Consider the following 144,179-nt stretch of genomic DNA (forward strand, 5'->3'; position numbering starts at 1 on the left):
GTGGAGTTCGGAGTAACAATTGGTTGCAAGTAAACTATACATCCCAGTATGTTTATGGTTATCATTGGTGGAGTTCAGAGTGCTAATTGATTGTAGGTAAACTATACATCCCGATATGTTTATGTTTAGCATTGGTGGAGTTAGGGTGCTAATTGATTGCAGGTAAACTATACATCCCAGTATGTTTATGTTTATCATTGGTGGAGTTCAGAGTGCTAATTGATTGCAGGTAAACTATACATCCCAGTATGTTTATGTTTACCATTGGTCAAGTTCAGAGTGCTAATTGATTGCAGATAAACTATACATCCCAGTATGTTTATGTTTATCATTGGTGGAGTTCAGAGTGCTAACTGATTGCAGGCAAACTATACATCCCAGTATGTTTATGTTTATCATTGGTGGAGTTCAGAGTGCTAATTGATTGCTGGTAAACTATACATCCCAGTGTGTTTATGTTTATCATTGGTGGAGTTCAGAGTGCTAATTGATTGCAGGTAAACTATGAATTGCAGTATGTTTATGTTTATCAGTGGTGGAGTTCAGAGTGCTAATTGGTTGCAGGTAAACTATACATCCCAGTATGTTTATGTCTATCATTGGCGGAGTTCAGAGTGCTAACCGATTGCAGGTAAACTATACATCCCAGTATGTTTATAATTGGTGGAGTTCAGAGTGCTAATTGATTGCAGGTAAATTATACATCCCAGTATGTTTATGTCTATCACTGGTGGAATTCGGAGTGCTAATTGATTGCAGGTAAACTATACATCCCAGTATGTTTATGTCACAGGTTGCATCCAAACCATAGAATTAATGCAGTTTGGCCCCACTTGAACCTCCTGCCATGGCTCAATGCTGTGGACTCCAAGGAGTTGTAGTTTTCCAAGGCCGAAGTGCCAAAGAATGCAAACTACAACTCCCAGGATCCCATAACATTAATTCTGCAATGTAGATGCATTCTCAGCTCCTTTAATCTTGCTTTGCTTCCCCGATATTGTAGGTCAGACGTTCAGCCGGACGAAACCTCCCGCCAGACGGCCAGACATTAATTCCTCGTTCTTTCCCCCCCAATTAGTCAATGGAATGAAAAGGGGGTCACGTTTCCGGTCTGTTAATCCCGAAAAGATGAAACAAAGCAGGTGCGTGCGTGACCCGCGAGGAAGCGATTAAGACCAATGCTCACAAATTAATCCTGGAACTCATTATTTGCTCCCAAACCATTGAGAGATATAACTGCCCTCTGCACGTGCTCAGAGGCACTCTTTGCACTCTTTGGGTGGACGCTTTTTGGACTCCATCTTCATGTGGATGCTTCCCAGGAGTTGTAGTTTTACCAAGGGTGCATCTGCACTGCAGAATAAGTAAAGCTTAATTGCTGTAGAGTCTTGGGAATTGTAGTTTTACTAAGAGTGCACCCATGACACTATGTCATAATAGAATCCTGGGAGTTGTGGTTTTAGTAAGAGTGCACCCACACTGCAGAAATGAAGCTTAATTGCTGTGGAGTCTTGGGAATTGTAGTTTTACTAAGAGTGCACCCGTGACACTTCGTTATCATGGAATACTGGGAGTTGTAGTTTTAATAAGGGGGCATCTAAGCTGCAGAATGAATGGAGCTTAATTGCCATAGAGTCCTGGGAGTTGTAGTTTTAGTAAGAGTGCACCCACACTGCAGAATGAATGCAGCCTCACTATCACTACTGGGAGTTGTAGTTTTACTAAGGGTGCACCCACACTGCAGAATGAATACAGTTTCGTTATAATGGAATCCAGGGAGTTGTAGTTTTAATAAGGGTGCATCTACACTGCCGAATTAATGCAGCTTCATTGTCATGGAATCCTAGGAGTTGTAGTTTTAATAAGGGTGCATCTACGCAGCAGAATTAATGCAGATTTGTTATGGAATCCTGGGAGTTTTAGTTTTACTAAGAGTGCATCCATGCTGCAGAATGAATGTATCTTAAAGACAATGGAATCCTGAGAGTTGTAGTTTTATTAACTTTAAAATGCAGAATGAATGCATCTTAAAGACAATGGAATCCTGGGAGTTGTAGAATGAATACAGTTTATGATAACTACTACCATCAAATTCTGGGAGTTGTAGTTTTATTAAGGTCGCACCTCCGCTGCAGAATGAATGCAGCTTGGCATCACTTTCAGTGCCAAGGCTCTATGCTATGAGATCCTGGGAGTTGTAGTTTGGTTCAGTCCCTCTTTGGCCTTGGAAAACTACAACTCCCGGGATCCCATAGTACTGTGAGACATGGTAACTAACTTGCATTCATTTCTGTGGCTTTCATTTCAGAGTTAACACAAATAATAAGCCAGCTGCCCAAACTAGACGTCGCTTTGAAAGGGCCTCCCGTTGCCGTTCCTCTCAGCGGCCTTTTGTCCGGAGCTGGCCAGTGTCCCACTGGACAAATGACCAGGGCTCCTAACAAAACCCATTGGACAAAGCAGCATTTCGGAGTCGATAATGAAGCCCCGAAAAGAGAAGACACTGGGCCAACTGTCTAGTTTCTCCGTCACCAAGACAAAAGCCCATTGGGAACATTTCCCTGGGCGCATCTGCACTGCCGAATTAATGCTGGTTGACTCCACTTCAACTCATCTTGGGATACTTGTATTAAAGTCCTGTCTGGGCGCCCCTTCTACGTTGTCGAAGCAATGCACATCGGCGCCACTTCAACTGCCTCTTTTCTCAATGCTACAGACTCTTGGGAGTTGTAGTTTGCACTCTATTTTTGTCTTTGCAGGGAAAGACCTTGTAAAACTGTAGTGCAAAAAGGGGAAACGTTGCAATGTTGCAAAAGACAGGTATTGGGTGGCATTGTAAAGTGTAACGCATTGATGACCAACCACATTTGCACAGAGTATATCAGTCAAACAACACGGGCTTTGAGCCTGTCTTTCAATCTCTCTTCCTGCCCACCAACATTCTGTTTTCTGTTCTTGAGTTCGGACTAGAGCAACTGCTTTGGGAGACGGTGGTCGGGCATCCGGACAACGAAGCTGGTCCAGCGGAGTTGGTGGCAGAGGACCATCGCTTCAGTGCTGGTGGTCTTTGCTTCTTCCAGAATGCTGACGTTTCTTTTCTTGTCTTCCCACGAGATTTGCAGGATTTTCCAGAGGCAGCACTGATGGAATCGTTCCAGGAGTTGCCTGTGACGTCTGTAGACAGTCCACATTTCGCAGGCATAGAGCAGGGTTGGGAGGACAATAGCTTTATAGACAAGCCCCTTGGTATCACTACGGATGTCCCGCTCCTCAAACACTCTCTGCTTCATGCGGAAAAATGCTGCACTCGCAGAGCTCAGGCGGTGTTGTATTTCAGTGTCAATGTTGACGTCTGTAGACAGTCCACGTTTCGCAAGCGTACAGCAGGGTTGGGAGGACAATAGCTTTATAAACAAGCCCCTTGGTCTCGCTATGGATGTCCCAATCCTTAAACACTCTCTGCTTCATGCGGAAAAATGCTGCACTCGCAGAGCTCAGGCGGTGTTGTATTTCAGTGTCAATGTTGATGTCTGTAGACAGTCCACGTTTCGCAAGCGTACAGCAGGGTTGGGAGGACAATAGCTTTATAAACAAGCCCCTTGGTCTTGCTATGGATGTCCCAATCCTTAAACACTCTCTGCTTCATTTGGAAGAATGCTGCACTTGCAGAGCTCAGGCGGTGTTGTATTTCAGTGTCAATGTTGACGTCTGTAGACAGTCCACGTTTCGCAAGCGTACAGCAGGGTTGGGAGGACAATAGCTTTATAAACAAGCCCCTTGGTCTCGCTATGGATGTCCCAATCCTTAAACACTCTCTGCTTCATGCGGAAAAATGCTGCACTCGCAGAGCTCAGGCGGTGTTGTATTTCAGTGTCAATGTTGACGTCTGTAGACAGTCCACGTTTCGCAAGCGTACAGCAGGGTTGGGAGGACAATAGCTTTATAAACAAGCCCCTTGGTCTTGCTATGGATGTCCCAATCCTTAAACACTCTCTGCTTCATTTGGAAGAATGCTGCACTTGCAGAGCTCAGGCGGTGTTGTATTTCAGTGTCAATGTTGACGTCTGTAGACAGTCCACGTTTCGCAAGCGTACAGCAGGGTTGGGAGGACAATAGCTTTATAAACAAGCCCCTTGGTATCCCTACGGATGTCCCAGAGTCAGCACTGATGGAATCGTTCCAGGAGTTGAATGTGACGTCTGTAGACACTCCATGTTTCACAGGCGTATAGCAGGGTTGGGAGGACAATAGCTTTATAAACAAGCCCCTTGGTCTCCCTATGGATGTCCCAGAGTCAGCGCTGATGGAATTGTTCCAGGAGTTGAATGTGACGTCTGTAGACAGTCCATGCTTCACAGGCATATAGCAGGGTTGGGAGGACAATAGCTTTATAAACAAGCCCCTTGGTCTCCTTATGGATGTCCTCAAACACTCTCTGCTTCATTCAGAAGAATGTTGCACTCACAGAGCTCAGGTGGTGTAGTATTTTAGTCTCAGTGTTGACATCTGTAGACAGTCTACGTTTCGCAGGCATATAGCAGGGTTGGGAGGACAATAGCTTTATAAACAAGCCCCTTGGTCTCCCCTACAGATGTCCCGGTCCGCAAACACTCTCTGCTTCGTTTGGAAAATGCTGCAAATTTCAGGCAGTGTTGTATTTCAGTCTCAATGTTGACTTTTGTGAATGTCTGTAGACAGTCCACGTTTCGCAGGCATATAGCAGGTTTGGGAGGACAATAGCTTTGTAAACAAGCCCCTTGGTCTCCCTATGGATGTCCTGATCCTCAAACACTCTCTGCTTCATTTGGAAGAATGCTGCACTCGCAGAGCTCAGGCGGTGTTGAATTTCAGTGTCAGTGTTGACTTTGGTGGAAAGGTGGCTGCCAAGGGAGCGGAAATGGTCCACATTTTCTAATGTGACACCATTAAGCTGTATCTCTGGCACTGAAGAAGGGTTGGCCGGTGACTGCTGGAAGAGCACTTTGGTTTTCTCGATGTTCAATGACAGGCTGAGCTTCTTGTATGCTTCTGCAAAGGTGTTGAGAGTGGCTTGTAGGTCTTCTTCTGAATGCTCACAGATGATGTTGTCATCAGCATACTGGAGTTCTATAACAGATGTCATTGTAACCTTGGTTTTGGCTTCCAGTCTGCTGAGGTTACATAGCTTGTCATGATTTCCACTCCGGTGGGAAGCTTCCCATCAACAAGGTGAAGTCTCATAGCGATGAAGATGGAGAATAGAGTCGGGGCAATAACACATCTTCCCTGTTTGACACCCGATTCCACCTTAAATGGGTCACTTTGGGAGTCATTGCTGTCCAAGACTATTGCCATCATCATGTCATCATGGAGGAACCTCAGGATGTTCACAAATTTGTTTGGGCACCTGATTTTTTTGGAGGATGGTCCAGAGAGCGCTGTGGTTGATGGCCACAAGGTGGCAGGAGACATCTAGGGATGTAGAGCCATTGGGCCTGTTGGATTTGGGATAGGTTTGAGATGATTCCATACCTTCATGCTGCAAATAATATGAGTTTCTCGGACTGCAGTTCCCATTATGTTCATTGCATGGACTGCAGTTTATACTGCCAGCCCTGGGAATGATAGGAGATGGAGTCCAAACAGGGTTCTGTCCTACAAACCCAGCCCTCCTAACCATTTATAGTCGTTTTTATAGTTCTTACCAGTGCTGCAGAGGTTTAAACCACTGAGCTGCTGAACTCGCTGATCGAAAAGTCAGTGGTTCTAATCCAGGGAGCGAGGTGAGCTCCCGATGTTAGCCCCAGCTTTATTTATTTTATTTATTTATCGTGTCAGGAGCGAACCAAACAGTTGTATTGCATTAAAAAAAAAACACAAAGTTTGCAAGCTTGGTAGTTGATTAAATGTCCTTTGACCAGTAGCTGGCCACTTGGAGTGCCTCTGGTGTTGCCGCAAGAAGGTCCTCCATTGTGCATGTAGCCCCAGCTTTGGCCAACCTAGCAGTTCAAAAACATGCGATTGTGAGTAGATCAATAGATACTGCTTCTGCGGCGCTCCATGCAGTCATACTGGCCACGTGACCTCGGAGGTGTCTATGGAAAACGCCGGCTCTTCGGCTTAGAAATGGAGATGAGTTTATTAGAATGTTATTTTATGACTGCGTTTTGTTTTTTTAATGTAATTTTGCTGATGTTGTTGTTATTTGTTGTTTATGATAGACGGGTGGCCAAACAAATTTGTGAACATCCTGTGGCTCCTCCATGATGACATGATGGCAACACTCTTTGACAGCAATGGCTCCCAAAATGACCCATTTAAGGTGGAATCGGGTGTCAAACAGGAATTATTGCCCCAACTTTGTTCTCCATCTTCATCGCTATGATACTTCACCTTGTTGATGGGAAACTTCCCACCGGAGTGGAAATCATCTCTCGGACAGATGGCAAGCTGTTTAACCTCAGCAGACTGAAAGCCAAAACCAAGGTTACAACAACATCTGTTATAGAACTTCAGTATGCTGATGACAACGTTGTCTGTGCACATTCAGAAGAAGATCTACAAGCCCCTCTCAAGACCTTTGCAGAAGCAGATGAGAAGCTCGGCCTGTCATTGAACATCTAGAAAACCAAAGTGCTGATCCAGCAGTCACCAGCCAGTCCTTTTCCAATGCCAAAAATACAACTTAATGGTGTCACATTAGAAAATGTGGACCATTTCCACATTTTGGCAGCCACCCCTCCACAAACGTCAACATTGACACCGAAATACAACACCGTCTGAGCTCTGTGAGTGCAATATTTCTTGGGCATCTGGACAACATGGCCGGTCCAGCGGAGTTGATGGCAGAGGAGCATTGCTTCAATTTTTTTTATTTATTTAGAACTTTTATATACCGGTCTTCTCACCTCCGGAGAGGGCCGGTTTACAACAAGATTCATGAACAGTAGTTTAAAACCATCACACCACATAACATTCTAATACATAAAAATACATTAAAAGCAGTCATGTACTTACATAAGGCCAAGTTGTCAAAGAGAATACAAAAGTCATTACTCATTACCATCTGTCCGTGTGGTCAAAAGTTATTGACTAACTCATCAAATGCTAAATTCCAGAGCCAGGTCTTCACCAATTTTCTAAAAGTCAGGAGAGAAGGTGCAGTTCTAATCTCCAGTGGGAGAGAGTTCCAGAGCCGAGGGGCCACCACCGAGAAGGCCCTGTCCCTCGTCCCCACCAGATGTACTTGCAAGGGTGATGGGACCAAGAGCAGGGCCCCTCCAGAAGATCTTAACAACCTTGATGGTTCATAGGGGAGAATACATTCGGACAGGTAAACTGGGCCGGAGTTGTCAACACCACCACTTTGAATTGTGCTCGGAAGCTGATTGGCAGCCAGTGGAGCTGGCACAACAGAGGAGTAGTATGCTCCCTGTACCCCGCTCCTGTTAGTAATCTGGCTGCCACTCGTTGGACTAGTTGAAGCTTCCAGGCAGTCTTCAGAGGCAACCCCATGTAGAAAACATTGCAGTAGTCTATACTGCAGTAGTCAATGCTGATGGTCTTTGCTTCTTCCAGCATGCTAACATTTGCCCACCCAATTTCTTCCCAAGAGATTTGCAGGATTTTCCAGAGGCAGTGTTGATGGAATTGTTCCAGGAGTTGCATGTGATGTCTGTAGACAGTCCACGTTGTGCAGGTATAGAGCAGGGTTGGGAGGACTATAGCTTTATAGACAAGCCCCTTGATCTCCCTACGGATGTCCCAGTCCTCAAACAGTCTCTGCTTCATTCAGAAGAAGGCTGCACTCGCAGAGCTCAGGCGGTGTTGTATTTCAGTGTCGATGTTGACTCTGGTGGAGAGGTGGCTGCCAAGGGAGCAGAAATTGTCGACATTTTCTGTTACACCATTAAGTTGTATTTTTGGCATTGGAGATTTCACTATGTATCAAAATTTGTTCCCGGTTTGAAAGTGTTATTTCCCGTTTTAACTGTGCAGTCCTTTCTTTGAAAGTAGTTGTTACTGTCCAGAAACTTTGTTTCTGTGGCTGCCACAATGCTGCTGGAACATGGCCATACAGCCTGAAAAACCCGCAGCAACCCTTTGCTAAATTGGTTGTGATTCTGTGAGGTATTAATTAAAAACGATTGCAAATCTTGCTGCAGGATGATGTCCCTCCTGCAAGAACAACGTTTGTGCAGTTTAGTAAAGTTTTCCCATCTTTTCATGATAGAACCAATGAGGTAATGACATTGATAACCCAGGAACAACAATCATGTTACATAATGTTATATGAAAGGAATATATTATATTATATTTTTATGGAACTCTTATAACAGGTTGGTTTAACCTCTGGCTTGCTAGTAAAACCAATGTTGCAAATGAATGCACATCTCAAAAGTGTGTCACCAATACTGAAAAATTTGGAAAGTTCTGAAATTGATCATTGTTTGTTTCTCCTTTAGCTCCTCTTAATGTATAGTCCTCCAAAAAGGACATTTCTTGGCTCAGTCCTAGTTCTATGTAAACTTGGAATGATGCAAACAGTTTTGCAAAATGTTTGCAACGATGCAAAGCTGCAATATTTTGCAAAATGTTTGGGATGATGCAAAAGTTTAATGTGGCAAATTGTTTGTGCTTCAGCTCATCCTAATATATAGTCCCCAAAAGGGAGCTTTCTTGGGTCAGTCTTGGCTGCATATAAACTTGCAACAATGCAAGCATTTTAATGTTTTGCAAACATGCAAAGGTTTTAATGTTTTGCAAAATGTTTGCAACAATGCAAAGGTGTTTGCATCATCCTAATGCATAGTCCCCAAAAGGGACCTTTCTTGACTCAGTCTTGGCTCCATCTAAACATGCAACGATGTAAGCATTTTAATATTTTGCAAAGATGCAAATGTTTAATGTTTTGCAATGATGCAAAGGTTTTAATGTTTTGCAAAATGTTTGCAGCAATGCACCTGATGAACCAACCTGGACACAACATATTATTTGAGAACACAGAAGTGCTGGACCACTCTCACAACCACCATGTCAGACTACACATTGAAATCCATAAGCATGTGGACAATGTCAACAGAAAGGAGAAACCATGGAAATGAACAAAATCTGGCTACCAGTATTAAAAAAATCTAAAATGCAAATCAAGGTGATCAGCTGAAACATTACCCTGGTCATTCCACAGATATATAAACCCATTTTTCCTAGTTCCAACAGACCTCACTACCTCTGAAGATGCTTGCCATAGATGCAGGCAAAACGTCAGGAGAAAAATTGCCTCCAGAACATGGCCATATAGCCCGGAAAAACCTACAACAACCCAATGCAAAGGTATTTGCATCATCCTAATGCATAGTCCCCAAAAAGGACCTTTCTTGACTCAGTCTTGGCTCCATATAAACATGCAACGATGCAAGCATTTTAATATTTTGCAAAGATGCAAATGTGTATTGTTTTGCAATGATGCAAAGGTTTTAATGTTTTGCAAGGTGTTTGGAACAATGCAAGGGTTTAATGTTTTGCAAAATGTTTGTGACAATGCACAAGTTTAATGTGGTCAATTGTTTCTCCTTTGGCGCATCCTAATGTATAGTCCCCAAAAAGGACCTTTCTTGGCTGAGTCTCAGCTCCATATAAACATGCAACAATGCAAGCATTTTAATATTTTGCAATGATGCAAAGGTTTAAACCTTTCCCAAAATGTTTGAAACAATGCAAATATTGAATGTTTTGCAAAATGTTCGCAACTATGCAAACGTTGAATGTGGTCAATGGGTCCCAGTGACATAGGCCCCTTCTATACAGCTGTATAGAATCCAGATTATCTGCTTTGAACTGGATCATATGGCAGTGTAGACTCAGATAATCCAGTTCAAAGCTGATAATGTGGATTTATTTATTTTAACTGTTTTGTATTGTTTGTTTGTTATTGCTTTTATTATTGATGTATTGTGGGCTCGGCCTCATGTAAGCTGCACTGAGTCCCTTGGGGAGATGTTAGTGGGGTAGAAATAAAGTTTATTATTATTATTATTATTATTATTATTATTATTATGTGCCTCAATATTTTGAATTGTATAGCAGTGTAGGAGGATGCTGAGAGATTATGGGCTCATCCTCACGTGAGCCGCACTGAGTCCCCTGGGGAGATGGTAGCAGGGTATAAATAAAGTTTTATTATTATTATTATTATTATTATTATTATTGTGTGCCTCAATATTTTCAATTGTATAACAGTTTCGGAGGATGCTGAGAGATGGCTGTGTGTTGGGTTTGCAAATAAATTTACCCTCCTTTTATTTCTCCTTTGGCTCATCTGAATTGACAGTCCTCAAAAGGGACTTTTCTCCACTCAGTTGTGGTTCCCTATAAGTGTGCAATGATCCAGTTTTGCAAAAGCCATAACCAGCAGGTCTCCGCAACTGGGATTGCTGTGTGTTGGGTTTGCAAAACTGGAATGCCAAGCCCCCTCCTCCTCCTCCTCCTCCTTGTTTGAATGGGAAGGGCTTCCTCTCTTTGAGGCCATTTCCCCCTCTTGCTTCATTGCACCTCCCATCTGCCCTGTGCATCCCAAGCAGAGCAGAGCAGAGCCACATCCTGCAAGCAGAGCATGAGCTGAGAGCATCACAGTGCTGTCCTTTCCCCCAAAAAGGAAGGTATCCAAAGGTAGGAACCTCACCAATCCCTTCTTCCTTCCTTCTTTCCTTTCTTTGCCTTTTCTCAGCAGAAGGAAAGTGGCTTGGAGGTGCACCAAAGGCAGGGAGGGAAGGGGAGAAAAACAACAACTGAAATTATATTTTAGCATCAATTTTCAGCAGTATCTTTGCTTTGGAAACTTTTTTTGCAAAAACTTGAGCAAAACACTCAAATGTTTCCAACCAGGCAAGCTTTTGGATTCAGCAAAAATCTCTTCTTCAAGGCGAGGCAAGGAATTTGGGTCAACTTTGATAGCAACAATGGAAAGTGCCAATCAATGGTGTCATTTAGTCCTATGTTAGTGTTTCTCAACCTTCCTAATGCCGTGACCCCTCATGTTGTGGTGACCCCCAATCATAACATTATTTTTGTTGCTACTTCATTACTGTAATTTCGCTATTCTTACAAGTCGTAATGTAGATATCTGATATGCAGGATGTATTTTCATCCACTGGACCAAATTTGGCATTTGAGAGTTGTAGTTGATTTTTGTCATTTGGGAGTTGTAGTTGCTGGGATTTATGGTCTACCTACAATCAAAGAGTATTCTGAACTCCACCAATGATGTAATTGAAACCATTTTAGCACACAGGACTCCCATGACCAACACAAAATACTAGAAGAGTTTGGTGGGCACTGACCTTGAGTTTTAGAGTTGTAGTTCACCTACATCCAGAGAGCAGTGTGGACTCAGACAATGATGGATCTGGAGCAAACTTGGCACAAATACTCAGTATGCCCAAATGTAAACACTGGTGGAGTTTGGGGAAAATAGACCTTGACATTTGGGAGTTGTAGTTACTGGGATTTATAGTTCACCTACAATCAAAGAGCATTCTGAACCCCACCAACGATAGAATTGGGCCAAATTTCCCACACAGAACCCCCATGAACAACAGAACATACAGTGCTTTCTGATGGTCTTTGGCAACCCCTCTGACACCCCCTGGTGACCCCTCAAGGGGTCCCGACCCCCAGGTTGAGAAATGCTGTTCTATGTACTCTTGTATTCTCTTTGCCATATACACTATAGTGCACCTACAACATACAATTAATGTGGCTTGATCCCACTTTTCAACTGCTATTGTATCCTGGGAGTTGTAGTTTTGAGGGAGCCTGGCCCACTTTGGCGGAGAAGGCAACCGACCTTGGGAAACTACAACTCCCGGGGCTCCACACCATTGAGCCATGGCAGTTCGAAGTCACGCCAAACTTGCATTTCTTCGACTTCTTGAAATTATAGTTTTAAGATCAACTTTGGACAAAATGTACCAAGAATTTAGTTTTTGAGTGATCTACCCAAATACTTCCAATCTTCCAAGGTGTGTATTGGGCTGGATCTGCACTGTCCAATAATATAGTTTGGAACCACATTATGTGATCAGTATGTGTGTGTGTGTGTGTGTGTGTGTGTGTGTGTGTGTATACTAGCCATCCCCTGCCATGCGTTGCTGTGGCCCACATGAGGGTTCTGTGTGGGAGGTTCAGAATGCTCTGTGATTGTAGGTGAACTACAAATCCCAGCAACGACAACTCCCAAATGTCAAGATTCTATTTTCCCCAAACTCCACCAGTGTTCACATTTGGGCATATTGAGTATTCATGTAGAGTTTGGTCCAGAACCATCATTGTTTGCATCCACAGTGATCTCTGGATGTGGGTGAACTACAACTCCAAAACCAAAGGACACTGCCCACCAAGCCCTTCCAGTATTTTCTGTTGATCATGGGAGAACTGTGTGCCAAGTTTGGTTCAATTCCATCATTGGTGGGGTTCAGAATGCTCTTTGATTGTAGGTGAACTAGAAATCCCAGCAACTACAACTCCCAAATGATAAAATAATTTCTTTGAGTGAAAAATTGGGTTGTTAGGTGTCTTGTGTCCAAATTTGGTGTCAGTTCGTCCAGTGGGTTTTGAGTTCTGTGAATACCACAAACAAACATTACATACATACATACATACATACATATATGCGCCCATATAATGTTGTTTTAATTGCATTGCATGGGTCTTGCACTTATAATGCTGATAGATAGATAGATAGATAGATAGATAGATAGATAGACAAGAAGAAAGGCTTCTATTGGAAAATTATTCACTTTATACATTCTATAATGGGATTTATAATGTGATATATGTATGTGAGTGGCTTCAATTGGAAAATTAGTCCATTTACATATTCCATAATTATGCTGATTCTGCTGGAATATGCATATTCCAACAATACAAATATATTCTCTCGATGTATATGTATGTATGTACATATATAGATATATTGTCGAAGGCTTTCATGGCTGGAATCACTAGGTTCTTGTGGGTTTTTTCGGGCTATACGGCCATGTTCTAGAGGCATTCTCTCCTGACGTTTTGCCTGCATCTATGGCAAGCATCCTCAGAGGTAGTGAGGTCTGTTGAAACTAGTATGGGACAAAGGACTCTTGTCTGCTGGAGCTAGGTGTGAATGTTTCAACTGATCGCCTTGATTAGCATTTGGTGGCCTGGCAGTGCCTGGGGCAATCTTTTGTTGAGAGGTGATTAGATGTACACAGATATATAAATAATAATAATAACAATAATAATAATAATAATAATAATAATAATAATAATAATGTATTGTTGAAGGTTTTCGTGGCCGGAATCACTGGGTTGTTGTAGGTTTTTTCGGGCTATATGGCCATGTTCTAGAGGCATTCTCTCCTGACGTTTCGCCTGCATCTATGGCAAGCATCCTCAGAGGTAGTGAGGTCTGTTGGAACTAGGAAAAAGGGCTTATATATCTGTGGAATGACCAGGGTGGGACAAAGGACTCTTGTCTGCTGGAGCTAGGTGGGAATGTTTCAACTGACCACCTTGATTAGCATTTGATTGCCTGGCAGTGCCTGGAGCAATCTTTTGTTGAGAAATGCCTCTAGAACATGGCCATATATAGATATAGAGAGATTCTATATAGGCCAGCTTAACAAGACTTAACATTTCAGATATGTGTGTGTGTGTGTGTATTGTCTGCAGTTGAATCCCATTTTGATGTTCACCTTTTGGGATGTTTTGGGCTGCATTGCTTTCTGAATTGTAAGTGCTGTGGTTTGAGTCCCACTGATGGGCAAAGACGTTGTCGTTGTCATCGACATCTGTTTACTTAGTGTAGTGTTTCTCAACCCGGGGATCGGGACCCCTAAGGGGATTGCAAGAGGGTGTCAGAGGAGTCACCAAAGACCATCGGAAAACATAGTATTTTCGGTTGGTCTCAGGGATTTTGTGTGGGAAGTTTGGCCCAATACTATTGTTGGTGGGGTTCAGAATACTCATTGATTGTTGAACTATAAATCCCAGTAATGGCAACTCCCAAATGTCAAGGTCAGTTTTCCCTAAACTCAACCAGTGTTCACATTTGGGCATATTGAGTATCCATGCAAAGTTTGGTCCAGATCCATCATTGTTTGAATCCACAGTGCTCTCTGGATGTAGGTGAACTACAACTCCCAAACTCAAGGTCAATGCCCACCAAACCCTTCCAGTATTTTCTATTGGTCATTGGAGTTCTGTGTGCCAAGTTTGGTTCAATTCCATTGTTGGTGGAGTTCAGAATGCTCTTTGATTTTTGGTGAACTATAAATCCCAGCAATGGCAACTCCCAAATGTCAAGGTCCATTTCCTCCAACTCCACCAGTGTTCACATTTGGGCATATTGAGTATCTATGTGAAGTTTGGTCCAGATCCATAATTGTTTGAGTCCACAGTGCTCTCTGGATATAGGTGAACTACAACTCCCAATCTCCAGATCAATGCCCACCAGACCCTTCCAGTATTTTCAGTTGGTCATTGGAGTTCTGTGTGCCAAGTTTGGTTCAATTCCATTGTTGGTGGAGTTCGGAATGCCCTTTGGTTGTAGGTGAACTATAAATCCCAGCAACTACAACTCCCAAATGTCAAAGTCTATTTTTCCCAAACTCCACCAATGTCCACATTTGGACATACTGAGTATCCATGCAAAGTTTGGTCCAGATCCATAATTGTTTGAGTCCACAGTGCTCTTTGGATGGAGGTGAACTACAACTCCCAAATTCAAGGTCGTTGTTGTTGTTCATTCGTTCAGTCGTCTCCGACTCTTCGTGACCTCATGGACCAGCCTACGCCAGAGCTCCCTGTCGGCCGTTACCACCCCCAGCTCCTTCAAGGTCAGTCCAGTCACTTCAAGGATGCCATCCATCCATCTTGCCCTTGGTCGGCCCCTCTTCCTTTTGCCTTCCACTTTCCCCAGCATCATTCCCTTCTCTAGGCTTTCCTGTCTCCTCATGATGTGGCCAAAGTACTTCAACTTTGTCTCTAGTATCTTTCCCTCCAGTGAGCAGTCGGGCTTTATTTCCTGGAGGATGGACTGGTTGGATCTTCTCGCAGTCCAAGGCACTCTCAGCACTTTCCTCCAGCACCACAGCTCAAAAGCATCGATCTTCCTTTGCTCAGCCTTCCCTAAGGTCCAGCTCTCACATCCGTAGGTTACTACAGGGAATACCATGGCTTTGACTAGGCAATGGATCTTTGTTGCCAGTCTGATGTCTCTACTCTTCACTATTTTATCGAGACTGGACATTGCTCTCCTCCCAAGAAGGAAGCGTCTTCTGATTTCCTGGCCACAGTCTGCATCTGCAGTAATCTTTGCACCTAGAAATACAAAGTCTGTCACGGCCTCCACGGTTTCTCCCTCTATTTTCCAGTTGTCAATCATTCTTGTTGCCATAATCTTGGTTTTTTTGACGTTTAGCTGCAACCCGGCTTTTGCGCTTTCTTCTTTCACCTTGATTAGAAGGCTCCTCAGCTCCTCCTCGCTTTCGGCCATCAGAGTGGTGTCATCTGCATATCTGAGGTTGTTAATGTTTCTTCCAGCAATTTTCACCCCAGCTTTGCATTCATCCAGCCCCGCACATCGCATGATGTGTTCTGCATACAAGTTAAAAAGGTTGGGTGAGAGTATGCAGCCTTGCCGTACGCCTTTCCCAATCTTGAACCAGTCTGTGGTTCCGTGGTCAGTTCTGACTGTTGCTACTTGGTCCTTGTACAGATTCCTCAGGAGAGAGACAAGGTGGCTTGGTATGCCCATCCCACCAAGAACTTGCCACAATTTATTATGATCCACACAGTCAAAGGCTTTAGAATAGTCAATGAAGCAGAAGTAGATGTTTTTCTGAAACTCCCTGCCTTTCTCCATTATCCAGCGGATATTGGCAATCTGGTCTCTCGTTCCTCTGCCTTTTCTAAACCCAGCTTGAACATCTGGCAACTCTCGCTCCATGTATTGCTGGAGTCTTCCTTGCAGGATCTTGAGCATTACCTTACTGGCATGAGAAATAAGGGCCACTGTACGGAAGTTTGAGCAGTCTTTCGCATTTCCCTTTTTTGGTATGGGGATATAAGTTGATTTTTTCCAGTCTGATGGCCATTCTTGTGTTTTCCATATTTGCTGGCAAATGGCATGCATCACCTTGACAGCATCATCTTTTAAGATTTTAAACAGTTCAGCTGGGATCCCGTCGTCTCCTGCTGCCTTGTTGTTAGCAATGCTTCTTAAGGCCCATTCAACTTCACTCCTCAGGATGTCTGGTTCTAATTCATTCACCACACCGTCATAACTATCCTCAATATTATTATCCTTCCTATACAGATCTTCTGTATAGTCTCGCCACCTTCTCTTGATCTCTTCAGCTTCTGTTAGGTCCCTGCCATCTTTGTTTTTTATCATACCAATTTTTGCCTGAAATTTACCTCCAATATTTCTAATTTTCTGGAAGAGGTCTCTTGTCCTTCCTATTCTGTTGTCTTCCTCCACTTCCATGCATTGCTTATTTAAAAATAGTTCCTTATCTCTTCTGGCTAACCTCTGGAATTGCGCATTTAACTGGGCATATCTCCCCTTATTATCACCGTTTCCTTTTGCTTTCCTCCTTTCTTGGGCTACTTCCAGTGTCTCAGCAGACAACCATTTTGCCTTCTTGGTTTTCTTTTTCTTTGGAACGTACTTTGTTGCCGCCTCCTGAACAATGTCGCGGACTTCTGTCCATAGTTCTTCTGGGACTCTGTTTACTAAATCTAGTCCTTCAAATCTGTTCTTCACTTCCACTGTATATTCGCTAGGAATGTTAGTGAGATCATATCTAACTGGTCTGTGTATTTTCCCTGATCTCTTTAGTTTTATTCTAAATTTGGCAATAAGAAGTTCGTGATCTGAGCTACAGTCAGCCCCAGGTCTTGTTTTCACCGACTGGATGGATGTCCGCCACCTTTGGCTGCAAAGGATGTAGTCAATCTGATTTCGGTGTTGACCATCTGGTGAGGTCCATGTATAAAGCCGTCTTTTAGGTTGTTGGAAGAGAGTATTCGTTATACACAGCGAGTTTTCCTGGCAAAATTCTATCAGCCTGCGTCCCGCTTCATTTTGTTCTCCCAGACCATGCTTGCCTGTGATCCCAGTTGTCATTTGACTTCCCACCTTGGCATTCCAGTCTCCTGTAATGAAAATAATGTCTCTTTTTGGTGTATTATCCAGTAGGTCCTGCAGATCCTCATAGAACTGATCTACTTCTGCTTCTTCAGCAGCTGTGGTTGGGGCGTATATTTGGATCACTGTAATGTTGAAAGGCTTTCCTTGCACTCGAATTGAGATCATTCTGTCATTTTTTGGGTTGTATCCAAGCACCGCTTTAGCGAATTTCTTATTAATTATGAAGGCTACTCCATTTCTTCGATGTTCCTCTTGTCCGCAGTAGTAGATCTGGTGGTCATCTGATGTGAAGTGGCCCATTCCAGTCCATTTCAGTTCGCTGACCCCCAGAATGTCTATCTTTAGTCTTGACATCTCACCAATAACAACATCCAATTTGCCCTGGCTCATAGATCTTACATTCCAGGTTCCTATGGTGTGTTGATCTTTAGAGCATCGGATTCGTCGTTCACCTCCAGTACCGTCGGCCGCTAGCCTTCCTTTCGGCTTTGAGCTAGCTGCGTCATCACATCTGGGGCTAGTTGAACTTATCCTCTGCTCCTCCCCAGTAGCATTTTGGCCATCTTCCGACCTGGGAGTCCCATCTTCCAATGGCATACCGACATATCTCTGGTTGTACTGGTCCATTTAGTTTTCTTGGCAAGGATACTGGAGTGGTTTGCCATTGCCTTCCCCAGGGATCACGCTTGGTCTGACCTCTCTGCCACGACCGTCCCGTCTTGGGTGGCCCTTCACGGTTTCGCTCATGACATCATTGAGGTGCTCAAGCTCCAGCGCCCCGACAAGGCGGTGATCCTTTGCTGGAGAGGTCAAGGTCAATGCCCACCAAACCCTTCCAGTATTTCAGTATTTTCTGTTGGTCATGGGAGTTCTGTGTGCCAAGTTTGGTTCAATTACATTGTTGGTGGAGTTCGGAACGCCCTTTGATTTTAGTTGAAATGTAAATCCCAGCAACTAGAACTCCCAAATGTCAAGGTCCATTTCCCCAAAACTCCAGCAATGTTCACATCTAAGCATATTGAGTATCTATGCAAAGCTTGGTCCAGAACCATCATTGTTTGAGTCCACAGTGCTCTCTGGCTGTAGGTGAACTACAACTCCCAAACTCAAAGTCAGTGCCCACCAAACCCTTCCAGTATTTTCAGTTGGTCATGGGAGTTCTGTGTGCCAAGTTGGTCCAATTCCAATGTTGGTGGAGTTCAGAATGCTCCTTGATTGTAGGTGAACTATAAATCCCAGCAATGGCAGCTTCCAAATGTCAAGGTCAGTTTTCCCTAATCTCCACCAGTCTTCACATTTGAGCATATTGAATATCCATGTGAAGTTTGGTCCAGATCCATTATTGTTTGAGTCCACAGCTGTAGGTGAACTCCAACTCCCAAACTCAAGGTCAGTACCCACCAAACCCTTCCAGTATTTTCAATTAGTCATGGGAGTTCTGTGTGAGAAGTTTGGTTCAATTCCATTGTTGGTGGAGTTCGGAATGCTCTTTGATAGTAGGTGAACTGTAAATCCCAGCAACAACAACTCCCAAATGACAAGGTCTTATTTTTCCCCAACCTCCACCAATGTCCACATTTGGACATATTGAGTATCCATGCGAAGTTTGGTCCAGATCCATCCTTGTTTGAGTCCACAGCGCTCTCTGGCTGTAGGTGAACTACAACTCCCAAACTCAAGGTCAATACCCACCAAACCCTTCCAGTATTTTCTTTTGGTAATGGGAGTTCTGTATCCCAAGTTTAGTTCAATTCCATTGTTGGTGGAGTTCTGGATGCCCTTTGATTGTAGGTGAACTATAAATCCCAGCAGCTAAAGTGGACCAGACTGCATTAATTCTGTAGTATAGATGCACCCAAGTCCCAATATTCCGTAGCATTGAGCCATTGCAGTTAAAGTGGCCTCGAAGTGCATTTATTATGTAGTATAGATGCACCCATGGCCTTTTGGAGTGACTCATGGCCCAAGTTGCAAGGAAATTGCACATTGGGATGGGGGAAGGAAGCCAATTGCGCGCATAAAAAGCATATGCACCACCACTAATGTACTGATGACAATCCCAAATTCTCAGCCATTCCAGCTTGCAAAACCAGTCACTTCCAAGCAGCTGGTGGTGTCAATAAATCAGGCATTTCTCCCCAGTCCTGTCTCTTGACGTTGCGGGATTTCCAGTGCTAATCCCAGATACAGGAAGGGTTCGGAGTCAGCAAAAAGCATTGTGCGTGCATTCAAAAACAGTGCAGAATCCGGCTGTATTTGCAACCAATCTGGGTCCTTTCATTCAGATTGTGTTTTCCGTTATTGCAGAAAAATACATCACACAATTTATCGTATTTATGGCTGGATGGCCATCTGTCGGGAGGGCTCAGATTGTGTCTTCCCTTATGGCAAAAGGGGGTTGGACTGGATGGCCTTTGGAGGTCCCTTACAGTGCCATGATTGCATGATAGACATATCACAGAATATAGTGTGTTTATCTATTCTATCTATGACTAGATGGATATCTGTCGGGAGAGCTCATGATTGTATCTTTGCTCATGGCAAAAGGGGGTTAGACTGAATGGTCTTTGGAGGTCCCTTCCAGTGCCATGTTTCCATGATAGATACATCACACTATTGTATCTATGGCTGGATGGCCATCTGTCGGGAGGGCTCAGATTGTGTCTTCCCTTATGGCAGAAGGGGGTTGGACTGGATGGCCTTTGGAGGTCCCTTCCAGTGCCACCTATTGTATCTATGGTGTCTATCTATATAATATCTATGGCTGTCAGGAGGTCTTTAATTATGTCTATGTCTATCATATATATGGCTGGATGGCCATCTGTTGGGAGGGCTTTGATGGTGTCTATATCTCTCTATCATATATATGGCTGGATGGCCATCTGTCAGGAGGGCTTTGATGGTGTCTATGTCTATCAGATCTATGGCTAGATGGCCATCTGTCAGGAGGGCTTTGATGGTGTTTATTTCTATATATATAATATCTATGATGTCAGGAGGTCTTTAATGATGTCTATGTCTATCTATCATATCTATGGCTGGATGGCCATCTGTTGAGAGAGCTTTGATGGTGTCTATGTCTATCTACCATATCTATGGCTGGATGGCCATCTGTCGGGAGAGCTTTGATGGTGTCTATGTCTATCTATCATATCTATGGCTAGATGGCCATCTGTCAGGAGGGCTTTGAGGGTGTCTATGTCTATCAAATCTATGGCTGGATGGCCATCTGTCAGGAGGGCTTTGATGGTGTCTATGTCTATCTATATAATATCTATGGCTGTCAGGAGGGTTTTAATGATGTCTATGTCTATCTATCATATCTATGGCTGGATGGCAATCTGTCAGGGGGGCTTTGATTATTTTTATGTCTATCTATCATTATGGCTGGATGGCCTTCTGTCAGGAGGGCTTTGGTGGTGTCTATGTCTATCTATATAATATCTATGTCTGTCAGGAGGTCTTTAATGATGTCTATGTTTATCTATCATATCTATGGCTCGATGGCCATCTGTTGGGAGGGCTTTGATGGTGTCTATGTCTATCTATATAATATCTATGGTTGTCAGGAGGTCTTTAATGATGTCTATCTATCATATCTATGGCTGGATGGCCATCTGTCAGGAGGGTTTGATGGTGCCTGTGTTTATCTATATAATATCTATGGCTGTCAGGAGGTCTTTAATGATGTCTATGTCTATCTATCATATCTATGGCTGGATGGCCATCTGTTGGAAGTGCTTTGATGGTGCCTTTCTAGGGCAGAAGGTGGTTGGACTGGATGGCTCTAGCAGTCTCTTCCAACTCTAGGATGCGATGTATTATGGATTGCGAAGGATCCCCTAGAGGTCATCCAGTCTGACCCATTGCAAACACAGGAGCCTACAGCTCAAAACCTCCCCGACTGATGGCCATCCAAAGTATGTTTATAAGCAAATAATTCCAAAGAGTTGCCTTTTCCATTTTTTGGACTCGGGAAATCCAATGTGCCATCCTTGTGCACATGTAGAGTGCATAACTCATGCAGTTTGGGAACGGCCCAATGCTATGCAGCCCTGGGAGTCGTAATTTGCACTCTTTGTCAGAGACAGCCTTGCAAAACTACGTCTCCCAGGAGTGCATAGCATTGTGTAATGGCCGTACAGTGTAGGGACGAAACCGCTGTCTTATCCAAACTTGAGCCCTTGCATCTTTCTTGCCTGTAAATTCCAGGAATGGGAGCGTGATGTGTTGCAATGCGCTTTCTTCCTGGCTTTTGGGGGATTTATCTCTTTGGGGGAAACTCCTGCCTTGGTCCCTTCCTGGAAAAGAGCCGAGTTAAAGATAAACCCGTCACATGGGGTCGAAAGGAGGCGGGCCGGAGTCCAGCAGGTAAAGCCACGGCCTATCTGTCGGCTGCTTTGTGAATGCTTTATGCGCTGTGTGTATGCGCAACCAGTGGTTCGATGCACAAAGTAAGAAACCCTCAGCCTGCTGCAGAAGAAAAGATGGAGATGGTGCAGGTAAAGGAAGAAGAAACTTTGCATTCAGTTCTTCTTTTGCCCAGGTGTATCTCCACTTCCAGGGATCAATGTATGGGATAATGGGAGTTGTAGTTTTACAGAGGATGGAAGGCCATCTGTCAGGAAGGATCAGATTGTGTCCACTCTTATGGATTGAATGGCCTTTGGAGGTCCCTTCCATGATAGATACATTACACAATCTATCGTATCTATGGCTGGATGGCCATCTGTTGGGAGGGCTCAGATTGTGTCTTCTCTTATGGCAAAAGGGGGTTGGACTGGATGGCCTTTGGAGGCCCCTTCCAACACCATGATTGCATGATAGATATATCACAGAATATATCTATCATATCTATGGCTGGATGGCCATCTGTCGGGAGGGCTCAGATTGTGTCTTCCCTTACGGCAAAAGGGGGTTGGGCTGGATGGCCTTTGGAGGCCCTTCCAACACTACGATTCCATGATATATATATTACAGAATTTAGTCTTAGCCATCTCTCTCTCTATTTTAATTATGATTGAATGGCCATCTGTCTGGAGGGTTCAGATTGTGTCTTCCCTTATTGTGAAAGGGGGTTGGACTGGATGCCCTTTGGATGTCTTTTGAAGAGCCATGTTTCTATGATAGATACATCACACAACCTATTGTATCTATGGCTGGGTGGCCATCTGTCGAGAAGGCTCATATTGTGTCTGTCCTCATGGCAAAAGAAGGTTGGACTAGATGGCCCTTGGAGGTCCCTTCCAATGCTATGATTGCATGATAGATATATCACAGAATATATCTATAATATCTATGGCTGGATGGCCATCTGTCAGGAGGGCTCAGATTGTGCTTTTCCTCATGGCAAAAAAGGGTTGGACTGGTTGACCTTTGGAGGTCTCTTCCAATGCTATGATTTCATGATAGATATCTTACAGAATTTAGTCTTAGCCATCTCTCTCTCTATCGTAATTATGGCTGAATGGCCATCTATCTGGAGGGCTCATATTGTGTCTTTCCTCGTGGCAAAAGAGGGTTGGACTGGATGGCCTTTGGAGGTCCCTTCTAGTGCCATGATTCCATGATAGATACATCGCACAATCTATCGTATCTATGGCTGGATGGCCATCTGTCGGGAGGGCTCAGTATTGTGACTACCCTTATGGTAAAAGGGGGTTGGGCTGGATGGCCTTTGGAGGCCCCTTCCAACACCATGATTGCATGATAGGCATATCACAGAATATATCTATCATATCTATGGCTGGATGACCATCTGTTGGGAGGGCTCATATTGTGTCTTTTCTCATGGCAAAAGGGGGTTGGACTGGATGGCCTCTGGAGGCCCCTTCCAATGCTATGATTGCATGATAGACATATCACAGACTATAGTGTGTCTGTGTATTGTATCTGTGACTAGATGGCCATCTTTCAGGAGGGATTGGATTGTGTCTTCCCTTATGGCAAAAGGGGGTTGCACTGGATGGCCTTTGGAGGCCCCTTCCAATGCTATGATAGCCATATCACAGAATATAGTCTGTCTGTCTGTCTGTCTGTCTATCTATCTATCTATCTATCTATCTATCTATCTATCGTATCCATGGGTAGATGGTTATCTGTCAGGAGGGATCAAATTGTTCCTTATGGCAGGGTTGGACTAAATGGCCTTTGGAAGTCCCTTCCAATGCCATAATCCTATAATAGATATATCACATAATACCTATCTATCAATCTATCTGTCTATCTGTCTGTCTATCATATCTGAGGCTGGGTGGCCATTGGGTTATCTATCGTATCCATGGCTAGATGGCTATCTGTCAGGAGGGATCAAATTGTTCCTTATGGGCAGGGTTGGACTGAATGGCCTTTGGAGTTTCCTTCTAACGCCATGGTTCCATGATAAATATATATCACATAATACCTACCTATATATCAATCAATCTATCGATCGATTGATCAATCAATCTGTCTGTCTATCATATCTGAGGCTGGATGGCCATTGGGTTATCTATCGTATCCATGACTAGATGGCTATCTGTGAGGAGGGATCAAATTGTTCCTTATGGCAGGGTTGGACTAAATGGCCTTTGGAAGTCTCTTCCAACGCCATGATTCCATGATAGATATATATCACATAATACCTACCTATATATCAATCAGTCTATCTATCGATCGATTGATTGATCTATCTATCTATCTGTCTATCATATCTGAGGCTATAATACCTACCTATATATCAATCAATTGATTGATTGATTGATTGATCAATTGATCGATCTGTCTATCATATTTGAGGCTGGATGGCCATTGGGTGCTTCGTTGAACTACAACTCCCAGGAAATGAGCTTTGGTCATTCAAGCAGTGTCCAAAGGGCATTAATCATTCCACAATGGCGAGGCACCCTTGGGAAAACTACAACTCCCAGGATGGCATCACAAATGAGCTTTGGTCATTCAAGCAGCGTCCAAAGGATTCAACAGTGGCAAGGCACCCTTGGGAAAACTACAGCTCCCAGGATGGCATCGCGAATGAGCTTTGGTCATTCAAGCAGCGTCCAAAGGATTCAACAGTGGCAAGGCACCCTTGGGAAAACTACAGCTCCCAGGATGGCATCGCGAATGAGCTTTGGCCATTCAAGCAGTGTCCAAAGGGCATTTATCATTCCACAGTGGCGAGGCACCCTTGGGAAAACTACAACTCCCAGCACCTTGCAGCACGGAGCCGTGGCTGTTGAAAGTGGTGTGTTGTTGCCTTTGTGTTTCCGAGGCTGAGAGAGCGTGACTTTCCCAAACTATCTTTGCGTACTTTTGCAAAGATCCCAACCCTGTTCTCTTGGGGAAAATTTGTGACCTTTGGGTATATATTTCAATCCTTGCAATCAAAATCCTTGCATTACCTTCGAATTAGCATTTGGGATCATATGACTTTGCAAAGGCAAGAGTAGTTTTCCAAAGAGGCGGACTTTGCATTTAAATCAACAACAACAACAGGTGGGAAATGGAAAGGTCACTTGGTTGCCATTAGGAGCCAATTAATAATTAATAACTCCGTGCTGTGCGGATATTCCAATGTGGTTTTATGTCAATGGGACATGAAAGGGAAAAACCTTTAGAAAACTTTCCAACTGAGAACTGGATTTTTGTCAATATGTATTGCTTGCCGGAAACCTTCTTGCAAACACATGATTGTAGTTAATACTACTACGTCTATGGATAATATTTTGCAACAAGACAATGTGTTTGCCTGAGTAATGTTGTTGCAAAGCAGTCGTGTTGCCTTTGCTTTCATCTAACTAGGATCCAGATGATAGAGATACCATTGCTCTTGAGTTTTTCCAACCATTAGTAAGTGTGTGTCAACTGTAAAATTAGATGCATGAAGCTGATTGGTTGAGCTTTGTCCGGGGAGTTGGCTGAGCCTAGGACTTTTGGATACTGTTACATTAAACTGATTGGTTGAGCTTTGTCCGGGGAGTTGGCTGAGCCTAGGACTTTTGGATACGGTTACATTAAACTGATTGGTTGAGCTTTGTCCGGGGAACTGGCTGAGCCTAGGACTTTTGGATACTGTTACATTAAACTGATTGGTTGAGCTTTGTCCGGGGAGTTGGCAGAGCCTTTTGGGTACTGTTACATTTAGTGTGCATGTGTCAACTGTAAAATAAGATGCATGAAGCTGATTGGTTGAGCTTCGTCCGGGGAGCTGGCTGAGCCTAGGACTTTTGAATACTGTTACATTAAACTGATTGGTTGAGTTTTGTCCGGGGAGCTGGCTGAGCCTAGGACTTTTGGATACTGTTACATTAAACTGATTGGTTGAGCTTCATCCGGGGAACTGGCTGAGCCTAGGACGTTTGGATACGGTTACATTAAACTGATTGGTTGAGCTTTGTCCGGGGAGCTGGCTGAGCCTAGGACTTTTGGATACTGTTACATTAAACTGATTGGTTGAGCTTTGTCCGGGGAGCTGGCTGAGCCTAGGACTTTTGGATACTGTTACATTAAACTGATTGGTTGAGTTTTGTCCGGGGAGCTGGCTGAGCCTAGGACTTTTGGATACTGTTACATTAAACTGATTGGTTGAGCTTCATCCGGGGAACTGGCTGAGCCTAGGACGTTTGGATACGGTTACATTAAACTGATTGGTTGAGCTTTGTCCGGGGAGCTGGCTGAGCCTAGGACTTTTGGATACTGTTACATTAAACTGATTGGTTGAGCTTTGTCCGGGGAGCTGGCTGAGCCTAGGACTTTTGGATACTGTTACATTAAACTGATTGGTTGAGCTTTGTCCGGGGAGCTGGCTGAGCCTAGGACTTTTGGATACGGTTACATTAAACTGATTGGTTGAGCTTTGTCCGAGGAGTTGGCTGAGCCTTTTGGGTACTGTTACATTTAGTGTGCATGTGTCAACTGTAAAATAAGATGCATGAAGCTGATTGGTTGAGCTTCGTCCAGGGAGCTGGCTGAGCCTAGGACTTTTGGATACTGTTACATTAAACTGATTGGTTGAGGTTTGTCTGGGGAGTTGGTTGAGCCTAGGACTTTTGGATACTGTTACATTAAACTGATTGGTTGAGCTTTGTCCGGGGAGTTGGCTGAGCCTAGGACTTTTGGATACTGTTACATTAAATTGATTGGTTGAGCTTTGTCCGGGGAGCTGGCTGAGCCTAGGACTTTTGGATACTGTTACATTAAATTGATTGGTTGAGCTTCATCCGGGGAACTGGCTGAGCCTAGGACTTTTGGATACTGTTACATTAAACTGATTGGTTGAGGTTTGTCTGGGGAGTTGGTTGAGCCTAGGACTTTTGGATACTGTTACATTAAACTGATTGGTTGAGCTTTGTCCGGGGAGTTGGCTGAGCCTTTTGGATACTGTTACATTTAGTGTGTATCCCGGGGGGGGGGGGGGCGGCTGAGCCTAGGACTTTTGGATACTGTTACATTAAACTGATTGGTTGAGCTTTGTCCAGGGAGTTGGCTGAGCCTTTTGGATACTGTTACATTTAGTGTGTATCCCGGGGGAGGGGGGGCGGCGGCGGCGGCTGAGCCTAGGACTTTTGGATACTGCTACATTAAACTGATTGGTTGAGCTTTGTCCGGGGAGCTGGCTGAGCCTTTTGGGTACTGTTACATTTAGTGAGTATGTGTCAACTGTAAAATAAGATGCATGAAGCTGATTGGTTGAGCTTTGTCCGAGGAGCTGGCTGAGCCTTTTGGATACTGTTACATTTTGTGTGTGTGCCAACTGTAAAATAAGATGCACAAAGCTGATTGGTTGAGCTTCGTCCAGGGAGCTGGCTGAGCCTAGGACTTTTGGATACTGTTACATTTAGTGTGTGTGTGTGTGTCAAGTGTAAAATAAAATGCATGAACCTGGTTGGTTGAGCTTCGTCTGGGGAGCTGGCTGAGCCTAGGACTTTTGGATATTGTTACATTTAGTGGTGTGTGTGTCATCTGTAAAATAAGATGCACAAAGCTGATTGGTTGAGCTTCGTCTGGGGAGCTGGCTGAGCCTAGGACTTTTGGATACTGTTACATTTAGTGTGTGTGTGTCAAGTGTAAAATAAAATGCCTGAACCTGGTTGGTTGAGCTTCGTCTGGGGAGCTGGCTGAGCCTAGGACTTTTGGATATTGTTACATTTAGTGGTGTGTGTGTCATCTGTAAAATAAGATGCACAAAGCTGATTGGTTGAGCTTCGTCTGGGAGCTGAACCTAGGACTTTTGGATACTGTTACATTTAGTGTGTGTGTGTGTGTCAACTGTAAAACAAGATGCACAAAGCTGATTGGTTAATCTTGGCCTGAGGAGCTGGCGGAGCCTAGGACTTTTGGATACTGTTACATTTAGTGTGTGTGTGTATGTCAAGTGTAAAATAAGATGCATGAACTTGGTTGGTTGAGCTTTGTCTGGGGAGCTGGCTGAGCCTAGGACTTTTGGACACTGTTATATTTAGGCAAGCCTCTGAATGCAATTTAGGCAGTTTACATTATGGCAATGAAAATTAGGCAATTTGAGGATGCTTGCCATAGATGCAGGCAAAATGTCAGGAGAAAATGCTTCTAGAACATGGCTATATTGGCCAAAAAACCTACAACAACCCAGAAAATACTGTGTTTTCTGAAGATCTTTGGCGACCCCTCTGACCCCCCCCCCCCCCCGCAACCCATCCAGGGTTCCTGACGCTGACTTAGATCATAATGCATGTCAAGTGAATGCATTACAATATGAACAGGCATCATATAACACATTAATAACATGTGTATTGTAATGCATTCACTCGGCATCGATGCATTGCGATACGAATGGTATCTCAGGAGAGATAAAGAGAGGTATCAATAAATGTAATGATAAGCACCACAACTCTTTTGTCTTGACCTCTCTTGACTTTTCTCCCCCTTAGGTTCGGAGGGCAACGAGGGGCCATGCCGGTCCTTAAAAACCCCTACACGCCAAAGATGGCCAATGGGGACGCTGCCGGCGGGACGCTCATTCTGGAGAAGGAGAGCCCAGGCAACAACCCCTTCGAGGAGGACCTTGAGGAGAACGAGAGGGACGCGCTCCCGTCTCCGAAAGGCGACCGCCGCAGTGGGACTTTCTTGCAGGGCCTTTTCGACGGCAGCCCCGAAGAGCGCTTCCGGCGCCGAGCCACGCTGGAGCGGCTGGTTGGCCTCTCTCCTTTCCGGATGGGCAAAGGGAAGAAGAAGTCCCCCGGGGAGAAGAGCCTGGATCGGCGCTCCTTCCTGGGCCGCATGATGACCCCGCTGACCGACGGAAACCCGGGACCGCGCAAGCCGCGCCGCTCCTCCGAGGACTTCAGCCTCCTCCAGCGCTTCAACGGCCGCCGCAAGGAGGGACTCTACGCTTCGGACTGCGGCTTGGCGGAGAAGGAGAATGGCGGGGACGCCATGAAGCGCTTCCTCAAGATCGGCCTCGGGGGCAAAGTGCGGAGGCCTTCGCTGGTGGAGAAACTCAACCAGACGGAGACCGCGGTCGAGGCCGAGACTGTGGCCGAAGAGGCCGAAGCCAAGGCTAAGGAGCCGCTCTCCGGTGAGTCCTAAGCATGAGCTTGGAGAAGTAGTGTGTCTTGAGCTTAGATCTATAGGTGCATCTGTATTGTTGACTTAGTCCAGTTTGACACCATGATAGATCTATTACAGAATTTAGTCTCAGCCATCTCTCTCTCTATCGTAATTATGGCTGAAAGATTGTGTCTTTCGTCATAGCAAAAGGCGGTTGGACTAGATGGTCTTTGGAGGTCCCTTCTAGTGCCATAATTCATAATGATAGATACATCACACAATTTATCGTATCTATGGCTGGATGACCATCTGTCAGGAGGGCTCAGATTGTGTCTTCCCTTAAGGCAAAAGAGGGTTGGACTGGTTGGCCTTTGGAGGTCCCTTCCAACGCTATGATTGCATGATAGATATATCACATAATATTGTGTGTGTCTCTACCTATATATTGTATCTGGAGCTGAATGGCCATCTATCAGGAAGGATCAGATTGTGTCTTCCCTTATGGCAAAAGAGGGTTGGACTGGTTGGCCTTTGGAGGTCCCTTCCAACGCTTTGATTGCATGATAGATATCTTACAGAATTTAGTCTTAGCCATCTCTCTCTCTATCGTAATTATGGCTGAATGGCCATCTGTTGGGAGGGCTCAGATTGTGCCTTCCCTTTAGGCAAAAGTGGGTTGGGCTGGATGGCCTTTGGAGGACCCTTCCATCACCATGGTTGCATGATAGATACATCACAGAATATATCTACCCTATCTATGGCTGGATGGCCATCTGTTGGAAAGGATCAGATTGTGTCTTCCATTATGGTAAAAGGAGGTTGGACTTCCAACGCTATGATTCCATGATAGACATATCACAGAATATAGTGTACCTATCTATTGTATCTATGACTAGACGGCCATCTGTCAGGAGGGATTGGATTGTGTCTTCCCTTCTGGCAGGAAGGGGTTGGACTAGATGGCCTTTGGAGGCCCCTTCCAATGCTATGATTACATGATATACATATCACAGGATATAGTGTCTCTGTCTTTCTGTCATATGTATGCCTGGAGGGTCATCTGTAAGGAGGGATCAGATTGTTCCTTATGGCAGGAAGGGGTTGGACTGGATGGCCTTTGGAGGACCCTTCCAACACCATGATTCCATGATAGATATAAACACATAATACCTATCTATCTATCATGTCTATGGCTGGATGGCCATTGTTTGCTTTGTTGAACTACAACTCCCTGGATGGCATCGCAAATGAGCCTTGGTCATTCAAGCAGCGTCCAAGCAAGAGCTTGGAGAAGTGTGTCTTGAGCTTAGATCTATAGGTGCATCTATATTCTTGTTTGAGTCAGAATACTCTTTGATTGGAGGTGAACTATAAATCCCAGCTCCCAAACGTTAAGGTCTATTTTCCCCAAACTCCACCAGTGTTCACATTTGGACATACTGAGTATTCATGTCACGTTTGTCCCAGATCCATCATTGTTTTGAGTCCACAGTGCTCTCTGGATGGAGGTGAACTACAACTCCAGACTCAAGGTCAATGCCCAGCAGACCCTTCCAATATTTCATGTTGGACATGGGAGTTCTGTGTGCCACGTTTGGTTCAATTCCATTGTTGGTGGGGTTCGGAATGCTGTTTGATTGTAGGTGAACTATAAATCCCAGCAACTACAACTCCCAATGCCAAGGTTTATTTCCCCCAAACTCCATCTGTGATAATATTCGGGAATATGGAATATTCATGTCAAGTTTGGTCCAGATCCATCATTGGTCGAGTCCTCAGTGCTCTCTGGATGTAGGTGAACTACAACTCCAAAACTCAAGGTCAATGCCTACCAAACCCTTCCAGTATTTTCTGTTGGTCGTGGGAGTTCTGTGTGCCAAGTTTGATTCAATTCCATCATTGGTGAAGTTCAGAATGCTCTTGGATTGTAGGTGAACTATAAATCCTAGCAACCGCAACTCCTAAATGTCAAGGTCCATTTCCCCCAAACTCCAGCAGTGTTCACATATTGGCATATGGAGTATTCGTGCCAAGTTTGGTCCAGATCCATCATTGTTTGAGTGCACAGTGCTCTCTGGATGTAGGTGATCTACAACTCCCAAACTCAAGGTCCATGCCCACCAAACCCTTCCAGTATTTTCTGTTGTTGATGGGAGTTTCGTGTGCCAAGTTTGGTTCAGTTCCATCGTTGGTGGAGTTCAGAATGCTCTTGGATTGTAGGTGAACTATAAATCCCAGCAACCAAAACTCCCAAATGTCAAGGTCCATTTTCCCCAAAAAGCACCAGTGTTCACATATTGGCATATTGGTTTACCTTTGCTTGCCTCATGTGTCCTCTCAGCCGTCTCTTCTTCTGGCCACACATGCCCAGCTCTTTAAGCCGCTTCTCATAGGGCTTGTTCTCCAGACCCTGGATCATTTGAGTCACCCTCCTGTGGACGCATTGCAGATTTGTCCGGAGAAGGGTTTCCCTTTCCCTCCCTCTGAAGCTATTTCTTTATTTATCAAGTCATCAGCAACCAGTCAGTTATATTACATTTCTAACAGAACAAAGCAAACAAACAGACAAAATACAAAAAATTGTGAGTTTGGTAGTTGATTAAATGTCCTTTGACCAGTATCTGGACACTTGGAATGCTTCTGGTGTTGCCGCAAGAAGGTCCTCCATCGTGCATGTGGCAGGGCTCAGGGTGCATTGCAGCAGGTGGTCAGTGGGTTGCTCTTCTCCGCACTCGCATGTCATGGACTCCACTGTGTGGCCCCATTTTGGAAGGTTGGCTCTGCATCTCGTGGTGCCAGAGCACAGTCTGTTCAGCGCCTTCCAAGTCGCCCCGTCTTCTGTGTGCCCAGGGGGGAGTCTCTCATTTGGTATCAGCCATTGGTTGAGGTTCTGGGTTTGAGCCTGCCATTTTTGGACTCTCGCTTGCTGGGGTGTTCCAGCGAGTGTCTCTGTAGATCTTAGAAAACTATTTCTAGATTTAAGTCGTTGACGTGCTGGCTGATACCCAAACAAGGGATGAGCTGGAGATGTCTCTGCCTTGGTCCTTTCACTATTGGCTGCTACTTCCCGGCGGATGTCAGGTGGTGCAATACCGGATAAGCAGTGTAATTTCTCCAGTGGTGTAGGGCACAGACACCCCGTGATAATGCGGCATGTCTCATGAAGAGCCACATCCACTGTTTTAGTGTGGTGAGATGTGTTCCACACTGGGCATGCACACTCAGCAGCAGAGTAGCATAGCGCAAGGGCAGATGTCTTCACTGTGTCTGGTTGTGATCCCCAGGTTGTGCCAGTCAGCTTTCGTATGATATTGTTTCTAGCACCCACTTTTTGCTTGATGTTCAGGCAGTGCTTCTTGTAGGTCAGAGCACGGTCCAGAGTGACTCCCAGGTATTTGGGTGCGCTGCAATGCTCCAGTGGGATTCCTTCCTTCCCAGGTCATAATCCTCAGAGCTCGGGATGCTTGTCTGTTCTTAAGGCGAAAGGCACATGTCTGTGTTTTAGATGGATTAGGGATCAGCTGGTTTTCCCTATAATAGGCAGTAAGAGCACCTCTCCACCTTCTCTTCTGAAGGCCAAACATGCCCAGCTCTTTCAGCCGCTCCTCATAGGGCTTGTTCTCCAGACCCTGGATCCTTTGAGTCGCCCTCCTCTGGGCGCATTGCAGATTTGTCCGGAGAAGGGTATACCTTTCCCTTCCTCGTATCTCCTCTCAGCCTTCTCTTCTTCAGGCCAAACATGCCCAGCTCTTTCAGCCACTCCTCATAGGGCTTGTTCTCCAGACCCTGGATCCTTAGAGCCGCCCTCCTTCTGGACGCATTGCAGATTTCTCCAGAGAAGGGTTCGCCTTTGCCTCCCTCATGTTTCCTCTCAGCCTTCTCTTCTTCAGGCTAAACATGCCCAGCTCTTTCAGCCACTCCTCATAGGACTTGTTCTCCAGGCACTTGATCATTTTAGTCGCAGCAGAAAACAAGCTTGCTCCCTCCTTTCTGTGACGTCCCCTCACATCTTGATCCATGGCCCTCTTCATGTCTCCTCTCCACCTTCTCTTCTGAAGGCTAAACATGCCCAGCTCTTAAAGCCGCTCCTCATAGGGCTTGTTCTCCAGATGCTTGATCATTTTAGTTGCAGCAGAAAACAAGCTTGCTCCCTCCTGACTTCCCCTCACATCTTGATCCATGGCCCTCTTCATGTCTTCTCTCCTCCTTCTCTTCTGAAGGCTAAACATGCCCGGCTCTTTAAGCCGCTCCTCATAGGGCTTGTTCTCTAGACCCTTGATCATTGGAGTTGCTGTCCTCTGGACACATTGCAGATTGGTCTGGAGAAGGGTTTACCTTTGTCTCCCACATGTCTCCTCTCAGCCTTCTCCAGGCTCAACATGCCCAGCTCTTTAAGCCGCTCCTCATAGGGCTTGTTCTCCAAACCCTGGATCCTTTGAGTCGCCCTCCTCTGGACGCATTGCAGATTTGCCTCCCTTTGAGGCTGAGAGAGCGTGACTTCCCCAAGGTCACCTAGGGCTATGTCCGAGCAGAAGATTTGAACCCAGATCTGCGTGAAACCTAATTGCTGGCATCCAGGGTACACGATGAACCGCCTAACGAGCTCGAGCACGTCATCTCGCGTCTCATATTCATCCGTTGAAAGTTAATTGGGAGAGACTTGGCCGAGTCTTCGTCCTCGTTTTCGCCGCTGACCTCTACGGTCCGGCCTGTTTACGCAGGTTTTGCCCGGAGAGAATCTAATGAGCCTTGGCTCGTTACTCTTTAGTATTATTATTTTTTTCTCTCTCTCTCTTAATGTCTTGTTTTGTCCTTGGCGCATTGTTTGAGCCTCCTGATTGCGAGAGGCGATGAAACAAGCGGCCGCCGCATTGACCTTGCTTGGGGAATGTGCCCAGAGGGAAGGAAAAGCCCTCTTGACAGAGAGCCCGAGCGCACAAAATACAACATCAAGCAGCAAACAAGCAAGAAGCCATTTGACTTGGGTTTGCAAGCCTGGGAAACGCTTTTCCTTCCTTTTCTGGAAGGAACAATTAGCCAGCGATAGCCTCCTCACCCGAGATTAAAGAACTACAACACCCAGTTCTTAAATCAAGCAACGCCCTACACATTGGCCTTGCGATTATTATTCCTGGTTTCGTTTATCCTCTTCCAAAAAACATCTCTCATCTCTAGGCGAAAACATGCAAATGTGAGTAGATCAATAGGTACCGCTCTGGCAGGAATGTCACGACACTCCATGCAGTCATGCCAGCCGCATGACCTTGGAGGTGTCTAGGGACAACGCTGGCTCTTTGGCTTAGAAATGGAGATGAGCACCAACCCCAGAGTGGAACACAACTTAATGTCAGGGGAAACCTCTACCTAGCCTATGATTGTTATTGGAATTTAAAACAATTTGAAAACAGCAATATCAAACATTAAAAGCCTGTCGAAACAGATATGTCTGACACGCTCTGCGGAAAGCTGGTAAATCCCGCAAGGCACGGACTTCAGGTGGCAGAGTATTCCAGAGTGATGGTGCCACTGCTGTGAAGGCTCTGCATCTGGTTGCTGTTAGACGCAAAGTCTTGACACTGGGGACTTCCAATAGATCTTGGTCCTCAGAATGGAGGGATCTCTGGGGTTGGGAGGGGGTGAGGCGGTCCCTCAGGGACATCGGCCCCAGACCATGCCAGGCCTTCAAGGTGAGTCCCATCCCTTTGAAAGTGATCTGGTGCTCAACTGGTAACCAATGCAGCTGCAGTCAGATTGGGATGATGTGGCATCTCATCGGAATTCCCGCAAGAAGCCGAGCAGCTGCATTTTGTACCAACTTGGGCTTCCGGATCACCGACAGAGGAAGGCCAATGTAGAGGGCGTTACAGTAGTCCAGTCTTGAGATGACCGTAGCCTGGATCACCGTAGCGAGATCGTCCCTGGACAGGTCAGGGGCCAGCCGTCTAGCCTGCCGCAGGTGAACGAAGGCGGTTCTGCTCACGGCAGAGAGAGACCTGGGCCTCCATTGTCAGCAGAGGGTCCAAAAGGACTCCCAGGCTCTTGACCAATGATGACAGGCGTAGCGCCTCGCCATCCAGGGTAGGCAGCTGGAGATCCCCACTGCCCGGTTGACCCAGCCATAGGATCCCCGTCTTGGCTGGATTCACCCTCAACCTGCTGGCACGCAGTCACGGCCTCAAGGCACTGATGGAAACAATCAGGTACAGAGTCCGGTTGGCCTTCCATCTTCAGCACCACAATCAAAGAGCATTCTGAACTCCACCAATGAGGGAATTGAACCAAATTTGGCACACAGAACTCCCACAACCAACGGAAAATACTGGGAGGGTTTGGTGGGCATTGACCATGAGTTTGGGAATTGTAATTCACCTACATCCAGAAAGCACTGTGGACTATAATGGATCTGGACCAAACTTGGCACAAATACTCAATATGCCCAAATGTGAACATTGACGCAGTTTGGGGAAAATAGACCTTGACATTTAGGAGTTGTAGTTGCTGGGATGTATAGTTCACTTACAATCAAAGAACACTCTGAACCCCACCAATGAGAGAATTGGACCCAACTTCCCAAACAGAACCTCCATGACCAACAGATGGTTTTTGGCAACCCCTCTGATGGTTCTGATGGTCTTTGGCAACCCCTCTGACACCCCCTTGATCCCCAGGTTGAGAAACACTGATCTATGATGGGATATGTCATTGCAGAGAAGGTGCAATATATTATTATTATTATTATTATTATTATTATTATTATTATTATTTGAAGTCATGAGCCCTCTCTCTCCAAGAGTGCTAGCCTTACCAGAATGCACAAAAAAGTATAAACTTACCACAATTTCAATACTTGAGTTTACTAAATCTATCAAATATAGCTTTAGTAAACTATAACTCCCACAATTCCATGCCCTTGAGCCATGGCAATTAAAAAAGGGGTATCAAACTGCATTAATTCCACAATGTAGATGCACTCCTAGACTGGCGATAAGACAGGATGTGACCAGATGGACGAAGAATGCGTATTTTCTTTGAATATCGGGTGGCATTTCCTGTCTGCACCACAAATGAAGGCTTGGGAAGTGACTTGACCCCCGGGTTGGGCATTGGGGCCGGATTCGGTGTCAAATCACTTCCTTAAACCCGGTCCTTTTCCGTCTCTTCTCCCCCAAAATGCCTGAGAGCGCCATCCGGGAGGGCTATTTTCCTCCCGGCGAGGAATGTCCCGTGCCTTCCTGGATACAATGCCTCCGTCCCTTTTACATATTAACCGTCATGCCCGAGCGCATGCAATGGAGAGGTATGTCGATGGCGGAGAGGCAAGCGATATTCAAGGGTGTCCCTTTGAGAGAAGGACATCATGGTTGGTGGAAACAACTCATGGGTTTTGGGGCACGGGAGAGGCCCCATGACTTCGGGAACAAAGGTGCATTGTGCGTTGTTATCGCCGGATGAGAGCGCCAGACATTCCAGCCCAAGGGTTCGGTGTAGGTCGACCGGATTGAGATAAAGGCAGAGCGCAGGCATGTCCCCTAACAAAGGTCCGGATGGAGAGGTCTAGAACCCAGTAATTCACGGCCTGAAGGTCGAAGCCAAAGATGGGGCTGAAAAGAGCAAGGTGGAGGGAAGGGCTGGCCAGGAAAAAGGCAAAGGTTGTTACTGTGCAACGAGCCAACAACGAGCAAACTGTGCAATGAGCTGTCTTCATAGACTTGTCAGCAGCCTATGATACTGTGAACCACCGCTGCCTCCTCCTGAGAAAAATGTATAATATCACAAAGGACGACCACAGTGGTTCTCAACCTTCCTAATGCCGCGACCCCTTAGTACAGTTCCTCACGTTGTGGTGACCCCAACCATTACATTTTCATTGCTACTTCGTAACTGTAATTTTGCTACCGTTATGAATCCTAATGTAAATATCTGATGTTGTTGTTGTTCATTCGTTCAGTCGTCTCTGACTTTTCGTGACCTCATGGACCAGCCCACGCCAGAGCTCCCTGTCGGCCGTCACCACCCCCAGCTCCCTCAAGGTCAGTCCAGTCACTTCAAGGATGCCATCCATCCATCTTGCCCTTGGTTAGCCCCTCTTCCTTTTGCCTTCCACTTTCCCCAGCATCATTGTCTTCTCTAGGCTTTGCTGTCTCCTCATGATGTGGCCAAAGGACTTCAACTTTGTCTCTAGTATCTTTCCCTCCAGTGAGCAGTCGGGCTTTCTTTCCTGGAGGATGGACTGGTTGGATCTTCTCGTAGTCCAAGGCGCTCTCAGCACTTTCCTCCAACACCACAGCACAAAAGCATCTCTCTTCCTTGGCTCAGCCTTCCCTCAGGTCCAGCTCTCACATCCGTAGATGTGACTACAGGGAAGACCATGGCTTTGACTAGGCAATGGATCTTTGTTGCCAGTGTGATGTCTCTACTCTTCACTATTTTATCGAGATTGGACATTGCTCTCCTCCCAAGAAGGAAGCGTCTTCTGATTTCCTGGCTACAGTCTGCATATGCAAGATGTATTTTCAAATCCCAAATACCCAATATGCCCAAATTTGAATACTTGTGGGGCTGTGGGAGGGATTGATTTTGTCATTTGGGAGCTGTAGTGGCTGGGATTTATAGTTCACCTACAATCAAAGAGCATTCTGAACACTACCAATGATGAAGTTGAACCAAACTTGGCACACAGAACGCCCATGACCAAGAGAAAATACTGGGAGGATCTGGTGGACATTGACCTTGAATTTTTGGAGTTGTGGTTCACCTACATCCAGAGAGCACTGTGGACTCAAACAGTGATGGATCTGGACCAAACTTGGCACGAATACTCAATATGCTGAAAAATGTGAAGTTTGAGGAGTTTGAGAAAAATAGACCTTAACATTTGGGAGTTGTAGTTGCTGGGATTTGTAGTTCAGAATGAAATAACATTCTGAACCCCAGCAACAATAGAATTGGGCCAAGTTTCCCACACTGAACCCCATGACCAATAGAAAATATTATATTTTCTGATGGTCTTTGGCAACCCCTCTGACACCCACTCGTGACCCCCACAGGGGTCCTGACCCCCAGGTTGAGAAACACTGGACTACCACCTCACCCGCCTCATAGGAAACCTGCTACAAAACAGGAGCTTCTTTGTTGAGTTCCAGGGCCAGAGAAGCAGATGGCGGAAACAGAAGAACGGCCTGCCTCAGGGGAGCGTGCTTGCTCCATCCATGTTCAACATCTACACAAATGACCAGCCACTGCCAGAAGGGACAGAGAGCTTCATCTATGCTGATGATCATGCCATCACTGCTCAAGCAGGGAGCTTTGAGATGGTTGAACAGAAACTCTCCGAAGCTCTAAGTGCCCTTACTGCCTACTACAGGGAAAACCAGCTGATCCCTAATTCATCTAAAACACAGACATGTGCCCTTCATCACAAGAACAGAGAAGCATTCCGAGCTCTGAAGATCACCTGGGAAGGAACCCCACTGAAGCATTGCAGAGCACCCAAATCCCTGGGAGTCACTCTGGACCGTGCTCTGACCTACAAGAAGCACTGCCTGAACATCTAGCAAAAAGTGGGTGCTAGAAACAATATCATACGAAAGCTGACTGGCACAACCTGGGGATCACAACCAGACACAGTGAAGATATCTGCCCTTGCACTGTGCTACTCTGCTGCTGAGTACGCATGCCCAGTGTGGAACACATCTCACCACGCTAAAACAGTGGATGTGGCTCTTAATAAGACATGCCGCATTATCACGGGGTGTCTGCGCCCTACACCACTGGAGAAATTACACTGCTTAGCTGGTATTGCACCACCTGACATCCGCCGGAAAGTGGCAGCCAATAGTGAAAGGACCAAGGCAGAGACATCTCCAGCTCATCCCTTGTTTGGGTATCAGCCAGCACGTCAACGACTTAAATCCAGACATAGTTTTCTAAGATCTACAGAGACACTCGCTGGAACACCTCAGCAAGCGAGAGTCCAAAAGTGGCAGGCTCACACCCAGAACCTCAACCAATGGTTGATACCAAATGAGAGACTCCCCCCTGGGCACACACAGAAGACTGGGTGACTTGGAAGGTGCTGAACAGACTGCGCTCTGGCACTACGAGATGCAGAGCCAACCTTAAAGAAATGGGGCCACAAAGTGGAATCCACGACATGCGAGTGCGGAGAAGAGCAAACCACTGACCACTTGCTGCAATGCAACCTGAGCCCTGCCACATGATGCACAATGGAGGACCTCCTTGCGGCAACACCACAGGCACTCCAAGGGGCCAGATACTGGTCAAAGGACATTTAATCCACTACCAAACTCACACATTTTGTATTTTCTCTGTTTGTTTGCTTTGTTCTGTTAGAAATGTAATATAATTGACTGGCTGCCCTGACATGAGAAATAAAAGCACACTGTGTAACGAGCAAACTGTGCAACTGTTAGAGAGCCTAAATTGGGTCTTCTTAGGTCCACATCATGGGAACACGTAAGGAAGGAGACAATCCCAAAAATGATCAAAAACAAGATTTATTTTAGTTTCTTCATGATGAAGACGGACATCATGAAGAATACGCATGGCAGCATACGCAGATGCTACCCTTCAAGTGACTGCCGCCTCCTCCTCTTTTTCTGCTGACTTTTATACTCGTGGAAAGTACTCTCTTTCCAGCCCCTCTCCCTTGACCTTTTGATGGAAAGTACCTTCTTGTACCTGCAGACTCTGCGCTTAACCACAACCTTTGAACTTAAGCACAACACAACTACTGACCTCTACATGTCACATCTTGTTTCCTAAAAACATTTTCTTCCCTGTTGCTCCTTTTCTACAGAGAAAGGGTATGTTTCTCTTTTGCTGTTAATTTCATTCAAAGCCCCTTGCTCTTACCATTTGCAAATTTCACTCAAAGACCCTTTCACAACGAGCCAAGTGTGCAATGAGGAAATCATACACAGATGAAATAGGTCAGAAACAGGCATGGGCAAACTTCCTCCGAGTGTTTTGGACTTCAGCTCCCACAATTCCTAGTAGTTCTTTCAAAGAGTGGAGATGGCAACTGATCATTCTTTGGGCAGGAATGTGCAATGAGTCGAGTGTACAATGAGCAAACTGTGCAACAAACAAACTGCAACGAACAAACTGTGAAACGAGCTCACTTGAGTAAGGTTTGCAATGAGCAAGCTGTGCAGTGAATCAGCTGTGTAATGAGCCAATTGTGCAATGAGCAATCTGTGCAACAAGTTAACTTGAGCAAGTTGTGCAATGAGACCGCTGTGCAATGAGTCAGTTGTGTAATGAGCCAACCGTGCAATGAGCAATCCGTGCAACAAGTTAACTTGAGCAAACTGTGCAATGAGTCAGCTGTGCAATGAGCCAACTTTGAAATGAGACAACTGTGCAACAAGCAATCAGTGCAACAAGTTAACTTGAGCAATTGTGCAATGAGACCTCTGTGCAATGAGTCAGTTGTGTAATGAGCCAGCTGTGTAATGAGCCAACTGTGCAATGAGAAATCGATGCAACAAGTTAATTTGAGCAAGTTGTGCAATGAGACCGCTGTGCCATGAGTCAGTTGTGCAATGAGCCAACTCTGCAACAAGCAATCTGTGCAACAAGTTAACTTGAGCAATTGTGCAATGAGACCATTGTGTAATGAGCCAACTGTGCCATGAGCCAACTGTGCAACAAGCAATCCATGCAACAAGTTAACTTAAGCAAGCTGTGCAATGAGCCAACTGTGCAATGAGCCAACTGTGAAATGAGACAACTGTGCGACAAACAATCCGTGCAACAAGTTAACTTGAGCAAACTGTGCAATGAGCAAGCTGTACAACAAGCAATCCATGCAACAAGTTAACTTACGAAAGCTGTGCAATGTGCAAACTGTGCAATGAGTCCGCTGTGCAATGAGCCAACTGTGCAATGAACCAACTGTGAAATAAGACAACTGTAAAACAAACAATCCGTGCAACAAGTTAACTTGAGCAAACTGTGCAATGAGCAAGCTGTGCAATTAGCAAACCACACACAGATGCAATAGGCTAGAACAAGCAGGGGCCGACTTTGGCCCTCCAGGTGTTTTGGACCAGCTGTCAGGAATTGTGGGAGCTGAACTCCAAAACACCTGGGTATTGCACATATTGAAAGACGGCTGAGCGGTGTGTCCCTAAAATGTGTCTTTATTTCTTTTCCCAGTTCTGGAAATCCTGGGCCTGATCCATAAGCGGGACCTGCTGGTGGCCGACGAGCACATCATCGAGCTGGAAGCCGAGTGCGAAGTGGCGGACGCGCATCCGCTGACCCCGGAGGGCGAGAGTAGTAAGGACGACAGCCGTAAGGCCAAGGATGTGTCCTTGCTCTACGAAGCCCTGCTGAAGGAGCTGTGGTCAGTGCTGGCTGAGTCTTTGGCCACCAAAAGCGCCCCGGCACCCTTGGAGATGATGGTGCGGGTCATCGACCAGGAGGAAGAGGTGGACCGCAAGTGGACGGAGGCCCGAGCTGGCCGTGGTGGAGGAGGAGGGCGGCCGCGGGCTATGCGCCGGCGCTGGGCAGAAGCGGTGGGCGAGCTGGTCCAGCAGCGGTTGAGCCGGTGCCTGGAAAACCAAGGCCGCCCGGTCGGAGCCCTGGCCGCCCAGATGGACCGCCTGGCCAAGGCCGCCCTGGAGGACCTCTGCACGGTCAAGTTCCACCTCCTGCACGCCTACCCCAAGGACTACCAGGCGTTTGGGGTCTACCTCTGCGGCTACCACCGGGGGCTGGCCCTCCACTTGGCCCAAGCCGTCCAGAAGAGCCTGACCGTACCCGAGCTCTACTTCGTGCTCGACTGGAACAGCAACATCTACCAAAGGTAAGGTCATCCTACCCAGCCTTGTTGTAGCTTGGATTCCTGGAGTTGGAATCCAGGAGGTGTAGTTTGGACTGTGACTCATGATGCAAAAGGACACCATCTGATCCCTCCCAACAGATGGCCATCTAGTATCTAGATGGATCATAGAATCCTAAGGTTGGAAGAGACCCAAAGGTCATCCAGTACAACCTCCTTCTTCCAACCAGGAATAAACCATCCAGTCCCTCCCAACAGATGGCCATCTAGTCTCTGTTGAATCATAGAATCCTAAGGTTGGAAGAGACTCCAAAGGCCATCCAGTCCAACCCCCTTTTTCCAGCCAGGAAGAAACCATCCATTTCCTCCCAACACATGGCCATCTAGTCTTTGCTGAATAATAGAATCCTAAGGTTGGAAGAGACCCAAGGGCCATCCAGTCCAACCTCCGTCTTCCAGCCAGGAAGAAACAATCCGATCCCTCCCAACAGACGGCCATCTAGTCTCTGTTGAATCATAGAATCCTAAGGTTCTAAGACCCCAAGGGCCATCCAGTCCATCCCAGGTCAGGAACACACCATCCGATCCCTCCCGACAGATGACCATCCAGCCTCTGCTTATCAACCTCTTTGCTTTTGATCCCTGCAGAGAGGTTTTAGGTCGCGCCGAAATCTCGTCGCTCGTGAAGGGCCACGATCTGGGTCCGCTGCTTCCTCCCGAGACCCAGTTCGAATTGGAAGAGGAGTGCATTGCCAAGGTCAAGGTGAGCGCAAAGACCAAGCGTAAGGCTTTGAGCATTTATTGATTCATGTATACGTTGCATGGAATCGTAAGATAAAGAATTGCTTCCTCTTTACATTGGAAAAACCCCCTAAAGTCCTTGCCTTTGTTCCTGTTTGCACTCAGGACAAGATCATTGACGACATGCACCAAGCGCTGGAGAAGGAAGAAGAGACGTGGGCGCAAGAAAGCGAGGGAGACGGCGTCCAGTTTGGCCTCTCCAGCAAAGTCATCATGGTATGGCCAATGCAATTCTAGACTGCATCCATTGCCGCAGTGGCGCAATGGATTAAACCTTGTGCCAGTCGGACTGCTGACCGAAAGGTCAATGGTTCGAATCTGGGGAGCGGAGTGAGCTCCCTGTCCGAACGTATCCTCCCCTATGAGCCATCAAGATTACTAAGATCGTCTGGAGGGGCCCTGCTCTCGATCCCACCGGCCTCACAGGCGTGGCTGGTGGGGACGAGAGACAGGGCCTTCTCGGTGGTGGCCCCTCGAGTCTGGAACTCCCTTCCACTGGAGATCAGAACTGCCCCTTCGATCTTAACCTTCAGGAAACAGGTGAAAACCTGGCTTTGGGGATTGGCATTCGACGAATGAGCCATGATCCTGTGATATGGATGGAGGACGACGAATAATGACTTTGATGACGACTGACCACTGTAATCATATGATTGCATTTTTGCCATTTTAATTGTTTCAATGTTTCAATGTTTTAGTGTGATTTAGAAATATGATGTTTTAATGACGGTCGGTAATACTGATGATGGAAACCGGCCCGAGTTCCTCGAATGGAGGTGAGAAGACCGGTATACAAAACTACCAAATAATAGAGAGCAGGACGTGTGAAAAAGATCTTGGAGTCCTCGTGGACAACAAGTTAAACATGAGCCAGGAATGTGATGTGGCGGCAAAAAAAGCCAATGGGATTTTGGCCTGCATCAATAGGAGCATAGTGTCTAGATCTAGGGAAGTAATGCTACCCCTCTATTCTGCTTTGGTTAGACCACACCTGGAATATTGTGTCCAATTCTGGGCACCACAATTCAAGAGAGATATTGACAAGCTGGAATGTGTCCAGAGGAGGGCGACTAAAATGATCAAGGGTCTGGAGAACAAGCCCTATGAGGAGCGGCTTAAGGAGCTGGGCATGTTTAGCCTGAAGAAGAGAAGGCTGAGAGGGGATATGATAGCCATGTATAAATATGTGAGAGGAAGCCACAGGGAGGAGGAGGGAGCAAGATTGTTTTCTGCTTCCCTGGAGACTAGGACGCAATGGAACAATGGCTTCAAACTACAAGAGAGGAGATTCCATCTGAACATGAGGAAGAACTTCCTGACTGTGAGAGCTGTTCAGCAGTGGAACTCTCTGCCCCGGAGTGTGGTGGAGGCTCCTTCTTTGGAAGCTTTTAAGCAGAGGCTGGATGGCCATTTGTCAGGGGTGATTTAAATGCAATATTCCTGCTTCTTGGCAGAATGGGGTTGGACTGGATGGCCCATGAGGTCTCTTCCAACTCTTTGATTCTAGGATTCTATGATTCTAATAACAATAACAATAATAATAATAATAATAATCTGTCAGCTCCAGCTTCCCATGCGCGGGGACATGAGGGAAACCTCCCACAGGATGGGAAAAACATCCAGGCGTTCCCCCGAGCAATGTCCTTGCAGACGGCCAATTCCCTCACACCAGAAGCGGCTTGCAGTTTCTCAGGTCACTCCTGACTCGAAAAAGAAATCCATCAGATTCTATAGATCGAAGCATAAGGAATGCATAAGTGAGAGAAGCCAGGAGATTTTTAATATCAGTATCAATAATACAATCAAGTCGGTACTATTGAGTCTGCAGTATGGTATAGTCTTGAGTTAGGTCACCATTGCACAGAAGGCATTACTTTTCATTCAACCCTCATATTTTCATTCATTGGACCAAATTTGGCACAAATACCTGATACGCCCCAAATTTGAATACTGGTGGGGTGGGGGCTTGATTTTTTTCATTTGGGAGTTGTAGTTGCTGAGGGCATTTCATTATTATTATTATTATTAATTATCATCATTCACTAAGAATTTACTTAATTAGTATTAATATTAATATTATTATCATCATCTGGATTTAACCAGTCCCCATTGGGACCAGTCTATTGAGAAGCTCTATTGTTGTTGTTGTTGTTCCAACATCAACCAATCCTCATGAGCTCCAGTTCACTGAGAGTTTATCATCATCATCATCATCATCATCATCATCATCATCCTTCTTCTTCTCCCACTTTGCAGGTCTTAAAGGCTCATGCGGACAAAGCCCCCCAAATCACAGAGGATTTCGGCAGAAGGATGGCACATTGTTGCCTGAGCAGCCTGGCAGAGTTCTTGCAAAGGTAAGAAAACCCTGGTTTTGACCTACCAGAGGAACCTATCAATGGGTGCGTCTACACTCTGCAACGAATGCAGTTTGACACCTGGTTTGCCTCTTTTTCTTGCCCCAGTTTCCAAAGGAAGGTGGAGATTTTCCACGAGCGGCAAGTGGAGAGCGCCCTGACGCCCGACTGCTACATCAGCCGGACCATCATGCTGGTCAACTGCTGCCCGGCCTTCAGGTGAGCGTCCATCAGGTAGCCCATAGCAATGCAGGACTTCTATGGAATTCTGGGAATTGTAGTTTTGCAAGGCCTCCAGCCTTCTCTGCCCAAAACTAGAACTCCCTGGATACCATCTGCGCCAGGACAGTTAAAGCAGTGCCAAACGTACATTCATTGGACAGTGTAGATGTACCCAAAGTGAACACTCAACAAGGAATTACAACACAGATTCGTTGTGTTTCAAGGGTTGAAAGCGGAGATCTATGGACACATCTACACTGTAGAACTAATGCTATTCGGTACCACTTTAACAAGGCTGTGGAATCCTGGGAGTTGTAGTTCGGATTCCGGGAGGTGTCGTTTGGAATCCAGGAGTTGTCATTTAGATTCTAAAAGATGTAGTTTGGATTCTGGGAGTTGTTATTTTGATTCCGGAAATTGTCGTTTGGATTCCAGGAGTTGTAGTTTGGATTTTGGGAGTTGTAGCATGGATTCTGGGAGTTGTCGTTTCTATTCCAGAAACTGTCGTTTGGATTCCGGGAGTTGTCATTTGGATTCTAGGAGGTGTAGTTTGGATTCTGGGAGTTGTCATTTGTATTCCGAGAGTTGTCATTTGGATTCCAGGAGTTGTCATTTGGATTCTGGGAGTTGTAGTTCAGTTTCTGGGAGTTATAGTTTGGATTCTGGGAGTTGTCATTTGGATTCTGGGAATTGTAATTTGGATTTCGGGAATTGTAATTTGGATTCTGGGTATTGTAGTTTGGATTCTGGGAGTTGTAGCTTAGTTTCTGGGAGTTATAGTTTAGATTCCAGGAGTTGTTGTTTGACTTACAGGGACGTATTGTTTGGATTCTGGGAGTTGTCGTTTGGATTCCAGGAGTTGTAGTTTGGTTTCTGGGAGTTATAGTTTGGATTCCGGGAGTTTTACTTTGCATTCCAGGAGTTGTAGTTTGGATTCTTAGAGTTGTACTTTGGATTCCAGTGAGGTATAGTTTGGATTCCAGGAATTGTCATTTGGATTCCGGGAATTGTAATTTGGATTCTGGGTATTGTAGTTTGGATTCCGGGAGTTGTAGCTCAGTTTCTGGGAGTTATAGTTTGGATTCCAGGAGTTGTTGTTTGACTTCCAGGGAGGTATTGTTTGGATTCTGGGAGTTGTTGTTTGGATAATGGGAGTTGTTATTTGGATTCCAGGAGTTGTCATTTGGATTCCAGGAGTTGTAGTTTGGTTTCTGGGAGTTATAGTTTGGATTCCGGGAGTTGTTGTTTGGATTCCGGGAGTTTTACTTTGCATTCCAGGAGTTGTAGTTTGGATTCTTAGAGTTGTACTTTGGATTCCAGGGAGGTATAGTTTGGATTCCAGGAATTGTCGTTTGGATTCCGGGAATTGTAATTTGGATTCTGGAAGGAGTAGTTTGGATTCTGGGTGTTGTAGCTTGGTTTCTGGGAGTTATAGTTTAGATTCCAAGAGTTGTTGTTTGACTTCCAGGGAGGTATTGTTTGGATTCTGGGAGTTGTCGTTTGGATAATGGGAGTTGTCATTTGGATTCCAGGACTTGTAGTGTGGTTTCTGGGAGTTATAGTTTGGATTCTGGGAGTTGTCGTTTGGATTCCAGGAGTTGTACCTTCCATTCCGGGAGTTGTAGTTTGGATTCTGAGAGTTGTATTTTGGATTCCAGGGAGGTATAGTTTGGATTCCGGGAATTGTAATTTGGATTCCAGGAATTGTAGTTTGGATTTTGGGAGTTTAGCTTAGTTTCTGGAAGTTATAGTTTGGATTCCAGGAGTTGTTTGACTTCCAAAGAGGTATTGTTTGGATTCCAGGAGTTGTTGTTTGGATTCCAGGAGTTGTACTTTCCATTCCGGGAGTTGTAGTTTGGATTGTGAGAGTTGTATTTTGGATTCTGGGTATTGTAGTTTGGATTCTGGATATTGTAGTTTGGATTCTGGGAGATGTAGTTTGTATTCTGGGAGTTGTAATATGGACTATGGGTCATCACTAGAGTCTGTCGTAAAGGGTCTCTGGGTGCATCTACACTGTAGAATTAACACAATTTGGCCCCACCTGAACTGCAAAGGCTCAGTGCTATGGGATGCTGGGATTTGAAGGTTTTGCAAAACTACAACTCCCAGGATATTCTGACATTTGCTATCTCTTTGCCTGTGATCCCATTGACAAATGTGTCTCCATTTAGGGACTATGCTGACCGCTTGGCGAGGGTCAGCGGTCCAGAGAGCGAAGCCGGACAGCGCCAGGCCAATACTGCCCTGGACAGAGTGACCCGGCTCTGCAACCGAGTGCTGGCCGCTCACCTCTTTCAAGAACTCAAGGTAATGGGTTCGGAGATGCCCAGCGCACCAAATGAGCATCTCCGAACATGCTCAGAGATGGGTGGCATGGATGTGGGGTCAAGAAGAGGGAATCCTTATGGCTGGCATATGCCACAGATTTATTTATTTATCGAGTCATCAGCAACCAGTCAGTTATATTACATTTCTAACAGAACAAAGCAAACAAACATACAAAATACAAAAATACAAAATACAGAATACAAAATTTGTGACTTTGGTAGTTGATTAAATGTCCTTTGACCAGAATATGGCCCCTTGGAGTGCCTGTGGTGTTGCCGCAAGGAGGTCCTCCCTGGTGCATGTGGCAGGGCTCAGGGTGCATTGCAGCAGGTGGTCAGTGGTTTGCTCTTCTCCACACTCGCATGCTGAGGATTCCACCCTGTAGCCCCATTTCTTAAGGTTGGCTCTGCATCTCGTGGGGCCAGAGCGCAGTCTGTTCAGCGCCTTCCAAGTTGCCCAGTCCTCTGTGTGCCCAGGGGGGAGTCACTCATCTGGTATCAGCCATGGATTGAGGTTCTGGGTTTGAGCCTGCCACTTTTGGACTCTCGCTTGCTGAGGTGTTCCAGCAAGTGTCTCTGTAGATCTTAGAAAACTATTTCTAGATTTAAGTCGTTGACGTGCTGGCTGATACCCAAACAAGGGATGAGCTGGAGATGTCTCTGCCTTGGTCCTTTCACTATTGGCTGCCACTTTCCGGCAGATGTCAGGTGGTGCAATACCGGCTAGACAGTGTAATTTCTCCAGTGGTGTAGGGCGCAGGCACCCCGTGATAATGCAGCATGTCTCATTCAGAGCCACATCCACTGTTTTAGTGTGGTGAGATGTGTTCCACACTGGGCATGCATATTCAACAGAAGAGTAGCACAGCGCAAGGGCTGATGTCTTCACTGTGTCTGGTTGTGATCCCCAGGTTGTGCCAGTCAGCTTTTGTATGATATTGTTTCTAGCGCCCACTGTTTGTTTGATGTTCAGGCAGTGCTTCTTGTAGGTCAGAGCATGGTCCAGAGTGACTCCTCCCAGGTATTTGGGTGTGTTGCAATGCTCCAGTGGGATTCCTTCTCAGGTGATCTTCAGAGCTTGGGATGCTTCTCTGTTCTTGAGATGAAAGGCACATGTCTGTGTTTTAGATGGGTTAGGGATCAGCTGGTTTTCCCTGGAATAGGCAGTAAGAACACCTAGAGCTTCGGAGAGCTTCTGTTCAACCGTCTCCAAGCTCCCTGCTTGAACGGTGATGGCACGATCATCAGCATAGATGAAACTCTCCGTCCCTTCTGGCAATGGCTGGTCATTTGTGTCGATGTTGAACATGGATGGAGCAAGCACGCTCCCCTGAGGCAGGCCATTCTTCTGTTTCCGCCATCTGCTTCTCTGGCCCTGGAACTCAACAAAAAAGCTCCTGTTTTGTCGCAGGTTTCCTATGAGGTCGGTGAGGTGGTCGTCCTTTGCGATATTATACATTTTTCTCAGGAGGAGGTGGTGGTTTATGATATAAGCCGCTGACAGGTCTATGAAGACACCTCCTGTGATCTGCTGCCTTTCAAAGCCATCTTCTATGTGCTGAGTCAGGTTCAGCACTTGCGATGTGCAGCTTTTGCCTTTCCTGAAGCCATCTTGCTGTGGGATCAGACAGGGGTCTATTTGTTCCATAATTCTATGCAAAATAAGTCTCTCCAGAAGTTTGTAGAGGTGGCACAGCAGGGAGATTGGTCTGTAGCTTTTTGGGTCATTGTGGTCTTTGCTTGGCTTCAAGATGGCGATGACTCTTGCTTTCCTCCAGATTTTGGGGATCTGACAGGATGTCGTGCAGTTGTTCATCAGCTCCAGCAGCCAGCGCCTTGCTTTTGGGCCAAAGTTCTTGATTTGTTCCATCTGTAGATCATCCAAGCCAGCTGCTTTGCCATTCTTACATTTATTGAGAGCCATGTCCAATTCAGTAGATGTAAAAGGTTCATGGAGGTTGTTGTTCTCAGTCTCTGGTTGTCTGGCTATTGGACTCTCAGAGTTGCAGTCCAGGGAGAGTTAAAAACTCTACCAAGCTTTTGACGCAGCATCTGTCGCCTTCTCGTGCTTCTCATTCCCGCATCTTTTTTGTTTTGTTTCCTAGCCTTACTTCCACAAACTGATGAAGAGGAAGTGGCTCAACAACTCGGAGGCCTTTCCGACCATCATGGCGCTCCTCCGGGAACATGCCCAGAAGCTGAGCAAGATGAAGCTGGAGCCCTACCAGGTACGATGCGCCAAGGAAGGCATTTCCTGGCGTGCCCTTTAGACGATATTGATTTATTTATTCCATACTTCACACTTTAACAACACAACCGTTCAATGGTAAGGCTTCCTGCCAAAATGGAACTGTAGAGGAGAGTCTACTGAACAAACCAATACCTGCCGCATACGTTGCTTAAGTCGCATTGACCGACCATCTGCGCAGGGTTCTCCACGTCACACTTTAACAACACAACCGTTCAATGCTAAGACTTCCCACCAAAATGGAATTGTAGAGGAGAGTCTACTGAACAAGCCAGTACCTGCCGCATACGTTGCTTAAGTTACATTGACCAAGCGTCTGCGCAGGGTTCCATACTTTGCACTTTAAGAACACAACAATTCAATGCTAAGGCTTCCCGCCAAAATGGAACTGTAGAGGAGAGTCTATTGAACAAGCCAGTACCTGCCACATACGTTGCTTCAGTCGCATTGACCGACCGTCTACCCAGGATTCCCCACTTCGCACTTTAACAACACAACCGTTCAATGCTAAGACTTCCCACCAAAATGGAATTGTAGAGGAGAGTCTACTGAACAAGCCAGTACCTGCCGCATACGTTGCTTAAGTCGCATTGACCGACCATCTGCGCATGGTTCCATACTTTGCACTTTAAAAACACAGCCGTTCAATGCTAAGACTTCCCACCAAAACGGAACTGTAGAGGAGAGTCTACTGAACAAGCCAGTACCTGCCACATACGTTGCTTAAGTCGCATTGACTGACCATCTGCGCAGGGTTCCATACTTTGCACTGTAACAACACAACCGTTCAATGCTAAGGCTTCCCGCCAAAACGGAACTGTAGAGGAGAGTCTACTGAACAAGCCAGTACCTGCCGCATACGTTGCTTAAGTCGCATTGACTGACCATCTGCGCAGGGTTCCATACTTTGCACTGTAACAACACAACCGTTCAATGCTAAGACTTCCCACCAAAATGGAATTGTAGAGGAGAGTCTACTGAACAAGCCAGTACCTGCCGCATACGTTGCTTAAGTCGCATTGACCGACCATCTGCGCAGGGTTCCATACTTTGCACTGTAACAACACAACCGTTCAATGCTAAGGCTTCCTGCCAAAATGGAACTGTAGAGGAGAGTCTACTGCACAAGCCAGTACCTGCCGCATACGTTGCTTCAGTCGCATTGACCGACCGTCTGCACAGGTTTCCATATTATTATTATTATTTCCGTCACTTTTACCCCGCCCTTCTCACCCCCGGGGAGGGACTCAGGGCGGCTTACAGAGGAAGGCACAATTCGATGCCTTTGTCACATATACATACATATATAAACAAATTAAACAGTTACAAATTAAAAATTAAAATCATCAATACACAACAATACAATAACACAATAGTAGACTAATCCTGAGCTCAGCGTTCGGAGTTTCGTAAATCCATTCCGTCTCGTCAAATTCCAGCTCGTCATCAGGTCTTTCTTTAGCTGCCAGGGTGTCCAAATGTGTGGTCCCATATCCAGGTTTTCAACTTTTTCCTAAATGAAAGAAGGGACGTTGCCGATCTAATCTCCCCGGGGAGTGAATTCCACAGGTGGGGGGGCCACCACCGAGAAGGCCCTGCTCCTCGTCCCCACCAATCTCACTTGTGATAGAGGCAGGGTCGAGAGCAGGACCTCCCCAGAGGATCTTAGGCTCCGGGGTGGGACGTAGAGGGAGATCCGTTTGGACAGATACACTGGGCCGGAACCGTTAAGGGTTTTGTAGGTCAAAACCAGCACTTTGAATTGTGCTCGGAATTGGATCGGCAGCCAGTGGAGCTGGCGCAACAGGGGGGTGGTGTGCTCCCTGTATGTCGCTCCGGTAAGCAATCTGGCTGCCTCCCGCTGGACCAGTTGGAGTTTCCGAGCAGTCTTCAAAGGCAACCCCACGTAGAGTGCGTTGCAGTAATCCAATCCAATCCATACTTTGCACTTTAACAACACAACAATTCAATGCTAAGGCTTCCTGCCAAAATGGAACATTTAAGATTTAAAATTCTAAAATATCACCAGTTTTGAAGTCGTGATCCAAGATCAGTCCATTGCCGATTGCATCGGTCAATCACAATCAAATCACTGTATCTACAAAAGGTTGAATGAAAAGTAATGCCTCCACCTTCGTAACTCCTCAACAGATGGCAGTACTGGTATGAGGCAGGTACTGGCTTGTTCAGAAGACTCTCCTCTACAGTTCCATTTTGGCAGGAAGCCTTAGCATTGAACTGTTGTGTTGTTAAAGTGTGAAGTATGGAATCCTGGGTAGACGGTCGGTCAATGCGACTGAAGCAACGTATGTGGCAGGTACTGGCTTGTTCAATAGACTCTCCTCTACAGTTCCATTTTGGCGGGAAGCCTTAGCATTGAATTGTTGTGTTCTTAAAGTGCAAAGTATGGAACCCTGCGCAGACGCTTGGTCAATGTAACTTAAGCAACGTATGCGGCAGGTACTGGCTTGTTCAGTAGACTCTCCTCTACAGTTCCATTTTGGCAGGAAGCCTTAGCATTGAATGGTTGTGTTGTTAAAATGCAAAGTATGGAACCCTGTGCAGATGGTTGGTTGATGCGACTTAAGCAACGTATGCAGCAGGTACTGGCTTGTTCAGTAGACTCTCCTCTACAATTCCATTTTGGCAGGAAGCCTTAGCATTGAACGGTAGTGTTGTTAAAGTGCAAAGTAGGGAACCCTGTGCAGAAGGCATTACTTTTCATTCAACCCTTGTATTTTCATTCATTGGACCAAATTTGGCACAAATACTTGATACGCCCCAAATTTGAATACTGGTGGGGTGGGGGCTTGATTTTGTCTTTTGGGAGTTGTAGTTGCTGGGATTTATAGTTCACCTACAATCAAAGAGCATTCTGAACCCTACCAACAATATAATTGGGCTCATTCTAAGGATTATTTCTGCAATTGATTTATTAAAATATTCCCATCCAAACCCAAGTAACTAAGGTGGAGGCATTACTTTTCATTCAACCCTCATATTTTCATTCCCTGGACCAAATTTGGCACAAATACCTGATACGCCCCAAATTTGAATACTGGTGGGGTGGAGGCTTAATTTTTGTCTTTTGGGAGTTGTAGTTGCTGGGATTTATAGTTCACCTCCAATCAAAGAGCATTCTGAACTCCACCAACCATGGAATTGGGCACATTCCAAGAATTATTTCTGCGTTTGATTTATTAAAACATTCCCATCCAAACCCAAGTAATGAAGGTGGAGGCATTACTTTTCAGTCAACCCTTGTAGTTTCTTCCCCAAAAGAAGGCATTACTTTTCATTCAACCCTTGTAGTTTCTTCCCCAAAAGAAGGCATTGCTTTTCATTCAACCCTTGGTGTTTCCTCCCCAAAAGAAGGCATTACTTTTCATTCAACCCTTGTAGTTTCCTCCCCAAAAGAAGGCATTACTTTTCATTCAACCCTTGTAGTTTCCTCCCCAAAAGAAGGCATTACTTTTCATTCAACCCTTGTAGTTTCCTCCCCAAAAAAAGGCATTACTTTTCATTCAACCCTTGCAGTTTCCTCCCCAAAAGAAGGCATTACTTTTCATTCAACCCTTGGTGTTTCCTCCCCAAAAGAAGGCATTACTTTTCATTCAACCCTTGTAGTTTCCTCCCCAAAAGAAGGCATTACTTTTCATTCAACCCTTGTAGTTTCCTCCCCAAAAGAAGGCATTACTTTTCATTCAACCCTTGTAGTTTCCTCCCCAAAAAAAGGCATTACTTTTCATTCAACCCTTGCAGTTTCCTCCCCAAAAGAAGGCATTACTTTTCATTCAACCCTTGGTGTTTCCTCCCCAAAAGAAGGCATTACTTTTCATTCAACCCTTGTAGTTTCCTCCCCAAAAGGAGGCATTACTTTTCATTCAACCCTTGTAGTTTCCTCCCCAAAAGAAGGCATTACTTTTCATTCAACCCTTGTAGTTTCCTCCCCAAAAGAAGGCATTGCTTTTCATTCAACCCTTGGTGTTTCCTCCCCAAAAGAAGGCATTACTTTTCATTCAACCCTTGGTGTTTCCTCCCCAAAAGAAGGCATTACTTTTCATTCAACCCTTGTAGTTTCCTCCCCAAAAGGAGGCATTACTTTTCATTCAACCCTTGTAGTTTCCTCCCCAAAAGAAGGCATTACTTTTCATTCAACCCTTGGTAGTTTCCGCCACACAAACAAAAGGTTTCTGGAGGGGAACAAGACATTTCAAAGCAAGGGCCACACAATTATACAGGAAATAACACTTTCAAACCAAGAGATAAACTCAAATTTGGTGATATGGGACCGATGTTAGTGGATTTGGGGTTTGGTTGTGCTTTGCCGCATGTATTGCGTATGACCCAACCTGGCTGTTTCTTTGGGCTCAGATGCTGGTGAAGGAGGTCCACCGGCGGGTGCTCATCGAGTACATCCGGCCCCTGATGCGCGTCCGGCTCATTTGCACCTCTTCCAAGATGCGGGCCAAAGTAGCCAACAAGCTGCGCAGCGAAGCCAAGCAGCTGCAGGAATTCTTCATCCAACTGGTGAGTTTAGGAACCTGCTTTTATGAAGGGATGATGGGAGTTGCAGTCCAAAAATTGCACTTTCCTCCATGCTCTGGAAGTTCCAGCCTGCAGCACTTGAAGGGAAAGGGACCAAAGTCAGAACGCATAGGGAGTGATGGGTGTTTCAAATGCATAGGGGATGATGGGCACTGCAGTCCAAAGGGATCCTATTCCCACATTCTGGAAGATCTAACTTGGACCCTATTCCCACGTAACTTGCAGCATTTTGGGAAAAGGGATCAAGGCTAGTATATATGGGGGATGATGGGAGTGGCGGAATCTATAAGGGATGATGGGAGATGCAGAACATATAGGAGATGATGGGAGTTGCAGTCAAAAAATTACTTTTCTCTCCAATGTTGTGGGAATTCTCATTTGCAGCCACTGGGAGAAAAGGACCAAGGCTAGAATATATGGGGGATGATGGGAGTGGCGGAATCTATAGGGGATGGTGGGAGATGCAGAACATATAGGAGATGATGGGAGTTGTAATCAAAAAATTACTTTTCTCTCCAATGTTGTGGGAATTCTCATTTGTAGCCATTGGGAGAAAAGGACCAAGGCTAGAATATATGGGGGATGATGGGAGTGGCGGAATCTATAGGGGATGGTGGGAGATGCAGAATATATAGGAGATGATGGGAGTTGCAGTCAAAAAATTACCTTTCTCTCCAATGTTGTGGGAATTCTCCTTTGCAGCCATTGGGAGGAAAGGACCTAGGCTAGAATATATGGGGGATGATGGGAGTGGCGGAATATATAGGGGATGGTGGGAGATGCAGAACATATAGGAGATGATGGGAGTTGCAGTCAAAAAATTACTTTTCTCTCCAATGTTGTGGGAATTCTCATTTGCAGCCACTGGGAGAAAAGGACCAAGGCTAGAATATATGGGGGATGATGGGAGTGGCGGAATCTATAGGGGATGGTGGGAGATGCAGAATATATAGGAGATGATGGGAATTGCAGTCAAAAAATGTACTTTTTTTTCTCCATGCTGTGGAAGGTCTAGCTACAGCATTTTTTTTTGGGGGGGGGGATAAGATCAAATCCAGAATATATAGGGAATGATGGGAACTGCAGTCCCAAAAAGTGCCTTTACTCTCCCATGTTGTGGGAATTCTCATTTGCAGCCACTGGGAGAAAAGGACCAAAGCTAGTATATATGGGGGATGATGGGAGTGGCAGAATATATATAGGGGATTATGGGAGATGTAGAATATATAGATGATGGGAGTTGCAATCAAAAATTGTACTTTTTTTTCTCCATGCTGTGGAAGGTCTAGCTACAGCATTTTTTTTGGGGGGGGGGGGGAATAAGATCAAAGCCAGAATATATAGGGAATGATGGGAACTGCAGTCCCAAAAGGTACTTTTCTCCCATGTTGTGGGAATTCTCAATTTCAGCAATTGGGGGGAAAGGACTGAGGCCAGAATATATGGGAGATAATGGGAGTTGTGGGATATATAGGGGATGATGGGAGCAGCAGTCCAAAAAGGCCCATCCAAGTCCTAACCAGGCCTAGCCCTGCTTTGTAAAATATTTCCTTTCCGACGCAATCGCCCGAAGGCTGTTTTCATTGCTGTTATTTTTGTCCGTCTCGGGAGGGGCATCCAAGGCAGCTTTCCAAAATGGAAACCACAAAAACAAAATAACAAAGGCATTGTTATTATTTATACAATCTATATATATATATATATATATATATATATATATATATATATATATAGTATCTAAATATAAATACACACAGAACCGAAGGGCAAAAAGTAGCGGCACGATGCAACGTTTGGAAAGACGCCCGCAACAGTTGCAAATGCAGAAGTTGCAGGCATTTTTGGATTGCAAGTCCCATTATCTGCACCAGGACCTTGCCATAAACAAACATTGATTGCAGAGAAGCAGAGGAAGCAGAATTGAGGGGCTTTTGTTTTCTTTGCCTCCTGCAGCAAGGAGTTCCACTGATCATTCGTACCTCTCCCTTGCAGGAGTCCACTTCGTCCTGGCTGGATTCGGTGGTGCCGCACCTGGCTGGGATCATTGAGTTAGAGGACATGCCGGCCATCCAGATGGAAGTGGGCTTCCTGGCCAGAGAATTCCCCGACGTCCAGTAAGTGGGAATCCCTTTGCTTAATGGGATTGCTGGGATATATTGGGCTTTGCTTGCATTTGCAAAACAGCAACCCTGTTGTTGGGAACGAATGCATGTTCAAGATCTATCTATCTGTCTGGACTCTGGAACCCATCAGCCACAGTCAGGTTGGAAGCGATGGGAGCTGTAGTCTGACAGCTGGTGCATATATCACATGCATGAGCAAACTTCAGCCCTCCAGGTATTTGGACTTGAACTCCCACAAAGTGTTGTCAAACCTCAATTCATTCTAACAGCGTAGATGCACCTGTTAGTCACTTATAGAAAGTAAGGAAACAAAGAATAACAAATAGGTTAACTTCCTTCAATTGCTGCAAACTGTGTTCAGATTGCACAATTACGAACGGTGGTATTGCAAAATTGCAAATTGAGCAATTGCAAAATTTCACAATGCTTACTTTGATTGCTGCAAACATAGTTCAAACTGCACAATTACAAATTGCAATACTGCACATTGCAAATTGTACAATTGCACAGTTGCACAATTGCATTCTGCACGATTGCAAAATTTCACATTGCATATGCTTACTTCAATTGCTGCAAACGTATTTCAAATTGCACAATTACGAATTCCACTATTGCAGTTTGCATGATTGCATGGTTGCAAACTGCATGGTTGCAAAATTGCACTTCCATGATGTTTGCTTCAATTGCTGCAAACTTAGTTCAAATTGCACAATTACAAATTGCAATACTGCACAATTGAAAACTGCACGATTGTAAAATTACACATTGCATGATTGCAAACCGCAGTTATAAGATGCACAAATTGCAATATTGCACATTATGAATTGCATAATTGCAAGATTACACATTGCACAGTTGCAAACTGCACGGTTGCAAATTGCAATACTGCACAATTGCAAAACTGCAAATCTTGGCTCTTCCTAATGGCCTCACATTGGCCAGTCTCCGAAATATTGGAAGGCACAGACTTGCATGCTATGGGGAGCATTGTTTGCAAGTCTTTCTAACCATAGAGCAATGCGATTGCAAAACTGCACATTACAAATTGCAAAATTTCACATTTCACAGTTGCAAAATTGCACAAATTATAATATTACACATTGCAAAACTGCAAATCTCAGCTCTTCCCAATGGCCTCACATTGGCCAGTTCCAGAAATATTGGAAGGCACGGACTTGCATGCTATGGGGAGCATTGTTTGCAAGTCTTTCTAAGCATAGGGCAACGCGATTGCAAAACTGCACATTACGAATTACAAAATTTCACATTGCACAGTTGCAAAATTGCACAAATTGCAATATTTGCACAATTGAAAAACTGCAAATCTCAGCTCTTCCCAATGGTCTCACATTGACCAGTTCCAGAAATATTGGAAGGCACGGACTTCCATGTTATGGGGAGCATTGTTTGCAAGTCTTTCTAAGCATAGGGCAATGCGATTGCAAAACTGCACATGACGAATTGCAAAATTGCACATTGCACAGCATGATTGCAAATTGGCACATTGCACAGTTGCAAAATTGCACAAATTTCAATATTGCACAGTTGCAAAACTGCAAATCTCAGCTCTTCCCAATGGCCTCACATTGGCCAGTTTCCAAAATATTGGAAGGCACGGACTTGCATGCTATGGGGAGCATTGTTCGCAAGTCCTTCTAAGCATAGGGCAATGCGATTGCAAAACTACACATGACGAATTGCAAATTGCACATTGCACATCATGATTGCAAATTGGCACATTGCACAGTTGCAAAATTGCACAAATTTCAATATTGCACAGTTGCAAAACTGCAAATCTCAGCTCTTCCCAATGGCCTCACATTGGCCAGTTTCCGAAATATTGGAAAATTGCACAAATTTCAATATTGCACAGTTGCAAAACTGCAAATCTCAGCTCTTCCCAATGGCCTCACATTGGCCAGTTTCCGAAATATTGGAAAATTGCACAAATTTCAATATTGCACAGTTGCAAAACTGCAAATCTCAGCTCTTCCCAATGGTCTCACATTGGCCAGTCCCAGAAATATTAGAAAGCATGGACTTGCATGCTAGTCTAGGGCAGAGCATTTGCAATAAATGCATGGGAGGAAAAGCAAAACAAAATGCAACTTGTAGCAAGCATGGGTGAGTTTTGGAGATTTGCACATTGTTTTTCTTGACGGTTGGAATGGGAGAATTTGCACCCTGATCTCCAGCTTGGAAACTCCTGGGGACCATTCTTCTCCATCCTTGCAGCAATATATATATTATGACAGCGAGTTATAAATACGCTCCGATTCCATGCCAGGTCTGCCAGCGTCACTTATCAGCCCGTTCTGTTTGTTTTCGTTTCCATCTTCCTGCTTATTGCATCCGAAGGGATTGTTTCGGAGGCAACAGATTGCCCCGCTAAGTGTGGCTGACGGACGTTTCCTGTTTGATCTGGACCCTTTCGGGGGCTGTTGTTCCTTGCACAAAAAAGACGAGAGAGAGACGTCCATTAAGAGCAAAACAAGCTCAGACGGGAAGCGGGTTTGGGTTGCGGCTTCCTGCCGGACGGGCATATTACACTGGCGGGACACAACACGGCCATCCATTCTGGGCTGTGTTAAGCAATGCGTTGACACAGATCCATAAATACATGCAAACACAAACAACCTTGGAGGGAACAATCATAATTTAGGAATGTTGGAAAGGGGGGAGGTAAAGGTTGGGCATTCTTATCCGAAATGGTGTGTTAGAAAGGCGCCCACGTTGCACAATTAATGCAGTTTGGAACCAGTTTAAATGTAAGGGATCACGAGTTTAGGGTGCGGGGTTTTTGAAGAAATCCACAGAGTCCAATTGGTTCATGTAAGACACCATTTAATCAAGCGGATCAAAATTCGATGGACAGAAGCACTTCTGTTTGTGCTTTCAAAGACTGCCGCCCCCTCCTCTGTTTCTGCTGACCTTTATACTCAAGTAATAGGTCATGGAAAGTACTCTCTTTCCAGCTCCCCTCCTTTGACCTTTTAATGGAAAGTACCTTCTTGTACCTGCAGACTTTGCACTTAACCACAACCTTTGGCTTAACCACAACGCAACTTCCTATGTAAGCTCAAACTTTGTATGACCTCTACATGTCACATCTTGTTTCTTAAAAACATTTTCTTCCGTGTTGCTCATTTCATTTAAAGCCCCTTGCTTAGCATTTGCAAATTTCACTCGAAGACCCTTTCATAAAGACCATTTTAAAACTCCGGGAGTTGCAGTTTTGCAGGGGACACCATGGGAGCAGAGTAATGAGTTGCAAGTAATTAAGTCACTAGTAATGAGTTACAAGTAATTAAGTTACATACAACTAGTTACTTCAGAAGGGATAACAAAGGTAATGACAGGATCAAATTGGAAGGGTTACATTAAAGTGTAATGCGGTTTGAGTGTTGCTTTTGACTGCCATACCTTAATGCTGAGGAATCATGGGAGTTATAGTTTGGTGAAGCACAGCTTCCATTGGCATTTGGGAAACTGCAACTCCCTGGACCCCATAGCATGGAGCCAGGGCATTGAAAGTGGTGCCAAACTCCATTCGTCCTAGAGTTGAAATGCACCTAAAGGTAGTGAAAGACCTTGGGAAACTATACCTCCCAGGAACTTATAGCAGTGTGCCAGGGCACCGAAAGTTGTGCCAAACTCCATTTTAGCCTAGAGTTGTAGGGTACCCAAAGATGTTGAAAGGGCTTGGGAAACTACAACTTCCAGGAACTCTATAGTGTTAAGCGAGGGCATTGAAATACCTTGGGAAGCTATAACTTCCAAGAACCCCACAGCATTAAGACAGGTTATTGAAAGGACTTGCAAAATTACAACTCCCAGTACCCTATAACATTAACTTAGGGCGTTGAAAGACCTTGGGAAACTACAACTCCCAGAACCTTATAGCATTAAGTCAGGGTGTTAAAAGACCGTGGGAAACTACAACTCCCAGGACCGTATAGCATTAAGTCAGGGCGTTGAAAGACCTTGAGAAACTATAACTCCCAGGTACCCTATAGAATTGAGTCAGGGAATCAAAAGACCTTGGGAAACTACAACTCCTAGGACCCTATAATATTAAGCCAGAGCGTTGAAAGACCTTGAGAAACTATAACGCCCAGGAACCTCATAGAATTGAGCCAGGGCATCAAAAGACCTTGGGGAAACTACAACTCCCATGACCCTATAGCATTAAGCCTGGGTGTTGAAAGACCTTGGGAAACTATAACTCCTAGGAACCCTATAGAAATGAGCCAGGGTATTGAAAGACCTTGGAATACTACAATTCCCAGGAATACTATAGCATTAAGCCTGGGTGTTGAAAGACCTTGGGAAACTATAACTCCTAGGAACCCTATAGAAATAAGCCAGGGCATTGAAAGACTGTAGGGAACTATAATTCCCAGGAACACTATAGCATTAAGCCAGGGCAATGAAACACCTTAGGAAACTACAGCTCCCAGAACACTATAGCATTAAGCCAGGGCTGTAAAAGACCCTGGGATACTACAACTCCCGGGAAGCTATTGCATTGAGCCAAGTCATTGAAATACCTTGGGAACCCTATAATAACTCCCAGGAACCCCATAACAACAACAACAACAACACCACTATAGCATTGAGCCATTACACTGAAAGATTTTGGGAAAGGACATCTCTGAAAGACCTTGGGAAACTACATCTCCCATGGCTTCTTAGCATTGAGCCCTGGCAAAGTGCATTCCCTCTGCAGTGTGGATTCATTCACCTTTCCTCGAATTCATTTGCAAGCTCAAGGCAGGAAGTGTGTGCGCGCGTGGGGGGAAAACTGGCTGCCTTTCCACCTAAATTTTAGGGGCTTTCTTGTGCTGTATCTCCCTCCAAGGACCGGGCTTGGCCAAAATGGGAAGAGGAAGCCCAGGTCGAGCCCTAACCATGGGGGGAGAAGGTGCTTCGTGGGGGAAATATAGGGCGAGCTGTGCCACCCTTTGCCAGCTTCTCCCCATTGTTTGGGGCTCCTCCGCAGGAAACCTGTGCGACGGATACGGGGCCGCTCATTAGCTGAGCCTTTCTTGGAAGAGCCAGCGGCGCAGGCCTCCGGTGCTGGGAAAAAGCACCGCAGAGGGGCCATTAGAACGATCCAGTCAGCGGCCATGCGCCTCCATGCGCTTCCTGAGGCACATGCCGACGCACACATGCGCCTCTCCGGCCGCAGGGCCAGTGATTGTGCGGGAACCATGCCAGCTTCCTGGAGTTAACAAGACATCCGAAACAGCAAGGCTTTAAATAAACTCCCCATGCGCCAAGGGAATGGGGCACTTTCTCCCCTATGGCACCCCAAAACATTGCCAGAGGGGCAGGATGCCAGCCATAAGCTCGGCCTATCAGATGGGTGCTCATAATGGGGTGCATTAGGTTGTATAGGTCGTAACTTAGGGTAATTTATTTATTTAGTATTCATTTATTTACATCTTTTATATTCATTAGGCTTGGGCGATCCAGTTCGTTAATTTCGTTATTCATTATTGATTCGTATTTAAATTAGCTTATGATCCAATATCGAGCCATGCAGGAGTAGTGTGAGGAGTAATTAATAATTGAAACAATTTTTTCCAATTTTCGTAATTATTTCGTAATTATTTTATAATTATTTTCGTATGTCTGGTGCATTATATTGTATATTATATTACTATATTATTATTATATTATAATTGTATATTATAATATAATATAATATATATAATATATTATAGATCCAGTTCGTTAATTTCGTTATTCATTATTGATTCGTATTTAAATTAGCTTACGATCCAATATCGAGCCATGCAGGAGTAGTGTGAGGAGTAATTAAGAATCGAAACAATTTTTTCCAATTTTCGTAATTATTTCGTAATTATTTTGAAATTATTTTCGTATGTCTGGTGCATTATATTGTATATTATATTATATTACTATATTATATATTATATTATATTATTGTATATTATATTATTATTATATATTATGTTATATATTATATTATATTATAATATATAATATTATAATATTATTATTATATTATATTATAATTGTATATTATAATATAATATAATATAATATAATATATTATAATATAATATATTATAATATAATATAATATAATAATATATAATATAATATATAATAATAATATATAATAATATTATATATTATTATATTATATTATAATATATTATATTATATTATTATTATTATATTATATTATAATTGTATATTATAATATAATATAATATATATAATATATTATAATATAATATAATAATATATAATATTATTATATATATTATTATATATTATGTTATATATTATTATATTATATTATAATATATTATATTATAATATATTATATATATTATATTATATTATAATATACAATTATGATATAATATAATAATAATATTATAATATATTATAATATAATATAATAATATATAATATTATTATATATTATTATTATATATTATGTTATATATTATATATTATTATATTATATTATAATATATTATAATATTATTATTATATTATATCATAATTGTATATTATAATATAATATAATATATATAATATATTATAATATAATATATTATAATATAATAATATATAATATATAACATAATATATAATAATAATATAGTATACAATAATATAATATAATAATATTATGATATAATATACAACAATATAATATAATAATATAATAATAGAAGTTCCCCCTGTCCCATTTGGAGGTTTTTTTTAGCATATTGCTCAATCGCGTCCGCCATTAACGAATCGGTTCGTAATTTACGAAATTTCGGAAATTTCGAAATTTTGAAATCTTAAATTTCGGAAGTCCTCAGAATTTCGAAACGCTAGCGCATCCTAGAAACGAAACGAGTTTAGAACCAATTTTTTTCTTAATATTCATCCCTTCTCGCAGGGGACTCAGGGCGGATTACAGTGTACACATATATGGCAAACATTCAATGCCAATTTTTAACATACAAACATATACAGACATACACAAAGGCTATTTAACTTTTTTCTGGCCGCCAGGGGAGCTGTCGCTTTCCTCGTCCATCTGCGATGCTGATGAAGCGCTTCCGCATTCCCCGCATGCTTCCCCGCTGGAATGCTTAGCTGGAGTCTTTTTTATGGCCTCATAAATCAGTTAATTTAGCCTCCCCACACTTTAAGGTGGTACCTAATTTTCCTACTTGACAGATGCAACTGTCTTTCGGGTTGCAAAGGTCGACAACAGGCTACACACAATTGGTTGGAAACCCACTCCAACCCGGGCTGGCTTTGAACTCATGACCTTTTGGTCAGAGTGATCTTAATGCAGCTGACACTCAGCCAGCTGCGCCACAATCCCGGTGCCACAATTTGTGGCCAAAGCAGGCTGGCTGTTGCAAACAATGCTCCCCATAACATGCAAGTCCGTGCCTTCCAATATTTCTGGGACTGGCCAATGTGAGACCATTCATTAGGAAGAGACAAGATTGGCAGTTTTGCAATTGTGCATTTTGCAATTTGTAATTATGCAATTTTTCAATTATGCAATTTATTAGAGATGGATATAGATGAGAGTAATAGATGAGAGATAGATAGATAGATAGATAGATAGATAGATAGATAGATAGATAGATAGATCAATAGCTATAGATGAGAGATAGCTGTAAGAGATAGATAGATGATAGGAAATACCCATATATAGCTAAAGATTATGATGATAAATGAGAGATAGATATCTATAGATAGATAATAGATGAGTGATAGTTATAGATTAGCGTAATAGATAGATAGATAGATAGATAGATAGATAGATAGATAGGATAAATAGATCAATCACTTGATAGATACATAGGAGATAACTATAGATAAATATGAGATAACTATAGATAGATAACCGTATAGCTAGCTATAAAGAGCTAATGATAGATAATGCCAGTATAGCTATAGATTATGACAATAAATGAGAGATAAACAGATGAGAGGTAGATATCTATAGATAGATAATAGATGAAAGATAGTGATAGATAGATAGGTAGATAGATAGGAGATAGCTATAGATAGATAACTGTATAGCTAGCTCTAAGATAGATAACTAGCAATAGATAGATAGATAGATGATGATGATAGATAGATAGATAGATAGATAGATAGATAGATAGATAGATAGAGCTGGTATACAGCTATAGATTATGATGATAGATAAACAGATGAGAGATAGATATCTATAGATAGATAACTGTATAGCTAGCTCTTAGATAGATAAGAGCTAGTGATAGATAGATAGATAGATAGATAGATAGATAGATAGATAGATAGATAGATAGATAGATAGAGGCAGTATACAGCTATAGATTATGATGATAGATAAACAGATGAGATAGATAGATAGATAGATAGATAGATAGATAGATAGATAGATAGATAGATAGATAGGAGGTAGCTATAGATAAGAGATAGATATAGATAAATATGAAATAACTATAGATAGATAACTGTATAGATAGCTATAGATAGATAGATTAGATAGATAGATAGATAATGCCAGTATACAGCTATAGATTATGATGATAAACAGAGGATAGATATCTATAGATAGTTAATAGATGAGAGATAGTGATAGATAGATAGATAGATAGATAGATAGATAGATAGATAGATAGATAGGAGGTAGCTATAGATAAGAGATAGCTATAGATAAATATGAAATAACTATAGATAGGTATAGATAGCGATAGATAGATGATGCCTGTATACATTTAGATTATGATGATAGATAAACAGATGAGAGATAGATATCTATAGATAGATAATAGATGAGAAGTAGTGATAGGTAGATAGATAGATAGATAGATAGATAGATAGATAGATAGATAGATAGATAGATAGATAGATCGGAGGTAGCCATAGATAAGAGATAGATAGCTATAGATAAATATGAAATAACTATAGTTAACTGTATACATAGCTATAGATAGATAGATAGATAGATAGATAGATAGATAGATAGATAGATAATGCCAGTATACAGCTATGGATTATGATGATAAACAGATGAGAGATAGATATCTATAGATAGTTAATAGATGAGAGATAGTGATAGATAGATAGATAGATAGATAGATAGATAGATAGATAGATAGGAGGTAGCTATAGATAAGAGATAGATAGCTATAGATAAATATGAAATAACTATAGATAGATAACTAGATAGATAGCTATAGATAGTGCCAGTATACATATAGATTATGATGAAAAATGAGAGATAAATAAACAGATGAGAGATAATTGATAGCTATAGATGAGAGATAATTATAGATAAGATAAATAGAAGAGAGATAATGATATTTATTTCTTTCCCACCTTTTAATCTCTGGATTGTGATGCAAAACGGCTCTACGAGAAGCAACAACACCACTTTTGAGCATGTGCGGAGAGCCCTTGCTCACACACACATCATGCAGCCTCAAATCATGTTACACACTGTTATGGCAAGTCGCCTTTTCTCAGCTTCCAAAGATCCCTCCATCATTAGGGTAACCTAACCCATCTTTTGCATTTCACAGGAAGACGCACGTCTCGGCCATCCTGGACGTGCGGGGCTTACAGAACCAATCCCAGCGGCAGGACATCCTGGCGGTGATGGACGGGCTGGACGTCCCGGACGGAGAGGAAGCCCCTTCGCAGGAGCAGTCCTTCTTCTCGGAGATCCCCACCAGTGAGGTCTTCTGCGTCCGCGTCCAGCTGCACCGCATCTCCCACCTGGGCCTCTCCTGCCTCTCGCGGCTGCGCCCAAGGTCCAGGGTGCGCCAGTTGCGCCGACAGCACCAGCGGCAAAGGCGGAGGCCCAAGGAGGACGAGTCCCAAGCCTGAGAATCCAGAGACGCGGAGATTCCCAGTTCCCAAAGACTCCTCGACTGGGAGGGTTGGCGTTGCAACTGGGAGGACCAAGCCTCTCCAATAAGACACACTCCAACTCTCCTCTCATATTTCTTCCAAAAGATGGGACAAATCTTCACTGCTCTTTTTGGAAACACACTGTCGTTTTGAAATATTTTTCTGGCCATATTTGGAAACTCACATATGCATTGGCCTTTGCTCCCCTATACAGAAATACGGTGCACCATTTTGCAATATTTTTGGCCATATCGAAGATTTGCACATAGCATTGGCCATTGCTTCCCTATAAAGAAATATGGTGCATTGTTTATCTTTTTGGAAACACACCATCGTTTTGCAATATTTTTCTGGCCATATTGGGAACCTTGCATATGCATTGGCCATTGGTCCCCTATAGAGAAATATGGTGCATCGTTTTGCAATATTTTTTGACCATATGGAAGATTTGCACATAGCATTGGCCATTGCTCCCCTATAAAGGAATACGGTGCATTGTTTATCTTTTTGGAAATGCAAAATCATTTTGCAATATTTTTCTAGCCATATGGAAAACTTGCATATGCATTGGCCATTGGTCCCCTATAAAGAAATATGGTGCACCATTTTGCAATATTTTTTGGCCACATGGAAGATTTGCACATAGCATTGGCCATTGCTTCCCTATAAAGAAATATGGTGCATTGTTTATCTTTTTGGAAACACCCCGTCATTTTGCAATATTTTTCTGGCCATATTGGGAAACTTGCATATGAATTGGCCATTGGTCCCCTATAGAGAAATACGGTGCATCATTTTGCAATATGTTTCTGGCCATATGGAAGACTTGCACATAGCATTAGCCATTGCTCCCCTGTAAAGAAACATGGTGCATTGCTTTGCAATATTTTTCTGGCCATATGGAAGACTTGTGCATAGCATTAGCCATTGCTCCCATGTTAAGAAATATGGTGCATGGTTTTGCAATATTTTTCCAGCCATATAGAAGACTTGCACATAGCATTGGCCATTGCTCTCCTATAAAGAAATATGGTGCATTGTTTTGCAATATGTTTCTGGCCATATGGAAAACTTGCATATGGTATTGGCCATGCACATAGCATTGGCCATTGCTCCCCTATAAAGAAATACCATGCATTGTTTAGCAATATGTTTCTGGCCATATGGAAGACTTGCGCATAGCATTAGCCATTGCTCTCCTATAAAGAAATATGGTGCATTGTTTTGCGATATGTTTCTGGCCATATGGAAAACATGCATATGGTATTGGCCATGAGCATAGCATTGGCCATTGCTCCCCTATAAAGAAATATGATGCAGCATTTTGCAATATGTTTCTGGCCATATAGAAGACTTGCGCATAGCATTGGCCATTGCTCCCCTATAAAGAAATACAGTGCATCATTTTGCAATATTTTTCTGGCCATATGGAAGACTTGCATACAGCATTAGCCATTGCTCCCCTATAAAGAAATACGGTGCATTGTTTTGCAATATTTTTCTGGCCATATGGAAGACTTGCATACAGCATTAGCCATTGCTTCCCTATAAAGAAATACAGTCCATCGTTTTGCAATATGTTTCTGGCCATATGGAAAACTTGCATATGGTATTGGCCGTGCGCATAGCATTGGCCATTGCTCCCCTATAAAGAAATATGGTGCATCGTTTTGCAATATGTTTCTGGTCATGTGGAAAACTAGCATATGGTTTTGGACATTGCTCCCCTATAAAGAAATACAGTGCATCGTTTTGCAATATTTTTCTGGCCATATGGAAAACTTGCATATGGTATTGGCCATGCGCATAGCATTGGCCATTGCTCCCCTATAAAGAAATACCGTGCATTGTTTTGCAATATTTTTCTGGCCATATGGATGCTGTTTGACACCACTTAATCGACAATAATGCAGAATGAAATGCTGGTTTGGCACCACTTATTAACTCAATGCATTGGAACCCAGGGAGTTGTAGTTTCACTAAGCATCCCATTGACAATAATGCAGAATGAATGTTGTTTGACACCACTTAATAACTGTCATATCTCAATGCATTCGAACCATGGGAGTTGTAGTTTCACTAAGCATCCCATTGATAATAATGCAGAATGAATGCATTCAAACCATGGGAGTTGTAGTTTCACTAAGTGTCCCATCGACAATAATGCAGAATGAAATGCTGGTTTGACACCATTTATTAACTCAATGCATTGGAACCATGGGAGTTGTAGTTTCACTAAGTGTCCCATCCACAATAATGCAGAATGAAATGCTGGTTTGACACCACTTATTAACTCAATGCATTGGAACCCTGGGAGTTGTAGTTTCACTAAGAGTCCCATTGACAATAATGCAGAATGAATGCATTCAAACCATGGGAGTTGTAGTTTCAGTAAGCGTCCCATAGACAATAATGCAGAATGAAATGCTGGTTTGACACCACTTATTAACTCAATGCATTGGAACCCTGGGAGTTGTAGTTTCACTAAGAGTCCCATTGATAATAATTCAGAATGAATTCATTCAAACCATGGGAGTTGTAGTTTCAGTAAGCGTCCCATCGACACTAATGCAGAATGAAATGCTGGTTTAACACCACTTATTAACTCAATGCATTGGAACTCTGGGAGTTGTAGTTTCACTAAGAGTCCCATTGACAATAATGCAGAATGAATGCATTCAAACCATGGGAGTTGTAGTTTCAGTAAGCGTCCCATAGACAATAATGCAGAATGAAATGCTGGTTTGACACCACTTATTAACTCAATGCATTGGAACCCTGGGAGTTGTAGTTTCACTAAGCGTCCCATCGATAATAATGCAGAATGAATGTTGTTTGACACCACTTATTGTCATATCTCAATGCATTCTAACCATGGGAGTTGTAGTTTCACTAAGCATCCCATTGATAATAATGCAGAATGAATGCATTCAAACCATGGGAGTTGTAGTTTCAGTAAGCATCCCATCGACAATAATGCAGAATGAAATGCCGGTTTGACACCACTTATTAACTCAATGCATTGGAACCCTGGAGTTTCACTAAGAGTCCCATCGACAATAATGCAGAATGAATGTTGTTTGACACCACTTAATGTCATATCTCAATGCATTCTAAGCATGGGAGTTGTAGTTCCACTAAGCATCCCATTGATAATAATGCAGAATGAATGCATTCAAACCATGGGAGTTGTAGCTTCACTAAGCATCCCATCAACGATTATGCAGAACGAAATGCTGGTTTGACATCACTTATTAACTCAATGCATTGGAACCCTGGGAGTTGTAGTTTCACTAAGAGTCCCATTGACAATAATGCAGAATGAATGCATTCAAACCATGCGAGTTGTAGTTTCACCAAGCGTCCCATTGACAATAATGCAGAATGAATGTTGTTTGACACAACTTAATAACTGTCATATCTCAATGCATTCGAACCATGGGAGTTGTAGTTTCACTAAACATCCCATTGATAATAATGCAGAATGAATGCATTCAAACCATGGGAGTTGTAGTTTCACTAAGAGTCCCATCGACAATAATACAGAATGAAATGCTGATTTGACACCAATTATTAACTCAATGCATTGGAACCCTGGGAGTTGTAGTTTCACTAAGTATCCCATCAACAATAATGCAGAATGAAATGCTGGTTTGACACCACTTATTAATGCATTGGATCCCTGGGAGTTGTAGCTTCACTAAGTATCTCATTGACAATTATATATATATATATATTTCCTCCGGTGCCGGACACTGATGGACAATCCTTTCCTCGTAACAAGCTTCCTTGGACTTTATATATAATAATAAGCTTGTTATATTATGCAATCCTAGTATATCAATGCATGCAAGTGGAAATCCATAGGGTGAGTCACACTCTCTCAGCCTCAAAGGCAAATAAACCCCTGCCGGACAAACCATACCACGAACCATACCATAAAAAAGGGGTTTTACTATTTCTGCGCCATTTCTGACTTCTTTCTTCTTCTTGTGGAACAGGAGAGACAAAGAAAAGGACAGACTCATAAGCAAAAAAAAAAAAGCCTCTGTTTCTTTAAGAAATATACTTTGCATATCTTTTTTGGGGAGAGGGGTGGGGAAGAAACCTATATCTGTAAATAAACAAGTAAATAAATAAATGCATATTAATTTAATCATGCTGTTTCCGGTGTTGCTTGATTTATAGTTCTATGAAGGGATCTGTAATTCCATATAGGGATCTATAGTTCCATATAGGGATTCATAGTTCAATGTAGGGATTCATAGTTCCATGGAGGGTTTTATAGTTCTATATAGAGATTTATAGTTCCATATAGGGATGTTTAGTTCCATGTAGGGATGTGTAGTTTCATGTTGGGATGTATACTTTCATGAAGGGATGTATAGTTCCATGTCAGAATTTATAGTTCCATGTCAGTATTTACAGTTTCATGTCAAGATGTACAGTTTCATGTAGGGATATATAGATCCATGTATGGATTTATAGTTCCATGTAGGGATTCATAGTTCCATTTAGGGATTCAAAGTTCCATGGAGGGATTTGTAGTTCCATGTAGGGATTCAAAGTTCCATGTAGGGATTCAAAGTTCCATGTAGGGATTTATAGTTCCATGTAGGGATTTATAGTTTCATTGAGGAATTTGTAGTTCCATGTATGGATTCAAAGTTCCATGTAGGGATTTATAGTTTCATTGAGAGATTTATAGTTTCATGGAGGGATTTATAATTCCCTGTAGGGATTTATAGTTTCATTGAGGGATTTGTAGTTCCATGTATGGATTCAAAGTTCCATGTAGGGATTTATAGTTTCACTGAGAGATTTATAGTTTCATGGAGGGATTTATGATTCCCTGTAGGGATTTATCGTTTCATGGAGGGATTTGTAGTTCCATGTAGGGATTCATACTTCCATGTGGGGAGGGATTTATAGTTTCATGGAGGGATTTGTAGTTCCATGTAGGGATTCATACTTCCATGTAGGGAGGGATTTATAGTTTCATGGAGGGATTTGTAGCTCCATGTAGGGATTCATAGTTCCATGGAGGGATTTGTAGTTCCATGTAGGGATTCATAGTTCCATAGTTCTCTGGAATGGGGAGATGACTAGGGCAATTGACACGATCGCTCCGGAACGTCCCCTCTCAAGTAGCCGAGCTAAACCAGCTCCCTGGTTCACCGAGGAGCTGGCAGCGATGAAGCGAAGGAAGAGGGAACTAGAGAGTGTGTGGCGTTCAGATCCGAGTGAGCCAAATTGAACACGGTTTGTGTCCTTTTTAAGGGCATATGCCGCGGCAATAAAAGCCGCAAAGAAGGCCTTCTTTGCGGCCACTATTGCGTCTGCAAAGAACCGTCCGGCTGAGCTGTTCCGAATTGTCAGAGGCTTTTTAAATCCCACCACTCAAGGTGGGAACCCTGACGATTCGACTTCTCGCTGTGAAGCTTTTGCTCAGTTCTTTACAGACAAAGTCGCTTTGATCCGTTCTGGTCTGGATACCATGTTAATGGCAGTCTCTGAGGATGTAACACGAGCACCTGCTTGTCCAGTTTTGATGGATTCATTTCAATTGGTGAAACCCGAGGATGTGGACAAGATACTTGGAGGAATGAGGCCAACCACATGCATCCTGGACCCCTGCCCATCCTGGCTTCTAAAGGAGGCCAGAGGGGGATTGGCTGAGTGGGTTAAGGTGGTGGTTAATGCTTCCCTTCGGGAAGGCAAGATTCCAGCGAGCTTAAAACAAGCTATAATAAAACCGCTGTTGAAGAAACCATCACTGGACCCCACTCAATTCGACAACTATCGGCCAGTTTCCAATCTCCCCTTCTTGGGCAAAGTCTTGGAACGTGTGGTGGCCTCACAACTCCAGGTATTCTTGGAAGACACGGATTATCTAGACCCGGCACAGTCTGGCTTTAGGCCGGGACATGGTACCGAGACAGCCTTGGTCGCCTTAGTGGATGATCTGCGCCGGGAGCTCGACAGGGGGAGTGTGTCCCTGTTGGTGCTGCTGGACCTCTCAGCGGCCTTCGATACCGTTGACCATGGTATCCTTCTGGGACGCCTCGCAGGGATGGGCCTGGGAGGGACTGTTTTGCAGTGGCTCCGGTCCTGTACGCGGATGATGTCCAACTCTGTCACTCCTTTCCACCTGCTACTAAGGAGGCTGTCCAGGTCCTGAACCGGTGCCTGGCCGCTGTGACGGTCTGGATGAGGGCGAACAAATTGAAATTGAATCCAGACAAGACAGAGGTACTCCTGGTCAGTCACAAGGCCGAACAGGGCATAGGGTTACAGCCTGTGTTGGATGGGGCCGCACTCCCCCTGAAGATGCAGGTTCGCAGCTTGGGAGTGACCCTGGACTCATCGCTGAGCCTGGAACCCCAGGTTTCAGCGGTGACCAGGGGAGCATTTGCACAGCTAAAGCTTGTGCGCCAGCTGCGCCCATACCTTGGGAAGTCTGACTTGGCCACGGTAGTCCACGCTCTGGTTACATCCCGTTTAGACTACTGCAACGCTCTCTACGTGGGGTTGCCTTTGAAGACAGCTCGGAAGCTCCAACTAGTCCACCGCTCGGCAGCCATGATTTTAACAGGAGCGGAGCGCAGGGAGCATACAACCCCCCTGTTGCGCCAACTCCACTGGCTACCGATCTGCTACCGGGCTCAATTCAAAGTGCTGGCGTTGGCCTTTAAAGCCCTAAACGGTTCCGGCCCCAGCTACCTATCTGACCGCATCTCTGCCTATGAACCCACCAGGACTTTGAGATCTTCCGGGGAGACCCTGCTCTCGATCCCGCCTGCTTCTCAAGCTCGGCTGGCGGGGACGAGAGAGAGGGCCTTCTCGGTGGTGGCTCCTCGGCTGTGGAACGCCCTTCCTACGGACATTAGACTAGCACCATCTCTATTGGTATTCCGCAAAAAGGTGAAGACCTGGCTGTTTGTGCAGGCGTTTGAGTAATTTAGTGCAATCTGGTAATGGAACATAGGAATGGAACAATGGACGACGAACCTGGACTACGCTTGGATGAGGAGAAGATTGGGTACGGTTGTTTTTTGTAATAATTGTGCATTGTAATTGCTTATTGGTAATTTATGGATAATGTGTTAAGTCAATTGTTATATGTTGTATGGAACCACTGCTGTTTCTACTGTTTCTACTGTTTGTGAACCGCTGTGAATCGCCTTCGGGCTTGAGATACAGCGGCATATAAGCAAAGTAAATAAATAAATAAATAAATAAATGTAGGGATTTATAGTTTCATGGAGAGATTTTTAGTTTCATGGAGGGATTTATAGTTCCCTGTTGGGATGTATAATTCAATTTATAGTTCTCTCTCTCTCAGAGATATCTAATGCCATAGTTCAGGGAATGGCACCCCCCAAACTACAAATTTCAGGACTCTTTCCATTTCCTATACGTTGTCCTCCCCTATAAGAGGACATATAGGGCTTCTAGGCCGTGCCCTATATGTCCTCTATCCCCTATCAGCCTTCCATCTCCCTAAAAGTCTTAGATTCTTTAGAAGTTTCCTCCAAGGCACGGTACGGTGTTGGGAACAGCGTGTCTTAATGAGTTTCCCATTCCCGCCCCTGTTTAATTGCTCTTCCTTCCTTTTTGGGTTCTGCTGGGAGATTGTGGCTTCCTCACCAAAGGCTAGGCTGCGAGCCAAGCAGGGATGAAGGGCAAGTGGGGCCGGGGTGGGGTCTCCTTCCCCTTCCCCAAAAAGAGGCCCCAAATGCCTCCGCTTGGCAGAGAAAAAACCCTGTTACTCCTCTGCCTTCCTTTGTCTTGGCCGCTTCTAAAAGGTCCCAGTTTCCCTGTCCTCTTCCCCTTTTCTTCCTGTCACCCTGAGATTGCTGCAAAAGGAGTTACAATAGATAGATAGACAGACAGATAATGGGATAGAGGGATGGATTAATGGAGGGGTGGATAGATGAATAGAGGGATGGATTCATTGATGGGTAGATAGAGGGAGGGATGGTTGGATAGATTGATAGAGAGATGGATGGATGGATGGATGGATGGACAGAGAGATAGGTAGATAGCTAATGGGATAGAGCGATGGATGAATGGAGGGATGGTGGGTGGATGAATGGAGGGATGGATGGATGGATAGATAAATAGAGGGATAGAGGGATGGATGGAGGGAGGGAGGGATGGATGGATGGATGGATGGATAGATGGAGGGATAGGGGGATAGATTAATGGAGGGATGGATGGATAGATGAATAGAGGGATGAATTCATTGATGGGTGGATAGAGGGAGGGATGGTTAGATGGATTGATAGAGAGATGGATGGATGGATGGATGGATGGATGGATGGATGGATGGATAGCTAATGGGATAGAGGGATGGATAGAGGGATGGTGGGTGGATGAATGGAGGGATGGATGGATAGATAGATAGAAAATGGGATAGAGGGATGGATGAATGGAGGGCTGGATGGATAGATAGATAGATAGATAGATAGATAGATAGAGGGATGGATGAATGGAGGAGGGATGGAGGGATAGATGAATAGAGGGATGGTTTCACTGATGGGTGGATAGAGGAAGAGCTGGTTGGATGGATTGGTAGATGGATGGATAGATAGATAAGATAGATAGATAGATAAGCTAATGGGATAGAGCGATGGATGGATGGGGGGATGGTGGTTGGATGAATGGAGGGATGGATGGATAGATAGATAGACAGACAGACAGACAGACAGACAGACAGACAGATAGATAGATAGATAGATAGATAATGGGATAGAGGGATGGATGAATGGAGGGATGGATGGATGGATGGATAGATAGATAGATAGATAGATAGAGGAATAGAGGGATGGATGAATGGAGGAGGGATGGATGGATAGATGAATAGAGAGATGGATTCATTGATGGGTGGATAGAGGGAGGGATGATTGGATGGAATGATAGAGAGATGGATGGATGGATGGATGGATGGATAGATAGATAGAGATAGCTAGCTAATGGGATGGAGGTTGGATGAATGGAGGGATGGATGGATGGATGGATAGATAGATAGATAGATAGATAGAATATAAATAGATAGAATTGATGGAATAGATAGATAAGGGATAGCTATAGGTAAGAGATAGCTATGGATAAATAAGAGGTATCTGTGGATAGCTAGCTAGAAGAGAGATAAGGAAGAGATAGAGAGATAGATAATGTCGGTATATAGCTATAGATTATGACAATGACAAATGAGATAGATAAATAAATAAATAGATTATAGATAGCTATAGATGATAGATAATAAATAGCTATAGATGACAGATAATAGATCTAAATGAGAGTGACATAAATAGATGAAAGCATCTACCATCTATAGCTATCTCCTATCTGGGTTGTTGTAGGTTTTTTTCGAGCTATATGGCCATGTTCTAGAGGCATTTTCTCCTGACGTTTCGCCTGCATCTATGGCAAGCATCCTCAGAGGTAGTGAGGTCTGTTGGAAGTAGGAAAATGGGTTTATACATCTCCTATCTATTGATCATTATTGATCATTATCTCTCATCTATTTATCTAATCTATAATTATCTATCATCTATAGATATCTATCTCTCATCTGTTTATCTATCTGCCATATATCTTAATTTATCATGGTGTTTCCTATCTATCTATGGTCAGTGTAGAATAGAAAGGGAAATATCTATTTACGTGTCTATTATCTATATCATCTATCTATCACTGACCATATACATACATTGCATGGCACTGTAAGTAGCATGTTTTGCAAGGGAGAGAGCGTGACCTCTCTGGCCTCTGCGTTGGCCGGGCCTTGCACTCTGCACACGCTCGCACGCACGTTCATGCGCCTGCGAGAACCCCTTTGGGACCCGGCTTTGTCACATCCCCTATCAATCTCCCATCCGTGCCCTGACCCTCCAGAAGTAAACACCGGTTTCCCTTGGCCATTTGTCCTGCGAAATGTAAACGGGGATGATGGCCGGAGAGTGATGACCGAGGCTCGGACGCCTCCTGGAACCCCTTGGCTGGCCTTTGAGGAAAGGAAAGGAGCCCTTGTCCTCCCCATTGTTGGAGGCCTTTTCCAAGAAGAGCCTTCCCCAGGAAGCCAGTCCCTTTCCAAACGCTGGGTGACACTTCTCCTCCAAACCTGGCACAGGTAGAACGCCGGACGCTTGTGGTCACGCAAGGCCAGAGGTCTGGCCACAAAGACATAAACAAGGGAAACCAGAGAAGCTTGGAGAGGTTGCAAGGATTGCATCCGCATTGTGGAATTGATGCACTTTACCTGTGGCGGCATAATAATAACAACAGGGACATTGTAGAAGTGCAACTCCATCTCTGTCTGTCTGTCTATCTATCTATCTATCTATCTATCTATCTATCTATCTATCTATCTAAATAATGCAATGTAATGTTAGTTTGAGGGATTAACATAACTCTAAAACCACTGGACGAACTGACACCAAATTTGGACACAAGACACCTCTCATATATAGATGCGAACACACACACATATATACATATACAGAAATATATATACACACAAAACATATATACACAGACAGATAAAATAGTGAAGAGTAGAGACATCAGACTGGCAACAAAGATCCATTGCCTAGTCAAAGCCATGGTATTCCCTGTAGTCACCTACGGATGTGAGAGCTGGACCTTAGGGAAGGCTGAGCGAAGGAAGATCGATGCTTTTGAGCTGTGGTGTTGGAGGAAAGTGCTGAGAGTGCCTTGGACTGCGAGAAGATCCAACCAGTCCGTCCTCCAGGAAATAAAGCCCGACTGCTCACTGGAGGGAAAGATACTAGAGACAAAGTTGAAGTACTTTGGCCACATCACGAGGAGACAGGAAAGCCTAGAGAAGGGAATGATGCTGGGGAAAGTGGAAGGCAAAAGGAAGAGGGGCCGACCAAGGGCAAGATGGATGGATGGCATCCTTGAAGTGACTGGACTGACCTTGAGGGAGCTGGGGGTGGTAACGGCCGACAGGGAGCTCTGGCGTAGGCTGGTCCATGAGGTCACGAAGAGTCAGAGACGACTGAACGAATGAACAACAACACAGACAGATAGATGATGATAGATAGATAGATAGATAGATAGATAGATAGATAGATAGATAATGGGATAGAGGGATGGGCGGATGGAGGGAGGGATGGATTCATTGATGGGTAGATAGAGGGAGGGATGGTTGGTTGGATGGATGGATTGATAGAGAGATGGCTGGGCCACAGCAATGCATGGCAGGGGACAGCTAGTTATCTATATAAATAAAAATGTCATGTTCGTTTGTGGGATTAACATAACTCAAAAAACCACTGGACGAATTGACACCAAATTTGGACACAAGACACCTCTCATATATAGATGCAAACACACACACATATATACATATACAGAAATATATATACACACAAAACACATATACACAGATAGATAGATAGATAGATAGATAGATAGATAGATAGATAGAGAGATAGAGAGATAGATAGAGATAGATAGATAGATAGAGATAGATAGATAGAGATAGATAGATAGATAGATAGATAGATAGATAGATAGATAGATAGATAGATAATGGGATAGAGGGATGGATGAATGGAGGGAGGGATGGATTCATTGATGGGTGGATAGAGGGAGGGATGGTTGGTTGGGTGGATTGATAGAGAGATGGCTGGGCCACAGCACTGTGTGGCAGGGAGACAGCTAGTTATCTATATAAATAAAAATGTAATGTTCGTTTGTGGGATTAACATAACTCAAAAAACCACTGGACGAATTGACACCAAATTTGGACACAAGACACCTCTCATATATAGATGCAAACACACACACATATATACATATACAGAAATATATATACACACAAAACACATATACACAGATAGATAGACGATAGATAGATAGATAGATAGATAGATAGATAGATAGATAGATAGATAGATAGAGAGATAATGGGATAGAGGGATGGATGAATGGAGGGAGGGATGGATTCATTGATGGGTGGATAGAGGGAGGGATGGTTGGTTGGTTGGATAGATTGATAGAGAGATGGCTGGGCCACAGCAATGCGTGGCAGGGAGACAGCTAGTTATCTATATAAATAAAAATGTAATGTTCGTTTGTGGGATTAACATAACTCAAAAAACCACTGGGGGAATTGACACCAAATTTGGACACAAGACCTTGGAAAGTCTGACTTGGCCACGGTGGTCCACGCTCTGGTTACATCCCGTATAGACTACTGCAACGCTCTCTACGTGGGGTTGCCTCTGAAGACTGCCCAGAAGCTACAACTAGTCCAACGTGCGGCAGCCAGACTACTAACAGGAGCGGGGTACAGGGAGCATACTACTCCCCTGTGGCGCCAGCTCCACTGGCTGCCAATCGGCTTCCGAGCACAATTTGAAGTGCTGGTGTTGTTGTTCATTTGTTTAGTCGTCTCCGACTCTTTGTGACCTCATGGACCAGCCCACGCCAGAGCTCCCTGTCGGCCGTCACCACCCCCAGCTCCTTCAAGGTCAGTCCAGTCACTTCAAGGATGCCATCCATCCATCTTGCCCTTGCCTTTTGCCTTCCACTTTCCCCAGCATCATTCCCTTCTCTAGGCTTGGCTGTCTCCTCATGATGTGGCATTCAAAGGACTTCCGCTTTCCCTCTCGTCTCCTTCCCTCCAGTGAGCAGCCGGGCTTTCTTTCCTGGAGGATGGACTGGTTGGATCTTCTCGCAGTCCAAGGCACTCTCAGCGCTTTCCTCCAACACCACAGCTCAAAAGCCTCTCTCTTCCTTGGCTCAGCCTTCCCTCAGGTCCAGCTCTCACATCCGTAGATGTGACTACAGGGAATACCATGGCTTTGACTAGGCAATGGATCTTGGTTGTCAGTCTGATGTCTCTGCTCTTGACTATTTTATCGAGACTGGACCTTGCTCTCCTCCCAAGAAGGAAGTGTCTCCTGATTTCCTGGCCACAGTCTGCATCTGCACTCATCTTTGCGCCTAGAAATACAAACCCTGTCACGGCCTCCACGTTTTCTCCCTCTCTTTCCCAGTTGTCAATCATTCTTGTTGCCATAATCTTGGTTTTTTTTATGTTTAGCTGCAACCCGGCTTTTGCGCTTTCTTCTTTCACCTTGATGAGAAGGCTCCTCAGCTCCTCCTCGCTTTCGGCCATCAGAGTGGTGTCATCTGCATATCTGAGGTTGTGAATGTTTCTTCCAGCAATTTGCATTCATCCAGCCCTGCACATCCTCGCATGATGTGTTCTGCATACACGTTAAAAAGGTTGGGTGAGAGGATGCAGCCTTGCCGGATGCCTTTCCCAATCTTGAACCCGTCTCCTGTTCCGTTGTCAGTTCTTACTATTGCTCCTTGGTCCTTATACAGATTCCTCAGGAGAGAGGGAAGGGGGCTTGGGGTGCCCATCCCACCAAGAACTTGCCACCATTTATGATGATCCACACAGTCAAAGGGTTTAGAATAGTCAAGGAAGCAGAAATAGATGTTTTTTTGGAAACGCCCTGCTTTTCTCCATTCTCCAGCATTGGGATGTTGGCAATGAGGTCTCTAGTTCCTCTGCCTTTTCTAAACCCATCTTGTTCATCTGGCAACTCTCTCTCCATGTCTTGCTGGAGTCTTTGTGTGTATAAATACACAAATATATATACACACAAAACACATATACACAGACTGGGCCACAGCAATGCGTGGCAGGGGACGGCTAGTTTACCTATATAAATAAAAATGTAATGTTCGTTTGTGGGATGAACATAACTCAAATCCCACTGGACGAATTGATACCAAATTTGGACACAAGACACCTCTCAGGCCAACAAGTGACCATCACTCATAAAAACACTGGAAAACACAACAGAACGGACTTAAAAAGCCAAAAAATAAAAATTACATAACGCTTGCACAAAACCGCATATATACACATATATACACACACAAAGCAAATATACACCCACTGGGCCACAGCAACACATGGTAAGAGATGGCTAGTGTGTGTGTGTGTGTGTAAATACTCTGTTTGTTTTGAGTGACATCATAACTCAAAATACACTGGACGAATTGCTGTTAAATTTGTTCACAAGACACCTACTAACCCAAGAAGTGACAATCACTCAAAAAAATTTTTTTCATTTGGGAGTTGTAGTTGCAGGGATTTATAGTTCACCTACAATCACAGAGCATTCTGAGCTCCACCAACAATGGAATCGAACCAAACTTGGCACACAGAACTCCCACGACCAACAGAAAACACTAGAAGGGTTTGGTGGGCATTGACCTTGAGTTTGGGAGTTGTAGTTCACCTACCTCCAGAGAGCACTGTGGACTCAAACAATGATGGATCTGGACCAAACTCGTCATGAATATTCCATATGCCCCAATGTGAACACTGGTGGAGTTTGGGGGAAATAGATCTTGACATTTGGGAGTTGTAGTTGCTGGGATTTGTAGTTCACCTACAATCAAGGAGCATTCTGAGCTCCAGCAACGGTGGAATTGAACCAAACTTGGCACACAGAACTCCCACGACCAACAGAAAACACTAGAAGGGTTTGGTGGGCATTGACCTTGAGTTTGGGAGTTGTAGTTCACCTACCTCAGAGAGCACTGTGGACTCAAACAACGATGGATCTGGACCGAGCTTTGCATGGATACTCAATCCACCCAAGTGTGAGCCCTGATGGAGTTTGGGGAAAATAGGCCTTGACATTTGGGAGTTGTAGTTGCTGGGATTTATAGTTCACCTACAATCAAAGAGCATTCTGAACCTCACCAACTGAACTGCATGTTATGTGCCTACAGTGGCCATATATTGCAGCTTCGAATTGCATTATATGGGTCAGTATCTACTCAGCCTTCCAGAGAGATTTTGCAAGTTGCAGCGATGAATCTAGCATCGTGATGGAGGCAGAGATTTGCACCCACAACCTGGGCTGAAGTGGCCCGTAGGGTGGCCCAGGAGGTCAAAGGGCAAGGCCAAAGGTCAGTGGGGAGGAAGCCCCCTGTTTTCGGCCCCTTTCCCTTCCCATTTCCCAAAGGCCAAGGGCCGCAGGGTCAGAGGGATGTTGTTTATTATCTGGGAAACGTTGCCGGAAAACACACACAAAAAAACCTTTGCTCCAAGTTAGAAGTGCATTTCCTTCAAAAACAGCTCCGAGGGGATGAAATATGACGGCTCCGTGCCGAGAAGGGAAGCCCAACCCAACTCGCCCCGATGAGCTTCTACACGGAGGAATTAATGCAGTTTGGCATCACTTTGACAGCCCTGGCTGAATGTGATAAAGTGCTGGGAGTTGTAGTTTGGTGAGGCCATGGAGAAGGCTCGGGACCTCTTGGAAACACACTTCTTGTTAAACTCGGCAGCTCAAGTGGCGTGAAACTGCATTAATTCTGCAGTGTAGATGCACTAAATGTCTTCTTCTTCTTCTTATGCAATAATAATAGTAATAATAATAATATATTGTCGAAGGCTTTCATGGATGGAAACACTAGGTTCTTGTGGGTTTTTTTCGGGCTATAGGGCCGTGTTCTAGAGGCATTCTCTCCTGACGTTTCGCCTGCATCTATGGCAAGCATCCTCAGAGGTAGTGAGGTCTGTTGGAGTTAGGAAAATTGAGTTTATATATCTGTGGAATGGCTGGGATGGGGCAAAGAGCTCTTCCCTGCTGGAGCTAGGTGTGAATGTTTCAACTGACCACCTTCATTAGCATTTGAAGGCCTGCCTGAGCCTGGGAAAATCTTTTGTTGAGAGGTGTTAAGATGTGCCTGGTTGTTTCCTCTCTGCTGTTTTGCTGTTGTAATTTTAGAGTTTTTTAATACTGGTAGCCAGATTATAATAATAATAATAATTTCTTAACAAAACATAAATGAAAACATTTTTATTTATTTATTGGTAAGAAATTTGCAGCTCAAGTGGTGTGAAACTGAATTAATTCTGCAGTGTAGATGCACTAAATGTCTTCTTCTTCTAATGCAACAATAATAATAATAATTTCTTAACAAAACATAAATGAAAACATTTTTATTTATGTATTGGTAAGAAATTATTATTATTATTATTATTATTATTATTATCTCTATAAATGTCAGACAGGAAAAGAAGAGAAAGCAAGCAAGGAAGGAAGGAAGGAAAGGAAGGAAGGAAGGAAGGAAAGGAAGGAAAGATGGAGGGAGGGAGGAAGAAAGAAAGAAAAGGAAAGAAAGGAAGGAAAGATGGAAGGAAGGAAGGAAGGAAGGAAGAGAGGGAGGGAGGGAGGGAGGGAGGGGAAAAGGTATGATGAGAAGGAAGAAAAAGAAAGAAAGAAAGAAAGAAAGAAAGAAAGAAGAAGGGAAGAAAAAGGAATTAAGGAAAGGAGGGAAGGAAGAAAGAAAGAAAAAGAAAGAAAGAAAGAAAGAAAGAAGGGGAGAGAATGGAAGGGAAGAAAAGGAATTAAGAAAAGGAGGGAAGAAAGAAAAGGAAAGAAAGAAAGAAAAAGAAGAAGGGGAGAGAATGGAAGGGAAAAAAGGAATTAAGGAAAGGAGGGAAGAGAGAAAAAGGAGAAAGAACAGAACAAAATAAAACGAAGGAAGGAAGGAAGGAAGGAAGGAAGGAAGGAAGGAAGGAAGGAAGGAAGGAAGGAAGGAAGGAAGGGGGAAAGGTATGACAGGAAGGAAGAGAAAAAAAGATAGATAGATAGATAGATAGATAGATAGATAGATAGATAGATAGGAAGAGAAAGGAGGGAAGAAAAAGAAATTAAGGGAAGGGGGGAAGAAAAAAAGGAGAGAACAGAAAAGAAGAAAAGAAGGAGGGAAAGAAAGAGTACGAAAGGACAAGAAAGGAAAGGAACCAAAAGGGATGAAGGAAAGGAGGGAAGAGAGAAAAAGGAGAAAAAGAGAACAAAAGACAAAAAAGAAAGAAGGAAGGAAGGGGGAAAGGTAGGGAGGGAAGGGGAAAAGCAAAAAAGCAAAAAGGGAAGCGAAAGGAAGGGAAGAAAAAGGCACGAAGGAAAGGAAGAGAGAAAAAGAAGGGGAGAGAAAAGGGAGGAAGGAAAGAAGAAAGGAAGGAAGGAAGGAGGAAAGGTATGGAGGGAAGGGAAGAAAAAGCAAGAAACAAAGAGCAAGGGAGGGGGGAAGAAAGGGAAGCTAGGGAAGTTATTATCACATCTCTATGAAAAAGTGCAACAGTAAAAAAATGAAAGAAAGAAAGAAAAGAGGGAGAGAGGGAGGAAGGAGAAAAGGTATGGTGGGAAGGGAGGAAAAAGAACAAAAAGGGAAGAGAAAGAAAGGGAAGGAAAAGGAATGGAAACAAGGGAAAAGAGGAAAAAGGAGAAAACAGAAAGGAGGAAAAAGAAAAAGAAAGAGAGGGAAAGGGATCAAGGAAAAGAGGGAAGAGGAAAAAAAGAAAGGGAAAAAACAGGAAGGAAGGAAGGAAGGAAGGAAGGAAGGAGAAGGCATGGCAGGAAGGAAGGAAATAAAGAGCAGGAAGGGAAGAGAAAGAAAATGGGATGAAGGGAAGGAGGGAAGAGAGAAATAGAACAGGAGAGGGGGGAAAAGCAGGAAGAAAGTAAGGAAAGGAAGGAAGGGAAGAGCAGAAAGGGAAGGAAAAGGAAGGGAAGAAAAAGGGATGAAGGGAAGGAGGGAAGAGAGAATAGAAAGGGAGCGAAAAGAAAGGAAGGAAGGAAGGAAGGAAGGGGAACATGTATGGCGAGAAGGAAGGAAAGAAAGCACAGGAAGGGAAGAGAAAGAAAATGGGATGAAGGGAAGGAGGGAAGAGAGAAATAGAACAGGAGAGGGGGAAAAAGCAGGAAGAAAATAAGGAAAGGAAGGAAGGGAAGAGCAGAAAGGGAAAGAAAAGGAAGGGAAGAAAAAGGGATGAAGGGAAGGAGGGAAGAGAGAATAGAAAGGGAGCGAAAAGGAAGGAAGGAAGGAAGGAAGGAAGGAAGGAAGGAAGGAAGGGGAACATGTATGGCGAGAAGGAAGGAAAGAAAGCACAGGAAGGGAAGAGAAAGGAAGGGAAGAAAAAGGGATCAAGGAAAGAGCAAAGAGGGAAAAAGACAGGGAGAGAATGAGAAGGAAGGAAGGAAGGAAGGAAGGAAGGAAGGAAGGAAGGAATGAGCAAGAAGGGAAGAGAAAGGAAGGGAAGAAAAAGGGATCAAGGAAAGAGCAAAGAGAGAAAAAGACAGGGAGAGAACGAGAAGGAAAGAAGGAAGGAAGGAAGGAAGGACCAAGAAGGGAAGTGAAAGGGAAGAAAAAGGGATCAAGGAAAGAAGGAAGAGAGACAAATATGGAGAAAGTAAAGAAGGAAGGAAGAATGGATGGAAGGAAGGAAGGAGAGAAGGAGAAGGTGTTTTAGGGAAAATGAGGAAGAAAGAGCCACAAAGAAAATGCAAAGCCAGGTTTATATGTTAGTAGTTATTAGTACTACTACTACTACTACTCCTACTCCAGGCCAGATCTGGCAACACTGTCCCTGCGAGGCGGTCCATCCTGCAAGGAGGTTATTCTGAGCCGTGTCCTTCCTTGTCCAGAAGTCACCAGGATGACACATTTCCAAACAGGAGAGAGAGAGCATGCGGCTGGCCGGCCTTGAGGACAGGAATAAAACCCTTCCCGGCCAAAGAGAGGAAAGGATGGACAGACAGGCGGATGGACGGCCAGGAAACACCGCCCGCCTCGCAGGGACGTCGTTCGGACCCTGTCATCGCAGCGGATGGGACAGAAGGGTGGGGTGGCCTTTGGGGTCCCCTCCTGTCTCCTCAGGTTCCTGCCTTGACCTCACAGCCAGGTCAGGAAGAGGCACGGAGTCATACCTTCGAAGGGGTCCCAGAGGTCATCTAGTCCCACCCACTTTGGTCAAGGCAGGACTCCACAGCCCTGAGAGATGTCCCCCTGCCCTCTCTGCAATGATGGAGAAGCCATTCCATCCTCATCACCACTACCATAAATATAATACTGTTATTATTATTACTTCTGCAACTAGGAAGGGATCCTAGAGGTCATCTAGTCCATCCCACTTTGGCCAATGCAGGACTCCACACTCCTGAGAGATGTCCCCCTGCCCTCTCTGCAATGATGGAGAAGCCATTCCATCCTCACCACCACCACCATCAATATAATACTGTTATTATTACTTCTGCAATTAGGAAGGGATCCCAGAGGTCAACTAGTCCCACCCACTTTGGCCAATGCGGGACTCCACACTCCTGAGAGATGTCCCTCTACCCTCTCTGCAATGATGGAGAAGCCATTCCATCCTCACCACCACCACCATAAATATAATACTATTATTATTATTACTTCTGCAACTAGGAAGGGATACCAGAGGTCATCTAGTCCAACCCACTTTGGCCAATGCAGGAATCCGCACTCCTGAGAGATTCCCATCAATCAGTTTAATTATATCGAAGCCATTCCATCATCATCATCATCATCATCATCATCATCATCATCATATTGTAAGAGGGGATCCCAGAGGTCATCTAGTCCAACCTGCTTTGGCCAATGTAGGGATTTGCATTTCCAAGACATGCTCGCCAAACTTTAGTTTACTGATGGCGAGGTCATATTATTATTATTATTATTATTATTATTATTATGCTGCAAATCGCTTCTGGTCGCGTGCTTGCTCCATCCATGTTCAACATCTACACAAATGACCAGCCACTGCCAGAAGGGACAGAGAGCTTCATCTATGCTGATGATCGTGCCATCACCGCTCAAGCAGGGAGATTTGAGATGGTAGAACAGAAGCTCTCCGAAGCTCTAGGTGCTCTCACTGCCTATTACAGGGAAAACCAGCTGATCCCCAACCCATCTAAAACACAGACATGTGCCTTTCACCTCAAGAACAGACAAGCATCCCGAGCTCTGAGGATTATTACCTGGGAAGGAATCCCATTGGAGCATTGCAGCGCACCCAAATACCTGGGAGTCACTCTGGACCGTGCTCTGACCTCCAAGAAGCACTGCCTGAACATCAAGCAAAAAGTGGGTGCTAGAAACAATATCATACGAAAGCTGACTGGCACAACCTGGGGATCACAACCAGACACAGTGAAGACATCTGCCCTTGCGCTGTGCTACTCTGCTGCTGAGTACGCATGCCCAATGTGCAACACATCTCACCATACTAAAACAGTGGATGTGGCTCTTAATGAGACATGCCGCATTATCACGGGGTGTCTGCGCCCTACACCACTGGAGAAATTACACTGCTTAGCCGGTATTGCACCACCTGACATCCGCCGGGAAGTAGCAGCCAATAGTGAAAGGACCAAGGCAGAGACATCTCCAGCTCATCCCCTGTTTGGGTATCAGCCAGCACATCAATGACTTAAATCTAGAAATAGTTTTCTAAGATCTACAGAGACACTTGCTGGAACACCTCAGCAAGCGAGAGTCCAAAAGTGGCAGGCTCAAACTCAGAACCTGATACCAAAGGAGAGACTCCCCCCTTGGGCACACAGAAGAGTGTGTGTCTTGGAAGGCACTGAACAGACTGGGCTCTGGCACCACGAGATGCAGAGCCAACCTCAAGAAATGGGGCCACAAAGTGGAGACCACGACATGCAAGTGCGGAGAAGAGCAAACCACTGACCACCTGCTGCAATGCACCCTGAGCCCTGCCACATGCACAAGGGAGGACCTCCTTGGGGCAACCCCAGAGGCACTCCAAGGGGCCAGAGACTGGTCAAAGGACATTTAATCAACTACCAAGTTTGCAAACACGACAATTAATTAATTAATTTATTATTATTAGGAAGGGATCCCCGAAGTCATCTAGTCCAACCTGCAAGGATCTGCATTTCCAATAAATGCCCACCAATCCTCGGTATTATTATTATTATTATTATTATTATTATTATTATTAGGAAGGGATGCCAGAGTCAGCTCAAGTGATGCCAGGCTGCATTCATTCTGCAACAAAGATGCATCCTCAGTACAAACTATAAATCCCAGGATTCCCTAACACGGAGCCGTGGCTGATCAAGTGGTGCAAAACTGCATTCATTGTGCAACAGGGATGCATCCTCAGTACAAACTATAAATCCCAGGACTGCATAACATGGAGCCATGGCTACTCAAGTGGTGCAAAACTGCATTCTTTTTGCAACAGATATGCATCCTTAGTACAAACTATAAATCCCGGGATTCCCTAACATGGAGCGATGGCTGATCAAGTGGTGCAAAACTGCCTTCGTTCTGCAGTACAAACTATAAATCCCAGGATTGCATAACATGGAGCCATGGCTGCTCAAGTGGTGCAAAACTGCATTCATTGTGCAATAGAGATGCATCCTCAGTATAAACTATAAATCCCAGGATTCCCTAACACGGAGCCGTGGCTGATCAAGTGGAGCAAAACTGCCTTCGTTCTGCAAGAGAGATGCATCCTTAGTTCAAACTATAAATCCCAGGATTGCATAACATGGAGCTGTGACTGATCAAGTGGTGCAAGACTGCATTCATTCTGCAACAGGGATGCATCCTCAGTACAAACTATAAATCCCAGGATTGCATAACATGGAGCCTTGGCTGATCAAGAGGTGCAAAACTGCATTCATTGTGCAACAGGGATGCATCCTTAGGACAAACTATAAATCCCAGGATTGCATAACATGGAGCCATGGCTACTCAAGTGGTGCAAAACTGCATTCATTGTGCAACAGAGATGCATCCTTAGTACAAACTATAAATCCCAGGATTCCCTAACATGGAGCGATGGCTGATCAAGTGGTGCAAAACTGCATTCATTGTGCAACAAGGATGCATCCTTAGTACAAACTATAAATCCCGGGATTCCCTAACATGGAGCGATGGCTGATCAAGAGGTGCAAAACTGCATTCATTCTGCAGTTGTTGTTGTTCATTCGTTCAGTCGTCTCCGACTCTTCGTGACCTCATGGACCAGCCCACGCCAGAGCTCCCTGTCAGCCGTTACCACCCCCAGCTCCCTCAAGGTCAGTCCAGTCACTTCAAGGATGCCATTCTGCAGTACAAACTATAAATCCCAGGACTGCATAGCATGGAGCCATGGCTGATTAAGTGGTGCAAAACTGCACTCATTCTGCAACAGAGATAATCCATGGTACAAACTATAAATCCCAGGATTGCAAAACATGGAGCCAAGGTTACTCAAGAGGTGCAAAACTGCATTCATTCTGCAACAGAAATGCATCCTTAGTACAAACTATAAATCTCAGTATTGCATAACATGGAGCCAAGGCTACTCAAGTGCTGCAAAATTGCATTCATTGTGCAACAGATATGCATCCTTAGTACAAACTATAAATCCCAGGATTGCATAACATGGAGCCATGGGTACTTAAGAGGTGCAAAACTGCATTCTTTTTGAAACAGAGATGCATCCTTAGTACAAATTATAAATCCCAGGATTTAATAACATGGATCCACGGCTACTCAAGATGTGCAAAACTGCATTCATTCTGCAACCGAGATGCATCCTTAGTACAAACTATAAATCCCAGGATTTAATAACATGGATCCAAGGCTACTCAAGAGGTGCAAAACTGCATTCATTCTGCAGTACAAACTATAAATCCCAGGACTGCATAAAATGGAGCCGTGACTGACCAAGTGGTGCAAAACTGCATTCTTTCTGCCACAGAGATAATTCTTAGAACAAACTATAAATCCCAGGATTGCATAACATGGAGCCATGGGTACTCAAGAGGTGCAAAACTGCATTCATTCTGCAGTACAAACTATCAATCCCAGGACTACATAACATGGAGCCATGACTGATCAAGTGGTGCAAAACTGCATTCATTGTGCAACAGAGATGCATCTTCAGTATAAACTATAAATCCCAGGACTGCATAACATAGGGCCGTGGCTACTCAAGTGGTGCAAAACTGCATTCAGTCTGCAACAGGGATGCATCCTCAGTACAAACTATAAATCCCAGGATTGCATAACATGGAGCCTTGGCTGATCAAGAGGTGCAAAACTGCATTCATTGTGCAACAGAGATGCATCCTTAGTACAAACTATAAATCTCAGTATTGCATAACATGGAGCCTTGGCTGATCAAGAGGTGCAAAACTGCATTCATTGTGCAACAGAGATGCATCCTTAGTACAAACTATAAATCCCAGGATTGCATAACATGGAGCCTTGGCTGATCAAGAGGTGCAAAACTGCATTCATTGTGCAACAGAGATGCATCCTTAGTACAAACTATAAATCTCAGTATTGCATAACATGGAGCAAAGGCTACTCAAGAGGTGCAAAACTGCATTCTTTTTGCAACAGAGATGCATCCTTAGTACAAACTATAAATCACAGGACTGCATAACATGGAGCCATGGCTGCTCAAGTGGTGCAAAACTGCCTTCGTTCTGCAAGAGAGATGCATCCTTAGTACAAACTATAAATCACAGGACTGCATAACATTGAGCCGTGATGGATTAAGTGGTGCAAAACTGCATTCATTGTGCAACAGAGATGCATCCTTAGTACAAACTATAAATCTCAGTATTGCATAACATGGAGCAAAGGCTACTCAAGAGGTGCAAAACTGCATTCTTTTTGCAACAGAGATGCATCCTTAGTACAAACTATAAATCACAGGACTGCATAACATGGAGCCATGGCTGCTCAAGTGGTGCAAAACTGCCTTCGTTCTGCAAGAGAGATGCATCCTTAGTACAAACTATAAATCACAGGACTGCATAACATTGAGCCGTGATGGATTAAGTGGTGCAAAACTGCATTCATTGTGCAACAGAGATGCATCCTTAGTACAAACTATAAATCTCAGTATTGCATAACATGGAGCAAAGGCTACTCAAGAGGTGCAAAACTGCATTCTTTTTGCAACAGAGATGCATCCTTAGTACAAACTATATATCCCAGGATTGCATAACATAGAGCCATGGGTACTCAAGACGTGCAAAACTGCATTCATTCTGCAAGAGAGATGCATCCTTAGTACAAACTATAAATCCCGGGATTGCATAACATGGAGCCATGGCTACTCAAGTGGTGCAAAACTGCTATCATTCTGCAACAGGGATGCATCCTCAATACAAACTATAAATCCCAGGATTGCAAAACATAGAGCCTTGGCTGATCAAGTGGTGCAAAACTGCCTTCATTGTGCAACAGAGATGCATCCTTCGTAGAAACTATAATTCAGTGATGGTCAAAAACTATGATGGATGGCCACGGCCTGAGGCTGACCGGTGTGTTTCCAAAGGGGCCCCCGTGTCCTTGGCTGAACCGGGAGCCCAAGGGACGCTGGGTTCTTCCTCTGGGCCGGCCTCTCACGCCATTGAAGGCTCCTGTCTCGAAATAGAGCCGGACTCGGGTTCCTGTTTCCTTTTGTTTTGCTCCCGGTTCCCAGGCCAAGTGAAGTGGTTTGGGGCAGGGGAGAAGGAGACTTGGGAAAAGCACGGAGTCCAGCCCCATGGCTCTCGAGGTGCAAAGTTGGAATAGTCCATGCAGAATTGACCTGGATCCAATTCCTTGGCTTCCAGCAACACATTCGTTCTACACTGTGGAACGAATGCATTTTAATGCCCCTTTGAATGGCCATGGCTCAATGCAGTGGGATCCCGGGAGGAGTTGTAGTTTTGCAAGGCCTCGAGTTCTGCAGCTCTCCCCATTTGCACTCTTGAGTGCGTCTGCACCGTGGAGCGAATGCAGTTTGACACCCCTTTGAACGGCTATGTCTCCAGAGTATGGGTTGCTGGTGTTAGAGACCCTAAATTGGGTCTTCTTAGGTCCAAATCACGGGAACACGTAAGGAAGGAGACAGTCCCAAAAAAGATTTTAAAAAACAAGGTTGATTTTAGTTTCTTCATGAAGAAGACAGACAGCCTGGCAGCATACGCAGATGATACCCTTCAAGGCACTGCCGCGCCCCCTTGGCTTTTGACCACCGATATATAACCTCAAGTAAACAAGAACATTTTTTGTCATGGAAAGTACTCTCTTTCCAGCCCCTCTCCCTTGACCTTTTGATGGAAAGTACCTTCTTGTACCTGCAGACTCTGCGCTTAACCACAACCTTTGAACTTAACCACAACACAACTGCCGACCTCTACATGTCACATCTTGTTTCTTAAAAACATTTTCTTTCGTGTTGCTCTTTTTCTACAGAGAAAGGGTATATTTCTCTTTTGCTGTTAATTTCATTCAAAGACCCTTGCTTAGCATTTGCAAATTTCACTCAAAGACCCTTTCACTGGGAGTTGTAGTTTTGCAAGGCCTCGAACTCTATGTCTCTCCCCCGTTTGCATTCTTGAGTGCATCTACATTGTGGAATGAATGCAGTTTGGTTTGACACCCTTTTGAATGGCTATGTCTTCGGAGTATGGGTTCCTGGGAGTTGTAGTTTTGCAAGGCCTCGAACTCTACGTGTTTCCCCGTTTGCATTCTTGAGTGCATCTAGATTGGGGAACAAATGCAGTTTCACCTACCCTTGGAGATCCATGGCTCAATGCAATGAAATCCTAGGAGTTGTAATTTTGCAAGGTCTCCTGCTCTGCATCTCTCTCCATTTGCACTCTTGAGTGCGTCTGCACTGTGGAACGAATGCAGTTTTTGACACCCTTTTGAATGGTGAGTATGGGTTCCTGGGAGTTATAGTATTGCAAGGCCTCAAACTCTATGTGTCTCCCCGTTTGCATTCTTGAGTGCGTCTACATTGTGGAACGAATACAGTTTGATCTCCCCTTGAAGAGCCATGGCTCAATGCAATGGAATCCTGGGAGTTGTATTTTTGCATGGCCTCGAATTCTACGTCTCTCCCCGCTTGCATTCTTGAGTGCATCTACCTTGTGGAACGAATGCAGTTTGACCTCCCCTTGAAGAGCCATGGCTCGATGAAATGGAAACCTGGGAGTTGTAGTTTTGCAAGGTCTCCAGCTCCACATCTCTCCCCATTTGCATTCTTGAGTGCATCTACACTGTGGAATAAACACCCCGTTGAGTGGAACTAATTCAGTTTGACAGTCCTTTGAATGGCTATAGTTCAATGTAATCCTGGGAGTTGTAGTTTTGCAAGTATGGGATTATATGGCTCCAGAGTATAGGATCCTGGAAGTTGTGGTTTTACAAGGCCTTGATCTCTACATTTCTTTTTGGTTTGCATTCTTGAGTGCATCTGTACCTTGGAACTAATCCCGTTTGACACCCCTCTGAACGACCATGACTCAATGCAATCCTGGGAGTTGTAGTTTTGCAAGGCCTTCCGCTCTATATCTTTCTCCGGTTTCCATTCTTGAGTGCATCTGCAATGTGGAATGAATGCAGTTTGACGCCCCTTTGAATGGCAATGGCTCCATAGTTTGAGATTCTGGGAATTTTAGTGTTTATTAAGGATGCATCTAAATATATAATATCTAGTATTTCCTGTATAAGCAAAGCTTGGAATGTTTTTCCTCTTGGCCGTCTGTTGGGAGGGCTTTGACTGTGCCTTCCTGCCTGGAAGATGGGGGTTGGACTAGATGCCCTTTGGGGGTCCCTTCCAACTGCCTTCTAAGTACAGACTCCCTGCAAATCTTGCAAAAATCAGACCGGGAACCCTTTCTTTGCCTTTGGGAATCTATGCATTTCCAGGCCAAAGCAAACAGCGTGGTTTTTTGACGTTGCAGCAAAAAGATGCAGCGCAAACATTGCACAAGGCAAAGCCAGAGATAATATTTTTCTTATGGGAGAAGCATCGGATCCGGCCAAAACAGAGCATGGCCTGCAATAATTGGAGCTGGAATTGTCCGTATAATATAAATAGTGCATTGAAGGGTGAATCAGGACAAAGGTCGGTCTGGATTCTGTGTCCAACCACACAGGAAACTAGAAATCCCGCAAAAGAGGTCAGAAGCAGGCAAAGGGGCAATTTGTTGTTTATTTGTTCAGTCGCTTCCAACTTTTTGTTACTGACAATATTATATCCAATCAGGGGCCCTACCACTACATTACATCAACATATATACATATATATACACATACATATACATATATATGTGTGTGCGTGCATGTGTATATGTGTGCGCGCATATATATGTGCATGTGTATATATGTATATACATATATGCAGACCCAACTTTAAATGATCATCATCATTTTGCATTGATTGGCAAGAATGGATATTCCACTGCAGCAACATATTATTGTGTGTGTGTGTGTTTATACATGTGCATATATATGTGCATGTGTATGTATATACATTTGTGTAGACCCAACTTTAAATGATCATCATTATTTTGCATTGATTGGCAAGAATGGATATTCCACTGCAAGAACATATTATTGTGTATGTGTGTGCATGTGTGCATAAATGTGTGTGTATGTATATATGTATGCACATATAAGTGCATATTCTTATTTGTATATACATATATGTAAACCCAACTTGAAATTATCATCACCATTACTTTGCATTGATTGGCAAGAATGGATATTCCACTGCAACAACATATTATTGTGTGTGTGTTTATTTATTTACTTACTTAATATGCAACAACATATTATTGTGTGTGAGTTTATACATGTGCATTTATATGTGCATGTGTATATATATATATATACATATTTGTAGTCCCAACTTGAAATGATCATCATCATTATTTTGCATTGATTGGCAAGAATGGATATTCCACTGCAACAACATATTATTGTGTGTGTGTGTGTTTATACATGTGCATATATATGTGCATGTGTATATATGTATATACATATGTGTAGACCCAACTTTAAATGATCATCATTATTTTGCATTGATTGGCAAGAATGGATATTCCACTGCAAGAACATATTATTGTGTATGTGTGTGCATGTGTGTATAAATGTGTGTGTGTGTGTATGTATATATGCATGCACATATATGTGCACATTCTTATATGTATATACATATATGTAAACTTGAAATTATCATCATTATTTTGCATTGTATATATATTTGTGTCTATATGTGTGTGTATGTGTATGTGTGCATGTGCGCATACATATATATATATATACACACACACACACACACACACACACATACATATATGTAAACCCAACTTGAAATTATCATTACTTTGCATTGATTGGCAAGAATTGATATTCCACTGCAACAACATATTATTGTGTGTGTGTTTATACATGTGCATATATATATATGCATGTGTGTGTGTGTGTGTGTATGTGTGTGTGTGTATATATATATATATATATATATGTAAACCCAACTTGAAATTATCATCATCATTGCTTTGCATTGATTGGCAAGAATGGATATTCCACTGTAAGACCATATTATTGTGTGTGTGTCCGTGTGCATGTGTATATATGCGTGTGTGTATATATATGAGTGTGTGCATGTGCATATATGTATATACATATATAAGTAGTAGTAATTTTATTGATTAGCCCTTAGGCCATATCACAATAAGAAACAGAACAACAAGGTCTGACAAGACCTCCACGTAGAAAGTTAGTATATACATATATGTAAACCCAACTTGAAATTATCATCATTATTTTGCATTGTATATATATATATATGTGTGTGTCTATATGTGTGTGTATGTGCATATATATATATATACACACACACACACACATATGTAAACTCAACTTGAAATTATCGTCATCATTGCTTTGCATTGATTGGCAAGAATGGATATTCCACTGTAACAACATATTATTGTGTGTGCGTGCGTGCATGTGTATATATGTGTGTGCGTGTGTGCATGTGCATATATGTATATACATATATGTAAACCCAACTTGAAATTATCATCATTATTTTGCATTGTATATATATGTGTGTGTCTATATGTGTGTGTATGTGTGCATGTGCATATATATATACACACACACACATATGTAAACTCAACTTGAAATTATCATCATCATTGCTTTGCATTGATTGGCAAAAATGGATATTCCACTGCAAGATCATAGTACAGGGTTAGTCAAAATGAATAGGCCAATAAGAATATTAATTGTACCCGAATTGGCCTATTCATTTTGACTAACCCTGTATTTTGCATTGCAATCAATCCTGTTGCAACAGTGGTCCCTAGTGGCCCTTTGCAGAATTGCAAGCCTTTTCAGAATGCAAGTTTTGGCAAAATGTTTATATATATGTGTGTGTGTGTGTGTGTGTGTGTACTGTATGTCCCAGAATTACCCAAGATTGCCCATTAGCAGAGAAGGCTATGGACCTTGTCGAACTACAGCTCCCATGTTTCCATAGACTTAAGTAGTCAGACTGCAGGGAAGTGGCATCCTAAGCATTTCCTTCCTTTTTCCCCTAACTTTTAAGAAAATAATAATAATATTGAGACCAGTTTTGAATGTAATTGAGAAGGAAAACAATTTATAGGCAGACAACATAAGGGTGTGCTTCCCCTTTAAGAGCTGAGACTCTACCAACTCGGTCCATGGGGGGAAAGGAATAGTTAAAGTCGCAGAGCGCATGCGCAGAAGACTTCCCCAGGAGGCTCCTCCCCTTTTCAAGAATGGAACCGCCCAGTAGAACCCGGAAGTGGCTGCAGTTCATGGGCTCCACGTGGGTGAGAAGGCAGGATGGGGAGCCCGGAAGGTAAGCTTAAAGGGCAAGCACCACCAGTTTGGGGGATGATGGGACTTATAGTCCACAAAGTATTTTCTTAAGTCAGGAAGATTTAGAAGTGGCTTTTTAAATCAGTTCTTTCCTCTGAAATAGAGCTTGGGATTATTATTAATGTTAATATTGTTATTATTAATTGCAGTCTCCCATCCAAGGACTATCCAGGGCAGGCCCTGCTTAGCTTCGGAATCAGATGACAGTCCCATCTTGTCTCCTGTGCTTTACTAATAATATAATGTCATATAAAATATTGCATATGCATACAATATTTATAATATTATAATGTAATACAATATAATAACAATAAAAATATGGTAGTATAATTATATATTTTATATTACATGAAATATTGCTGGTTGCCACGACTTAAATCCAGACATAGTTTTCTAAGATCTACAGAGACACTCGCTGGAACACCCCAGCAAACGAGAGTCCAAAAGTGGCAGGCTCCAACCCAGAACCTCAATCCATGGCTGATACCAGCTGAGAGACTCCCCCCTGGGCAGACAGAGGACTAGGCGACTTGGAAGGCGCTGAACAGACTGCGCTCTGGCACCACGAGATGCAGAGCCAACCTCAAGAAATGGGGCCACAAAGTGGAATAATCCATGACATGCGAGTGCAGAGAAGAGCCAACCACTAAACCACCTGCTGCAATGCAACCTGAGCCCTGCCACATGCACGATGGAGGACCTTCTTGCGGCAACACCAGAGGCACTCCAAGGGGACAGATACTGGTCAAAGGACATTTAACCAACTACCAAACTCACACATTTTGTATTTTCTCTATTTGTTTGCTTTGTTCTGTTGTTGTTGTTGTTCATTCGTTCAGTCGTCTCCGACTCTTCGTGACCTCATGGACCAGCCCACGCCAGAGCTCCCTGTCGGCCGTCACCACCCCCAGCTCCTTCAAGGTCAGTCCAGTCACTTCAAGGATGCCATCCATCCATCTTGCCCTTGGTCGGCCCCTCTTCCTTTTGCCTTCCACTTTCCCCAGCATCATTCCCTTCTCTAGGCTTGGCTGTCTCCTCATGATGTGGCATTCAAAGGACTTCCAATTTCCCTCTAGTCTCCTTCCCTCCAGTGAGCAGTCGGGCTTTATTTCCTGGAGGATGGACTGGTTGGATCTTCTCGCAGTCCAAGGCACTCTCAGCACTTTCCTCCAACACCACAGCTCAAAAGCATCTCTCTTCCTCCGCTCAGCCTTCCCTAAGGTCCATCTCTCACATCCGTAGGCGACTACAGGGAATACCATGGCTTGGACTAGGCAATGGATCTTTGTTGTCAGTCTGATGTCTCTACTCTTTACTATTTCATCGAGACTGGACCTTGCTCTCCTCCCAAGAAGGAAGCGTCTCCTGATTTCCTGGCCACAGTCTGCATCTGCAGTAATCTTTGCACCTAGAAATACAAAGTCTGTCACGGCCTCCACATTTTCTCCCTCTATTTCCCAGTTGTCAATCATTCTTGTTGCCATAATCTTGGTTTTTTTGACGTTTAGCTGCAACCCGGCTTTTGCGCTTTCTTCTTTCACCTTGATTAGAAGGCTCCTCAGCTCCTCCTCGCTTTCGGCCATCAGAGTGGTGTCATCTGCATATCTGAGGTTGTTCATGTGTCTTCCAGCAATTTCCACCCCAGCTTTGCATTCATCCAGCCCCGCACATCCTCGCATGATGTGTTCTGCATACAAGTTAAAAAGGTTGGGTGAGAGGATGCAGCCTTGCCGGACGCCTTTCCCAATCTGGAACCCGTCTGTTGTTCCGTGGTCAGTTCTGACTGTGGCTCCTTGGTCCTTGGACAGATTCCTCAGGAGAGAGGGAAGGGGGCCTGGGATGCCCATCCCACCAAGAACTTGCCACCATTTATGATGATCCACACAGTCAAAGGCTTTAGAAGAGTCAATGAAGCAGAAATAGATGTTTTCCTGACTCTCCCTGCCTTTCTCCATTCTCCAGCATCCAGAGATTGGCAATCTGGTCTCTGGTTCCTCTGCCTTTTCTAAACCCAGCTTGAACATCTGGCAACTCTCGCTCCATGTCTTGCTGGAGTCTTCTTCCTTGCAGGATCTTGAGCATTCCCTTCCTGGCATGATGAGAAATAAGGGCCACTGTACGGAAGTTTGAGCAGTCTTTCGCATTTCCCTTTTTTGGTATGGGGACATAAGTTGATTTTTTCCAGTCTGATGGCCATTCTTGTGTTTTCCATATTTGCTGGCAAATGGCATGCATCACCTTGACAGCATCCTCTTTCAAGATTTTGAACAGTTCAGCTGGGATTGTGTATACATACAATATTTATAATATTATAATCTAATACAATATAATACTAATAATAATGTGATATTATATTTATATATTTTATATTACATGTAATATTACTAATAATATTTCAATTGCCTTACTTAGGCAATCCCTTGTAGTCTGAGCATGATGGTCCTCTAAGGTCGGTGTCCTGGCAGTGTCCTATTCTTGACCTCCATCTTCTCCCACAGTGAGGGCATTGGTTTCCAGGTGGAAGGCGGTCCCAGTCGGGGTTGGCTTGACGCGCCTTCCTCCTGGCACATTTCTCTCTTTCGACCTCCATTCGCACCTCTTCAAATTCTGCAGCACTGCTGGTCACAGCTGACCTCCAGTTAGAGCACTCAAGGGCCAGGGCTTCCCAGTTCTCGGTGTCTATGCCAGAGATTTTCTCACCATTGATTCTCAACCCATACAACCTAGTTTGTGGCAGCCACAAAAGCAAAGTTTTTGGAGTAGAACAACAACTTCCAAAGTAAGGACTGCACAATGTGTTTCTCACCGCCTTTGCCTTTTCGCTCCACAGCGCTGCCCCGCTTCAAGTGTCCGCCGGACTTCGTTGCCAGCTGCTTTGCCCCAGGACCCCCTTTCTCCCTTGAGAGACTGCAGGACCCTTCGAAGGAACTCCTTCTGATCCGAGCCCCGGCCAGCTTCAGCCCAGAAAGGTATGGGGAGTAATGCGCATGAGTGCGCAAAAGGGCACACGCTTGCGAGGCCGCCTTGTGTAAGAGACAAAGCCAATGTCATCCTAGGCAGCCAAACAAACACCACAAGGGTGTTCACACTTCCCTAAGCTACCAAACCATATTTATGGCTAGAGCAGGCATGGGCAAACTTACATACATGTTTAACTTCAGAACAAACCTACAGAACCTTTCATCTATAACTTGGGAACTGCTTATATATGTATGCATGTGTGTGTGTGTATACACACATGCACACACTGTATATGTGTGTGCATGTTTGTACACACATACACACACACACACACACACACACAAGCTGGACCCACCATGTGTTGCTGTGGCCAACTTTCCCTCCCTCTTTCTCTTCTTCCTACGCTCCTTCCTTCCTTCCCTTTTCTACTTTCCTTCTTGCTTTCCTTCCTTCTCTACCTCTTTCCTTCCTTCCCCCCTTTATTTTTCCTTCCTCTTTCTCTCCTTTCTTCCTTCTCTCTTTCCTTCCTTTGTTTTTTTTGTTGCTTCCATCCTTCCTTCTCTTTCCATCTTTCATTCCCACCCTTTTTCTCTCCTTCTTTTGCTCCCTCTTTCCTTCCTTCCTTTTTCTTTCCTTCTCTCGTTTCTTCCTTCTCTACCCTCTTCCTTCCTTCCTTCCTTCCTTCCTTCCTTCCTTCCTTCCTTCCTTCCTTCCTTCACTTTCTGCTTCCATCCTTGCTTCTCTTTCCTTCCCTTCCTCTTTCCTTCCTTCCTTTTTCTTTCCTTCTCTCATTTCTTCCATCTCTACCTCTTCTCCCCTTCCCTTTTTCTTTTCCTGCTCTTTCTCTCCTTTCTTCCTTCTCTCTTTCCTTCCTTCCTTCGCTTTTTGCTTCCATCCTTCCTTCTCTTTCCTTCCCTCACTTTCTCTCCTTCTTTAGCTCCCTTCCTTCCATCCCTTTTTCTCCTTCTTTCACTCCCTTTCCTTCCCTTTTCTTTTCCTTCCTCTTTCTCTCCTTTCTTCCTTCTCTACCTCTTTTCTTCCTTCCTTCACTTTTGCTTCCATCCTTCCTTCTCTCTTTCCTTTTTTCCTTCCCTCTCTCTTTCTTTCCTTCCTTTGTTCCCTTCTTTCCTTCCTTTTTCTTTCCTTCTCTCTTTCCTTCCTTCTCTACCTCTTCCCTCCTTCCCTTTTTCTTTTCCTACTCTTTCTCTCCTTTCTTCCTTTTCTACCTCTTTCCTTCCTTCGCTCTTTGCTTCTTTCTTTCTTCCTTTCCTTCCTTCTTCCTTCCCTTTTTTTCTGTACCATCATTTAGCTTTTCATCATTTAGCATTTTGGGGTTTTTAAGTCCTTTCCACTTTTATGAGTGATGGTCACTCGTTGGTCTGTTAGGGGTATAGTGTCCAAATTTGATGTCAATTCGTCCAGTGGTTTTTGAGTTATGTTAATCCCACAAACGAACATTACATTTTTATTTATATAGATTAGCCGTCCTTTGCCAAGTGTTGCTGTGGCCCACATGGGGGTTCTGTGTGGGAGGTTTGGCCCAATTCTATCGTTGGTGGAGTTCAGAATGCTCTGTGATTGTAGGCGAACTATAAATCCCAGCAACTACAACTCCCAAATGTCAAGATTCTATTTTCCCCAAACTTCACCAGTGTTTACATTTGAGCGTATTGAGTATTCGCGTAGAGTTTGGTCCAGATCCATCATTGTTTGAGTCCACAGTGCTCTCTGGATGTAGGTGAACTACAACTCCCAAACTCAAGGTCAATGCCCACCAAACCCTTCCAGTATTTTCTGTGGGTCATGGGAGAACTATGTGCCAAGTTTGGTTGAAATCCATCATTGGTGGGGTTCAGAATGCTCTTTGATTGTAGGTAAACTATAAATCCCAGCAACTACAACTCCTGAATGTCAAGATTATATTTCCCCCAAACTCCACTAGTGTTTACATTTGAGCATATTGAGTATTCGCGTAGAGTTTGGTCCAGATCCATCATTGTTTGAGTCCACAGTTCTCTCTGGATGTAGGTGAACTACAACTCCCAAACTCAAGGTCAATGCCCACCAAACCCTTCCAGTATTTTCTGTGGGTCATGGGAGAACTATGTGCCAAGTTTGGTTCAATTCCATCATTGGTGGGGTTCAGAATGCTCTTTGATTGTAGGTAAACTATAAATCCCAGCAACTACAACTCCTGAATGTCAAGATTATATTTCCCCCAAACTCCACTAGTGTTTACATTTGAGCGTATTGAGTATTCGCGTAGAGTTTGGTCCAGATCCATCATTGTTTGAGTCCACAGTTCTCTCTGGATGTAGGTGAACTACAACTCCCAAACTCAAGGTCAATGCCCACCAAACCCTTCCAGTATTTTCTGTGGGTCATGGGAGAACTATGTGCCAAGTTTGGTTCAATTCCATCATTGGTGGGGTTCAGAATGCTCTTTGATTGTAGGTAAACTATAAATCCCAGCAACTACAACTCCTGAATGTCAAGATTATATTTCCCCCAAACTCCACTAGTGTTTACATTTGAGCGTATTGAGTATTCGCGTAGAGTTTGGTCCAGATCCATCATTGTTTGAGTCCACACTTATCTCTGGATGTAGGTGAACTACAACTCCAAAACCAAAGGACACTGCCCACCAAACCCTTCCAGTATTTTCTGTGGGTCATGGGAGAACTGTGTGCCAAGTTTGGTTCAATTCTATCGTTGGTGGGGTTCAGAATGCTCTGTGGTTGTAGGCGAACTATAAATCCCAGCAACGACAACTCCCAAATGTCAAGATTCTATTTCCCCCAAACTCCACCAGTGTTCACATTTGGGAATATTGAGTATTTGTGTAGTTTGGTCCAGATCCATCATTGGTGGGTTTCAGAATGCTCTTTGGTTGTAGGTGAACTATAAATCCCAGCAACTACAACTACCAAATGTCAAGATTCTATTTTCCCCAAACTCCACCAGTGTTTACGTTTGAACATATTGCGTATTTGCATAGAGTTTGGTCCAGATCCATTATTGTTTGAGTCCACACTTATCTCTGGATGTAGGTGAACTACAACTCCAAAACAAAAGGACACTGCCCACCAAACCCTGCCAGTATTTTCAGTATTTCAGTATTTTCTGTTGGTCATGGGGAAACTGTGTAGGAAGTTTGGCCCAATTTTCTCGTTGGTGGGGTTCAGAATGCTCTTTGCTTGTAGGTGAACTATAAATCCCAGCAACTACAACTCCCAAATGTCAAGATTCTATTTTCCCCAAACTCCACCAGTGTTTACGTTTGAACATATTGCGTATTTGCGTAGAGTTTGGTCCAGATCCATTATTGTTTGAGTCCACACTTATCTCTGGATGTAGGTGAACTACAACTCCAAAACAAAAGGACACTGCCCACCAAACCCTGCCAGTATTTTCAGTATTTCAGTATTTTCTGTTGGTCATGGGAAAACTGTGTAGGAAGTTTGGCCCAATTTTCTCGTTGGTGGGGTTCAGCATGCTCTTTGCTTGTAGGTGAACTATAAATCCCAGCAACTACAACTCCCATATAGATATATCATGCCCTATTGACACTGCTGCTTCTTCTTCCCTCTTCCCAGCTTCGAGGGGCAGGCGCTGCCTCTCTCGGGCTCCCACACGGTCAAGCTGCCCCAACCCAACGGGGCGCAGAAGGTCTTCGGCATCCATGCCGCTCTGGGCCGGCCGTCCAGCTCTGCCCGCTTGCTGGTCCCCTCGAGCCACAGCCAGGACCGCCTCTCTTGCGCGCCGCCCTTCGGCGGGTCCTTGACCATCGCGGAGCGGCATGGCGACCCCGGCGCTTATCCGGTGCTCTTCCTGGCGGCCAGGCAAGCGGCCCCACAAATCCCGGAAGGCCTCAAGCAGCGCTTCGTGCCGTTCGGGGGGCAGAAGAAGAGGCCCGCCTTGGGGGACGCCGCAGAGGAGCCCCCGCGGAAGAAGCAGAAGAAGAGCAAACGCCAATTGTATACGCCCGAGTACATGGGGGAACCCCAGGAAGAGGTAAGCAGACACCCTGAAACGCTTTTGGGGGAAGATCGCAAGCCTTATTATCAACCCTCTCATAGGAGAGGCAAGTATTATTATTATTATTGATCCTCTCTTAGACAAGAAGAGGCGAGTCATTTTATTATTATTATCATGTAGTAACATTATTATTATTATAGTCATCATCAAGTAATAAAACTATTATTATCATCATCATCCACCCTCTCTTAGGCAAGGAGAGGCAAATATTATTATTGTTGTTGTTCCCTTTTGAGAGGTGAGTAATAAATATTATAATTGTTATTATCTTTTTAGGGAGTTGAGTAATAATAATAATAATTGTTGTTATTATTACTACAGGGTTAGTCAAAATGTATAGGCCAATAAGCCATTCAATTGAATGGCTTATTGGCCTATGCATTTTGACTAACCCTGTATTATTATTATTGATCCTCTTTGAGAGAGATAATAATAATAATAATAATAATAATAATAATAATAATAATTGATCCTCTTTTAAAGAGGTGGGTAATAATTATTATTGCGATTATCTTCATTGATCCTCTTTTAGAGAGGCAAGTATTATTATTATTATTATTGATTCTCTTTTAGAGAGGTGAGTAATAAATATTATTATTATAACTGTTATCATAATTGATCCTCTTTTAGAGAAGTAATAAATATTACTATTATTATTATCATTGATCCTCTTTTAGAGAGGTGAGTAATAAATATTATTATTATTACCATTGATTCTCTTTTAGAGAGGTGAATAATAATAATAATAATAATAATTGATCCTCTTTTAGAGATGAGTAATAAATATTATTATTATTATCATTGATCCTCCTTTAGAGAGGTAATAATAATAATAATAATAATAATAATAATAATTGATCCTCTTTTAGAGATGAGTAATAAAAATTATTATTATTATTATTGATCCTCCTTTAGAGAGGTAATAATAATAATAATAATAATAATAATAATAGTAATTATTATTATTATCATTGATCCTCCTTTAGAGAGGTAATAATAATAATAATAATAATAATAATAATAATAATCATTGATCCTCCTTTAGAGAGGTGAATAATAAATATTATTATTATTATTATTATTATTATCATTGATCCTCTTTTAGAGAGGTGAATAATAATAATAATAATAATAATAATAATTGATCCTCTTTTAGAGATGAGTAATAAATATTATTATTATTATTGATCCTCCTTTAGAGAGGTAATAATAATAATAATAATAATAATTATTATTATTATCATTGATCCTCCTTTAGAGAGGTGAATAATAATAATAATAATTATTATTATTATTATTATTATCATTGATCCTCTTTTAGAGAGGTGAGTAATAAATATTATTATCATTGATCCTCTTTTAGAGAGGTGAGTAATAAATATTACTATTATTACTATTATCATAATTGATCCTCTTTTAGAGAGGTGAGTAATAAATATTACTATTATTATTAAAATTGATCCTCTTTTGGAGAGGTGAGCAATAATAATAATTATTATTATCATTAATCCTCTTTTAGAGAGGTGAGTAATAAATATTATTATTATTACTGTTATCATAATTGATCCTCTTTTAGAGAAGTAATAAATATTACTATTATTATTATCATTGATCCTCTTTTAGAGAGGTGAGTAATAAATATTATTATTATTACCATTGATTCTCTTTTAGAGAGGTGAATAATAATAATAATAATTGATCCTCTTTTAGAGATGAGTAATAAATATTATTATTATTATTATTATTGATCCTCCTTTAGAGAGGTAATAATAATAATAATAATAATAATTATTATTATTATTATCATTGATCCTCCTTTAGAGAGGTAATAATAATAATAATTATTATTATCATTGATCCTCCTTTAGAGAGGTGAATAATAAATATTATTATTATTATTATCATTGATCCTCTTTTAGAGAGGTGAATAATAATAATAATAATAATAATAATAATAATTGATCCTCTTTTAGAGATGAGTAATAAATATTATTATTATTATTATTATTATTGATCCTCCTTTAGAGAGGTAATAATAATAATAATAATTATTATTATTATTATTATCATTGATCCTCCTTTAGAGAGGTAATAATAATAATAATAATAATAATTATCATTGATCCTCCTTTAGAGAGGTGAATAATAAATATTATTATTATTATTATCATTGATCCTCTTTTAGAGAGGTGAATAATAATAATAATAATAATAATAATTGATCCTCTTTTAGAGATGAGTAATAAATATTATTATTATTGATCCTCCTTTAGAGAGGTGAATAATAAATATTATTATTATTATTATTATTATTATTATTATCATTGATCCTCTTTTAGAGAGGTGAGTAATAAATATTATTATTATTACCATTGATTCTCTTTTAGAGAGGTGAATAATAATAATAATAATTGATCCTCTTTTAGAGATGAGTAATAAATATTATTATTATTATTGATCCTCCTTTAGAGAGGTAATAATAATAATAATAATAATAAAATTATTATTATTATGATTATTATCATTGATCCTCCTTTAGAGAGGTAATAATAATAATAATAATAATTATCATTGATCCTCCTTTAGAGAAGTGAATAATAAATATTATTATTATTATTATTATTATTATCATTGATCCTCTTTTAGAGAGGTAATAAATATTATTATTATTACCATTGATTCTTTTAGAGAGGTGAATAATAATAATAATAATAATAATAATAATAATAATTGATCCTCTTTTAGAGATGAGTAATAAATATTACTATTATTATTGATCCTCCTTTAGAGAGGTAATAAAAATAATAATAATAATTATTATTATCATTGATCCTCTTTTAGAGAGGTGAGTAATAAATATTATTATCATTGATCCTCTTTTAGAGAGGTGAGTAATAAATATTACTATTATTACTATTATCATAATTGATCCTCTTTTAGAGAGGTGAGTAATAAATATTACTATTATTATTAAAATTGATCCTCTTTTGGAGAGGTGAGCAATAATAATAATAATTATTATCATTGATCCTCTTTTAGAGAGGTGAGTAATAAATATTATTATTATTACCATTGATTCTCTTTTAGAGAGGTGAATAATAATAATAATAATTGATCCTCTTTTAGAGATGAGTAATAAATATTATTATTATTATCATTGATCCTCCTTTAGAGAGGTAATAATAATAATAATAATTATTATTATTATTATTATCATTGATCCTCCTTTAGAGAGGTAATAATAATAATAATAATAATTATCATTGATCCTCCTTTAGAGAGGTGAATAATAAATATTATTATTATTATTATTATTATTATCATTGATCCTCTTTTAAAGAGGTGAATAATAATAATAATAATAATAATTGATCCTCTTTTAGAGATGAGTAATAAATATTATTATTATTATTGATCCTCCTTTAGAGAGGTGAATAATAAATATTATTATTATTATTATTATCATTGATCCTCTTTTAGAGAGGTGAGTAATAAATATTATTATCATTGATCCTCTTTTAGAGAGGTGAGTAATAAATATTACTATTATTACTATTATCATAATTGATCCTCTTTTAGAGAGGTGAGTAATAAATATTACTATTATTATTAAAATTGATCCTCTTTTGGAGAGGTGAGCAATAATAATAATTATTATTATCATTAATCCTCTTTTAGAGAGGTGAGTAATAATAATTATTGTTGTTATTTTTATCAACCCTCTTAAGCAAGATGATTTTAACTGGGAATTTTCAAACTATGATTCAATATGTACTCCTGTTTTAATGTTTGCATATTTTATATATTTTAAAATTGTACTCTTAATTTTTATTGTAATGTTAAGCTGCTTTCGAGTTTCATGCAAACAATAACGGCGAAGGAAAACAAAAAACAAACAAAGTAAACAGTTGACATTATAGCTTCCAGTTTCCCAAAGTATATAAGGTCCTATTACATTTGCATTTTGTTTTCATTTATCAAAGATAAACTGAACAGAACCCTTTCTGTCTCAAAACAAAGGTGCCTGCGATGGAAGAGAATGGAGAGGAGTCTTTGCAAGAGCTAAAGAGCAGCGACGTCCTGGCTGCTTCGCAGGAATCGTCGCTCTCGGCAGAGGATCCAAGCCACAAAAGGAAGAAGAAGAAAAAGAAGGTGAAGGAGGAGCCGACCGAGAGTTTTCTAACAGAGGCCGACTCCATAACCCATCAGCCTCAACCCGAGGTACCTTTGGACTCTCTAACCCAGCAGCCTGGGTTGGCGTTGGACTTTGAGGCCTCTTTGGAAGGAAATGGCGAAGTTGGGGAAGAGAAGAAGAGGAAGAAAAAGAAGAAGAAAGAACATATGGAGGAGGCCGACTCTGTAACGCATCAGTCTCAATCTGAGATGCCTTTGGACTCTCTAACCCAGCAGTCTGGGTTGGCGTTGGACTTTGAGGTCTCTTTGGAAGGAAACGGTGAAGTTGGGGAAGAGAAGAAGAAGAAGAAAAAGAAGAAGAAGGAAAAGGAACTTATGGAGGAGGCGCCAATGGACATAAAGGAAGAACCTGGCTTGGAAGAGTCGTTGGAAGACGTAGCGAAAGATTCTGGCCATAAGAAGAAGAAGAAAAAGAAGGAAAAGATGGAGGAAGAGACGCCTCCCGAGCTGGGAAATGGGACCGTTTTGGAGATGGCTTCCATCAAGGACGAGCCCAACGAGCCTGCAAACGAAGAGACGTCGGAACCAAATGTTTACATCCACAAGAAGAAGAAAAAGAAGAAGGCGAAGGAGGAGGAGGAAGAAGAAGGGACGAAACAGACGGAAGGAACCGCGTTGATGGAAAGCAGCTCCTTAAAGGAGGAAGAGATGCAAAGCTTGGAGCAAAACATGGAAACGCCGAGCCAAAAGCACAAGAAGAAGAAGAAGAAGGAGCGCAAGAAGGAAGAGGACTAAAGCCACCACGTTTCCCAGAAATGACCTGGAGTTTGAGACCTTGGAAGGAGAGACACTCTACTTCTCTATTCATCCTTTACTGCAATTTTTTTCTGAAGAAAAGCCTCCAAAATGGCTCGAAAAACGTCGGCCTCGTTGTGCACGGTGAACGACGAGATACGGCGCTATCACAAACTCTGGATTAAATATGGATCTTGGATTTCCAACGAGTTGAGAACTATGTGTTCTTGAAGGCTTTCATGGCCAGAATCACTGGGTTGTTGTGTGTTTTCTGGGCTGCCTGGCCATGTTCCGGAAGCACTCTCTCCTGACGTTTCACCCACATCTATGGCAAGCACCCCCAGTATATATAGTATATACAGTATGCACTGTATACACTATACGGTATACACCATATACAGTATATACTATATAGTGTATACTGTATACACTGTATACACTATATATACTGTAAACTATATATATAGACAGTATACAGTATGTAGAATATATACAATATAGTATATACAGTATATACTGTATAGTGTATACAGTATATACTGTATACACCAGATATATATGGTATACAATATACAGTATATATATATATATATATTATTTACTGTATATACTGTATAGTGTATACAGTATATACTGTATACACTAGGTATATATGGTATACAATATAGACTAAAATGTACAGTATATATATATAATTTACTATATATACTATATAGTGTATACAGTATATTCTGTATACACTAGATATATATGGTATACAATAAAGGCAGTATGTATATATATATATATACACACACACTGTATATAGTATACTATATATATAGACAGTATACAGTATGTAGAATATATACAATATAGTATATACAGTATATACTGTATAGTGTATACAGTATATACTGTATACACCAGATATATATGGTATACAATATACAGTATATATATATATTATTTACTGTATATACTGTATAGTGTATACAGTATATACTGTATACACTAGGTATATATGGTATACAATATAGACTAAAATATACAGTATATATATATAATTTACTATATATACTATATAGTGTATACAGTATATTCTGTATACACTAGATATATATGGTATACAATAAAGGCAGTATGTATATATATATATATATATATACACACACTGTATAGTGTATACAGTATATTCTGTATACACTAGATACATATGGTATACAATATAGACAGTATATATATAATTTAATGTATATACTGTATAGTGTATACAGTATATACTGTATACACTAGATATATATGGTATATAATATAGACTATATATATATATTATTTACTATATATACTGTATAGTGTATACAGTATATACTGTATACACTAGATATATATGGTATATAAAAAAGACAGTATGTATATATATACATACGCACTGTATATATATATATACATACTGGATATATATGGTATACAATATAGACAGTGTATACATATATATTATTTACTGTATATACTGTATAGTGTATACAGTATATACTGTATATACTATATACTGTATACAGTATATAATACATACATATATACAGTATACACAGTATTTTTTATATATACACTCAGTAATGTATAGAATTTCAATGATTCAAATATGTGTGTGTATACATACACACATATACACTGAAATTCTAAACATTACTGTTAGGTTATTCAAAGTATTAGCCCCACAATTATCTTTGATCTTTTTTTCTGTTTTAGAATACTAAATACATTGTTGATGTTATTTTTAGTCCACATAAAATTTGGTTTCCATTCTTCTTGCAGTTTCTGTGATTGGGTTTGTTGCAAAATTTAAAGTTAATTTCAATCTGGCTGAAATGTGGAACCTGGAACTCAAAAAGACATATAGGAATCCCATAAACAACCCACATAAATCGCTTTTGCAAAAGTTGGGAAAGGAGGAAGCCTCGTCCCTTGTTTACAAAATCACAACAACAAAGGACTCCTTTGACGTTCTTGCTGCAGTTAGGTATTTTATTTTTTTGGAGGAGACGTGTTGTATTGGCCGCCGATACACGAATAAGGTGTCTTTTTTTCCATAAATGTTCCCAGGGTTTGGATGCAAAATGTTTTACTCTTTGCTCTCCTGTTCGTGGGAGACTTCTGTTCTTTTGGGAATCTTAAGGAACGGTTCGTGAAGGACATCGAAGAGCCTCTTGGCCTGCAAGGAAGAGCAGCAAAGGGGGGCACAAAGTAGAATGACTCTGCAAATGCACCTTACCAGTACTACAACTCCCAAAATTCTGCTTTTTGGAGAAAGGGACCGAGAGAGAGACCCTTAAGGGTCAAGCTTGCTAATTGCACCCTCTCTACTTGCTTAATAGAGTATGGTTAGGGAAAAACATCAGGAGCAAATGCTGCATACATTATATATATATATATATATATATATATATATATATATATATATATATATATATATATATAATACATTATATATAATATATATATATAATATATATATATAATAATAATATATATACACACACATATATAATATATATGTGTGTGTGTCTATATATATATATATATATATATATATATATATATATAGACACACACACATATATATTGCCATCCCCCATTTCCCAATCAGCAAAACCTGGAAACGTGTCAGTATCGCTTGGAGCCATAATGATTTCTCTAATGTGCTGATGCTGCTGTTTCCCTTTCTGACTCTAAAGGAGACCCGTTTTCCCTGCTACTAGGAGTAGCAACTTGAGGAACATGCTGAACTACAACATATATATTACAGTATACACTGAATACTGTATACAGTATATATTGTATACACTACATATATACACTTTATACAGTATATACAGTATACTATACTGTATACACTATATACAAGGTATACAATATATATATTGTATACGGTATATATTGTATACACTATACTGTATACACTATATATACAATATACAGTATATATATTGTATACAGTATATGCTGTATAGTATATACTGTAGACACTATATACATGGTATACCATATATAGAATCATAGAATCGAAGAGTTGGAAGAGACCTCCTGGGCCATCCAGTCCAACCCCATTCTGCCAAGAAGCATTCAAATCACCCCCGACAGATGGCCATCCAGCCTCTGTTTAAAAGCTCCAAGGAAGGAGCCTCCACCACACTCTGGGGCAGAGAGTTCCACTGCTGAACGGCTCTCACAGTCAGGAAGTTCTCCCTCATGTTCAGATGGAATCTCCTCTCTTGTAGTTTGAAGCCATTACTCCATTGCGTCCTAGTCTCCATGGAATCAGAAAACAAGCTTGCTCCCTCCTCCTCCCTGTGGCTTCCTCTCACATATTTATACATGGCTCTCATCATATCCCCTCTCAGCCTTCTTTTCTTCAGGCTAAACATGCCCAGCTCCTTAAGCCGCTCCTCATAGGGCTTGTTTTCCAGACCCTTTATCATTTTAGTCGCCCTCCTCTGGACACATTCCATATATAGTGTATACAGTATATTGTATACAGTATATACTGTATATACTATATACACTATACTGTATATATTATATACACTATACTGTATAAACTATATATGGTATAGTATATACAGTATATATATTGTATACAGTATATGCTATATAGTATATACTGTATCCACTATACTGTGTATACTATATATGTACAGTATACAGTATATACAGTATATATGTGTATTGTATACAATATATACTGTATAGTATATACTGTATATACTATATACACTATACTGCATACACTATATATATATATATATATATACACACACTGTATAATATATACTGTATACACTATATATAAATGGTATACAATATATATATTTTATACAGTATATACTGTATACACTATATATACAGTATATAGTATATACTATACTGTATACACTATATATGGAATAAAGTATGTGTGTGTGTGTATATATATATAGTATACAGTATATACTGTATATACTATATACACTATACTGTATATATTATATACACTATACTGTATAAACTATATATGGTATAGTATATACAGTATATATATTGTATACAGTATATGCTATATAGTATATACTGTATCCACTATACTGTGTATACTATATTGTATACAATATATTGTATACAATATATACTGTATAGTATATACTGTATATACTATATACACTATACTGCATACACTATATATATATATATATATATATATATATATATACACACACTGTATAATATATACTGTATACACTATATATAAATGGTATACAATATATATATTTTATACAGTATATACTGTATACACTATATATACAGTATACAGTATATACTATACTGTATACACTATATATGGAATAAAGTATGTGTGTGTGTGTGTATATATATATATAGTATACAGTATATACTGTATAGTGTATGCCACTATACAGTATATACTGTATATATACTGCAGACACACTATATCTGTAGTGTTTATAACATATATATAGTATCCATTTTAGGCCCTTCTCCGCTTACCTTTTGGGGCCCGATCCCTGGGCAGAGAGACAGGTCCTCCTTGGAGGCTTGGACAACCTTGGCCAGAGACTGCAACGCAAAAAGGCCAAGCCTTAGATGAAACAGGATCCCAAGAAAGAGAAGGCTCTAAATACCCCCCAAAAGGCACCAAATCCCAACTGATCTTGGTAGGGAAACGTGTCCTTTTGGGACTGTCGCCAAGGTTAGGGTCTTTGGAAGGCGCTTTGCCCCTTGAACCCAGGACAAAGAACAGAGTCTCACTTTAAAGTTGGAGAGCAGGCTCAGTGTGTCCGTCTTGTTCACAGACTTCACGCTGGTCAAGCAGTCAGTCATCTGGAAGGAGAGACACCAAAGTCATTGCAGGACAGCTCACCTTTAAACCATGTTTTTTTTTTGTGAAGGTGAAGACATGAAATTCCTTCCCAAATAATAATAAAACAGTCCTGACCCTCGACAGGTAGTCCTTGTCCACTTTCTCCTTCAAGAGGTCGGGCGGCTTTTGTTCGTAGGCCTTGTAGGTTTCCAGGTAGTGGCCCGCTTCCTCGGGGCTAAAGGAGACAAGACACAGTGGTTGTTGTTGGGTTGTTGTGAGTTTTCTGGGCTGTCTGGCCATGTTCCAAAAGCATTCTCTCCTGATGTTTCGCCCACATCTATGGCAGGCATCCTCAGAGGTTGCCTGCCACGGATGCAGGCGAAACGTCAGGAGAGAATGCTTCTGGAACATGGCCAGACAGCCCAGAAAACTCACAACAACCCAATGATTCCGGCCATGGAAGCCTTCGACAATTCAGTAGTTGTTGTTACCCATTATGTGTTTTCAAGTTGTTTCTGGCTTACAGAGTCTCTCTCTTAGGCAAGGACAGGTGAGTTATATAATAATAATAATAATAATAATAATAATAATAATAATAATAATAATAACTCCAGAGGACAGGATTCAAAACGATCTTGACAGATTAGAGAGATGAATGGCCAAAACTAACAAAATGAAGTTCAACAGGGACAAATGCAAGATACTCCACTTAGGCAGAAAAAACGAAATGCAAAGAGACAGAATGGGGGACAATGCCTGGCTCGAGAGCAGTACGTGTGAAAAAGATCTCGGAGTCCTCGTGGACAACAAGTTAAACGTGAGCCAACAATGTGATGTGGTGGCAAAAAAAGCCAATGGGATTTTGGCCTGCATCAATAGGAGCATAGTGCCTAGATCTAAGGAAGTCATGCTCCCCATGCTCTATTCCGCTTTGGTTAGACCACATCTGGAATATTGTGTCCAATTCTGGGCACCACAATTCAAGAGAGATATTGACAAGCTGGAATGTGTCCAGAGGAGAGCGACTAAAATGATAAAAGGTCTGGAGAACAAGCCCTATGAGGAGCGGCTTAAAGAGCTGGGCATGTTTAGCCTGAAGAAGAGAAGGCTGAGAGGAGATATGATGAGAGCCATGTATAAATATGTGAGAGGAAGCCACAGGGAGAGAGGAGAGAGGAGGGAGCAAGCTTCCTTTCTGCTTCCCTGGAGACTAGGACGTGGAACAATGGCTCCAAACTACAAGAGAGGAGATTCCATCTGAACATGAGGAAGAACTTCCTGACTGTGAGAGCCGTTCAGCAGTGGAACTCTCTGCCCCGGAGTGTGGTGGAGGCTCCTTCTTTGGAAGCTTTTAAACAGAGGCTGGATGGCCATCTGTCAGGGGTGATTTGAATGCAATATTCCTGCTTCTTGGCAGAATGGGGTTGGACTGGATGGCCCAGGAGGTCTCTTCCAACTCTTTGATTCTAGGATTCTATGATTATCGACACCCACCTACTATCTATCTCTATCTATCTGGAGGATTTGAAATATGTACAGATTGGGATGCTCTCAAATCCATGGAAAAACAAACATTATATTTTTATTTATATAGATATACTAGCTGTCTCTAGCCACTCTTTGCTGTGGCCTCAGAGGTTGTGACGTGTGTTGGAAGTAGGAAAGTGGGTTTATATATCTGCGGAATGACCAGGGTGGGACAAAGGACTCTTGTCTGCTGGAGCTAGGTGTGAATGTTTCAACTGATCGCCTTGATTAGCATTTGATGGCCTGGCAGTGCCTGGAGCAATCTTTTGTTGAGAGGGGCTAGATGTCCTTGTTTGTTTCCTCTCTGTTGTTGTGCTGTTGTAATTTCAGAGTTTTTTTAATACTGGTAGCCAGGTTTTGTGGACAATTTCAACAGAAAGCAGGAAACCATGAAAATGAACAAAATCTGGCTACCAGTTTTTTAAAAAACTCTAAAATTACAACAGCACAACAGCAGAGAGGAAACAATCAGGGACATCTAATCACCTCTCAACAAAAGATTCCCCCAGGCACTGCCAAGACATCAACGCTAATTAAGGTGGTCAGTTGAAACATTCCCACCTAGCTCCAGCAGACAAGAGTCCTTTGTCCCACCCTGCTCATGCCACAGATATATAAACCCATTTTCCTACTTCTAACACCTCACTACCTCTGAGGATGCTTGCCATAGAGAAAGAAAAGGGGGGAAGTAAGGGAAGGGGAAGAGAAGGAAGGAAGGAAAGAGAGAAGGAAAGAAAAAGGGAAGGAAGGAAAGGGAAAGAAGGAAGGAGAGAAGGGAGAGAAAGAAAGGGGGGAAGGAAGGGAAGAGGAAGAGGAGGAAGGAAGGAGAGAAGGAAAGAAAAAAGGGAAGGAAGGAGAGAAGGAAGGAAGGAGAGAAAGAAGGAGAGAAAGAAAAAGGGGAAAGGAGGAGGAAGAGAAAGAAGGAAAGAAAGAGGGAAAGAAGGAAGGAGAGAAAGAAGAGAAAGAAACCGGGGAAGGAAGGGAAGAGGAAGAAGGAAGGAGAGAAGGAAAGAAAAAGGGTAGGAAAGGGAAAGAAGGAAGGAAGGAGAGAAAGGAGAAGAGAAAGAAAAGGGGGGAAAGAAGGGAAGAGGAAGAAGGAAGGAGAGAAGGAAAGAAAAAGGGAAGGAAGGAGAGAAGGAAGGAGAGAAAGAAGGAGAGAAAGAAAAAGGGGAAAGGAGGAGGAAGAGAAGGAAGGAAAGAAGGAAGGAGAGAAAGAAGAGAAAGAAACGGGAAGGAAGGGAAGAGGAAGGAAGGAAGGAGAGAAGGAAAGAAAAAAGGTAGGAAAGGGAAAGAAGGAGAGAAAGGAGAAGAGAAAGAAAAGGGGGGAAGGGAAGAGGAAAAAGGAAGGAGAGAAGGAAAGAAAAGGGGAAGGATATAAAGAAAAAGGGGGAAGGAGGAGGAAGAGAAGGAAGGAAGGAAAGAGGGCAAGAAGGAAGGAAAGAAAGGAGAGAAAGAAACGGGGAAGGAAGGGAAGAGGAAGAGGAGGAAGGAAGGAGGGAAGGAAAGAAAAAAGGGAAGGGAAAGAAGGAAGGAGAGAAAGGAGAAGAGAAAGAAAAGGGGGGAAAGAAAGGAAGAGGAAGAAGGAAGGAGAGAAGGAAAGAAAAAGGGAAGGAAGGAGAGAAGGAAGGAAGGAGAGAAAGAAAAGGGAAAGGAGGAGGAAGAGAAGGAAGGAAAGAAAGAGGGAAAGAAGGAAGGAGAGAAAGAAGAGAAAGAAACGGGAAGGAAGGGAAGAGGAAGGAAGGAAGGAGAGAAGGAAAGAAAAAGGGTAGGAAAGGGAAAGAAGGAAGGAAGGAAAGAAAGGAGAAGAGAAAGAAAAGGGGGGAGGAAGGGAAGAGGAAGAAGGAAGGAAAGAAAAAGGGAAGGAAGGAAAGAAGGAAGGAAGGAAGGAAGGAAGGAGAGAAAGAAGGAGAGAAAGAAAAAGAGGGAAGGAAGGGAAGAGGAAGGAAAGAAGGAGAGAAGGAAATAAAAAAGGGAAGGAAAGGGAAAGAAGGAAGGAAGGAGAGAAAGGAGAAGAGAAAGAAAAGGGGGGAAAGAAGGGAAGAGGAAGAAGGAAGGAGAGAAGGAAAGAAAAAGGGAGGGAAGGAGAGACGGAAGAAAGGAGAGAAAGAAAAGGGAAAGGAGGAGGAAGAGAAGGAAGGAAAGAAAGAGGGAAAGAAGGAAGGAGAGAAAGAAGAGAAAGAAACGGGAAGGAAGGGAAGAGGAAGGAAGGAAGGAGAGAAGGAAAGAAAAAGGGTAGGAAAGGGAAAGAAGGAAGGAAGGAAAGAAAGGAGAAGAGAAAGAAAAGGGGGGAGGAAGGGAAGAGGAAGAAGGAAGGAAAGAAAAAGGGAAGGAAGGAAAGAAGGAAGGAAGGAGAGAAAGAAAAAGAGGGAAGGAAGGGAAGAGGAAGGAAAGAAGGAGAGAAGGAAAGAAAAAAGGGAAGGAAAGGGAAGGAAGGAAGGAGAGAAAGGAGAAGAGAAAGAAAAGGGGGGAAAGAAGGGAAGAGGAAGAAGGAAGGAGAGAAGGAAAGAAAAAAGGAAGGAAGGAAGGAAGGGAGAGAAAGAGGGAGGGAAGGTTGGCCAAAGCAATGCATGGCGGGTACAGCTAGTAACATAGGAATTGTGGGAATTCAAGTCCAAAACAGAGATGATGGAAGAGAGCGACCTGTCCTGCCCATCCACCCGAGTGTTTGGTGCTCACCTCCAGGCCAGGATCAAGGTGCAGCTGGCAAGGATGCAGATCTTGGCCAGATCCTTGAGAGCCTGGTGCGGATCTTTCTAAAGAAAGGAAACAGAGAGAGACATAGTTTCCAAAGGGAGGGGGAAAGCATCCACAGAGGGAAGAAAAGAACCAAAAAAAGAGGACAAAAGAACCCCCAAAGATTCTTCTAAATAGTTGGGTGAACTTTTTTTTCCTCATCTCACCACGTCAACCTGAAGCAGAAGCACTTGCAGCGCATACGTCTTTCCCAGGTTGCGGAGCCGTTCGTGGATGTAATTGGGGTTCAGGTGGTGGTAGCGCAGGCTGTGGCGGGAAGAGGAAACAAGGAGAAAGACGTAGTTGGCATTTCGACCCCGCTGAGCAAGCCCTTTGCAAAGTGCAAATACTGGCGTGAATTCAGAAAAAGGGAGATATTCTCCTCTATGTCGTTATCAAACTAATGCTTCGCTCTGGGGGACTTTCAACCCTGATTCACCGTCACGAAGTCTCTCTTCGGATCCCAGGATCTCTTGATTCATCATTGGTGGAGTTCAGAATGCTCTTTGATTGTAGGTGAACTATAAATCCCAGTAACTACAAATCCCAAAGGCCTATTTCGTCCAAACTCCATCTGTGTTCATATGTGGGCATATGGAATATTTGTGCTAAGTTTGGTCCAGATCCCTCAGTGCTCTCTGGATGTAGGTGAACTACAACTCCCAAACTCAAGGTCCATGCCCACCAAACCCTTCCAGTGTGTTCTGCTGCTCATGGAAGTCCTGTATGCCATGTTTGGTTGAAATCCATCATTGGTGTTCAGAATGCTCTTTGATTGTAGGTGAACTATAAATCCCAGTAAGTACAAATCCCAAATGTCAAGGTCTATTTCCTCCAAACTCCATCTGTGTTCATATTTGGGCATATGGAATTGTTGTGTCAAGTTTGGTCCAGATCCATCATTGTTTGAGTCCACAGAGCTCTCTGGATGTAGGTAAACTACAACTCCCAAACTCAAGGTCAATGCCCACCAGACCCTTCCAGTATTTTCTGCTGGTCATGGGAGTTCTGTGTGCAAAGTTTGGGTCAATTCCATCATTGGCGGAGTTCAGAATGCTCTTTGATTGTAGGTGAACTATAAATCCACCAGTGTTCACATTTGGCCATATTGAGTATTCGTGTAGAGTTTGATCCAGATCCATCATTGTTTGAGTCCACAGTGCTCTCTGGATGTAGGTGAACTACAACTCCCAAACTCAAGGTCCATGCCCAGCAAACCCTTCCAGTGTGTTCTGTTGGTCATGAAAGTCCTGTATGCCATGTTTGGTTGAAATCCATCATTGGTGGAGTTCAGAATGCTCTTTGATTGTAGGTGAACTATAAATCCCAGTAAGTACAAATCCCAAATGTCAAGGTCTATTTCCCTTAAACTCCATCTGTGTTCATATTTGGGCATATGGAATATTCGTGCCAAGTTTGGTCCAGATCCATCATTGTTTGAGTCCACAGTGCTCTCTGGATGTGGGTGAACTATAATTCCTAAACTCAAGGTCAATGTCCACCAAACCTTTCCAGTTTTTTCTGTTGGTCGTGGGAGCCTTGTGAGCTAAGTTTGGCCCAATTCCATCATTGGTGGAGTTCAGAATGCTCTTTGATTGTAGGTAAACTATAAATCCCAGCAACGACAATTCCCAAATGACAAAATCAATTTTTTGAGTGGAGGACATACATTGGACTGTTAGGTGTCTTGTGTCCAAATTTGGTGTCAATTCCCCCAGTGGTCTTTGAGTTCTGATGGTAGCACGAACTAACATTACATTTATATTTATATAGATATATAATATATATTATATATATATATATAATAAATTATAAATATTTCAAAGAATCTGAACCAATGCAACATAGTTTGAATTGATTCAGGCACAAAAGTGAAGTTTCCAAAGTAGAACTAATTCAAGGAAACAGGAAATAACACTTTCAAACCAGGAACAGGACATTTTTTGAATTTTGTGACATAGTGTGATGCTGTTAACCTTATAGCGCATCTCTCTCAACCACACCTGAGGAAAAGGGCGCAGGTGGTTTGGCCCAGCAAATAATCCGGGACGATGTCTCCAAATTCCCAAGGCACGTTGCGGATGAACTTCAGGACGGGGTTGCCTCGCTGGATGAAGAAGGAGAAGGAAGAAGAAGAAGGAAGAAGGATGGCTGTCAATGCAGGTAAAAAACAAGGAAACAGAAGTGTTCGGCTGATTACACCTTCCTTTTTTGGTTCTTTGGGAGGAGAATTGGTTTCGTTCAAAGAAATGGCTTATTGCAATAGATTCATGTTACAGTTTAGGGTTAGTTTGCATAAAATATTTAATAATAATAACAACAACAACAGCAATTGAAAAGTCCACCACAGATCCCAAGTCAAGTGTAGACTCTGCAAGGAAGCCGATGAATCAATAGATCCCATCCTCAGCTGCTGCAAGAAGATCGTGGACAGACTCCAAGCAGAGGCACAACACCCTTGCTCAGGTGAGTCACTGGAACTTGTGCACAAACATCATCTGCCTGTGACAAAGATCTGGTGGGTTCACAAGCCAGAAAAGGTTACAAAAAATGAACACGTCAAAATACTCTGGGGTTTCCATATTATCTGCCTCTCTCTTTTATCTTGTCTGAGTTTTTAATTAGTTTTAATCAGTTTGTTTTTTAATCATTACATGCAGCCTGCCCATTGTCTCTGTGCCTGTGTCTATTGTAATTCTTATATTGTTATGTATTCATATGTTTTATGTAATTATGATGTTATTGGTTATTGTTTGCGTTTTTGGTTGTGTTTTGGTTTTCTTTAGAGTTGTAATTGTTCGGGCCTGGCCCCATGTAAGCCGCTCCAAGTCCCCATCAGGGAGATGGTGGTGGGGTATTATTATTATTATTATTATTATTATTATTATTATTATTATTATGCGGCAACACCAGAGGCACTCCAAGGGGCCAGATACTGATCAAAGGACATTTAATCAACTACCAAGCTTGCAAACTTTGTGTTTTGTCTGTTTGTTTGTTTGTTTTGTTAAAAATGTAATACAAATGTCTGGTTGCTCCTGACACAATAAATAATAATAATAATTATTATTATTATTATTATTATTTCCAAATTCAGACAGACAGAGTTTTGGAGCACAATACTCCTGACCTCATGATTGTGTTAAAAAAAAAGTATGGATTGTCGATGTTGCAATCCCAGGTGACAGCAGGATTGAAGAGAAACAACTGGAAAAGCTGACACGATATGAGGATTTAAAGATTGAACTACAAAGACTCTGGCACAAACCAGTCAAGGGGGTCCCAGTGGTGATGGGCACACTGGGTGCAGTGCCTCAAGACCTTGGCCTGCACTTAAGCACAATCGGCACTGACAAAATTACCATCTGCCAGCTGCAGAAGGCCGCCTTACGGGGATCTGCACGCATTATATCACACAGTCCTAAACACTTGGGAAGTGTCCGACGTGTGATCCAATTCAACAGCCAGCAGAGTGATCTTCTCTGCTGTGGACTCATCTTGTTGTGTTTCAAATAATAATAATAATAATAATAATAATAATAATAATAATAATAATAATTTTTTTACCTGGGAAGTATCCAACATGAAAGCCAGCAGAGTGATCTTGTTTGTATCAAATAATATTTACTACTACTACTACTACTACTACTAATAATAATAATAATAAACCCAAGGGATTATTATTATTATTATTATTATTATATAGATAATAATAATATGAAAGCCATCAGAGTGATCTTGTTTGCTGTGTACTCATCTTGTTTGTATCAAATAATATTTAATAATAATAATAATAATAATAATAATAATAATAAACCACCCTTGGGTGTGCTCAAAGGCCAACACAATTGCACAAGGCCTCTCACCTGACGCGGGCTGACGATGATGCTGCTGTGCTTTGTCCCAGGTTTCAGCACCGGGTTCAAGGGTGTGGTTTCTTCTGTACCTTTGGCAATAATATTTCTCTTCTCGCAGGAAGGAGGCTTTGCAGAAGTGGTGGGTTTTGCTGCTGGGATGCCGGAAGTCCCTTGCTTTGCTTGTGGGGCCGAGGAGGACCCCACTTGTTGCCCCACAATGTAATCCGCATAGGATTTCCCAGCAGGTGCATCGGTGCTTTCAGAGGTTGCTACGTCTCTGGATACAGAAGACGGCTTGAAGAGCGGCTTCACCTGGAAACAGGAGAAAGACAGAAGTTGGGTGAACTTTGACCCCTCCAGGTGTTTTGGACTCCAACTCCCACAATTCCTAACAGCCGGTAGGCTGTTAGGAATTGTGGGAATTGAAGTCCAAAACATCTGGAGGGGCAAAGTTGGCCCATGTCTGTTTCATCCCAATCTCAAGCCGTCTCCTCTTACCTGCACTGCTTCGTCGTCCTGCGTCTTCACCGTGAACTTCTTCCTCCCTTTCTTCGAGGGCTCCATCGCTCCGATTCCTAGCAAGAAAGGGATCCACATGGCATAATTAATCCAGTTTGACACCGCTTTTTTCACCGCCGTGGCTCAACACTATGGGATCCTGGGGTCTGTAGCTCAGTGATAATTTGTGTTATAATGGTATAGTCTTGGTATATTTTTAATGCCTTCATCTGTACTCTTAAACAGACACAAACATATGCATGTATGTAGAGGTGTGTACGTACATTAAGTTTCTATTAAAATACATAAACCATATACAGGTGCGTGTATACATATATACATATACATATACATATATATATATATATGGTAAACACATAGATTTATATAGTGTGTGTCTCTATACTGTGTGTGTATATATATAGTGTGTGTATATATAGTGTGGGCATATATATAGTGTGTATGTATAGTGTGTATATATAATATATGCTGTGTATATATAGTGTGTATATATGTATATATAGTGTGTATATATAATATGCATATATAGTGTATGTAAATATAGTGTGTATATATATTTATATAGTGTCTGTATATAGTGTATATATGTATATATAGTGTGTATATCAAATATGCATATATAGTGTATATATAGTGTGGGTAAATATAGTGGGTGTAACTATAGTGTGTGCATATATAGTGTGTGCATACAGTGTGTGTATATATATTTATATAGTGTGTGTGTGTATATATATATATATACATATATAGTGTCTGTGTAAATATAGTGTGTAAAAAGTATATATATGTGTGTGTATATATATACTGTGTGTGTGTATACAGTGTGTAGATATAGTGTGGGCATATATATAGTGTGCATGTATAGTGTGTGTATATCTGCTGTATATATACAGAATGTGTATATAGTTGTGTATATACATATATATAGTGTGTGCATACATAGTGTGCGTATATATAGTGTGTGTATAATATATAGTGTGTATATAGTGTGTGTGTATATATATATATATATATATAATGTTTGTGTATATATATGCACACACTATAGTTTTGATTATTTCGATTGTTTTAACTGTGTGTTTTCAAAGACGTCGATGTCTCGTTCTACTGTAATGTTTTAAATCGTATGTTATTATTATTATTTTTACACTGTGAGATGCTTTGAGTCCCTTTTGAGAGGGAATATAAATATATAATACATATAAATACGTGCATACACACACACACACACAATAATAATAATAGTAATAATTATAATAACATATATTCTCTGTATATATATATATATATACATATATATATGTTGTTTATATAGACATACCCTAAATAACAAATATATAATCCTATATATAATACAATATACAAGAATATAATATATAGATAATATATATAACATATATACATACAATAGTATATATGTATTATATATATATATATAGTGTGTATATATATAGAGAGAGAGAGAGTGTAAGATACACATGTTTTCAAGATTGTCAATGGAAGGAGGCGGGAGGCTGAATCACCATAGCAACAGAGCTCTTCCACCTGTCCATCAACTCAATTCTACACCCTGATTGGGCGACCAATCAGCCAATAGGGAGCACTCACTGGTTCTGGCGCATGCGCGTTAAATTCTCCGTATAGAAGTTAGGCTTTTCCCCCTGACTAGGCCCTTTTGGTGTCCAGGAAGCATTGTCTCGGAAATCTGCCTCTCGGGATGCCTTTAAGATCGCCAGAAACGCGGGGAAGAAGGCTTCAGACGACCCTTCATGGCGCCTGCGACGTTTGGATGCGAAAGAACCCGGATGTCGCCTTCGGAAGACAAAGTGGACGCTCTGTGCATTCGCACTCTATCATCCTTGGGGAGTCTATGGCTGAAATCCGGCTAGAGTAGGCCTGTTCCTTCTCTCTATGGTAAGAAGCCGCCGAGCCCTTCTTCCCAGAGATATAAACCTGTTGGAAGGGAAATGAAACCCTTTCTTGTTTGAAACGCCTCCTTTTTAGCTTTTTAGGTAAAAATTTCTAATTAGAGAAAAGGCGACAGAGAGCGACTTCCGGTTCCTGCTAGAGCGGCCCCACTGGGAAAAAGCGGAAGTGAAAGCCCCAAACCGGAAGGGGAAGGGTTCTCCAGTCTGCAAACCAGACTAAATGCTTCATAGACTCAGAAGAGTTGGATGGGACCCCCAAAGGCCATCTAGGCCCACCTCCTCCTGTTCTAGAGCTAAAATTAAGGGGTCTTTGCCAGGAGGCAGAGACCAATTAGACTCATCAAAGAGTTCTTTTCCCCTGGCAAGACAGGGAAGCATCCCATATTTTTCCCTGATTTCCCAATGAAAAGTCTCACCAGTTGAAGAAAGGCCATCGAAGTTTAATGCGATTCAGCTGAAACCGGATGCAAAGCTGCAATCATTCGCCAAGCTAAGCATGAGGGTAATGTTGTTGTTCATTCGTTCAGTCGTCTCTGACTCTTCGTGACCTCATGGACCAGTCCACGCCAGAGCTCCCTGTCGGCCGTCACCACCCCCAGGGTCTCCTTCAAGGTCAGTCCAGTCCCTTCAAGGATGCCACCCATCCATCTTGCCCTTGGTCGGCCCCTCTTCCTTTTTTGCCTTCCACTTTCCCCAGCATCATTCCCTTCTCTAGGCTTGGCTGTCTCCTCATGATGTGGCCAAAGGACTTCAGCTTTCCCTCTAGTCTCCTTCCCTCCAGTGAGTAGATGGGCTTTATTTCCTGGAGGATGGACTGGTTGGATCTTCTCGCAGTCCAAGGCACTCTCAGCACTTTCCTCCAACACCACAGCTCAAAAGCATCGATCTTCCTTCGCTCAGCCTTCCCGAAGGTCCAGCTCTCACATCCGTAGGTGACTACAGGGAAGACCATGGCTTTGACTAGGCAATGGATCTTGGTTGCCAGTCTGATGTCTCTACTCTTTACTATTTTAACGAGACTGGACATTGCTCTCCTCCCAAGAAGGAAGCGTCTTCTGATTTCCTGGCCACAGTCTGCATCTGCACTCATCTTCCCACCTAGAAATACAAACCCTGTCACGGCCTCCACATTTTCTCCCTCTATTTCCCAGTTGTCAATCATTCTTGTTGCCATAATCTTGGTTTTTTTGATGTTTAGCTGCAACCATATACACACATATATATGCACATACACATATATACGCATAAATGCACATATACACACATGCACACACATATGCACATGCACACACACACACATACACATATACACATGTGTACGCACATATACACTTATACATATACACATACATGCACACATATATACATATACACAATATACATATACACCTATACACACATATATATGCACACACATATGCACATGCACACATACATACACACATACATACATATACATGTGTACGCACATACACACATATATATACACATACATGCACACATATACACAATATACATATACACATATGCACACACATATGCACACATACACACATATACATATACGTGTGTACGCACATACACACATACATATGCACATATACACACACATATGCACATGCACACATACACACATATACATATACATGTGTACGCATATACACACTTATACATATGCACATACATGCACATATATACACAAGCGCACACTAATACACAATATACATATACACACACACATATATATACTCAAACGGGCCTCGGCTTATATTCGGGTCGGCTTATACTCGAGTATATACGATAATTCAATTTAAAAAAGAAGGTGTTGCCTGCATCCTGTGGTCCGAGGCTCGGTCACGCTCACTCCCATCAAGTTATAGCCCGTGGAAAGACTTTATTGAATGCAAAACACGGAGGAAGAAGAAGACAACAGGATTGCCCAGCCCTTGATCCCACCGACAATGGAGACAACAAAAAATGCACAGTAAACAAACATGGAAGAAGAAGAAGAAGACCGGCCCCTTGGGATGCCAGGCATCTGGAGCCACTGAGCCCTTTGCGTTCCTCCCAACCAAGGGAGCATCTGCACTGTCCACTTAATGCAGTTTGACACCACTTTCGCTGTCCTGGCTGCGAGTTGTAGCTCGGCACTCTTTGGCAAAGGTGGCTCAAGACCTTGCGCAAACTACGACTCCCGGGATCCCGCCTCGGCCCAAGTGGTGTCAAACTGTATTAATTCTATAGTGCGGATACCTCTCCTAGAAGGCGAACCCCCCGAAGTCCAGCATGCTGTCGAAGTCCTGGTCCAACCCCTCGCAGTCCAGGGATTCGTAGTGCGCTTCGGCGGTAGCGTCGCACGCAGAAGGGTGGTAGCCCAGCTCCTTGAAGTCCGGCGGGTGGGACTCGGCTGGGTGGCCGGCGCCGGCCGAAGTGACCATATAGCCCATGGAGGGGCCGGCCGCTGCGCCCCCCACCAGGATGCAGGCCGCCCTGACCCCCGGGCGGGAGCAAGGTCCGTGGCGCAAGCAGTGCGGGGAGCAGCTCCCGTGGCAGGGAATGGACACCGGACCTGCGCAGAGAAAGCATAGGCGTGAATGGAGGGAGAAGGAGAAGAAGAAGTAGAAGAAGGAGAGGAACAAGTGGAAGGAGAGTAGGAAGTGGGGGAAGAAGTGATAGAAGTAGAAGAGGAAGAGGAGGGAGAAAAAGAAGAGAAGGAGGAAGAAAGGAGCAATAAGAAGAGAAAGAAAGGAGGAAGAAAAAGAGGAAGAGGAGGAAGAAGAAGTGATAGAAGTAGAAGAGTAAGGAAGAAGACAAAGAAAAAGAAAAGTAAGAAAGGAGCAGTAAGAAGAAGAGAAAGAAAAAGAGGAAGAGGAGGAAGAAGCGATAGAAGTAGAAGAGGAAGAAAAAGAATAGAAGGAGGAAGAAAAAAGGAAGAAAGGAGCAATAAGAAGATGAGGAAGAAAGAGGAGGAAGAAAAAGAAGAGGAAGAGGTGGAAAAAGTGATAGAAGTAGAAGAGGAAGAAAAAGAAGAGGAGGAGGAAGAAAGGAGCAATAAGAAGAAGAGAAAGAGGAGTAAGAAAAAGAGGAAGAGGAGGAAGAAGTGATAGAAGTAGAAGAGGAAGGAAGAAGAAGAGGAAGAAAAAGAAGAGGAGGAGGAAGAAAGGAGCAATAAGAAGAAGAGAAAGAAAGAGGAGGAAGAAAAAGAAGAGGAAGAGGAGGAAGAAGTGATAGAAATAGAAGAGGAAGAGGAGCAAGAAAAAGAAGAGAAGGAGGAAGATGAAAAAGGAAGAAAGGAGCAATAAGAAGAAGAGAAAGAAAGGGAGGAAGAAGAGGAAGGGGGAAGGAGAGGAGGAAGAAAAAGAAAATGAGGAGGAAAAACGAACAAGTGGAAGGAGAGGAGGAAGAGGCGGAAGAAGTGATAGAAGTAGAAGAGGAGTAAGAGGAAGAAAAAGAAGAGAAGAAGAAAGGAGCAATAAGAAGAGAAAGAAAGAGGAGGAAGAAAAAGAAGAGGAAGAGGAGGAAGAAGTGATGGAAGTAGAAGAGGAAGAAAAAGAAGAGAAGGAGGAAGAGAAAAAGGAAGAAAGGAGTAATAAGAGAAAGAGGAGGAAGAAAAAGAAGGAGGAAGAAGTGATAGAAGTAGAAGAGGAAGAAAAGGAAAAAAGAGGAGGAAGAAAGGAGCAATAAGAAGAAGAAAAAGCGGAGGAAGAAAAAGAAGAAGAGGAAGAAATGATAGAAGTAGAAGAGTAAGAGGAAGAAGAGGAAGAAAAGAGTGACTCTCTCTCCTCAATTCTCCTTCTTGTCCTTCCTTTTCCTTCTCTCCACCATTCTCCCTCTTGTTCTTTCTTCCCCCTTTCTCTCCTCCATCCTCGCTCTTGTTCTTTCTCCTTTCTTCTCCTTTTCCCTCTCCTTCTCCTCTTTCTTCTCTCCATTTTCCTGTTCTTATTCTCTTTCTCTCCTCCATTCTACCTCTTGTCCTTTCTTCTTCTCCTTTCCCTTTCTTCTTCTCCATTCTTCTTTCTCTTTTCTCGTTCTCTTTCCTCTCCTCCTTCTCTTTCTTCTCCTCCTCCTCCTTTTCTCCTCTCCATTTCCCTCATCTTACTCTTTCTCTTCACTATTCTCCCTCTTGTTCTTTCTTCCTTCCCCCTTTCTTTCTCTTTCTCTCCTCCATCCTCCTTCTTGTTATTTCTCCTTTCTTCTCTTTTTCTTTCTCCTTCTCCTCCTTTTCCCTCTCCTTCTCCTCTTTCTTCTCCTCTCCATTTTCCTCATCTTACTCTATTTCTCTTCTCCATTCTTGCCTTCTTTCTTCTTCTCCTTTACCTTTCCTCCTCCCCTCCATTCTTTCTCCTTTTCTTCTTTTTTCTCTTTTCTCCGTCTCTTCATTTTACCTCTTCTTCTCTTCCTCCTCTTTCTTCACCTTCTCTTCCCATCTTTCCTCCTTCTCTCTTTCCTCTTCTTCCCTCGTTCCCCAGCAATAGAGGTCACCATCCCCCTCATCCTCAGTAGAAGACCCCATTCTTGCCCTTCTCTCCTCACCTTCTCTGCTGGGGGACCCTCCGTTGCTGCCTCCGCTCTCTCCCAGGCTCCCTCCTTTCCGACAACATTTCCTTCCCGGGGAGTCGATGTGGACTTTGCAACGAGAAGGAGAACCCAAGGAAAAACCCTGGGGGAAAAAGAGAAGCAAAGGAAGGCGAGCATCAGCATTTCCCTCCCGCCTTGCACCTGAGCATGTGCAGAGTGCACCTCTACCAGATTCCTCCTGTTTCCTCAGCTTTGCATCCTTACCTCTTTGACTTTTCTCAGGATGTTGAGCCACTGTCTGCAGAAAAAAAAGAGAAAAAGAGATAGAGCAGTGTTTCTCAACCTGGGGGTCGGGACCCCTGGGGGGGTCACGAGGGGGTTTCAGAGGGGTCACTGAAGACCATCAGAAAACACATATTTCTGATGGTTTTTGAAAGCCCTTTGGCATAATTGTTTGGGTTCACAGTGCTCTCCGGATCCCTAAATCACTGTCAATTCATCCCACATCCCTCCAGTTTTTTCCATTGGTTATGGGAGTTCTGTGTGGGAAGTTTGGCATAATTCTATCATTGGTGGGGTTCAGAAGACTCTGCTTGTAGGTGAACTATAAATTACAGCAACTACAACTCCCAAATGTCAAGGTATATTTTCCCCAAACTCCACCAGTGTTCACATTTGGGAATATTGAGTGCTTGTGCCAAGTTTGGTCCAGATCCATCATTGCTTGAGTCCACAGTGCTCTCTGGATGTAGGTGAACTACAACTCCAAAACTCAAGGTCAGTACCCACCACACCCTTTCAGTATTTTCTGTTGGCCATGGGAGTCACCAATTCCATCGTTAGTGGAGTTCAGATTGCTCTTTGATTGTAGGTGAACTATAAATCCCAGTAACCACAACTCCCAAACTCAAGGTCAGTGCCAACCACACCCTTTCAGTATTTTCTGTTGGCCATGGGAGTCACCAATTCCATCGTTAGTGGAGTTCAGATTGCTCTTTGATTGTAGGTGAACTATAAATCCCAGTAGCCACAACTCCCAAACTCAAGGTCAATGCCCACCACACCCTTTCAGTATTTTCTGTTGGCCATGGGAGTCACCAATTCCATCGTTAGTGGAGTTCAGATTGCTCTTTGATTGTAGGTGAACTATAAATCCCAGTAGCCACAACTCCCAAACTCAAGGTCAATGCCCACCACACCCTTTCAGTATTTTCTGTTGGCCATGGGAGTCACCAATTCCATCGTTAGTGGAGTTCAGATTGCTCTTTGATTGTAGGTGAACTATAAATCCCAGTAACCACAACTCCCAAATGTCAAGGTCTATTTTTCCCAAGCAATATTCAGATTTGGGCATATTGAGTATTCATGCCAAGTTGGTCCAGATCTATCACTGCTGGAGTCCACAATGCTCTCGGGATGTAGGTGAACTACAACTCCCAAATGACAAAATGACTCCCCCTTCCCCGATCCCACCAGTATTCAGATTTGGGCATATTGGGTATTTGTGTCAAATTTGGTCCAATGAATGAAAATACATCATACATATCAGGTATTTACATGACGATTCATGATGGGAGCAAAATGACAGTTATGAAGTAGCAATGAAAATAATGTTATGGTTGGGGGTCAACACAACATGAAGAACTGTACTAAGGAGTCATGGCATTAGGAACGTTGAGAACCACTGAGATAGACCCTTTAAATTAAATTAAATTAAGTTTTTCCCAAATCAGAGCAAACTGTACACGTTAAAGAAGTGATGGGTACTTCAATAATAATAACAATAATAATAATAATAATGTACTATTGATAAATAATAAATATTATTATTAATAATAATGTATTATTGATAAATAATAATAATAATGTATTATTGATAAATAATAAATATTATTGATAATAATTTATTCATATTCGTATTATATTGTATTAGATTAAAATATTATTATTATCAATATTATATGTATATACAATATATTATTAGGATAGCACAATGTTAGTATGATATATTTTTATCACTGTTTTGCAGTGGCTCCGGTCATTCCTGGAGGGTCGATCTCAGAAGGTGTTGTTGGGGGACACCTGTTCAACCCCACAACCATTGTCTTGTGGGGTTCCTCAGGGCTCAATATTGTCTCCCATGTTGTTTAACATCTACATGAAGCTGCTGGGGGAGATCATCCGGAGTTTCGGGGTGCAGTGTCATCTGTACGCGGATGACGTCCAACTCTGTCACTCCTTTCCACCTGCTACTAAGGAGGCTGTCGAGGTCCTGAACCGGTGCCTGGCCGCTGTAACGGTCTGGATGAGGGCGAACAAACTGAAACTGAATCCAGACAAGACAGAGGTACTCCTGGTCAGTCGTAAGGCCGAACAGGGTATAGGGTTACAGCCTGTGCTGGATGGGGTTGCACTCCCCCTGAAGACGCAGGTTCGCAGTTTGGGTGTGACCCTGGACTCATCGCTGAGCCTGGAAACCCAGGTTTCGGCAGTGACCAGGGGAGCATTTGCACAGCTAAAACTAGTGCGCCAGCTGTGCCCGTACCTTGGGAAGTCTGACTTGGCCACGGTAGTCCACGCTCTGGTTACATCCCGTATGGACTACTGCAACACTCTCTACGTGGGGTTGCCCTTGAAGACGGCTCGGAAGCTCCAACTAGTCCAACACTCGGCAGCCATGATGTTAACAGGAGCGGAGCGCAGGGAGCATACGACCCCCCTTTTGCGCCAACTCCACTAGCTACCAATCTGCTACCGGGCTGAATTCAAAGTGCTGGCGTTGGCCTTTAAAGCCTTAAACGGTTCCGGCCCAAGCTACCTATCCGACCACATCTCCGCCTATGAACCCACCAGGACTTTGAGATCTTCCGGGGAGACCCTGCTCTCGATCCCGCCTGCTTCAAAAGCACGGTTGGCGGGGACGAGAGATAGGGCCTTCTCGGTGGTGGCTCCTCGGCTGTGGAACGCCCTTCCTACGGACATTAGACTAGCACCATCTCTAATGGTATTCCGCAGGAAAGTGAAGACCTGGCTGTTTGAGCAGGCGTTCCAATAATTAGTGCAATGATTGGTTAATGAACATTGGAATGGAACAATGGATGACGAATCTGGAACATGTTTTTGATGACAAGACGACAGTGAATGGGTATTGTAGTAATTGTTATTAATTATGTAATATGTTAGGTTGTTAACTGTTTTTACACTGTAGCATTGGATTTTTGCTGTTCGTATTTGTTGTGAACCGCTGTGAGTCACCTTCGTAAGGTAAATAAATAAATAAATAAAATATATTACTATAGTGTACTATACAGTACAACTATACTGCAATATTATTAGTAATATTACAGGTAATAAATATAATAATAATAATAATAATAATAATAATAATTTATTCATATCCTGTTTTATTTATCTCTCCGTACGGCTCACAATCAAAAACATTACAACTTGAAATATACAACAATAAAACTATATCATTATATATCCTTATATATTATCAGTAGTAATTATGTTGGTATTACTATATTACAATATTATATATTATTATATTTTATTAGTATATTGTATTAGATTATAATATTATTATCAATATTATATGTATATACAATATATTATTAGGATAGCACAGTATTAGTATGATATATTACTATATTATACTATAGCACTATATGATATTATTAGTAATATTACATGTAATATATAATATACAAGTATCATATTATTATATATTGTTATATATTATCAGTAGTAATTATATTTGATATATTAGTATTTATTACAATATTATATATTATTATATTGTATTATTAGTATATTATTATCAATTATTATTATCAATATTACATGTATATACAATATATTATTAGGATAGCACAATATTAGCATGATATATTACTATATTATACTATAGCACTATACTTTGATATTATTAGTAATATTAAATGTAATATATAATATACAAGTATTATGTTATTATATATTATTGTATTGTACTCTATTATTATACCACAATATGTATAATGCATTACCATTATATTATGCTATTAGGTATGATATAATACATTTTACTATATCATAAGTTGTAGTATATATTTTATATATAATATATTGTATTGCAACATCATTAATCTTACATATAATATTACCATCTTCACCTACTTTTATCTCTTGGTTGAGTGTCAAAGCTTCTAACATTATATTATTATTATTATTAATCATAATATTATTAATGCAGAAACATCAACAACAATGACAGTCAATTTATTTATTTATCATGTCAGGAGCAAACCAAACAGTTGTATTGCATTTTCAACAAACAAACAAAACAATGAAAGAGAGAGGCTGCCACCCCTCTCTTGGCCTCTAGATGGCACCATTGTGCTTGTAAACAATATGTTAGGGCTGGGCAATTCGTTTCGTTAATTCGTTAATTCGTTAAATATTCGTTATTTTTTGAATTACGAAACGATTACAAAACTTTTTTTTTAACCTGGAAGTGTTTTTAAATATCGAAACGGCATTTCCGTCCATTTCGGAAATACGTAAGATGGCCGCCTGCCGATGCTTGCTGGGAGCTCTGCCGGCTGAGCAAGCGAGGGAGAGGGCGAGCGAGAGGGGCGAGCGAGCAGCGACGGTGAGAGCCATTCAGCTGTGAAACTCTTTGCCCCAGAGGGAGTGCGGTGGAGACTGTTTGAAACAGAGGCTGGATGGCCATCTGTCAGGGAAGGGCTTGGTGGGCCATTGACCTTCAGTTTTGGAGTTGTAGTTCACCTACATCCAGAGGCCACTACAGACTCAAACAATGATGGATCTGGACCACACTTGGCCAGCGAGAGGGGTGAGCGAACGGAGAGCGAGAGGGGCGAGCGAGCGGAGAGCGAGAGGGGCGAGCGAGCGGAGAGCGAGAGGGGCGAGCGAGCGGCGAGCCGAGCGAGAGGGGCGAGAGAGCGGCGAGCCGAGCGAGAGGGGCGAGAGAGCGGCGAGCGAGAGGGGCGAGAGAGCGGAGAGCGAGAGGGGCGAGCGAGCGGCGAGCCGAGCGAGAGGGGCGAGTGAGCGGAGAGTGAGAGGGGCGAGCGAGCGGAGAGCGAGAGGGGCGAGCGAGCGGCGAGCCGAGCGAGAGGGGCGAGTGAGCGGAGAGCGAGAGGGGCGAGCGAGCGGAGAGCGAGAGGGGCGAGCGAGCGGAGAGCGAGAGGGGCGAGCGAGCGGAGAGCGAGAGGGGCGAGGGAGCGGAGAGCGAGAGGGGCGAGCGAGCGGAGAGCGAGAGGGGCGAGTGAGCGGAGAGCGAGAGGGGCGAGAGAGCGGAGAGCGAGAGGGGCGAGAGAGCGGAGAGCGAGAGGGGCGAGTGAGCGGAGAGCGAGAGGGGCGAGAGAGCGGAGAGCGAGAGGGGCGAGTGAGGGGAGAGCGAGAGGGGCGAGTGAGCGGAGAGCGAGAGGGGCGAGAGAGCGGAGAGCGAGAGGGGCGAGCGAGCGGCGAGCCGAGCGAGAGGGGCGAGTGAGCGGAGAGCGAGAGGGGCGAGTGAGCGGAGAGCGAGAGGGGTGAGCGAGCGGAGAGCGAGAGGGGCGAGTGAGCGGAGAGCGAGAGGGGCGAGAGAGCGGAGAGCGAGAGGGGCGAGCGAGCGGCGAGCCGAGCGAGAGGGGCGAGTGAGCGGAGAGCGAGAGGGGCGAGGGAGCGGAGAGCGAGAGGGGTGAGCGAGCGGAGAGCGAGAGGGGCGAGTGAGCGGAGAGCGAGAGGGGCAAGAGAGCGGAGAGCGAGAGGGGCGAGCGAGCGGCGAGCCGAGCGAGAGGGGCGAGTGAGCGGAGAGCGAGAGGGGCGAGGGAGCGGAGAGCGAGAGGGGCGAGCGAGCGGAGAGCGAGAGGGGCGAGTGAGCGGAGAGCGAGAGGGGCGAGAGAGCGGAGAGCGAGAGGGGCGAGCGAGCGGAGAGCGAGAGGGGCGAGGGAGCGGAGAGCGAGAGGGGCGAGCGAGCGGAGAGCGAGAGGGGCGAGTGAGCGGAGAGCGAGAGGGGCGAGAGAGCGGAGAGCGAGAGGGGCGAGAGAGCGGAGAGCGAGAGGGGCGAGTGAGCGGAGAGCGAGAGGGGCGAGAGAGCGGAGAGCGAGAGGGGCGAGTGAGGGGAGAGCGAGAGGGGCGAGTGAGCGGAGAGCGAGAGGGGCGAGCGAGCGGCGAGCCGAGCGAGAGGGGCGAGTGAGCGGAGAGCGAGAGGGGCGAGTGAGCGGAGAGCGAGAGGGGTGAGCGAGCGGAGAGCGAGAGGGGCGAGTGAGCGGAGAGCGAGAGGGGCGAGAGAGCGGAGAGCGAGAGGGGCGAGCGAGCGGCGAGCCGAGCGAGAGGGGCGAGTGAGCGGAGAGCGAGAGGGGCGAGGGAGCGGAGAGCGAGAGGGGTGAGCGAGCGGAGAGCGAGAGGGGCGAGTGAGCGGAGAGCGAGAGGGGCGAGAGAGCGGAGAGCGAGAGGGGCGAGCGAGCGGCGAGCCGAGCGAGAGGGGCGAGTGAGCGGAGAGCGAGAGGGGCGAGGGAGCGGAGAGCGAGAGGGGTGAGCGAGCGGAGAGCGAGAGGGGCGAGTGAGCGGAGAGCGAGAGGGGCGAGAGAGCGGAGAGCGAGAGGGGCGAGCGAGCGGCGAGCCGAGCGAGAGGGGCGAGTGAGCGGAGAGCGAGAGGGGCGAGGGAGCGGAGAGCGAGAGGGGTGAGCGAGCGGAGAGCGAGAGGGGCGAGTGAGCGGAGAGCGAGAGGGGCGAGAGAGCGGAGAGCGAGAGGGGCGAGCGAGCGGCGAGCCGAGCGAGAGGGGCGAGTGAGCGGAGAGCGAGAGGGGTGAGCGAGCGGAGAGCGAGAGGGGCGGGCGAGCGGAGAGCGAGAGGGACTCAAACAATGATGGATCTGGACCACACTTGGCAAAAGCACTCAATATACACCCAAATATGAACACAGATGGAGTTTGCGGGAAATAGACCTTGACATTTGGGAGTTTTATTTACGGGGATTTATGGTTCACCTGCAATCAAAGAGCATTCTGAACCCCACAAGCGGCGAGCGAGAGGGGCGAGCGAGCGGCAAGCGAGCGGCGAGCGAGAGAGCCCGCCAGAGTGAGTGCCTGCCTTCCCTCCTTAATAATAATTTAAATTTAATAATAATAATTTTAATTTCTCCTCCCTATTCTACTAAATTAATAATTAAATTTAAAAAATATTTTAAAAATATTGAAAAAAAAAGGGCGCCATCTTTACAAAATGTTTTGTAAATATTTACGAAATTTTATAAATACCGAACTTTTTTTTTGGAAAATTTTGTAATTATTTTAAATATCGAAACAAAAAAAACCCCCAATTACAAAACGATTTTAGAAACAAATTTTTGCGTTGTTACCCAGGCCTACAATATGTGTCTGCCTGCCTTGAAGTTGTCTGTTATGGACTTAGAATCATAGAATCATAGAATCCAAGAGTTGGAAGAGACCTCATGGGCTATCATCCAGTCCAACCCCATTCTGCCAAGAAGCAGGAATATTGCATTCAAATCACCCCTGACAGATGGCCATCCAGCCTCTGCTTAAAAGCTTCCAAAGAAGGAGCCTCCACCACACTCCGGGGCAGAGAGTTCCACCGCTGAACGGCTCTCACAGTCAGGAAGTTCTTCCTAATGTTCAGATGGAATCTCCTCTCTTGTAGTTTGAAGCCATTGCTCCATTGCGTCCTAGTCTCCAGGGAAGCAGAAAACAAGCTCCCTCCCTCCTCCCTGTGGCTTCCTCTCACATATTTATACATGGCTATCATATCTCCTCTCAGCCTTCTCTTCTTCAGGCTAAACATGCCCAGCTCCTTAAGCCGCTCCTCATAGGGCTTGTTCTCCAGACCCTTGATCATTTTAGTCGCCCTCCTCTGGACACATTCCAGCTTGTCAATATCTCTCTTGAATTGTGGTGCCCAGAATTGGACACAATATTCCAGCTGTGGTCTAACCAAAGCAGAATAGAGCATGGGGAGCATGACTTCCCTAGATCTAGACACTAGGCTCCTCTTGATGCAGGCCAAAATCCCATTGGCTTTTTTGCCGCCACATCACATTGTTGGCTCATGTTTAACTTGTTGTCCACGAGGACTCCAAGATCTTTTTCACACGTCCTGCTCTCGAGCCAGGCGTCCCCCATTCTGTATCTTTGCATTTCATTTTTTCTGCCAAAGTGGAGTATCTTGCATTTGTCACTGTTGAACTTCATTTTGTTAGTTTTGGCCAATCGTCTCTAATCTGTCAGGATTGTTTTGAATCCTGCTCCTGTCCTCTGGAGTCTTGGCTCTCCCTCCCAATTTGGTGTCGTCTGCAAACTTGATGATCCTGCCTTCTCACCCTTCATCTAAGTCATGAATAAAGATCCTGAGCAGGACCGGGCCCAGGACAGAAACCCTGCTTGTGGCACTCCGCTCGTCACTTCTTTCCAAGATGAAGAGGAAGCATTAGTGAGCACTCTCTGTGTTCGTCCACTTAACCAATTCCAGATCCACCTCACCGTAGTTTTGCCTAGCCCACATTGGACTAGTTTCCTTGCCAGAAGGTCATGGGGGACCTTGTCAAAGAAGGCCTTCCTGAAATCCAGGTACGCTACATCCACGGCATCATTCCCCGCATCTACCCAGCTTGTAGCTCTATCGAAGAAAGAGATCAGATTAGACTTCAGACTCAAGAGATGGTTTTGCTGGTCTTCCTTTTGGACTGCCATTCCCATCATCCCCAGCCAGCATAGATGGGAGTGACAGTCCCAAAGGCCCCTTTCCCAATACTATGGAGGTTCTTCATTTGCAGTCTTTGGGGGAAAGAGACAAAGGTCTGAATGTATACAATGCATGGGGCTCTTTTCCCAATACAGGCAGCCCCCAAGTTACAATATACAGGGTTAGTCAAAATGAATAGGCCAATAAGAAAATTAATTGTATATCTTATTGGCCTATTCATTTTGACTAACCCTGTATGTATATATATGTGTGTGTGTGTGTGTGTGTGTGTGTGTGTGTGTGTAATGTTGGTTTGTGGGATTAACATAACTCAAAAACCACCTCAGTGTGCTCTGCTGGTTTGTTGGGTGGTTTGCTTTCCTTTTATTAGTTTGCATGATTACCTGTTGTTTTCTTTTGGATCATATTATAATTATTTGTGCAAATATTAATAAAAAGTATTATTTAAAAAACCACTGAGCGACTCGACACCAAATTTGGACACAAGACACCTCTCAGGCCAACGAGTGATCATTACTCATAAAAACACTGCAAAACACAGCGGAAGGGACTTAAAAAACCAAAAAACACAAAACAAAACAAAAAATACATCACAACGCATGCGCGAAACCACATGTAGATAATATGCAAACACACATATGCACATATACACAAACTGGGCCACAGCAATGTATCGCAGGCGCAAAACCACACGCACATATATACAAACACACACATACACAAATATATAAACACACAAAACACATATACACAGACTGGGCCACATATTATAATGCATGTGCAAAACCACATAAATACACATAAACACAAATATACATACATATATACACACACAAAACGCATATACACAGACTGGGCCACAGCAACATGTGCCAGAGGATGGCTAGTGTGTGCATGTGTGTGTGTATATATATGTGTGTGTGTGTGTGTATGTATGTGTGTGTGTATATATATAGTATCGCAGATTTGGAAGGGACTCCCAAAGACTATCCAGTCCACTCTTATTCTGAACTGTGAGGTGTTTGCAAGTTGGATGTTTGTAACTCCGGTACTATATATATATATATATGTGTGTGTGTGTGTGTGTGTATGTATATGTATATATCTTATAGATTTGGAGGGGACCCTTAAAGGCCACCCCAGTCCAGCCCCGTGTCTAACTTTGAGGCCTTTACAAGTCAGGTGTTTCTAACTCGGGCAGTCCCTGTATGTGTGTGTGTGTACATACATATACATACATACATACATACATACATACATATATGGGATACAGTATCACACATGTAGAAGGGACCCCCAAAAGCCATCCAGTCCAGCCCCGTTCTTAACTGTGAGTCATTTGCAAAGTGGATGTTTGTAACTCAGGTCCTGTATGGATACATTGAGATAGATATACTATACAGATTTGGAAGGGACCCCCAGAGGCCATCCAGTCCAGCCCCGTTCTTAACTGAGTCATAATGTATTGTAACTCAGGTCATGTATGTATATATTGAGCTAGATATAATATTACAGATTTGGAAGGGGCCCCCAGAGGCCATCCAGTCCAGCCTTATTCTTAACTGAGTCATTTGCAAATCCGATGTTTGTAACTCAGGTCCTGTATGGATACATTGAGATAGATATACTATACAGATTTGGAAGGGGTCCCCAGAGGCCATCCAGTCCAGCCTCATTCTTAACTGTGTGTCATTTGCATTGTAACTCAGGTCATGTATGGATATATTGAGCTAGATATAGTATTACAGATTTGGAAGGGGCCCCCAGAGGCCATCCAGTCCAGCCTTATTCTTAACTGAGTCATTTGCAAATCCAATGTTTGTAACTCAGGTCCTGTATGGATACATTGAGATAGATATACTATACAGATTTGGAAGGGACCCCTAGAGGCCATCCAGTCCAGCCCCGTTCTTAACTGTGTGTCATTTGCATTGTAACTCAGGTCATGTATGTATATATTGAGCTAGATATACTATTACAGATTTGGAAGGGGCCCCCAGAGGCCATCCAGTCCAGCCTTATTCTTAACTATGAGTCATTTGCAAATCCGATGTTTGTAACTCAGGTCCTGTATGGATACATTGAGCTAGATATATTATACAGATTTGGAAGGGACCCCCAGAGGCCATCCAGTCCAGCCCCGTTCTTAACTGTGTGTCATTTGCATTGTAACTCAGGTCATGTATGTATAAATTGAGCTAGATATAGTATTACAGATTTGGAAGGGGCCCCCAGAGGCCATCCAGTCCAGCCTCATTCTTAACCATGAGTCATTTGCAAGTTGAACAGTGTAATGTTGATAACTCAGGTCTTGTATGTATGTATATGTATAGAGATCTAGAATGAGAGACCGCTTACCTGCACTGCTGCCGGTCAGGGGCCAGGAGGAGCAGGACCTTCCCCCCGTGGAGGCGCAGGCCCAGGCAGCTGTCCCTCTGGGCGCCCGGCGGGAGGGGCGGGAGGTCCCGGATCTGGCCGCCCTCCAGGATGTCCTGGCAGCCGCTGCCCAGGGCGATGCCCGTCTCGGCCGGGGAGTGCGCGTCCGGACACACCAGCAGGCTCCCGTCCACCGAGAGCAGCAGGAACTTCTCCTTCCACTGCTTAAAGAGGAAGCCACCTGTGCAAGGGACACTGGCATTTACTCACATCTGCAAAATTAAGGGGTGCATCATATCCATGCAATACGGTAATCTTAGTGCTGAGCCAAAGCAAAGTGCAAGCTTTGAAGGACATCATTTCACATTTAATTCTATTAGCTCAATGCTATGCAATAATGGGATTTGTATAAATAAGGGGTGCATTATATCCATGCAATACGGTAATCTCAGTTCTGAGCCAAAGCAAAAGGGAAAGCTTTGAGAGATGTCATCTCTCATTGAATTGCATTGGCTCAATGCTATGCAATAATGGGATTTGCATAAATAACCTTTGCAAAATTAAGGGGTGCATTATATCCATGCAATACGGTAATCTCAGTGCTATGCCAAAGCAAAAGGAGAATCTGCTGCAAGAACTACTCTTTGAAGGACGTCATTTCCCATTTAATTGCATTGGCTCAATGCTATGCAATGCTAGGATTTGTGTAAATGACCTTTGCAAAATTAAGGGGTGCATTATATCCATGCAATATGGTAATGTCAGTGCTGAGCCCAAGCAAAAAGAGAATCTGCTGCAAGAACTACTCTTTGAGGGATGTCATCTCTCGTTTAACTGCAATGGCTCAATGCTATGCAATAATTGGATTTGTATAAATGACCTTTGCAAAATTAAGGGGTGCGTTATATCCATGCAATACGATAATCTCAGTTATGAGCCAAAGCAAAAGGGGAAGCTTTGAGAGATGTCATCTCTCATTGAATTGCATTGGCTCAATGCTATGCAATAATGGGATTGGTGTAAATGACCTCTGCAAAATTAAGGGGTGCATTATATCCATGCAATACGGTAATCTCAGTTATGAGCCAAAGCAAATGGGGAAGCTGTGAGAGATGTCATCTCCCATTTAATTGCATTGCTTCAATGCTATGCAATGCTGGGATTTGTATAAATGACCTCTGCAAAAGTAAGGGGTGCATTATATCCATGCAATACGGTAATCTCAGTTCTGAGCCAAAGCAAAAGGGAAAGCTTTGAGAGATGTCATCTCTCATTGAATTGCATTGGCTCAATGCTATGCAATAATGGGATTTGTATAAATAACCTTTGCAAAATTAAGGGGTGCATTATATCAATGCAATACGGTAATCTCAGTGCTATGCCAAAGCAAAAGGAGAATCTGCTGCAAGAACTACTCTTTGAAGGACGTCATCTCCCATTTAATTGCATTGGCTCAATGCTATGCAATGCTAGGATTTGTGTAAATGACCTTTGCAAAATTAAGGGGTGCATTATATCCATGCAATATGGTAATCTCAGTGCTGAGCCCAAGCAAAAAGAGAATCTGCTGCAAGAACTACTCTTTGAGGGATGTCATCTCTCGTTTAATTGCAATGGCTCAATGCTATGCAATAATTGGATTTGTATAAATGACCTCTGCAAAAGTAAGGGGTGCATCATATCTATGCAATACGGTAATTTCAATGCTGAGCCAAAGCAAAAGGAGAAGCTGCTGCAAGAACTACTCTTTCAAGGATGTCACCTCCCATTTAATTGCATTGGCTCAATGCTATGCAATACTGGGATTTGTATAAATGACCTCTGCAAAATGAAGGGGTGCGTTATATCCATGCAATACGGTAATCTTAGTTCTGAGCCAAAGCAAATGGGGAAGCTGTGAGAGATGTCATCTCCCATTTAATTGCATTGGCTCCATGCTATGCAGTAATGGGATTTGTATAAATAACCTCTGCAAAATTAAGGGGTGCATTATATCCATGCAATACGGTAATCTCAGTGCCGAGCCAAAGCAAAAGGAGAATCTGCTGCAAGAACTACTCTTTGAAGGACGTCATCTCTCATTGAATTGCATTAGCTCAATGATATGCAATGCTGGGATTTGTATAAATGACCTCTGCAAAAGTAAGGGGTGCATTATATCCATGCAATACGGTAATTTCAGTGCTGAGCCAAAGCAAAAGGAGAATCTGCTGCAAGAACTACTCTTTGAAGGACGTCATCTCTCATTGAATTGCATTAGCTCAATGATATGCAATGCTGGGATTTGTATAAATGACCTCTGCAAAATTAAGGGGTGCATTATATCCATGCAATACGGTAATCTCAGTGCCGAGCCAAAGCAAAAGGAGAATCTGCTGCAAGAACTACTCTTTGAGGGATGTCATCTCTCATTTAATTGCATTGGTTCAATGCTATGCAATGCTAGGATTTGTATAAATGACTTCTGCAAAATTAAGGGGAGCATTATATCCATGCAATACGGTAATTTCAGTGCTGAGCCAAAGCAAAAGGAGAATCTGCTGCAAGAACTACTCTTTGAAGGATGTCATCTCTCATTTAATTGCATTGGCTCAATGCTAAGCAATGCTAGGATTTGTGTAAATGACATCTGCAAAATTAAGGGATGCATCATATCCATGCAATACGGTAATCTCAGTTATGAGCCAAAGCAAAAGGGGAAGCTTTGAGGGATGTCATGTCTCATTTAATTGCATTGGCTCAATGCTATGCAATAATGGGATTTGTATAAAGGACCTCTGCAAAAGTAAGGGGTGCATTATATCCATGAAATACGGTAATTTCAATGCTGAGCCAAAGCAAAAGGAGAATCTGCTGCAAGAACTACTCTTTAAAGGATGTCATTTCTCATTTAATTGCATTGGGTCAATGGAAGAGAAGGAAGATGAAGAAGCAGCAAGAGCAGCAGAAGAAGGAGAGATAAAAGAGAAGAAGAAAAGGGAAAGAAGAGAAGGAAGAAGAAGCAGCAAGAGCAGCAGAAGAAGGAGAGGTAAAAAAGAAGAAGAGGAGGAAGAGAAGGAATGAAGAGAAGGAAGAAGTAGCAGCAAGAGCAGCAGAAGGAGGAGAGATCAAAGAGGAGAAGAAGAGAAGGAAGGAAGAGAAACAGGAGAAAAAGTAGCAGGAGCAGCAGAGGAATGAGAGATAAAAGAGGAGGAGAGGAGGAGGAAGGAAGAGAAGGAAGAAAAAGAGGAAGAAGGAAGAGCAGCAGAAGGAGAGATAAAAGAGAAGAGGAGGAGGAAGAGAAGGAATGAAGAGAAGGAAGAAGCAGCAGCAAGAGCAGCAGAAGGTGAGATCAAAGAGAAGAAGAAGAAGAAAAAGAGAAGGAGAGGAAGCAGCAAGAGCAGCAGAAGAAGGAGAGATAGAAGAGAAGGAAGAGAAGGAAGAAGAAGCAGCAAGAGCAGCAGAAGGAGGAGAGATAAAAGAGAAGAAGAGGAGAAGTTTTAGAGCAGTAGGAAAGATGAAGAAAGAAGAGAAGAAAGAGAAGGAGAAGAAAAGGAAGATGGAGAATTCATCCTTTCACAAGTTTGCATACTGCTTTTTGATAACATTTTTGGACGGCGCATGCTAACAGCCAGGGATGGGACGCTACTACTCGGAAATCCTCTGAGTAATACTACTCTTCCCTCCCATCTGTGTCCCTGAAACGGGCCCAGCGTCACGTCACGCGGAGCAACAAAGAGATTACATTCCTGATTAAATTCTCCCTTTGCGGCCTTGGGATTAGGATGCAATCAAATGCACGGCCGTTGTAATCCCGCCTGGCATCCAGACCGGAATATATATATATATATATATATATATATAGTATACGTCTAAAAACCCGTACATTTTCCTGTTTTGCAACTGGCCGGGAGAGAAGATTAAGGAAAGCAAAACCACTATGGGATGAAATTACAAATTGGGCATGTGTTCAATGAGTCTCTAATACACTCAATGCATTAGAAATGAGAATAGAAACGGGTCCGCTGAGCATGCACAGAGTGCCTTTGACGTAAGCACTGGGAATGCTAAATTGCAAAATTGCAAAATCTAGAAAGAAATCCAGCTTTAAAACAGGGGTTCGTCCTCTGTATATATATATATATATATATTACGGAGCTACAACTCCCATCAGGATGGACAGTGGTTGGGAATGATGGGTGCTGTAGTCCCAAAATATTTTGCAATGTTATCGGCTCCGTCCTCTGTATGTATGTATATATAATGGATCTACAACTCCCATCGGCATGGACAGTGGTTGGGAATGATGGGTGCTGTAGTTCCGAAATATTTTGCAATGTTATCGGCTCCATCCTCTGTATCTATCTATCTATCTATCTATCTATATATATATAATGGAACTACAACTCCCATCAGCATGGACAGTGGTTGGGAATGATGGGTGCTGTAGTCCCGAAATATTTTGCAATGTTATCGGCTCCGTCCTCTCTCTCTCTCTCTCTATATATATATATATATGTATATTGGAACTACAACTCCCATCGGCATGGACAGTGGTTGGGAATGATGGGTGCTGTAGTCCCGAAATATTTCGCAATGTTATCGGCTCCGTCCTCTGTGTGTGTGTGTGTGTATGTATATATATATATATATATATATATATATAATGGAACTACACTCCCATCAGCATGGACAGTGGTTGGAAATGATGGGTACTGTAGTCCCAAAATATTTCGCAATGTTATTGGCTCCATCCTCTGCATATATATATAATAGAACTACAACTCCCATCGCCATGGACAGTGGTTGGGAATGATGGGTGCTGTAGTCCTGAAATATTTCACAATGTTATCGGCTCGGTCCTCTGTATATATAATGGAACTACAACTCCCATCGGCATGGACAGTGGTTGGGAATGATGGGTGTTGTAGTCCCGAAATATTTCGCAATGTTATCGGCTCCGTCCTCTATATATATATTATGGAACTACAACTCCCATCGGCATGGACAGTGGTTGGGAATGATGGGTGCTGTAGTCCCAAAATATTTTGCAATGTTATCAGCTCCGTCCTCTGTATCTATATATATATTATGGAACTACAACTCCCATCAGCATGGACAGTGGTTGGGAATGATGGGTGCTGTGGTCCCAAAATATTTTGCAATGTTATCGGCTCCGTCCTCTGTGTGTGTGTATATATATATATATAGGAACTACAACTCCCATCGGCATGGACAGTGGTTGGGAATGATGGGTGTTGTAGTCCCGAAATATTTTGCAATGTTATCGGCTCCATCCTCTGTATCTATATATATATTATGGAACTACAACTCCCATCGGCATGGACAGTGGTTGGGAATGATGGGTGCTGTAGTCCCGAAATATTTCGCAATGTTATCAGCTCTGTCCTCTGTGTGTGTGTGTATATATATATAATGGAACTACAACTCCCATCGGCATGGGCAGTGGTTGGGAATGTTGGGTGCAAAATATTTCGCAATGTTATGTGACCGCAATGTTTTGCAATATTATGGGACTACAAATACTGCAATAAAGACGGGGAATAGATAAAGTAAACAACAACAAACAAACAAACAACAACAACTGCTTTGACTCCCCTTGTGGATTGACTACAAAAAAGCCTTTGACTCACTCCCACACAGTTGGATCATCAAGTGCCTAGACATCATCGG

General features: G+C 43.1%; 4 protein-coding genes across 4 annotated transcripts in view; 2 read left to right on the forward strand and 2 right to left on the reverse strand.

Moving 5' to 3' along the window:
• The first annotated feature begins 10,556 nt into the window (after positions 1 to 10,556).
• LOC137094998 (tumor necrosis factor alpha-induced protein 2-like) lies at positions 10,557 to 70,174 on the forward strand. The gene is made up of 12 exons (XM_067461122.1): positions 10,557 to 10,647; positions 28,057 to 28,703; positions 40,859 to 41,510; positions 42,135 to 42,249; positions 42,393 to 42,503; positions 44,544 to 44,644; positions 44,753 to 44,863; positions 47,041 to 47,176; positions 49,302 to 49,424; positions 53,819 to 53,974; positions 55,985 to 56,106; positions 65,688 to 70,174. The coding sequence occupies exons 2-12, from the start codon at positions 28,079 to 28,081 to the stop codon at positions 65,992 to 65,994; spliced, it is 2,559 nt and encodes an 852-aa protein (XP_067317223.1). The 5' UTR covers positions 10,557 to 10,647; positions 28,057 to 28,078; the 3' UTR covers positions 65,995 to 70,174.
• A 25,307-nt stretch (positions 70,175 to 95,481) lies between these two features.
• On the forward strand, positions 95,482 to 107,897 carry LOC137094999 (DNA-directed RNA polymerase I subunit RPA34-like). Its single transcript, XM_067461124.1, has 4 exons — positions 95,482 to 95,557; positions 98,408 to 98,546; positions 102,135 to 102,552; positions 106,597 to 107,897. The coding sequence occupies exons 1-4, from the start codon at positions 95,542 to 95,544 to the stop codon at positions 107,503 to 107,505; spliced, it is 1,482 nt and encodes a 493-aa protein (XP_067317225.1). The 5' UTR covers positions 95,482 to 95,541; the 3' UTR covers positions 107,506 to 107,897.
• A 1,642-nt stretch (positions 107,898 to 109,539) lies between these two features.
• On the reverse strand, positions 109,540 to 122,823 carry LOC132780731 (DNA excision repair protein ERCC-1). Its single transcript, XM_067461129.1, has 10 exons — positions 122,587 to 122,823; positions 120,958 to 121,034; positions 120,469 to 120,771; positions 118,606 to 118,709; positions 116,770 to 116,869; positions 116,546 to 116,622; positions 112,478 to 112,577; positions 112,291 to 112,362; positions 112,030 to 112,098; positions 109,540 to 109,699 (listed from the first exon to the last, which is right to left on the reverse strand). The coding sequence occupies exons 2-10, from the start codon at positions 121,021 to 121,023 to the stop codon at positions 109,610 to 109,612; spliced, it is 981 nt and encodes a 326-aa protein (XP_067317230.1). The 5' UTR covers positions 121,024 to 121,034; positions 122,587 to 122,823; the 3' UTR covers positions 109,540 to 109,609.
• Positions 122,824 to 124,780: 1,957 nt separating this feature from the next.
• LOC132780725 (uncharacterized) overlaps positions 124,781 to 144,179 on the reverse strand; it is a 22,588-nt gene continuing 3,189 nt past the window's right edge. Inside the window, exons 2-5 of the mRNA XM_067461130.1 lie at positions 138,489 to 138,747; positions 127,689 to 127,722; positions 127,440 to 127,566; positions 124,781 to 125,475 (exon numbers count right to left, since the gene is read on the reverse strand). Of these exons, the coding sequence (XP_067317231.1) occupies positions 125,165 to 125,475; positions 127,440 to 127,566; positions 127,689 to 127,722; positions 138,489 to 138,747 (731 nt within the window). The 3' untranslated portion in view covers positions 124,781 to 125,164. The remainder of the gene's footprint in view (positions 125,476 to 127,439; positions 127,567 to 127,688; positions 127,723 to 138,488; positions 138,748 to 144,179) is intronic.

The sequence above is a fragment of the Anolis sagrei genome, chromosome X, assembly GCF_037176765.1.
Source record: "Anolis sagrei isolate rAnoSag1 chromosome X, rAnoSag1.mat, whole genome shotgun sequence".
In the NCBI taxonomy this organism is placed as follows: domain Eukaryota; kingdom Metazoa; phylum Chordata; class Lepidosauria; order Squamata; family Dactyloidae; genus Anolis; species Anolis sagrei.

Bases quoted from the DNA above. Each gene is read 5' to 3' on its own strand.
- LOC137094998 (XM_067461122.1), top strand. From the start codon at position 28,079: ATGCCGGTCCTTAAAAACCCCTACACGCCAAAGATGGCCAATGGGGAC. The intron at 53,975-55,984 runs GTGAGTTTAGGA...TCTCCCTTGCAG, and splicing joins AGGAATTCTTCATCCAACTG to GAGTCCACTTCGTCCTGGCT. The intron at 56,107-65,687 runs GTAAGTGGGAAT...TGCATTTCACAG, and splicing joins AGAGAATTCCCCGACGTCCA to GAAGACGCACGTCTCGGCCA.
- LOC137094999 (XM_067461124.1), top strand. The intron at 98,547-102,134 runs GTATGGGGAGTA...CCCTCTTCCCAG, and splicing joins GCCAGCTTCAGCCCAGAAAG to CTTCGAGGGGCAGGCGCTGC. The intron at 102,553-106,596 runs GTAAGCAGACAC...CTCAAAACAAAG, and splicing joins TGGGGGAACCCCAGGAAGAG to GTGCCTGCGATGGAAGAGAA.
- LOC132780731 (XM_067461129.1), bottom strand. From the start codon at position 121,023: ATGGAGCCCTCGAAGAAAGGGAGGAAGAAGTTCACGGTGAAGACGCAG. The intron at 118,710-120,468 runs GTGAGAGGCCTT...TTCTTCATCCAG, and splicing joins TCATCGTCAGCCCGCGTCAG to CGAGGCAACCCCGTCCTGAA. The intron at 116,623-116,769 runs GTGAGATGAGGA...TCCTTTCTTTAG, and splicing joins TTCTGCTTCAGGTTGACGTG to AAAGATCCGCACCAGGCTCT.